This window comes from Catharus ustulatus, chromosome 14, assembly GCF_009819885.2.
Source record: "Catharus ustulatus isolate bCatUst1 chromosome 14, bCatUst1.pri.v2, whole genome shotgun sequence".
Classification (NCBI taxonomy): domain Eukaryota; kingdom Metazoa; phylum Chordata; class Aves; order Passeriformes; family Turdidae; genus Catharus; species Catharus ustulatus.
Window position 1 is genome coordinate 3,256,970 of NC_046234.1, and position 144,179 is coordinate 3,401,148.

The following is a 144,179-nucleotide window of genomic DNA, read 5'->3' on the forward strand; positions in this document are numbered from 1 at the left end:
ACATCATCCCTCCCACAAGTGCCAGAGTCCCTACCATGTCCTGTCATCACCATTCCTGGAAAGAGGAGAGGAGATGTAGGGTAGGGCCTCTTCCTGGAACTACTGCTGACGGGATGGAGGCTGGAGAATCCCAGCATCTCAGGGGGATTCTGGAGTGATGTTCAGCAGCCTGCTTGGGAATTCTGGTTTTAATGGGGATTTTAGCTGCCAGGTCATGGACTTGTGCTGTGTTTTGGTACAATATAAATAGACTTAGTTTATGAAACAAAATGGTGAAGTATAGAATCACACAGACACATTCAAATACACCTTAAATAAATAAATAAACAAAACCCAAAATAAACAAAAAACCAAATCCCCCTAAAAAAGCCCAAACCAAAACAAACAAAAAAACCCCCACCAAAACAAACAAAAAAACCCAAAACCAAAAACAACCATAAAAGAAACCCAAATCCCCAAACCCCTCAACATTAAAAGATCATGAGTTTAGAAAACTCTAGGTTTTAAATAAACTGATTTAATAGCACTGGACTGTACTGGTAAACACAAATCAAATCTTTCATGTTTGCTTAAAGACTGAGAGCTGATCTAGTCACAAAGAATAATTCTGAAATACTTTTTTTTTTAATATGTAGAAATAATACCTTGGAAAAAATTAATCAAAATTCATACTATGTTTTTTTAATCAACTTAAATAAGCCATTCTTGATTTATTCCCAAGCTGAGACTCTGTGATCCATTTGTTTTTTGCCTGGAGGATTTTTGCAGTGAAGTCACTGGGTCTCAAAAATAAACTATTATAATGAAAATTCTGTGAGAATCTAAAATATAGCAGCAGAAATAGTGCTCTTGAGTATTAAGAAAAGGTTCATTTAGCTACTTTAAAAGCAGAGTAATAGCCAAACATCATAGGATGACATCAAATCTAAAACACAGCCTCATTTTAACAGAAGAGAATGAATTCACCATCCTGGCAGTCAGTAATTTTATAAAAGCTCCTGCTCTCATTATGCCTGTTAGTGTTTTAACTACAGATGAAAAATAGAAACAATTTTAGGCTATTCCTGGCAGACTGAAGTAGGTCTAAGGGTAGCTAAGCAGATGGAAGAGGCTTACTTTTAAAGCACTATATTTTACCTTCCGTTCCCCCTGGCACTGAAAAGAGGAGAGCACTTCTGAAAATTTCAAGCTCTACTTGTAGAAGCAGTAATATATGTTTAGCTAAAATGATTTTAAATAGGCTGCAGTTACTGCTGGATTTACTACAATAAAAACAATTGGATCATGTTTCATGTAGCGCAATAAATGGCTGGGAAAACAGGAATATTTGAGGAATATGAGTTCCTGTTTGTACAGGGAAAGCAGTCATCCCTGAAGAACATGTATGGGTTCTGTACTGAAACATGGAGCCATAGGTCAGGGAAGGGTTGTATGGAACATGCCTAATAGTTATTCAAATTGGCTGTCAGTAAAAACTCTACTTGTGGAGTGGTGATGAAATTGTTCTCTCGGTTTGTGGTTTGAATCTTGCCTCAGGTACTTGAAAATAAATCTTGTCTTCTGACCAGCCAGTGCAGAGCTGCTAGTCTTAGCCATTAATTAATGATGTGCAGTATAGGGTGTGAAACATTCATTCAGCAAAAATCTCTGTCCAATTAACAGGCCATAGTCAATGGGACTCAGCTGACCCTTCCTACTGGGTCACACTGGTGCCAGTATAAATTCAATGACTGAGAAAAGCAGAATGCTCCCGTCCAAAGAAAGTTCATCACACAAACTACAAACTGCAGATTTGTCAATCACTTTATCTTGAAATGGTCACTAAAAACCTCTTTTTGGCATTTAGTAATAAAATTATACTTGAGAAAATGCCATCTTTCACCATACTCAAAAATTTAAACTTTTTTTTTTTTGTGGATCCCAACATGAGATATATAAGGAAAGCTGTTTTAGCTTGATGGTTAGAGTCCTCGTAATAAGTTTCTGAGTTTTCCACCAAATTTATGCAAGTCCAGTGTCTAAAAGAAATTGCATTAAAACCAAAGAGAAGACATCGAGGAAATCTAGCACAGAAGTTATGATTATCCAATAAATCATAAGTTTATTGCCCAGCAAGTTAAAGGATGCAGTTATCAGCATTCTGCCATTGAAACTTGCAGAAATCACATATTTGAGCCCATAGCTTGTTCTCTTTTTGTACGTGCACTGGCTTGGTTTACAGAAGCTGAGTGAAATCCACGGGGGAAGATTTTCTTTCAGATATCCTGCCCACCACGAAGAGCTGGGCTCTGATAGCTTTGTGATTTGACCACTTGCCTGGAAGGCATCTTGGTCTTTTTCATATATATCAAACTGAATAGAAGTTCCTTTGATATCCAAGTCTTTAAGGGATAAAGATAAAACTTACACCTTTAGAGTAAAAAAAAAAAAAAAAAGAAGAAAAACTGAACAAGAAACTGAAATTTGGACTGAAGATTCTGGAAAGGATAACACAGAAATATCCAAATATGCACAAACCTAAGGGTATGTTAGAGCCAAAATGTGCAGATAAGCAGCAGGAAATTGGTTAGAAACTTTCCTTAACTTACACAAGTTTATTTTAGGCTAATAGTTATGATAGTTTTCCTGCCATACAGACAGAACCAGTGGCTTTGCACAATTCACAGTTCACTGACTATGAAGCTCTGCCCTTACACAGTTTTAGAATTTTATGACTTTTATCTTATTTTTAGATACTTGCTTTAGTTGTTTGATGCAGTGACTACCAGAGAGCTTTCTTATTTCTGCTACATAGCTGTGAAAATATATCTGCATTTTACTGCATAAAGTGTCCAGCATGAATAAACAGGAAGGTTATGCATATACTATGATTTTATTTTCATTGCACAATCTTAGCAATAATGGTCCTGGGACTTGTTCATCTCTTGTAGGGTTTATATCACCTATTTATACTTATTCTGAGCAACAACCTCCTATATCTGTGCATTTGTATGCCCATGTGGTTCAGTCTTCAGGGTATACAAGAATGAGGGGTAAATATCAGGGTTAATAGTTGAGACTGAAGAGGTGTAAAAGGATTCTAAAAATACAGTTACAGCTTGTAGTCCTACCCACACATCTTTTCATTTAAAAAAACAAACAAACAAACAACAAATAAACAAAAATACCCCCAAACAAATTAAAAAACAACTACCAAAAACCATAATAAAGTCAACAACTTGATTAACCACTTGTTTGACTTTCATGAGTGCTGGTTGTACTGAAGGTTTTCATAGGAGTCATTAACAGTATTTCATCCTTGCCATGTAAACTGCAGTTGTGTAATCCAGCTAATTAGAATGGAGTGCAGATGATGTTTCACTCAGCAGTAAATTACGCTCTTGAATCTGGTATTTCATCTCTAGTTATGATTTTAAAATTATTAGCATTTCCACACAAAATACTTATCAGCTAATAATACTCACTCATCTTGGGTATTGTACATTTAGGTTTTACAACATTCAAGTAATAGTTGTCAGGTCATATTCATCTCAGTTCTCTGGGCAAGACAAAGTTTAACTTCTCCAAAGATAAAAGGAGACAGACTAAGAAATTAATCTAGTAGCTGTAAAAAGAAGCCAGGGGAACAGTAATGGAGCCAGGGGGAGATCCTTGAAGATGTGACTGGTAATTGCTGCTGACACCAGACAGTCCTAGTAATTCCAGATAGTCCTGCTAATTACTGCTACTGCAGCCCCATGCAGACTCATTTCTCCATCAGAGATGATCTGGCCACAGTCAGCTCACTGTCCAGTGCTCTAAGGTGTGCAAAGTACTCAGAGTTTGGGCCATTTGTTTGTCCCATGGCAGTGCAACTTCTACAATATAAAATCCAGTATCGCATAATTCAAAGTCAGAACCCCTAAACCAGGGACCTCTACTGGCTTGTCTGAGGCAAGTAGATAGAATTTTGCTAATGTTCCTGGAGAATTTTGGCCCTCTTGGTTTTCGTTCCATGAAAACATTTTGTTGTTAATATGCCAGCTCAGCAAAGGGTTTAAATGTACACTTCATGAAAAGACATTTAGGCAGATGCACAAAAAGCAGAGTGCTGACCAGACTTCCTTGAAAATGGCCTTTACAAATGCTCCCTTTTTGTGCAGAATACTGCTTGCATAAGAATTACTGTTTCATTTGTGTAACCAGACACTCATCCTTAGTTTTGCAGCTAGGGCTGCACTTTCAGAGAAGTCATGCAACCTGAGAAGCAATTAGATGCACAAGGGAAAGGGAAGGCACTGACCATAATAACGCCTCATAACCTTGTGTATGTAGGTCAAGAGGAATTTTAAGAGTGAGTGTGATCTTTGCAGCTGCTGAAGACCATGCAGGGGATGCTTTTACATAGCACCAGCAGCACAACCACAGCAAAGTGAACTCTGCCCATGAAGCTGCATTGATTCTTGCAAGGGCTCCTTGGGAACTTTAGCCCTGAGGATTTACCATGACTTTATTTCAAGTTTATTAAAGGCAGTGATCAGAGAGATCAGTACATCACAGTCCATGGGGTTGCAATCTCCATGTGCTCAGCCATGTAAGTCACATCCTCAAGCTCATCATGTGTATATTGATTAGAGCTTGGCCTCAAAAGTTTGTCATCTAACTTCCCATACCCAGTCTTTATGGAATCTATCCTTAAGTGACTGTTCATAATCTCATTATAAACTCTATTTCTTCCTAGTGAACTCTTACAAATTGATGACAAGTTAGAAATTGGCTAGTCGTCCTGGGAAACAGGTAAAATTTCAACCTGTAATAGAGTGAGTGGAATTTAATTTAATTTTTTTTTTTTTTTTGGTTATCTGATTAACCTATTACTGTATAGAGAGTACTATGTAATTTTTAATTTTTGACTGGAAAATACCCTCCTGTCTTCAACTATTCTTGAGCATTTTTAAACAAATATTTAAATATTTCATAGGTATGCCCAACCTCTTTCCCATTAAAGTGAACAGGAATTAAAAATGTCTCTGAAGCTATAAAAATCTAGAATGAATTGATAATATAAAGTTCAATACTGTAAGAAGATGCTGCACAGCTTTATCAGCTGAACAAGACACAGTACACATGATGTCAGGATATTAAAAAATACCACCTCTTTCAGGAACTCTGCAATCAAACCTGATGTAGGGCAGAATCCAACCTCATACCATGAAATCTGTGCAAATCCCAAATTGACTTTCTTCATTGAGTGGCACATAAAACTTAGAAATCCTGACAACTAAGAATGACCTTTCTTGTTACTTGTTTATTGATTGTACTTTCCACTACTTAATGGATGCCATTATGGTGGGACTGTGCAACAGACGATCAATTTTAAGGGTTAACCTTGGCTCTGGCAATTTTTTTGGCTATGAAGCAAGATTAGGCGTTACTTTGACACTTCTGTGTGATGAGTTGATATATGTTTGAAATTAATTTCATGCTCCTAACTTAAAGAAAAATCTAGTGCAAATAAGTGCAAATTATAATTAAATGGATGGAATAGTTTTTTGTCTAAAAAGCCTTGAACTTCAATTAAAAATATTTCTGTTTATTTTTAATTTATCCTTTAATTGTTCCCATCTTTGTAATTTGAAAGTTTTTTTTTTTAAAAATGAACATAAATGTATCAGAAAACTGTGTTCTTATGACATCAAACTTTTTGAGTTTTTTTGCAGTAAATGTTCAATTTTAAACTTCAAAACATTTAATGGTGAAAAAACAGCTACCCCTGAAATCTAATCTAGAGGTTACACTAGAAAGAGCCATGTATATTTTTAATGTTGAAATGTTTCATTATAATATGAACAGTTTTCTTTTTATTTGTATGTGTTTCTCAATTCAACATAAAAGATAATCTCAAAAAAATATGGGCCTTGCCTTTTCAACCATCTAAAAATAAAATATTTTTGTATCTAAATATTTTGCATCTAAATAAACCAAAAATCATGTATTTTCAAGCTTTATAGGAATTAACTTTCTTCCTGAAGACAAAATTATTAACTATTATTTCTGGTCGTTTAATTTCTGAGATCATATTTTAATGTTATTTATCACTTGCAGGTTTCATTAAAAAACATCCCAAGAGTTTACTGCAGTAATGTTGCTGTTAACACCTATTTGTTTGGTGTCCAGAAGAAAAATTCCTCTCTTGCTAAGATAAATGGCCTACAAATACCTGTAAATTAGACCAAGATACATAACAAGGTGACATTTAACAGTAATGCTTTATCCTGCAAATGACTGAACAGGCTGGCCTCAGACCAGCCAAACAAGTAATGGGCTATTCACTGTACAGAGATTAATTCATGCATCAATTCTTTAGGTTGTTACAGAGAGCTCTAGCAGATAGATTTTAGAAGCAGCATGTTAGGAAATGCACAGTGGACTTACAACTTTGTCCTGACGTGTGACTAGATACAGGAATGAGACAAAATTCATACATCCATGAATTAATTCATACAGGAAATAAACCAAATGCCAGCATGGCTCAATGAGGTATCACAGAAACACTCAAGCTGTGCCATGAGCACATGCTGTGTCTCACCTGAACTCCTCCTCCAGGGCCTCTCAGGACATCCTGGGATGTGTTTTACACATATTGTGGACACTGCTGAAGGCTCATGGAGAAACCTAACTTGGTTTTTTCCCAGGCTGTTGACTTTTCTCAGCTCCAGCTTGGATCTTTCCTAGGCTGGGGATCTTTCTCGGAGACAAAACAAGGGAAGGGTGAAAGAACAACACAGACACCTGGTGTTGACCACCGAGCTGTGTGAGTGTCTCGTGATATTTTGCAGATAGCATGTTTTCAAATAGGTGTTGCCCTCTTTGACCAATGAGTCTTTTCCACTTTGTTTTTTGTGACCTCCCTTATATAAATGCCACAGCTTTTCAATAAATTGCTCTTTCTTGCTGGTGGAAGAGGAGTAGTGTTGCAGTGTTCTTCCTCCAGTTCCTAGCCTTACAGTGACACACATATATCTGAGATTTAAACACAGAAACTCAAACTTGGTGAAGCTTAAACTAGATGATCAGCAAGGGAGAGGGTAATCAAAACAAACAAGCCAAGAACCATTATTGATTATGTGGGTTTCATTAGTAAGGGCTGTACTTCTTTTAAAGGGCCTTTTCCCAGCTCAGCAGATTGACCTCGACAAATGAATGTGCACAAAGTCCACGGTTTGGAGTAGATTGTAGCAACAACCTCATCCACCTCCTCAGTTATTCATCCCTGACTCTTGGCTGCTTCAAAAAGCATCAATTCAAAGGCTACAGCTAACTACTTTGCTACCAGGTGTAAACATAGAATAAATATATTGCAGTCATTGGGTTTTATTCCTTAAAAAATAATTAAGACAAAGGGTTTTGTAACCCAAGGTATTTTGACTGAATGAGTGCCAAAGTACCTTTCTAGGTCAGTGTGTGTTTGCACCACGTGCTGTATATAGGTAAGGGGATCTCAGATATACAAGAACTTCTGTACACTCTCTCTTTTGCTGTGCAGAGTCTCCTGATTTATCTTTTTTTTTTTCATTTTCTGCTACCCACAAAGCAGAATTAGCATTGTCTTGGATATGGGGTCTCAATTTCCTTCAATATATCTGTGCCCATGCTTACCAACTTAAACACCACTGCTCTGTGGGGAACATGTAAAGTTTTACCCTGGAAAAGAGAAAATCTTTCAAATGAGAGATTTCTTTATTCCCAGACAAGCCTATAGAGCTGTCCAGATTATGCATAAGTGTATATATGTAGAAAAGCACATGAAGCTCTGATGTGATTCAGTTTTAGACATGAGGAAGAGCAAACACTTAAACCACAGTCTTTAAGTTTCAACAATTTAAATTTCTTTTTTTTTTTCTCATTGCATTCACTATTTCACGAAAGTACTAAAACCTAACAAAAACGCCCAAAACATGAGTTAGTCACAAAAAAGTGATTTTTGAACTACAGTAAACCAGTGTTTCTTCTCACAACAACCCTACACACTAGAAAAATCAATAGGAACTCAAAATTATCCAGGGATTCAGTACTAAAATAGAGTGCTAAAATACAGTCAGTGTGGGGAAGGATAAGGATTTGACAGGAAGGTCTCACAGATATGTGTGTATAACAGAAAGATCTTTGAATGTAGAGTCTGAAGAAGGAATAGAAATGATAGCAAGTTTTGATATAGAAGAAAAGAATTGCTGAACCAGTCTTACTGAGTAACTAAGAAGGCAAAGAGCAAGTGAGTTGGAAGGGGCTTTTATGACTCTGAGTGAAGGATAAATCCACCTCAAACAAAAGATGTTTTTACCAAGCAAAAAGATTTTCACAGGCAAACAAGAAAACCAATGTCACAAGTAGAGAAAAGATCTCAGAATTTTCCACTGCAAGAAAACTGAAAAACAACTTCTAGCTTAAACTGTAACATACTGACTTTTTGTGATTGGAATAGAGCAACATGAATATGGTAATGTTAGTAGTTAGGATAGGCTCTAGATAACAGTATTGATTGGTTGTTATGTAATAAGATGTACAGCAAAGAAAGAAATATAATGCTTTGTAACATGCACGGAGCAGAGTTTCAGGAAACACAGCTGGCCTGCAACTTAGAATCTACTCAAAATCTCTAAAATAATTCTTTACAAAACAGCCTTAACCAAAGGTGGCAGTGCAGTACAGGAATGCTGTACAGGAATGTGCAGCTCTGATGGGCTCACACTGGGTTTGTTTTTCCATGTTCCTGCTCTGCCCTCTCCTGGGGCAGCCAGCTCACTGCTGAGCCACCCTCAGCACAGGAAAAACAGACTGCAGGGCTGCAAACCCACTGCAAATCACTGCACCTTTCTAAATACCAAATAGAAGAACTAACAAGTTAAAAAACCAAAACAATTTGGGCACAGGTCTGCTGTTAACTGTCATATTGTAATCAAGACATTTAGAAGAAAAGTACAATATTTTTCCTCAAATGAAAATAAAAATTTCATGGGAACACTTATTATTATTATTATTATTTTCTTTATTACCTGAGTATTTTCTTTAAAATTTGAAATTCATGAAATAAATGGAAGCTAGTTGGTTTGCATTTATGTGGATTTTTAAAAAAAAGATTATTTTTATTTTTAAAGTCAAAATTGTGTGCTGATTATGTGGGTTTGTTTTAAATGGCTTACATATTTATTTTTAATTACTGTTCAATGGAAAGAGGCATTTCTAAGTTATTTCAGACTAATCCCTGATTGCTGGCCCTCATTACATGTAGTAGCTTAAGAACACTAAAGTTTAGCTTTTTAAAGTTAAAATGGTTAAATAAAAAACCCGAAATAATTTTTGGGAAATTAAATTACAGTAATTTCATGATTATAAGCCGCACCATTTTGACTAAAATTTTGGTCGGAACCCGGAAGTGTGGCTTGCAATCAGGTGCGGCTTATATATTGTTGTAGTTTGGAGGACAGGTGTCTACTGAGAAAGGCAGGAGCCTCTCTTTGAAATGGAGAATGTAAACCCCCTCCCTCCAAATTATTATAATTTTGAAATCAAGGGGCTCTCAGGCAAAGATATGGGAATTAGGAATAACAGTTCTTTTCTAGGGAAATTAAAATAGAAATACAGTACTACAAAGAAACAAACTACAAACCCTGACAAAGTCAGAGTACAACCTGACACACGTCAGTCAGGGTGTTGGTAGCAGTCCCATTAAATGGTGGCTGCATCTTCCTGCAGTGACAGATGTGATTCAGTTGGAGCAGTGCTCCTGTACAAGGTGCAGTTTCCCTCCAGAGGTCCAGTGGTGATGTGGAGAAATTCGGTTTTCCTCTGGAGTCCAGTGGAGAAAGGGGCTCCCTTAGTGTCTCAAAACCTCTGTTTTTATCTTGGTAAGAAATGTTGGGCTCTTCCCCCTGGCTGGAGCAACTTCCAATGGGATGCAGTAATTTTATCAGTCACACAGTGGGACTCAATGGGCCATTAGCAGAAAATAACTCGCTGGAGGAAGGATGGGTTGTGGAAAGATAAAGAACAATGCCCTGCCTGGTTTCAATGGATGGCCCATTAGCAGAATATCTCCCATGGAGATAAGGATCCCTGCCCCCACCCTCAACAGATGGAGATACCTTTTATCACATCCTGTATTGTAACCCAGACATATATGGACAAAGAACAAAATGTTGCTGACACCTGGAACTGCGGCTTATAATCATGAAATTACTGTAGTCCTTTCTTTTTTTTTTTTTTCCAAGGCTGATCATTTTTTCCATGCTATCTTGGAGCAAAGCAGTCCTAAACCACATAAAATCTCTATCCAGCTAGAATTGAAACTTTCCCAGGGATGGGGCAGTCACAGCTTCTCTAGGGAACATGTGCCAATGCCTCCCCACCCTCACAGTAAATAATTTCTTCCTAACATCCAATCCAGACTTGCCCTCTGTCAGCCTGAAGCCATTCCCCCCTTGTGCTATCACTACATACTCATGTAAAAAGTGTCTCCATCTTACTTGCAACCTCCCTTTAGGTACTGAAATTGAAACACTAATCTTAAAGAAATTAGGATTTGAGTTAAAAGTTAGAAGAAACTGGCCTTGAGATAGTTACCTGAAACTTCAATAATTGATTGCCTGTGTTTGCTTAGCTGTGCTTGCAATGGGAAAGGATGAAACTAGTAATTATGTCCAATGAACACGAACAGCTGCAATCAGAAACTCATTCTTTGCAAAACTGGAGTTGCCCCAAAAGCCATTTGTATTGTCATTAATAGAAAAGGTCAGGGTGAAGAAGACTCACCTTACTTCCTCCTTTTAAGACCCCTCCCCACAAAAACGACCCCAGACTTAATTCAAGAAGCCAACCACACTGCTTAATAGTTATTCAAGCTAATTACCATAGGAAGCAGGGGGTGGGAGGGGCTGGTATTATGAATATGTATTTGTTTGAACCTTTTGTCAATAAATAGACTCTGTGACCACCTGTAATTTTGCACTGTGTATTAGAGGAATACCCCACGCTGCTGCCCAGCACTGAATAAACATTCACTTTGTAACTTTGAATGGTTAGAGAGTCTTTTGTCCGACACAGCTGAGTATTGGTGTTAGACCAATACTCATATTTTGGTAAATCAAAAGGCCTTCTCTTCTGCACGCTCACCAATTCCAACTCCCTCATTCTTTTCTTGCAGCAGAGGTGCTCCAACCCTTTAAACATCTTTGTGGTCTGAAGGTGCCCTAATTGGACATTGTCTGTTTACCAGCATTTGTGAAAACTTTTAACCAATTGAGAAATAAGGTTGGAAGGTCATATAAGTGCAGTTTATTTTTTTAAATAGTGGCAGCTTTTTTCTCATAACTGGTTTCTGATGGACCAGCCAGCATTTCGATCTGTTCTTTGTACAAGTTAAAAAGTATTCTCTTAATAATGCTTGACTGAGTAACTGTCACTTTACAGCAACCAATATCCATCACAGAAAACGTGTACATCTACTTCAATTACAGGCATGCAGGAATAAAAGTTGCAAAAATAAAGCATTTAAGAGAAAACATGCCATTTTCTTTTACAGGATCTTTGTTATAGACTATAAACTCCCCAGGTGAGGAAGATCTCCTGTCTTTGTGAATTTTGATCTACACTGTTTATAAAGTAGAGGCCAAAAACTTAGACCAAAACTCATCAGCAATTCACCAAGGCACAGTATAAGTGCTTTTCATGAATTGTTCCTCTGCCATTTAGTTAATGCAGTGACCTGTTGTTCTGAGGATAAGTTATTAAGTAATGAAATAGGATGATTGGATTAAGCTAATTACTTGCTTTGAAATGACATTTGTACACAGATTCTTTGGTCTTGCCAGAATGAATTATATACCCTAAATGGTGGGGTATTTGCATTCCATTCTGCAGCTTTCAAAGCCACATTTTACCTGATAGATGGGATCTCTAAAATTGTGATTAAAAAAATAGGTCACATAATACATTACTCCTGGGAAACAGTCTCTGGATCTGGAATCACATGCTAATCAATCTAGCCCAAGGTATATATTAATAAGTATAATTATAATGATAGGTCTGATCAGACCACTTAAAAGAACTAATATTCTGTGTGGAGGGATAAGAGCATAGGACTGCAGAGTTTTATACGAGAAATCCTACTGCCAAAAAGGCTGCAGTATGGAAAAGTGTTTTTTAGTTCTGTTTGATTTTGCTGGTAAAAGCAAAGTTCAGAAAGTAGAAGAAGGTTTTACTACATTCTTTGTGCTGGGGACTCTTGGTGAACAGGCTAGAAATTCCCACTAATCATGCTCCTCATCTCCTCTTTTTATTTTGTTTGCACGAGGAGAAGATTCAATGGCTTTCTGGCTAGGAGAATATAACCTTGGTAGGTGTTTCAAATTTAATTCCACAGCAGACTCAACCAAATGAGAAAATATTTCTTTGGTACCTCTTTTCCTGTATTGTATGTCCCATTATCTTAATCCACCCTGACTTTATCTTAATCCACTGCTTCTGACAAGAATAAAGAAGATAGGATCCGTAATCAGTGTTCAGCTCTGTTTGCAGCCTCTGGCACAAAAGACAGAGTGGCATCAGGGTGAAGAGGGGCAGAATGTGTTGAGAGGGTGGAAAGATGGGGAGGATAAGAGATTTCACAGTGCATAGAAAGAGAATGAATAAAAAAAAAAAAGGGAGGGGCTGAACAAGAAAGATCCAGATGTGTCAGGAGCAGCAGATCCTTGCCATGTGTCATGAGTGGAGTGACTCTCTGCACTTGTAGAAGAGAAGCAGCAATATACTTATGCTGGGGTGAAATTTGAGCTTGTGTGCATACACCGGGCTCCTAAGGGATACTGTTTCTAGTATCAAAATCTTTTCCTCTTTTACTCTTAAAAAAGAAAGTAATTTCAGGCTTGTTTTCTATTTTGTTTTCATCTATTTTAGTTTGCAATTATTTCCAGAAAAGGGCTCAGTTCTTATAGAATGATTTGTTCTTTCCTTTGGTGTTGACTGCAAATTGCATGTCACCTCAAACATTTATCTTGTTCTACACTAAGATTTGCATTGCATTTTGTCTCTGATATATATATTCTGGAAATACCTCTACATGAAATCGAGTGTTTTGCTTCTCTTGTAACATGTTTGGCTATATCCTAGCTGGTGTGAAAGCAATTTATCAAATTTGACAGAAGGGTTTCTGCTGTAACCGGGCAAGAATCAATCTTCAATGAAATTATGATCTAGTAGTGTTAAGCACATAAACTCTGTGAAAATGGCTATAAAATAGGATCCTGCAGAGCTCAGTTAGAAAGGTGGAAATAGCAAAGCAGTGAAGTTTGACAGAGTTAAAACACAGATGTTTTTTGAATTACTGGAGTGAATTTCACCTAACAGAAAAAAGGCTCTCTTTTGTAAATATTATCTTTGCAATCCAAGTGAAATCTTGAACTGTGAATAACAAGTGAGCATGCTTTTCTCTTGTTGTTCCTAATTAATTTTTTATGGCACAGTACCACCTAGAGGCTCTCTTGCCCTCTGTGTTTGCTTCTGTGAGAAGTGGGAAGCAAAACTTTTGGTGCTTTTTACCACTTCCATGGATAAGACAAATATAGTATGAGAAAAAAGGGTGGGAAGGATGGAGTTCCTGCAGAAGAAATAAAGGCTCTCAAAGAGAATAGAAGCCAAATTTTCTCTCATTACATTTCTCCAGTACAAAATAAATAGCTACTCAAATTGATGCAAAGAAGATCTAAACCAGATTTGACTTGCAGCCCTTTTTGTGTGTCTCACAGTCTGTGCAACTATTTCCTACCCCAACCACATCATGGAGTAGGTGCAGATTTATCCTTCTGGCAGAGATGTATCCTCCCTCACTCTCATCCCATCCTCACAATCATTTTCAATCCAGAAATAAAAAGTGTGATCACTTCTACAACAAAATTTCACTTAATTATACCAGACTGAATTTTCCTTTCTGAATCACTTAGTGTAACTATTGACATCTGCCATACAGAATATTCAGTCTAAAGATAATTGTGCTGTTTTATTCACTGAGAGTCTAATTCTTTTCACAGGCACCAAAAATTAGCACATTAAAAAAAAAAATCTTTTGCAGCATAAAATTCTGTGTTTCATATGTACTATATAGCACACTGCCTGATGGTTTAAGATATCTGTAGCCTGTGAATTTCCTGGAAATTACAGAGAAGGGTAAATAGGCCCAGAGTAATGTTGTTTAGCAGTCACTGCAGATAACCCAGGAGGAAGGACCTCACAGCACTGATGTCTTCATTAAAAGGAAGTAGGTCCAGTGTTTGTTGCCTCCTCCAAGATTTCCACCCATGCCCTTTATCTTCCCTCTGTAATGAGAAAGAACATTATTCATGTTAATAGAAGTTCCAAATGCATCCTTTCAGACAGAAAAAGATCCCAACGGAATTAAGAATAATCCTTTTACCTCTTTTAAAGAGTACAGACCAAGTAAAACACTCAGTAATCTTTCCTGTGATTATGTATTGTATGATGAATACATTAAAGAATTTTTAAGCTGATATGAAAATCCTCCTATGAATTTCAAATGCAGAGGTATGTGTCTTTCAAATTGATTAGTAATAACCAGAAGCCAGATTTGTACTTATTGGTAATTGGTAATTAGGTAACTGGTTGTCAGGAACATAAAATAGAAGAATTACTTAACTTGTTACATTTTCTCAATTATTTTTAAATTCCTTATTTCATTTCAGCAGTCTGTATTTCAGGCTGTCTTCAACACTTTACAGAGAGAAAATCATGTGCATATAGAAATTTCCATGAACAGGAGACTGCATAAGTTGGTCTTTAATTTAGACAAATGGAGTTCTGGTGATTGCAGATTGCTTCAAGACTGGGATTTTCAAAACCAGTCATTAACTCTCCTCCTCCTACCCAGTCTCATCTGGGGCTTGACACTGCATTTTTCCTATCTGAATACCTCTTACACTACATCAGAGACACTATTTGTAGGAATTTCACAAGGATTTCTGGATCCTTACCCTCCAAACTGCAGAGGGGTCTTTAGGGAGGTTGATTATCTCACTCGACTATTGGCACTTACAGGACATTTTCTGTGATTCAATGTCACCTGTTTGAAAGTGATACCAGTGTAAAACTCACAGCCCACCCACTGAAAGTCTCAAAAATGGATGGTATAATCTATTCATGCTTTAAAAAAAACCCCGAAAAAGACACCAAAAAACCAAAAACCAAAACAAACAGAAAGAAGCAAGCCACTCCAATGTTATTTCACCAAACTTTAAGCTCACAGAAAGAAAAAGTTTCTTTGGGTCTCCATCAGGTGTATTTGGGTTTATAAAGAGCAGATTTCTATATATGTGAGAATCTGTGAATGCCCACATTCTTGTGCTTAACTTACTCCTTTATATTCATAAAATAGGGATGTAGAACAAGAATTTTAAGAGTTGTTTCAATGATAGTTCCTCATGCATGCTAATTTTCCCTATCATACAAGTTTTATTTATTTGCTTTTAAATCTCCTTTATGTTAGAATAAAATGCTGATGGATATTGGTTTACCTTTCATGAGAAGTTGAAGAGATGATGTAATATTTTCTATTTGCAATGGAGGAAAACGTTTTAAGAAACCTGGCAGAATTCAAGATGTTTTGCCATTGCTAGACTGAAAATCATTACAATCTGATGTGTTAGTTTGCTTGCTTCTCTTTGTTTTCGAGTTTTGGTTTTTGGTATGACCAGGGTTAAATTAAAAATTAAGCTACAATCTCGTTAACACAGACAACATGTTTTTTTGGAAGGCGTTGCAGCAGACCTCTTGTTAGGAGTAGAAATGAGCCAAGACACGGACTCTTGTTTAACAGCATGAAAAGGGTTCCAGTCTATTGTCCTTACAGCTCAGCCACCCTGATCGACTGTGGGGTCCAACTGCAGCCTCTGGCTGCTGCCTATTTCCTCCTGGACCATGACTGCAAGTATTGATTTGCAGACTCTGACTGCAGGCTTTGACCCAGCTCGACAATGACTGCAGCCCCCAAAAACAGGCTCTAACTCTATGAGACCCAGACTCACGACAGATTTTTTGTCTCACTTAATCATTCCTTCTTCCTCAGGGCTCCTCTACCTCCTCCAGGTGCTCTTTCTCTAAGCTCCCTTACCCAGGCATCCCACCCCTTTTATCACACTTATCTTTATTGGTCACAGCTGGAACCCATTAATGGCAAGGCTGTGACTTATCGGGGCAAGGTTGCCTGTTATCTCTTCTTCTACACATACAAAAGTAACTTTTAAATTAGTAAAAACTGAACTTATGCTGGTCTGCAGTACAGTCACATGTACTCATTCTACATTCGGGTTGCTGTCATTGCCCAGTTTATCTGTAGGGGGCAATACCGAACAAGAAATCTTCAGTCTCTCATTTTCTTCAAGTACTTTCAAAAAATCTACAAGGAAAAGACTGGTTTAACTAAATCAGCTAGAAGTCCAGTAGCTGAATTATAGCCCTTTGGTGTGTATTTTTTAGTGTGGAAGCTGAGAATTATCTGCTATAATCTAAATATCTGAGTAGGTGGTTGCCCTGACTTTTCAAGCCATTCAGATCTCCCTATATGAACATCCTCCTTTTGTATTTTTGGGGACTGCTTTATTTTATTTTTTTTTTTTTTTGCCTCACCTAACACAGTGATGCATGGCAGGCACACACAGACTCACAGAGCACCAAAAGGAAGAAGGCTAGGGGCATGCTGGAGGAGGTAGGTGATAAGGGGTAAAAATCAGTTGTGCTTTTCTTTCCCAGTCAGAATACTCTATATGAGAGCACACTTCTTTCAACAGAAACAAGGCTTTAGATTAGGCATGTCATGTGTGTAATTGTTGGCTGTCCTAAATATTATGCAAGGACTGGCTCACCAGTTTGTGCCTCTCAGAAAAGGAAACCTTGTGAAAAAGAGGAAAAAGATGATGAAGAAATTGCTTGAAATAGGATGTCAGAAAAATGCTTGCACCTCACCTTAGCTTTGTCAGAGCTGGTGAAACTAATGGAATTTTCTGAAGAGAGTTTAAATGAAGTAATAGTAGCAGGCATCATGTTGAATAAAAGCAGAATAGAAACATATTCAGGCAGGGTAGAGCAGGAAAACCTTCACTGTCCCCACAAAAAAATTTTTGAGTATTCTGCTATTCAAATATAGTATCAGAGACCTTGAGAAACTTAATATCTGTGTTCCTAACACAGGTATTCTGACAGATAACTGTCATCTGAATCATTAACATATTTAGACCAGAAATAAAGAAGTCTCCATGATAATAAACCCAAGAGAGTTCACTGCTACTGCCTTGCTCAGTAAAAGAGCTGTAAAATCTCTTTGATAAGGCTTTGAAGCAGGCAGAGCTTTGCAGTGGATCTGCCCAGACATTCTTCTCTAAGTCTAGGAAGAGGATCTCCCTAGAGGCCAGAAAGCTTTTGCATTAAAAGAAAACACCAAGTTTTTATTCAAATAAAAAACCTAACAATTAACTTTTTAATCAGACAATAGATGATTACTGGGGAAGACAGAACATAAATTACAAAATGTTTATATAAAACTGTTTTTCTGCCTACACGTCTGTGCAATGCAGATGCTTCAGCCAGCTTAGTGACTGCAGCTCTGAGCTGCACAAACTGGCTCGACCCTTTGGCCATTCCTGCCACCCCTCCTGGCCTGCTCCCTGTTCCTTCCTCCTGCCTCTGCTGAAGCCCTGCCTCCTGCATTACCCAAGTGCCTACATTATTTTCCTAAGTAAGGAACTCACTAAATAGCTCTTTTGCTCCTTGCAGTCCTGTCTGGTTTTCCCCTTGGTCAGCGGGATTGCCAATAACCAATCTTTTTTTCTATTTTTTTTTTTTTTTTAATTAGCAGCAGCAATATGGAGGCATTTTTGTATTGGAATAGCAGTTGACACAATTTAAAACAGACTTCCTGCCAGAAAGCCATGCTACTGCATTCTTAACTTTACCCTTCTGTATGACCCAAGCAGAATCCCATGAAGTGCATGTTCCCTGATCTTTCTTTAAGTCTCACTGCACATAGCCAGAAGGATTTTCTCTTTAATGCTCACGCATGGCATGAAACATGAATATTAATAGGCGAGAAGAGGAAATTAAATTCAGATACAAGATTTTTCTTATTGCTTTTGATTGTTTCGAGCGAAAATACAAAATGCAAATACGAAGCTACTACAAACAATAACCAATAAAATATAAAAGTCTATTACTAGGTTATGGTAGCAAAAAAGATATCAACTGCATACATGAATTGAACCATCAGAAGTGACTTCAATTCCTACTCAAGCACAATCATGTCCTCTAGCAGAGAAACAAAAAAATAGTAACTAAAATTACAGATTGAAGTAGTTGTGCATCGGTGTCAAGAATATATTTAGAATGCAGTATTCCTTAGAGGCTACTTTTTGTGTCATACAGTATCAGATTCCAGTGTGTTAGAGGAGAAGCACTATTTCTCTGTAGGGTTTCTGATGCTGGGATGCTCCTCAGTGGTTTATTAACAAAATTTCTTGATCTTCCTTAAATTCAGTCTTTAGTAGTTGTGGATTCTTTGTCACCGTCCCTGTCTCTGCATATAGGTTGCCTCCAATGTCCTTTTTTAATCGTATTCCCGTTTGAATGAGATGTGATCATAAATTCTACATAATCAAACAACATCACTTTAAGTCACCTGAAGGCAAATACATTCAATGTTCTGTACTGTTAATTTCTTGAAGTAAAAGAAAGACATTCTACAAATGCTTGTCCTCTTTGAGAACAATTATAATATGTTTTGAGCTGCTACCCAAATATGTTTTGAATTACGAATGAGTGGATGCTCTTTGAAGAATCCTGGAAGCCTTTGGACATTTTAATTGCACCTTGCAACAAATAAAGCACATTTTTATTTAAAGTAAGGCTAACTAGTACTTAAAGGCAAACACTGGGCACTGGGACGCTTCTTGGTGTGTTGCAAGTGCTTTGTTCAGCTTTGTTCATGTTGGCTTTCCAGTGTATGGTAAATCTGTGACTTGTACAGTGTCTGGAGGAGATAACTCATGGACAGCTTGGGTAAGGCCCACACAAGCATGTCACAGATGTATACTTCAACAACAGGCTGGATTCAGAGACAACATATTCCTAACATCCCAGCAGATTTGGTTCACACTTAAAATTGCTTTTAACTGTAAGTACTTTTAAGTGCAAATTAGAAATTATTAAGAGCAATTGATTTTCAGCACTGTCAAAATAGCAAAAGTAGGAGATTTTTCCATATATTTGATTTGGAAAATAATTAATGTAAGCTATAAAAACGCTTTGGTGATTGCTGAAAGGTCTCATATTTCCCTCAAATTGCTTTAAACCTGTTATTGATAAACACATTTTTGAGGAATACATTATTTTTAAACTCTTTAGAAAAAAAGATTGTAAGCCTTAGATGAAGGGGCAGGCAGTTTCTTAATCACTACACAAGAAACTTGTTAAGCTCCTGTGTGACAGCATGGATCTATTTGGGTCACTCTATCACTAATGATATGCACTTGCCTCCAGAAAGCAGCACTGCAGCTGTTTTGCCATATCTGTAACAAAATCAGAAGAGTTTAGCATAAAATCTCAACTAATACCCTGTGAAGTTTAAAGAAGAGGAGAAGAGCATGAAAATTTGGGAGATAGAATATTATGGCCTATAAATATATATTCTGCTTTCCCTCTTTCAGAAAAGGGACATAAATTCTATAATTATCTCACCTGAGGGATGGCTTTCAGGCCAGCAGAATGGCTGATGGAATCCTGCTGCATTATTGATTGTCTACAGATAAAGAGGGATAGAGGCACACACTGGAATCACCAAAGCTGCTTTCCAGGAAAGAGATCAAAGCACATTTCTGGTGCTATTTTGGATGGATGATATTTCTTAGAGATGAAATAATGCCTTTTTGGTGCTGTGTAGCCTGTGGGACTTTCAGCACAGTTGTTCCATCATGACTCCATTAGCTTGCCACAGGCTCCCCCATGGTGAAGCCTCCCACTCCATGCACCACTGCTCCTACCTGCCATTTAGGTTCAGAGCCAAACTGCTAAATTTAGAATTATGTGTACCTGGGAACTGGCAAGTTTTCAGCCTTGATGGAAGAGCAGGAGTGCTGTGAGGTCAAGGCAAACAGCACACTACAGTGTGCTGATCAGTCAAAGGCCTGAGCTGCACACAATTGCTCCTTGCAATGGCCCCTCTTGACTGCAATCCTATGAGGGATCGTGTGGGCACTTCTAATATTGCTCAAGTTCTCTGAAATCAAAGGATTGCATTCTGTTTAGATTAACTGTCTCAGCTTGCACTTCTCTGAGCAAAAAGAATGCCTCGTCAGAAGCAGAGAAATACAGTCCTAGAGGTTTCACCTAGAGGTGATCTGATCTTTAAAAACAATGTGTGTTTAAAGAACATAAGATCTCAAAATATGATTGCAATAGAATATGAGGAGACACAAAGCACTGACACACCAGAGAGCTGCAGCTGGCAAATAGTTGTTCACTGCAAGTGTGGTGGGCCTTCAGGACAGATTGCACTTTCTGGCTCTCAGGTCCTGCTAAGCAGCAAGCTCAGTGAAAAGCAGGGAATAGAGATCTCACCATTCATAGAAATTAAATGCTACCACCAGCTTCCCTTTCTTTTGTACAGCTACCTCTCACAGATGAAAGCTTACATCCTCTCTTCCACTCCTCTGACTTCAAGAACACATTTTAAGTTCCTGCTACAGGAGCATGCACAGAAATGCTATCCTGAAGATTGCTCAGGAGACTCTAGACCCTGATCCCCTGTTGCTCAAATTTCCTAACAGAGTGTGGTTGCCTGGTTTAACCACTCATTTCCATTCCTAATTTATAAAGCATTATCAGCAAAGTAGCCCAGAGCCTGCCCAAATCTCCCTATTCCACTGCCTTTTATTGCATTAAATGAGGACGTCTTTCTTCTTTCTCTAGTTTTTGTTGTTTTGTTTCTTACATGTGCAGCAGATGTGAAACATTTGTTCTGTTTTGATTGAGGATGAAGGTTAATTGCAACCCAGTGATGATGCACCTTCACTGCCATCCCCAGCAGCACATCAAGAACAGCACTGCTGTGACTTGGATCCATACTGGGGATGCTGACAGGTCACTATACACTGCTTAAACAGAGTTTAAAAAGCTTCTTGTGTTCAGTAATATCCTTCACATTTCCTCCATGTCTTCTATACAATTTCCCCAATAAAGTCTTCTTTCATCATGAATAATTTTTAGCCCTTGGCATTTATCAGTAAACATCAAAATTGGAAAAGATGTATTCTTGGTTTTAAAACAATGAAAATATATCAGAAAATTCTATTTTATATCACCAAATATTAGAAAATACTTTATCTCAGAATTCTAAAGTGATAATATTTTAATGAAATGCACTTTTAATTTCCCATTTGGATTCCAATTGTATTAATAAAGTGTAATTGCAAATGAGGTAAACAATTACCTGTGTTCTGTTTTTATCTGTTATCTCTACTAGGCAAGTTTTAAAAAATGTGGAAGCCCAGATTTTTAAGGAGCAGTGACTACTATTCCTAAAAAATCATTCTTGCTTTAACTTCTGCTCCACTGAATTTAGGACTACTAAGGTTACCATACATGTGATCTTTTAACTCCACTTTTCTCTCCAGAAATGGTGCCAGATGGAATTAGAAGACTTTACTCATTTTCCAAGATTCCTGAATTATCAAGATGGTTCTGAGAGCAGAAGTGAGTTCTGATGGGACTGCAGATGTCTCAAAATCCCACAAAAATGGCCAATTATCACAGGAAGAACAAAACAACACTGCATTAATTAAAAAACACTCCCATGACAATTCTATGCCATGCTACACCATACACAGTCTTTTATTATTCTGATTTCAAACAAAAAAAATAATAATCCAACATATGCCCCATGAAATAGAAAAACAAAATAACAAGACCCTGGCAGTAGCAAAGACTTTGCATCGAGCATCACCATTAGTCTGGGCCTGGCTGTTCAGTCAGTTTTTATTCCAGCACAATGAAAAATCCTAGCTATGAGGTATTGATAATAATGAATATTTATAGAATATCACATAATTTCCTATAGTATTTTGCAATAATTATGATCAACTTAATTTTGCCGTTGTCTGTTATGAATGAACACAGATAATTCAGAAATTAATAACTTATTATTAAGCAGCTTGTATCAGGCTTGGCAACTCCTTTTTGGACTAAAAAGTGAATGTATTAGTCTGAAAAGGAGCAAGCCAAAATACACTCATGTTGTAGAAAGCATTTTCCATTTGTTTTCTTCTAGTAAAAATGACCTCTGGTTTTCCTATAATCCCCTCAATTCTCTTACCTGGATTCTCAGCTCATGTAGAGTGTATGAAAACAATTATAAAGTGGCTTCTCTCAGCAGGTTATCTGTCTATCAAACTGCCAAGGTCAGAGGTAATTTCCAAGGACATACTGATTTTCCCACACTTTAATGTGCCCCTTTTTTAGGATAGTGATATGATGGGTGGATGTATAGCAGATTAATTGCCCAGTGACAGTGCAAGTGGCTGCAGTTCAGTGATGTGTGAAGGGATCCTGCTATAAAACCTGCTCCACAGAACAGAGGATTTGGGTGACCTGAGGGGGTCATTCCTATTTCCGATGTCCAGAACTGTGTTACAGAGCCAGTAAATCAAAGCAGTATCCTTCTATAAGGGAAATGCTATAGGTGTAAATGTTATTAATTGTATAGAAGTCTGCAATTTATTTGTAGATCTTAAGGTAGTACTACTGCCTGTTACTAGATGTGTCTAAGTGCCAGTATTTTAATTTGTTGTAATCTGAATTCCTAATCTGATGGCTTTCACATGAACTAGTTATTCATTTAACTGGAGATGTAGAAGACTGTGGTAGCAGCTGAGGGTCATAATTTTGTCACCCTTTATTAATTGGTTTAGATACTGGTCTGTTATGCACCGAGGTGTATCTTAGCTATATCACCATGTTTTTGTTTCCCTGGGCTCTGGCATAGTGCATTTCTGTGTCCACTTCTGATGAGTCATTTCCCTTCTTATTACTCAGAGGACCATCACAGAATATGATGCCTTGCCCTTTATAAAGTGAAAGGACCAGGCACCTGTTGCCCCATTGCCAGGGGCAAAGGAAGTTCAAAAACCTGATTCCACTCTGTTCTTCTGTGTATTACAGTATGTACAAGAGACAATGACAGAAATCTCTCTTCCATTTGCTATATTCCCATAAGAAACAAATCACTACCAAAAAAAAAAAAAAAAAAGCTCCAAAGAAATCCACTGTTTTCTGTTTCAACATTTAAGAAGAAAAGATCAGAACATTATGGTTGTGGCTGGCAAATATTTATGGAAATATAATTAGGTATTCCATAAAAAGATCTGCTACTACTTTGAAGCTGTGGGTCAGTCACACACCAAGTTGTTGCCTTGTGCATGAGATAAAAAACTGTTTGCTATTTTCATGTGCAGCTGAAGGAAGTGCCAAATGCAAACTAATCCTCGCCTTGCAATGAAGGAGCGTAAATAAAACAGGAAAGTGGCATGAGTTTTCAGCTTTAGCCAAAGCACTCCAATGTGATTTTCTGCATCCTAAGCCACTCCAAGTGCCTCCAGGGCGCAGATGGTCACAACGAGGGCCATGTTTAGAAAATTCATTAGCATAATCTAGCCAGAGGAAGAAAAATGACCCATCTCCACAATAAAGAGCCAAGTCATGGAAGATGTGAATGTCGCTGTCACAATAACAGAAAAGTTTTGGGACGTGACCAGAGCTCACAGAAGGCTTACAAATAGATATTAATTCTTGGACCAGAGTAAGCACTAGATTGGTCTGAAGGAGTTATTAACTCATCTGTACCATCACCTGGGACATCTGCTTGCCAAACATACATAAGTCTAACAACTGCCTTCAATGGAGAGAGCTCAATTAGTCAGAGGGGGCATCAGTGGGGGAAACTAATCTCTGAACCTCACGAGTCAGGACCAAGATAGCACCCAAAAATTCAGGAGGTTAGGAAGACAGTATACAGGAAAACTTTTTGCAAATTTGTGTGTTCTTACTGTGTGTTAATTTCTATCAATACACAAGCCCTCAAACTGCAGACAGCAGAGTTTAACCAGTGTTTCCTGATCCCTCAAGTAAGAAAGTGCTTCAGCAACAATCCGTCTTTTCAGTGTAGTACAAGTACAGGTAGACAATCCTTCCCAGCAGGTCGCTTTTCCCATTGTGGAGACAACAGAGGATTTTAGGTGAACTCATTGAATTTTTACTGCTCAAGACTACACTGAACATCTAAAATAGCAGCAATGAGTTTATAAATTGTAGTGATTTTGGAGTAGCTTGGGAGCTGGTAATACTCTTCAAAAGACACTGAGAGGGAATACATTAAAAAACTCCCACTGACATTTACTGCAACCACATGGCTGCTCATCTCCTCAGGGAGAGAAGAGGGAAGGGAATCTCTATGAAATATCCTCTTCTACTGCTATTGGCTTTGTGAAACATCTGAACAGGCCTTGATTAAAACTGTTGGGAAAGCACATACAAATAGATATAAAGAGTATTGCCTCACTATTGGGAGAAAATCCCAATCATTTTCGAGGTATGATTATTATTTCACGATGGCTCTTACCTCACATTACCTAAACTAAGTACAGTAGTTTCACGAATACAAGCCGCACGGATTATAAGCCGCACCCCCGGTGCCTCGACAATGTTACTGTCTTTGTCAATAGATAAGCCGCACCCCGAATATTAGCCGCACTTTCGTTCGTGCGCAGCTTTCACAAATTGGCCAATTAGTAACAGGATCGCGGCATAGCGGGCTTTACTGGCTCGGGGCGGGGCCAGGCAGGCTCGGCCCGCTCATGGTTGCCGACGGGGCCAGGTGGCCCAGCTCAGCGCCACGGCTCGGCGGGGCTGGCCGGGTGGTACTGCCGCCGCCGCCGGGCTCGCTGGCCCCCCTCTCCCGTCAGCACCGCCCCGCTGCCGCGTTCCCTAGCCCTGCCGGCGGCCTGCCGCCGCCCGGCTCGCTGGCCGCCGCCGCGTTCCCTAGCCCTGTCGGCGGCCTGCCGCCGCCCGGCTCGCTGGCCGCCGCCGCGTTCCCTAGCCCTGCCGGCGGGCTCGCCGGCCGCGGCGCGTTCCCTAGCCCCGCCGGCGGGCTCGCCGGCCGCGGCGCGCCGCGTTCCCCAGCCCCGCCGGCGGGCTCGCCGGCCGCGGCGCGCCGCGTTCCCTAGCCCCGCCGGCGGGCTCGCCGGCCGCGGCGCGTTCCCTAGCCCCGCCGGCGGGCTCGCCGGCCACGGCGCGTTCCCTAGCCCCGCCGGCGGGCTCGCCGGCCGCGGCGCGCCGCGTTCCCTAGCCCCGCCACCGGGCTCGCCGGCCGCCCCCTCCCGTCTGCACCACCGCCGCGTTTCCTCGCCCTGGCCGGCACTGCAGGCCCCCGCACCGCCGGGCTCCCCCACGCTGCTGGCCCCGATTCTGCTGGGCTTCCCCCACTGCCAGGCAGCCCCACCCGCCGGCCTTCCTGCTTCTGCCATGCTCCCCTGCACTGCTAGCCCCAGTTCTCCCAGGCTCCCCCGCCATGCTGGCTCAGGCTCTGCCGCCCCCCCTGCCCCGCCCTGCTGGCTCAGGCTCTGCCGCCCGCCCCCCGCACTGCAGGCCCCGCCTCTGCCAGGCTTTCCCACCTCTGCCGGGGCCGGCCGGGCTCCAGCTTGGCTTGGGGCTGCCGCGGGCTCTCACTTCCGTGTTGGCAGCTTTTAGAATTTTGTTAATAGATTAGCCGCCCCGGAATATTAGCCGCACTTCCGGGTTTCCACCAAAATTTTGGTCAAATTGGTGCGGCTTGTATTCGTGAAATTACTGTACTAAATAAAGGATAACTTCTATTCTGACTTTGGGCAGCAGGTAAAGATGGAATCCCAGTGCTGGTCTGTTAACAAAATATGAACTGCAAATCACCACACTTGATTTTAAAAAAGCAAAGACTTACCCTTTAATTCATCCCTTCATTCCAGTATTGTCAACTAGTTGATTTTGGAGTGTAATTGCCTTTTGAAGAGATCTGATTTTTCAAACTATAGCAGTTGCCCATAAATACAACCAAACATTTATTCTGGCCAGTAAGGAAGGGTAAACTTTAGTCATTTAGAGCCTGTGTCTCTCCTTCAGATACAGGACAAATCAGTTATATTATTCCACAAAAGTCTACATTACAAACTCCACTGCAGAAATTAGTTTTCCACATCTATCATGACACAACTGTGTCAAGAATCAGCTGTTCAATCCTATGTTACAGAATGTTATTTACAGTAATTTCACGAATACAAGCTGCACCATTTTGACTAAGATTTTTCTCCCAAACCGGAAATGCGGCTAATACTCAGGAGCGGCTAATATGTGAATAATTTTCTGACATTTACAACCTCAGAAGTGCCAGCCAGAGTGCCGAGCCGAGCAGCTGCAAAGCCGGCATTTTGCGATTGTTACAAATCGCTACTCTGTTGCGCTGTGGGTGGAGCCTGGCTCCCTGCAGGCAGCACGGGGGAAGGGTGGGGAGAGAGGCGGGAGAGCTCTCTCCTTCCCTCCACTGCCGCAACCGGGGGGAGAGACGGGGGGGCCCCGTGCTGCCATTGCCGCGGCCTGGGGAGGCGGCGGGGGCCCCGTGCTGCCATTGCCGCGACTCACGGAGGAGGTGGGGTGCTCTGTCCCCGCCCGCTGCCACCGCCATGGGAGCGAGGGGTCTCCGTCCCTGCCTGCCACCACGGGGCAGCGCCGGGCCGTGGTGACCGAGCCCAGTGGCAGCGGCGGCTGGCCCCCAGTGGTCCTGCCGAGCGGCAGCGCCGGGCTGGGCCACCCAGCACCATCGGCAGCCCCGAGCGGGCTGAGCCTGCACAGCCCGAGCTGAGCCAGTAAACCCCGCCCTGCCGCGGTTCTGCTACTATTTGGCAACTTTGTTGCACGTGGGTCCTCGCTGCGAACGACAGAGTGGCTTATACTCAGGTGCGGCTTATTTATGGACAAAAAACGAAATATTTGCCAACACCCAGAGATGCAGCTTATACTCAGTGCGGCTTGTATTCATGAATTTACTGTAGCTCTTTTCTAATGTTCTTCATGGGTTTCCAATACTATATTTCTTTTTAGAACTCCTTGAACCCTGAAATGAGAGTAAAATTTCTATTAAGAGAGTACTGTGATTTTCACATATATATATATATTTCACGAATACAAGCCGCACGGACTATAAACCACATCTCTGGGTGTTGGCAAACATTTTATTCTTTGTCCATAAATAAGCCGCACCTGAGTATAAGCCACTCTGTCATTTGCAGCGAGGACCCGCGTGCAACAAAGTTACCAATTAGCCATGGCGATGGCAGCACAGGGCCCCCGCCTTCTCCCCGGGCCGCGGCGATGGCAGCACGGGCCCCCCCCGTCTCTCCCCTGGGCTGCAGCAGAGGATGGAAGGAGAGAGCTCTCCATCCTCTCTCCCAACCCCTCATGCTGCCTGCAGGGAGCCAGGCTCCACCTGTGGTGCAACAGAGTAACAATTTGTAACAATCGTGAAATGCCGGCTTTTACTGGCAGGCGCTCAGCTCGGCACCCTGGCTGGCACTTCTGGGGTTGTAAATGTCAGAAAATTATTCACATATTAGCCGCTCCTGAGTATAAGCCGCATTTCCGGTGTAGGAGCAAAATTTTAGTCAAAATGGTGCAGCTTGTATTCGTGAAATTACTGTGTGTGTATATATATATATATTTATTTATTTATTTATTTTACTACCTCTTTACTCCCCCTTGTAGAGAGTGTTGTGGGGAAATATTTTTGGCATCTTCAGCAGAAACATTTGTCTGCTTGACAGGTATACCTAACAGTAATTTTTATCAACTGGAGTGATTTTCTTGGGTTTTACTTTCCTGGATGGATGGATAGATGGATAGATAGATAGATTCATATATACATATTAACTCACTTTCCCTTTGAAAGCAATTATAAATACACATTTTTGAAATTAAAAATTCCCATTGATTTTAGCCTATTTTCATAATAAATTATATTATCCCTTCTCTGTAAATGACTATTTTTTTCTTTAGTCTTATGAGTCACTTGCTGTATCCCATTCACTCATGTCTGATCTCACTATATGCTTTATTTTAATAAGAACTCTGGTGTCTTTCAATGTGTAGAAGTCTTTATTTTTGGAGCTACAGAACTTTCATTTGCTAAACAGAAACTGCATAAACCCAGAAAATTCATATAGAATACATTTCGTTTCCGCTCACCACACTTTAAATTAATGTTATATTATTGGTCTTCCAATCATTGCTATTTTTTGTTTCTTTCTTTGGCTATAACTACTCTGTCCCAGTGAGTGGAATTTAATTTTCAAATCCAGTTTTGCAGATCCCATCATGCACCATACTTTTCAATTCATCCACTGAAGACTGATTTAAATATACTTATTAATCATAGCAACTACATCAAAGTTTCTCTAATTCTTTACTATCCAACTCTGAAGAATGTGACATTCTGAAAGTAATTTTTACTTTTCGTGGGATATTTATCTATATTTTTTCCCATTACAATTCAAATTCTCTGTATTCCAAAGTATAACAGCGAGACTGTAGCAGAAGGAGGAGTTAAATGATTTCTTGCATGCATGTTGGTTCAGAAACAATCTTTTATTTTTTTCCCCCACAGTATGTTTCTTTGGTATAATTATGATTTTAGGAGAAATAAGAGGAACTGTATAAAGATCCTGTACAGACACATGTACTTATTGTTTCCCAGTTCCTAATCCTTTAAATCTCTATTTACACTTGTTTGCATTTATTTTGTTTGTTTCCTCATACTGCATGCTCTTTGAAGCAGAGATTAGCTTCATGTAGATATGCACAGCCGCCAGCATAAAGGATGCCATTCCCAATCAGAGCCTCTAGGCACTCCTGTAATACAAATAATAAACATTACCAGAATTTTCTATCCCTTTGACTTGCTGCCATGTTCAAGCACGGGCTCACTATGAGTTGAATAAATTTGTGGCATTAGCTGAAAACAGCACTTTATAAATCTGTCAACCCTTCAAACTCCTCAGGACATAAACTTAAAAAAACTTCCCAAATGAGCCATTTTCAGTCTAATGGACACCCAGTCTGAGCTGCTACAGTTTGAAGGCAATTATCATTTTCTTGGGGGAATGTCCAAGCAGCCTTTTGTCTCTAGTGCTTAACACACAGCACTTGATGTTTTGTTTCTGTATGGATTGAGAAGCATGAATTCACATCATAGATCACTTGTACATCCAGCACAAAAAGGCAAGAAAAATCTTATTTCTGCAAAACTGTAGGAATATTGAAACTGAGTCCTTCCATTTTCTATGAATTTGAGAAATCACAAAAAATCAACAGTACCACAATTCCTTCCAGACTGTTTGAAAATAGAACAGTAACCAAACTCAGAAAAAGAGTTATTAAGGGTTTTTCCACAGTACTTATTGACCATAATTTGAAAGACCCATAGGTATTGAAACTGCACTCACACTGCAGTATTTTGCTGGTCAGCAGCAATAAGATTTTTTTGTTCGTATTGACCACACTGAGAAAAGATTAAAAGTCATGATATAAAATTAATCTTACAGATGTGTCTCAATCACAGCTGAGGGTCCAAATTCCAGCCTGTAATGAGGACAAGACTGTCTTAACAAGAAGAAACTCAGAAGATAATTGTATTACTTTAGGGATGCAAACTGCTGTAAAGCCAAGTGAGCATTTCAAAGGGGTGAGATGCTTTGGTCTGTGATCTCATATCAGAGTTTGGTTTTTGTCACCAATGTGGTCAGATTGCTCCACATCTTTCATGTAAACTACTGTCCCAAGGAACTTACAGTAGTTTCACGAATACAAGCCGCACGGATTATAAGCCGCACTTCCGGTGCCTCGACAATGTTGCTGTCTTTGTCAATAGATAAGCCGCACCCCGAATATTAGCCGCACTTTCGTTCGTAGCGAGAATCCGTGCGCAGTTTTAAAAATTGGCCAATTAGTAACAGGATCGCGGCATAGCGGGCTTTACTGGCTCGGGGCGGGGCCAGGAAGGCTCGGCCCGCTCATGGTTGCCGACGGGGCCGGGTGGCCCAGCTCAGCGCCACGGCTCGGCAGGGCTGGCCGGGTGGTGCTGCCGCCGCCGCCGGGCTCGCTGGCCCCCCTCTCCCGTCAGCACAGCCCCGCTGCCGCGTTCCCTAGCCCTGTCGGTGGGCTGCCGCCGCCGCCGCCCGGCTCACCGGCCACGCCGCGCCGCGTTCCCTAGCCCTGCCCGCCGCCGCCCGGCTCGCCGGCCACGCTGCACTGCGTTCCCTAGCCCTGCCCGCCGCCGCCCAGCTCGCCGGCTGCGCCGCGCCGCGTTCCCTAGCCCTGCCCGCCACCGCCCGGCTCGCCGGCCGCGCCACGTTCCCTAGCCCTGCCCACCGCCGCCTGGCTCGCCGGCCGCGCCGTGTTCCCTAGCCCTGCCGGCGGGCTGCCGCCATCGCTGCCCGGCTCGCCGGCCGCGCCGCGTTCCCTAGCCCTGCCGGCGGGCTGTCGCCGCCCGGCTCGCCGGCCGCGCCGCGCCGTGTTCCCTAGCCCTGCCGGCGGGCTGCCGCCGCTGGGCTCGCCGACCGCCCCCTACCGTCTGCACCGCCGCCGCGTTTCCTCGCCCTGGCCAGCGCTGCAGGCCCCCGCACCGCCGGGCTCCCCCATGCTGCTGGCCCCGATTCTGCTGGGCTTCCCCCGCTGCCAGGCAGCCCCACCCGCCGGCCTTCCTGCTTCTGCCATGCTCCCCTGCACTGCTAGCCCCAGTTCTCCCAGGCTCCCCCGCCCTACTGACCCGGCTCTGCCGCTCCCCTGCCCCGCCCTGCTGGCTCAGGCTCTGCCGCCCGCCCCCCGCACTGCTGGCCCCGCCTCTGCCAGGCTTTCCCACCTCTGCCGGGGCCGGCCGGGCTCCAGCTTGGCTTGGGGCTGCCGCGGGCTCTCACTTCCGTGTTGGCAGCTTTTAGAATTTTGTTAATGTATTAGCCGCCCCGGAATATTGGCCGCACTTCCGGGTTTCCACCAAAATTTTGGTCAAATTGGTGCGGCTTGTATTCGTGAAATTACTGTAATCCCTCAGAATTCCACTCTTGTAACCGGATCGTAATTAGACCATGTGAATTTGAACCTATGCACAACAAACACAGACACAAATGCACCTCTAAAAATTTGTTTTCAAAGAGTGAGAAAATAATATCCACACAATTCAGTTTTACTTATGTTCTGGCAACACTCACGCCTATTACTTTATATACCCTGAAACTGCCACATGGATCGAACACACTACTGCCCTTAAACTTAGCTGAAAGGTCACTCAATATTGGATGACAAAACAACATAAAATCCCTTTCTATCAAGAAAAAGAGCACAAGAACAAGCAATATTGTCAATTAAAGCTATTTTTTGCAGTTGTATATATAATTATAATTACTTCTATATTTTCATAAAATACCCTCAGATACAGAATGGTTTTGAGGAACCAAATGTTGATATTTATGTAAGAGATACACGTGGAATCACATTTTGGAATTCCTTGTCCCTTTCAAGCTACAATTTTATTAAGTGTCCAGATGGCACTGCATTGCTAAGGTTTTCTGAGATTGTCTGGCCAATGTAAGAAATGTTGATTTTAAAAATTATTCCATTCCCATTAAAAATATTTTTTAAAGTGTGTAAGAAAAAAATGTTTTGTTTTGTTTTGTTTTTCTGAGATGTTTTTTAAGGACAATATGTGATACTTCCTTTATATCACAATATGGATTTTTCTTTTTTTTTTTTCCAAAATATAAAGTGAAACCTTTAAAGGAACTTACCTGGCTGTTATATCAGTTCAGGTTCATAACAATCAAGTTTCCAGTGTTCCTTGGGAAGAAAGATTCTGCCATGCTACTCCTTCAGTGATTCTTGTGGCACAGTGATATCAATAATCAGTGGTTTTTGCATCATGCCAAGTGTTTCAGAAGAGCCTCACTATGAAACTGAGCCCTCAGGGCAGTGTGGGCACAGAATCCAATGGAAATGCAATGCCCTGGGAATGGAATCCAGCTCACCATGGTGAGAATGCTGCTCACACACCTGTGCCAAGCCCTGCACACAGTGTGGACCTGAGTACATCTTACTGATTAAGACAATTCAAGAAATCAATTACAATAGTAATTAGTTTATTCTATGGAAGAGCTGGCTGTTAGGCAATTTGATTTCACTATGCAGACTATTCTTTTGGAAAGTGAGAACAAGAGATAAGCAAGCTTTCTCAGAAGAAAAGGCAAACAATTAATAACATGGTACTAGGTACCACTATTGCAAATGGCTGAGCTTTATCAGCAATTTTCAGGACACCAGCACTCAGCAGGTATAGACCCATGCTGAATCAGGAATTCAGCTCCTCTGCTAGTTGAGTTTGAAACTGGTTTATACAAGACCTAAACAACAAACCTTATAAAAGTTGGAGAAACAGAGAAAAAAGCCTTTCAAAATTACATCATCTTACAGTATCTAAATGCCTGCTTACTCTGCAGCATTTGCAGAAGTAAATCTGGAAACATTCAAACTTCATAGAGATCCCCAACAGCTGTGCCAGAACACCAGGGACTTCTGCAAGGTAAATATTTGCTGAGGTAGCAGGAACAAAATGCTCCAGCAAATTAATCAGAAAATGTTTGGCAAGTTCTCACTGGCACAAGGTGCTTTAAGATTTGTAGTTCCAACACACAATTTGGCAAATACTTTCCTTGTGATTGCTTTTCAGAGCATGCTCAGCATTAAAAACAACACAGGATTCCAACCTGCAAATGTCAGAAAGCGCTTCCAGGAGCAAAATCACACTTTGAAGGCTTTAACATCTATGACAGCAATGCTAGCATGGAGTAGGAATGGTTGTTTAAAAAAAAATAAAATAAAAAGGAATAAAGGAAATAAGATGAAAAAACTAACCAACCCTAAGCTTAACAAAGTTTAAAAGAGCAGAGTGACTGGGACTTTTAAATAGATCCTGTTCTTGTAACCTCTTGAGAATCTATGAAAATAATTATTAGGATTTCAACAACAGCAAAAATAAAGTTTTTAAAACTTCAGAAGACTTTCAGAGTCAGTAGGGCATACTGTGATAAGTTAATAAACACATTTGTTACTCTGCAACAAATTAAAGATTGTTCCCTGTTGAATATATTTAAAAAAAAATCCATGGATACTACCTCAAGAGGAAGCAATTCAGTGTGTGAATTTGCAGGTTAGTTAAATTCACAAAGAACAATCTCCTATTCTGATATATACCTTGATGAAACATGGTTGCAAATTTTAAGATGTATAAGAAGGACAAAGTGCTTACAGGTAAAAATAAACACCCAAGCATATGTCATAAATAAACCTCAGTCAATAAGAACAGCCAAGATTGCTACTATTTCATGCTGTCACTAAGAAAGAAAAGATACAAAAATGTAGTTAAAAATTTTTTTTTTTGTTAGTCTATATTTGTTTACAAAAGTGTTGCCATTCTACTCAAAACAGAAATGCTAAATTTTTCAATTCTGTGTATGCACCAGACCTAGAATAACAAAACTATACAACATCCTTTTAAGATCTTTGTGTCTCTTTTCTAAATTTAATGACAAACTACATCACCTAAGAAGAAATGTGATGTTTGCAGGAAAATGAAGAGTCAGCATTTTAAACATATTGAACTTTTATGGTAAACAAAACCTCAATTATTCTTTCTGCCACTGTTTTACCTGAACCAGGTGCACAGAGGTATCTGTAACTCTAATAATAATTTTGACATAGCTGTTGCTTTGTTTTTTCCATATAGTCAACTAATAAACTTAGCACTGTAAACTGTATCCGATTTTATTTTCCATTGTAAAATACTGTGAGACAACATTTTCCTGATGGCAATAATTAATGTGGGATGTGTTACTCACTATTCAGATTGGTGAACCCCCAAACCAGTCTTGGATTGAAGACAAACTTAACTTTTTCAGATACCATAATTGCTCACAAACTTCAGAGTATAAAGGTAAGCCAGAAACTCTGTTGCTGATTAGGTTTTTGTTTAATGAAAGTTCTTTCTAATAGTCATCTAAAAGTCACTTGAAATTCTGATTTGCCAAAGTGGTAGCATTTTCTGAAGTACATTTAAAAATTCCAACAGTGAAACTGTTAATGGGAGATAGAGACTTCTGAATACCTCTGAACACTCATCTCAGAGTCAGCCACAGAGATTGGGCCATAAGAGCACAAAGTCAGCCAATCCCTCACTTTCTTCTTTCACAGAGCTTTAACTAAGAGAGATTCTGCACTCAAATTCACCTGCACTAAGAAAAAGGAAGAACTGGTAGGCATTTCTGAGGTTCCCAATATCATGAAAGAAACTGTCATATTTACAAGCAGCTATTAGCAAACAAAACTGGGTAACTAGCATCATTAGAACATGATTTTTCTTGATTTTTCACTAATCTGTAAGTTCTCTTTACTGATTATTATAATTTTAGCCACTTCTATGCCTAATCAAATTTCAGATTAATTTGTTCCTATTTTGTGGCCAAAACCAATAAAATTTTGACTCCAAATTTCCAAATTTTCTCCTTTGAGAAAAGGAGCTAGAATTCAACATGAATGTAATCCTCCTCTGCTGGATCCTCACAGAATCACAGAATCAGCTGAGCTGGAAGGGACCTACAAGGATTATTGAGTCCATCTTTTAGCCCTGCCCAGGGCATCCCCAAAAGCCATACCATGGGAATTCAGGGTGTTGTCCAAAAGCTTCTTGAAGTCATCTTAGATCGTTCAAGAATAAAAAAGGGATTTACATTTGTATCCCAATGGGCTTATTCCACTGGAGCACTGGACCTATAGAGCTCAGACGAACTGTGAGAGAATCTCTGAGTTAAGGAGCTGCAGCATGTCCCAGGAGGCACAACCTACAACTGCTTTGGCAGAGGAGTGGGACAGATTCTCATTGTCCCTGTGCAGCTGGAGCCTTGGAGAAGCTGCCATAACTGACAAATGACAAGTTCTTTCTAAACAAGTTCTTTCTGATTGAGCAAGTACTCCTCAAGAGCTTTCCAAGATATCCCAAATCCAGGTGTGTTTTCCTGACAGAATCTCAGACCACAAACTGGAGCTGATCTAGCTGTCCCTATTAGAACCTTTTCTAATGGGCTCTGCAGAACATACAATTTTTAAGTCACTATGAAAATAACTTTTTACTTACCTTCTGCCCTAGAAATTAATATTAGTTCTTGTTTTTAAAACCTTTAAAAATCCAGGCTACATTCTACAAAATTAAGAAATAAACAATATTACAATCTTTGCACAGAGTAAAAGCCACAGAGGATGAGAGCTCTGGCAGAACAAAGCAAGCAGCCCAGTCTCAGCACAGCTCTGCTCCTGACACCAGATGTTTGCTCATGTTTAAGGTCTCTGACCTAAGCTCTTATATTTTCGTGGTCATATAAAACCAAAACTAGCTTTTCCAGATAGTCATAAGATAAAGCGAACTTACTATTAAAAATTAAAGTAATACCATTTATAGTGCATTGCTCTCAGGAAAGTTACCTTAATCAAGGTGTTTGAAAACAATTACAGTGAGCCATGGCCAGAGCTTCTTTAAATTCAGCTCATTTCACTTCTTTATCATCAAAGAGAGACCACAGCTCTCCACATGGAAGATCACAAGAAAGATGGTGTTTAAATTTCATCAATCCTGGTCATGAAAATATTTCAAAAAACTTTATGGAGAATATTAAGTGGAGGAGTAAGAGCCTTGTTTTTCTTAATAGTTAGAGCAACTTAAAAATTCAGTTTAAGACAAGGACTTAAATGAAAATGAAATACAAATAAATGCTTTGACAATGACTGTAGAGAAAGACAGTGAAGTGTTTAAAAACAGAAAAGCAGATCCGTCACCAAAATGAACTTCTACTGACTTTACTTAAATCTGAGAAATTTATTGTCCCACAAGTTTCAGAAAAACAATGAAAATTTTAATGCTAACGGTAATGGTAGTAATGGATATTTATAGAAAATGTACATTGTGTGAAGCTTTAGAAATTAATGTAGATTTTTTTTCTCTGTTACCTCTATCATGGTGGACTTGGGAGGTATTAAATAGTAAATAATGCACGTCTCAGCCACTGCTGTTCAGCTCATAGCATCCTAAAAGAGTATCTGTTCATCCATTTGTCCATGGAAAAAGTATCAGTCCCATGTCTAAAGAGCACGTTAAAGATCATGTGAGCTGGCCACAGGAACAAGGAAAGTATTGTTTCTCTTCAAAATTGACTTCTGCTTCTGTGGGACCTGTGGATCACACAGGCACCCAGATCTGCTTTGCAAGATCTGCTGCTAGATGATGAGACTACTTTAGGTAAACTTCTGGATGTCTTGAAAAATTAGCATTGCCCATAGTATCCCAGACATGTCTGGATGAACTCAACAAGCACCATGTGGAGTTGTCTGCCCAGGACATAAGAATTTTCACTAAAAAATATTTGGTAAGGAAGAATATTTCCTAAGACTGTTTACAGAAATCATAGAAATCCTAACAGAAACAGCTCACAGGCAGAGACAATGGCCAATTGGTAAATGACGGTTACTTTTATTACAGGATTATCTCATGTTTTGTGAAATCCTTAATTCATGTAACTCAGCTGGGTACAAAGTATGGGGTGCCCCATGGCTTTGGTGTCATAACGCTTGTTCTGGCAGACTGCTTTTCAGTCTTTTTGTGTGTTTTGGTGTTTGTATATTTATTCCCCTTCATAATATAATCTACTGTTTGCATGGAGTGTGTTATCAGGCACCTAGGCATTCCTTACATGCATAGAAATTTTAGAAGTTTAATAAAAACAAACTGAGTTTTCCCAGCTGGTCATATAGCAGTAATTAAGCAAAAACTGCTATTCCCAAGGTGTGCTCATTTCTGCTAATACCATCAGTACTGCTGCTGCATGCTCAAGCAGGTTAACAAACAGAATCACATTAGCTTTTGTTCTTCCACAACAGCAGGGCTAAATCTTCATTAGGTATAAAATAATGAGGAAGCATGGAAGAAGAATGGAATGTGATAGTTTATGTCAGCTGAACACCCGGTCTCCATAATCATATGAAAAATAAATAAATAAAAAGAAAAAAGATAAGATTGGCTAAGAAATTTTTAAAAGTCAATCCATCTTCTAGTTCTGCAGTCAATTAGATATGAGAGCTGATGGTTTGACATCAAAGGATTGTGTGAGTGATACTTTTAAAGTTAAGAGCAGAATTAATTTTCTGGTTGTAAACCAGATGTATTTGCTGAGATAGGAAAAGAAATAAAAGGAACAGATGTTGTTGCACATCTAGAATGTAAAGAAATTAATGGGAAAACTTCAGCAACTAGTGAATGGTGACATTTTAAAGTGTATGGGATAGGGGAAGGAACAAAAGGATGACTAGTGATGTTTATTTGGAGTGGGAATGTTTCTTGAATGAATTATATTTACTGGGCCATTTTTTTAAAAAACTTTTGAAAGCAATATCTGATCAACAATAATTTCTGAATGTCATTAAGCCCCTGAAAGGACATTTCAAACCTGCCTAATGATTTTCTGCTTCATACTCATGGATAAGCACATCAACATCAGGTACATTTATCCCACCATAGCTTCTATGTAAGAGACACTAAAATGATGCAACCTTCTAATTATTAGAGTTTAATTCTTAAAGAAGCAGGATCTTAGTGGAGACCTAACCCAGTTCTGCCATAGCTTTATGCACAGTGATTTCTTGTGAAAAAGAGCTTACCAAGTGCATTACCTGTCATCCAACTTGTTTTGCTGTTACCTAATCATGTATTTGTCTGCTTTCAGCAAATGTCTCTGTAGTGATGCAATCAGAAAAAGATTTTGGAAAAATTTCCAACTCCTGTATTGAAATATCCAAGCTTTAAAAGACAGCATTTCCCCTAAACTGTAGCTGTCTACCTGCAGAAGCCCTGCCCAGTGCATCTTGGCCAGCCTTCTCTTTGGACATGAAATAGTCTCTTGAAATATCTGCTGTAGGGGCCTTCTGAGTCCTGTGGTTTACACCTGAGTGGGTGTCTCAAAATATGGCCATAAATCCTTTGGGGAACTTTACCTAGATTTTTGATTATTAGAAGTATTTTTTTTGCATTTATTAACATATAAAAATGCTAATTTCCTCCCACTACTGTTTTCCTTTTCCAGTCTCTGAAACCATTTTCCGGAGACCAATCTGGAGCATTTTTCCAATCACATCTCTTCAACAAGGCCTTGTGGAACAAGCTGTCCTGCTGGCCTCTAGAGGAACAATTTTATCACTGCTGCCCTACTTGCTGGCCTCAGGAGGGACATTTCCCCCACTGTTGCCAGCACTGCTTGTGTTTTATGGGAGCAAGGACTGGGAGGAGATGTAGGTAAACACCCAACAGGAAACATCATGATAAACAACCCTTCTACTGCTGCAATTAGCATATCTCTTGATTGTCAGGAAATAGGCAATTGATAAACATGTGGTTTCATTGTTTACCCACGTTTGTTTTCAATTAAAGTCAGAAACCTATAATGTGGATTAGAACACTGCTCAGCTTGGTTTGAAAATAGGCAGGTAATGAATGACTAGGCGTTGCATCTATTTATTTAAGACAATATCTGGAGACTTCAGGGACAGGTTAATCCAAGATAACAAGCTTGTTAGACGGCTAGAGGAAGAACAGTTTCTTCGGGTATTTTTCCTCCTGTCCAATTCTTGCACTTTAGGTACCTTTTTTTAAATTTTGGCTAGGCATCACAGAGATGTCCAACACAGGCACAGCCCTTCCCTGCATTCTGTACCATGAAACACAGGGCTGAGCAAATTATATTTTCTAAACTGTTCCTCTGTAATAAGTTTTGCTTAGCTGCTAGGCTATTCCTCTGTTGAATCTGGCCAGGCTATCACTTGGTAATTCCTTTCAGCTCACAGCAAGTTTTTTCCATAGTGTATTTGATTCAGTTAGAAAATGTTAGACAGACGCACATTCATGCCATGTACATAACATGTATGTACAAATGCACACACATACAAAATGTATATATATTTGAAAATAGACTGTAGTTTTCATATTAGTACATGGCTAAGCACTCAGGTTTCCTGTACACAAAACAAAGTATATCAGTTATTTCCATCATTTAAAGATCAAAGTAAATTTCCAAGATACTTTGTGTCTCTATGCATTATACATACACAACATCCCTTTTAAGACTAATGTTACTAATTTTTTTTAAGTTGCTCATTCATTTGCATAACTAGAAATTGTGCCTACATGCCTGAGGAAGATAATTTCTTTATATAGAAAGTATTTAATGTTTTCTTAGTATAAAGTATATGGTCATTATTTCTAAAAGGCAAAAAATTACTTATTAAAGGGGCCAGAAAATAACAGCCTTTAAAACACCCTAATTGCAACCTAAATTTGTTCTTTTATTGAAATAATAAGGACATAATGATCACATGTATGTAATTTATAGAGTGATTCACTGAACTTCTAGAATCATATGGCTATAAAACAATAATGTAATGCTGTTCAGCCACATCTGTTGTCATTAATTTCACTCCCCCTGAATTATATGGGAAGAAAACCCCCTCGATTGCACTGGCTGCCTGAGCTGACTCCTACTGATTAGTCCTTAGAAACATGGACAGTGGAATTTGAGACCAGGATTTGCTTACAAAGTTTGAGAATGGGAACTTGTCTCCCACTTGGTTGTAATTATAATGCAGGAGATGAAATTGTGTTTAAATCATGCCTTTCTCCAGAAGAACATGAAATGCAAGGGGTTGATTTAATGATTTGGAATAGCTCCCTGGTGTCATTCTTACACTGTTGCATGTAAAGACACATTGATTTACCTTCCTTGATGAAGTAGGCCTTAATGAGGCAAATGGTTTCTCTCAAATCACATTTGGATTGAAAATGCAAATCTGAAATATTTTTGACACATAAGAATTTACATAGTGTTTTTTTTTAAGTAAATGTGCATCCACAGACTCCTTTTGTCTGTTTCATTGAAGATATTATCTGTTGGAGTGTGCCCTTATTTATTATAAAAAGGTCAATCTTATCTATTGAGATCATTCTAGAAAGTTTTAACAGACACCATTTGTTTTCAAAAGGGGGAGCTGGCCTGCATCAACATAACCATTTTCCAATATGGTATACAAAAAAATTAAAAGCATTAAAAAATTCCAACGTTTTTGTGGCACACAAAAAATTAAAAGCATTAAAAGCTCAGAGGAAGATGTCAGTGGTTTAGGGACTCAAACACATAATGATGGATTCAAATGCTCAAAGGTAGGAGCTTTACCTCCTGAGGTTTACTGACCTTTAATGCAACTTCAGCCTCACTGGGACATGACTGCTGAGAGTTTTCCAGTTTTCAGGCAAGGACACAAGTGTGTTTTGTGCTGCATGGCAGCTGCATGTGCCCATAGGATGACAGACACATCAAGTTTCTGTTTAACCAGAAAGAAAGGGAACTTTCTAAGTTTCTGCATCTAAGGCAATGTTTGTAATTTTACTTTGGACAGCAAACTACTACATCAGAAGGCAGAAAAACTTTGCTCTGCAAAGGCAGTGCTGAATTCTGTACATTTTTGCTACAATCGTGTAAGTATCTCAGCAGTTATCAAAGAACCAATTATAATCAATTCCATGAAGTTGCCTTGAATTTACTTGTTGTGTACATTGCTCTCCACAGTGCACACTCTCCCTTTCAAATACAGCCTGCATTTTGCCAGTCAGTGTGTGTATTTAATTTTTTAATCGTATTTCAGAGAGAGATTAACTTTTTATATTCTAGAATCACAGTTTCAGCACCTTTCATTAGAACAGCACTATTTTGTGCAAAAATTCTGTCAGAAATCCTGCACAGCTGTCTACTCAAACTGTTTTTCAGATTCAGTTTTACATTTCTATTTCCAGAAAATGCCCAATTTCATTAGCAAAGGAGGATAGCAGATGAATGTGGACAGCTCTGCATGTACTTTTAAAATGAGGTAAACATAAATTTAAAGCAAAGGGAGAGGAAGAAGTATAATGTTGAAAGAAGACGTGCAGTAGCAAAATAATAAATATACACACAAGCACAATTGCACTGGTAAAGAGAGAGGAAATAAGGGAACTATTCCAACTTCAGCTGAATTACAGGTAGAAAACTACAAGTGAACAAGAGGCCAATTTTCTCTCTACTTTTTTGAGAGGTGAGGAAATCCTAAATCTTTCCACTAACTCCTCCTCACTCAAACTCCCACCAGTGGGAGCCCAACATTTAGAGAGATTCCACAATTCTGAAATGCAAATTTTGCTCATGAGGGATAGAAGGGATGAGATAATATGGAAAAAAATGCACTAACAAGCACATCTGTAATGTCAGAACATCAGTTAGAGAAATGATCCATTTAGCTTTCCTCACCCTCAGCCAAATCACCTTTTTTAATGCCACCATACTACACTTATTGTCAAAAGCCTGCTGTACTGTTAAAGCACACAGCCATGGTTACCAAGAGAATTTTAAGCAGATCTTAGAATATATTCCCAGAAAGATGGCAATAAAATGAGTAACAGGCAGAATTTGTGCCAGAAAGCTGAATTGTTCCAACAGTTACATGTATTGATCCACATAACAGAATATGAGGGTTTAATCTGGTTGATATGAAACCATTTTATATAAAGTCCACTTGTAGAAAGTGCCTAGCAAGCAGACAATGTGCCAGAAAATATTTCCATTTCAAAGTACCTTACATGGATGAATTATCATTCATTCATGTTAAATACACAATTGAGAAAGAACATTTATCCATTATATGGTATAGGAATTATTTACATTCTGTCATTTGGAAAGCTAAATTCAGACAGAGTTTGGGGATGTAGTTAAGGAAAAAGTGAGACCATACTTTAGACCATACTGAGCATTATTGGCCATCCCATGTACTTCTAGCTATCCTGCAAGCTTTTGTTTTAAAATTATATCACTGTGAATACCCACTACAGTTACACATAACTCTTAATCATCTATTGCTTAACCACTCAGGTACTGATTAAGTAATAAAGAAGGAAACCTTTATGACTAACACTCAATAACACTATCTTTCAAAACTCAGCATGTTCCAGTGCCATTGCCTGGTCTGGAGAAATGGAACATATGTTTCAGTTTCTCCAAGCACTGGGTGCAATCAGGAGGTATCTGAAGTCCTTCCTTAGCAATGGTAATTCTTTACATTCAGTTTCATTTATTTTCTTGTTTGTTTCTTTTCTCTGCCACATCACTGGTTTAGGAACTTTCATGGAAGGGAGAGTTTTGAAGGTAAATAAATGAGACACGTTTTCTGGAAATAGGTATTCAAGATGTTATGGATTTTTTCACTCCTCAGAAACACTGCATGCTGATTCTGCCAGTCTTTTATCATCCAGTGTTTTAGAACTTGGAATAGGAGTTTTTTCATTAATTATATACCAGGAAATACATTTCCACCCTATTTTGAAAAGGCAATTTGGTTCTAAGTATTTTGTAAACCCTCCCTACTCCTTAACCTGAAGAAAAATGTCATTTTTTTTCTTTTTAAAAGTATTGGGTAGGAAAATACCCTGCCCCTGCAGTGCATGGACTGACTCTTCATTATTATCTGGCTTTCTTATTTATCTCACTGTAAACAAAAGAATCAAACAAAACCAAAGCAAAACACCTGGTGACTTACAGTAATTTCATGAATACAAGCTGCAGCAATTTGACAAAAATTTTGGTGGAAACCGGAAGTGCGGCTAATACTCGGGGCGGCTAATATGTGAATAATTTTCTGACATTTACAACCCCAGACGTGCCAGCCAGAGTGCCGAGCCAAGCACCTGCCAGTAAAAGCTGGCATTTCGTGATTGTTACAGTGTTACTGTGTTGCCCTGGCTCCCTGCAGGCAGCACGGGGGGCGGGGAGAGAGGTGGGAGAGCTCTCTTCTTCCCTCCTCTGCTGCAGCCCAGGGGAGAGACGGGGGGACCCTGCGCCGCCATTGCCGCGGTTTGGGGAGCCGACGGGGGCCCTGCGCAGCCATTGCCGTGGCCCGGGGAGGAGAGGGGGGGGCCGCGCCGTCATTGCCGCGGCCTGGGGAGGACGGGGGTGGGGGCCGCGCCGCCATTGCCGTGGCTTGGGGAGGACGGTGGGGGGGGCGTACCGCCATTGCTGCGGCCCGGGGAGGAGGGGGGGTGCTCTGCCCCCGCCCTCTGCCACCGTGGCGGGAGCAGGGGGTGCTCCGTGCCTGGCCGGTGCCGCGGCGTGAGCGGGGTCGGGGCGAGCGAACCCAGAGGCGGCGGCCAGCCCCGAGTGGCAGCGCCGGGCTGGGCCACCTGACCCCGTCGGCAGCCCCTAGCGGGCCGAGCCTGCACAGCCTTAGTTGAGCCAGTAAAACCCCGCCCTGCCGCGGTTCTGTTAGTATTTGGCAACTTTGTTGCATGCGGGTCCTCGCTGCGAACAACAGAGCGGCTTATGTTCAGGTGCGGCTTATTTATGGACAAAGAACGAAATATTTGCCAACACCCAGAGATGCGGCTTATACTCAGTGTGGCTTGTATTCGTGAATTTACTGTAATTTCACTACTTGCCAGTTCTGGGAGACAATCAACATTTGCAAATATAGCCAAATATGTATAGTCTAGAGGTAGAACACCAGAAAACAATGAGGCAAATTAATAAATAGGATAACAGGTATTTTAATTTACTGGAATTTAATAGAGTCTATTTGAATAAGCAAATATATCTGCCTGTAGGCTTGTAGGATTAGGACATACATCTTTATTTGGATGGATTTTCTTTAGTTTTAAATATTTGTCCAGATATTTTCATCAGTTCAATTTTCCAGATTTCCATAAATGAGGCCTGTAGTTAGCAATTTGCACAATATTTTTTTGTAAATAAATTTTAGATCTAATTTCAAGTCTCCCCCTATTTAGTGGGAGATTTTTTTGTTATTAAGAATAGGACCCCATATCTTTATTAAAGGCAGATGAATAATTATATAAAAAGGTACTATTCACTATAAAGTCTAATATCTTTGATCTGTTTCTCATTTCAGTTGAAGACTGGAAGTATAGTTTTGTGAATCCAGTTTCAGTGCTAATATCCTGAGAACATTTTTGTGAATATTTTAATGAATATTTTTATGAATATAAAACATATAGAAACTAACATAATTAAAGAGTTTTTCCTGTAAGCAGGCATCTTTTCTGAAATGTATTCATGATTACTTCAATTTCTGCTACATTTTTTTTATATTAATCAAATAAGGAGTTATTCCTAAGCCGATACCAGTTGATATTTAAAACATGCATATTTCTCTTTACTCGGATTTGCTAGGCAAGGAACATGGTTGTATCATCATCCAAATTACTCAGATGTCCTTTGCCATACTTGAAGCTTGTAATTTAGCAATTAATTTTTCACAAACATCAGTGCCACTACAGATCTATTGTTCAGCTCTTGCTATAAAATGAAAAGGAATGAATCTTGTCAGAAGAAAATACCACATGGAAAATATTCTCAGAAACACATTAGTGATACTTACTTGGAATCAGTTTGATATAATGAACTCATTATATGTCCTATCTGAAACCTTAGACAGATCAATAAAGGGAACATAGGCTTTATGCTCTTGTTATGAAAAAACCATTACCATTTGGGGCAACAGCATGTTTGGCAAGTTAGAAAAGAGGAATATATTCAACAAACTGACAGGAAAGGCAGAAAAATTATTCCCACATTTTTCTTATTTTTCTTTGTCCCATGATGTGCTACAAGGATTCTTTTTAATTAATAAGCTTCAAAGGCCTTCCACTGGTTTTAGAACGGGTAGATATTAATGCAAATGCAGGTAATATACGGGTGAGATTTGGATAAAAAAAACATAACACACTTTCAGCTTTTTTGGTTTAGCTGAAATTCTGAAGGGTAGCTTGAGGTTTTTGGTCTTTGCCTCTTCCCTGGTGTCAGTGTTTCTCAGAGACCAGACAAAGAAACAAAAATCTTATGTCTGCATAAACACAAAAGTAACTATGGTTCCACATCATCCATCAACGATGTCCCCATGAAAATTAACTATGAGAAGACTGTGAAATCTCACAACTACAATCTCATTGCAGGCTTGAAAATACATGACACAAATTAAATTTTTCCTAGTACATCACTGTATCTTTCTCTTCCATCCATTTCTGGACTGCAAATGAAACTTCCCCCTTTTCCTTTTGGTTTGGTTTTTTTTTTTTTTCTGAAGACACATTGTTCTGTCATTTTAAAAGTTTAATTGGATTGTGCATATCACACACAGGATATATTTTATTTATATTTTCAAAAAATATATATTTTTCATATACAGTAATTTCACAAATACAAGCCGCACCAATTTGACCAAAATTTTGGTGGAAACCCGGAAGTGCGGCTAATATTCTGGGGCGGCTAATCTATTAACAAAATTCTAAAAGCTGCCAACACGGAAGTGAGAGCCCGCGGCAGCCCCAAGCCAAGCTGGAGCCCGGCCGGCCCCGGCAGAGGTGGGAAAGCCTGGCAGAGGCGGGGCCAGCAGTGCGGGGGGCGGGCGGCTGAGCCTGAGCCAGCAGGGCGGGGCAGGGAGGGCGGCAGAGCCTGAGCCAGCATGGCGGGGGAGCCCGGGAGAACTGGGGCTAGCAGTGCAGGGGAGCTTGGCAGAAGCAGGAAGGCCGGCGGGTGGGGCTGCCTGGCAGCGGGGGAAGCCCAGCAGAATCGGGGCCAGCAGCGTGGGGGTGCCCGGCGGTGCGGGGGCCTGCAGTGCCGGCCAGGGCGAGGAAACGCGGCGGCGGTGCAGACGGGAGGGGGCGGCCGGCGAGCCCGCCGGCGGGGCTGGGGAACGCGGCGCGCCGCGGCCGGCGAGCCCGCCGGCGGGGCTGGGGAACGCGGCGCGCCGCGGCCGGCGAGCCCGCCGGCGGGGCTAGGGAACGCGGCAGCGGGGCGGTGCTGACGGGAGAGGGGGGCCAGCGAGCCCGGCGGCGGCGGCAGTACCACCCGGCCAGCCCCGCCGAGCCGTGGCGCTGAGCTGGGCCACCCGGCCCCGTCGGCAACCATGAGCGGGCCGAGCCTGCCTGGCCCCGCCCCGAGCCAGTAAAGCCCGCTATGCCGCGATCCTTTCACAAATTGGCCAATTTGTGAAAGCTGCGCACGAACGAAAGTGCGGCTAATATTCGGGGTGCGGCTTATCTATTGACAAAGACAGCAACATTGTCGAGGCACCGGGGGTGCGGCTTATAATCCGTGCGGCTTGTATTCGTGAAACTACTGTATTTATGCTTTCAGAGTGCTTTAATACATGTTTGTACTCTGGGGCTAAATACTGAACTGGGAACCAGTGATTCCCAACATTTACAGACACCTGTCCAACTTCAAACACAAATTCAGTGACCAAACTATTCAGAACAATCTCTGACAACTTGTCATGCAAAACCAAGAGCAAAAAAACCCCAAAACAACCTCTACCCCACTTATTTTTTATATCTTCCCCAACACCTGTCTATACAATGGGTTTGAATTTTTGGTTGCATTCAGATTTCAGTGGTGCTCAGTTTGACTTTCAGATGCCTGGAGATTCAGCATTTTGAGAATTAATACCTCTTTGTTTTCCTGATTCATTTTTAAAGAGCATGAGCAGTTTCCTTCTCTCCTGTACAGCTGAGAGCTATATATGTAAGTCTTTTTAAACTATCAGGTTCTACAGTGCTTGAGTAAAAAGCAAATTATTTCATCAAAGCTATTTTCAATTTTTCTTGCAGCAGTCATTCAGAGACTGTCTTTTAAGCATTTCTTTTTCTTGTAAACAATTTCCATCCTTCTACAAATGTCAAAACTAAATGATCAATAAATAAAAAGGAGTTTCCAGCCTGGTATTTTGCTTTTTTCTATTAATTTGACCCTAGCTGAGCAGTGACGTGTGTAATGTTGAGAAACAATTAATGACAATAACAGCAGTCTGGCACCAGCAAGAATGACTTTGATCATTTTCTCTTTGTCTATACAGTCTCTGGCAAGAAATATAAATGGCAATTACATTGGGAAGGCTGTTAGAACTGTTCTATTAATTTAGCTTTCAGACTATTTTAAAGCATGCCTTTCTCCAAAAACCATTTTCTGTAGCCTCTCTTCAGCAAAATCTCAGCTGAGCTTCCCAAAGTAGAAATACCAGCCTGATTTCTTTGTTTTTAATGCTAGTGCTGTTTCACAGCAGTGGGAGATAGGTTAAAAAGCCATGTTAATACCCTACATGAGTTTGGTGCATTTTTCCTATGTTGGCTTACAGTGTTAAGGGGGGACATGGAGAACTCCTCATGACTAGTGAGATTTACTGTATTGCTCAAAAAACAAAGAACTCCACACCTTTTGACTCAGCTATATAAACAAAGCTCTCATGACAGGTACTTTCAGTATGGGTTGTGCTGGTCTGAAGAGGGCCCCTCCTCACCCTCTTTTGTGGGGATTCAGTAACATTTAATAAAAGACAAATAGAAAAATCAATCCCTATTCTGAGCATGAGTTTTGAAGACTCCCTGACCCTCAAATTACTGAACATATTAAATAGGAACAAGTCACAAAAAAACCCCAAATGTCTCAGTTGCTTCCAACCTTCAAATTATTCTTGATAGGGAAAAAGTCCCAAGGACAGAGAAAGTGTTGAAGACATTAATATGACATTAATTACCAGATTATACTTAGTCAAGCTGTAAACCCAAATGAAAAGTATCTGCCTTATCTTGCATCACTCAAATCATTGGCTCCTTCTAAACCTTAGCAAAACAGAAGTTTTGCAGAAGGGTTTCAGGTTAAAACAATATTCATTTTCATATAACATTCTCTGTCTATCTGCACTTGGCTGGAAGTTCCAGTTTGCAGGTCCAGTTTCTAGCTCCTCTAGAGAGTTAGAGAGCCCTTTGGGGCAGTGATGAGTCTGCAGTGCTTGATTCCTCAGACATGAATTTCTGTAATTCAGATCCTGCTCAAAGGGAGACAGGAATGTGTTAGGAGAATATATTAAGACTGTGAAGAATTCAGACATTACAGTAGCAAAATAAGTAAAAATATCTTCAACTGCAGAAAGCTGTTGGCCTTCTCATTGGCCAAGAATATTTCAGTTTACTCTTTATGCTACAATATTTCTTTAATGATACTGCAGTGGAGAAAATTAGTATGGGGAGTTGATTATACCGTATGGTGTTTTGTTTCTAAATGAGGATGGTTGGATTGCCAGCTCAAAGCACTGCAGTGCTGCTGAAATTCATCAGACAGCTACAGAGAAGCATATGGAGAGGTCCTTTCACAAACTGAAAAAGATGTCGGTTATTTATACTGCCTTGGAGAACAACTGATAGGTCAGAACCCTAATCAAAGGGTGGTGCAGAAATACCATCTATCTTCCAAAATGACACCAGTTCCAGGGAGAACTTTCCGGTACTGAGCATCTAAAGAATGGAAAGCAAGAATGATCATGAATTAGGTATCAAACCAAATAGATATCAATGCTAATAATGAAGACATTCTGAATTACAAATACCAGTACAAATACCAGTAGTTTTGAATAAGGTCCTAATTGTCAGGTCATCTCAGCCCCTCTTAGCTGTGTATTAAATTATATAATTAACATCTGCCAAAAAAAAAAATATATATTTCTCTTCCTGCACTGGTCCCTACAAATGTCATTCAAAATTAGAGCACTTGAATTTATTTGAAAATTCTGCAGAAGGGTACAAGACGTATTCATCTGTAGGTTTGATTTTTTTAAGCACTAAAAAGAAGTGTGAACCAATTTCTTCAGCATTATGTGCAGAAAACTTACAGTAATTTCACGAATACAAACCGCATCATTTTGACTAAAATTTTGCTCCGACATTGGAAATGCGGCTAATACTCAGGAGCGGCTAGTATGTGAATAGTTTTCTGACATTTATAATCCCAGAACTGCCAGCCAGGGTGCCGAGCCGAGCACATGCCAGTAAAAGCTGGCATTTCGCGATCGTTAAAAAAATTGCTACTCTGTTGCGCCGCAGGTAGAGCCTGGCTCCCTGCAGGCAGCATGGGGGCCGGGGAGAGAGGCGGGAGAGCTCTCTCCTTCCCTCCTCTGCCGCAGCCTGGGGGAGAGACGGGGGGTCCCCGTACTGCCATTGCCGCGGCTCGGGGAGGAGGCGGGATGCTCCATCCCCGCCCGCCTCCCCTGCCGCGGGAGCTGGGGGGGGCTCCATCCCTGCCTGCCACCACGGGGCAGCGCCAGGCCAGGGCGTGCGAGCCCAGAGGCAGCGGCTGGCCCCGAGTGGCCCCACCGAGCGGCAGCACCAGGCTGGGCCACCTGGCCCCGTCGGCAGCCCCGAGCAGGCCGAGCCTGCACAGCCTTAGCTGAGCCAGTAAACCCCACCCTGCCGCGGTTCTGTTACTATTTGGCAACTTTGTTGCACGCGGGTCCTCACTGCGAACGACAGAGCGGCTTATACTCGGGTGCAGCTTATTTATGGACAAAGAATGAAATATTTGCCAACACCCAGAGATGCGGTTTATAGTCCGTGCGGCTTGTATTAGTGAAATTACTGTAGTTGCAAAAGCAGTCTACTACTTTCAAGATAATTTCTATATTCCTAGTGTTATATTTTATTAATGAATAAAGGGTCCTTTTAGAATTTGACCAGAAATCCTCCCTAAAACAAAAGCTATCATTGATTTGGCAAATGCAGTTGTGATTTATTCAATTAAATGTGTTAATAATGCCCAAATATATATACTTTTTCTATTTAATTAAAATATGATATCATAATTACCTTGGTTTATTTGTGAACCAATATTAAAAAAAAATAATAAAAAAGAAAAGAAATAAAAAAGAAGACACAGCAAGTTTTTGGGAAATGTTATCATTCCAGAAGGTAATTAGATTTGGATGTCCTCTTTCCAAACACTTTTAATATCCTGTTTGAATGGGAACTGCTGGGCTAAATGCAGAAACAAAAGGAACCAAAGTCCTACTGACTCTGTAGGATCAAGAGTTTACTATAATGAGAGAAATGTCACCCTTCCAAGGTTGAAAAATCAGATTTATCCTGGGCTGTGACTGAGAAGATTGGTAAACACATTTATTTAAACTTTGTGAGTACCACACAACCGTTTATATTTTATTGACTACAAAATTTTGGATTTATGGCACAGTTTGATTTCTTGAATTTTGACCTTTATACAGATTTTACCAAAACAGTCATTTGAGGAGGAAGTGCAGTACAAATCTTCCAACACGTTTGTAAATACCCCAAATTTTAAACAAATAATAGTTTCTCTTTCTCTGAATTTTCCACCAGCTTGTCCATAACTCTCACTAAGGGCAAATATCCTCATTTGAAGCCCTCACACAGCATAAGTATGAAAGATCTATCTTATTGATTCTGAAAAATCTGGCAAGAGACTCTAAGCTGGTCTTTACCATGATGAGATATCCAGGTCAGAATTTCAGAAGGCTGAAAAACAAATTTACATGCCATGAACTTCAGGTACTCTAGCTAGGATCTGACTAGATGTTGGTAGACTGAGGTTTTCAGCTTAAGTGGTACAAGAGACATGGGCACCTATTTTGATATTTGGAAAGCCCACTAGATGAAAAACCAAAAGGCAAATATGATGGGATTTAAGATTATAAATCCATTGAAAGGGTTGATCACTTTTTGTGTCCAGAGTTCCTAAAGGGAAGCCTGTACATCTAAAAGAGCATTTCATTTTTGAGACAGATAATGTGCAGGTTTAAACCTGGATGACTCAGATGCATATTCCCATGTAGTTACAATCACCAAGGACAGTTTGCAGCAGTGTACCAAGAGCTGCTGTGAAATCCCACTCTGCTCTGTGTTTTTGTCACTACATTACTATCAGTACATGAGTCAGTGATTTTAAACACTCTTAACATGATTTGTAGCACAGACTTGAGTAATTTTTGAAAAACAGGGCTTCAACCTACAAAGATCTTATCACATGGTTTGTTTTAAGAAGTTTCTTATTGCAACAACCAAGTCTCTGGTAGCACATTCATAGCAAACAATCTGCTTTCATGGCAACTATTCCCAGTTCTGCCACTTAGCTGCAGAATGATCTGGAGCATGATTGTGCTTTGGATTATTTAGACATAAAACTGGACTGGAATATTATTTCTTATTCCCCATAAGTACTCTAAGACCTATGAAAACGTTGCAAGTGCACACAAATGAATGTGTACAAAAATAGGCACTGGCAGTTTCTCTAATGTCCCTTTTAGTCCTCGGTCACTACAGAAAATGCTCTCACTCACTAGTACCAGCAGTAGTCATGACAGATTACATGAGGGTGCTTTTATCCTCATATTTAGCTGATGATCTACAAATATAAGACACTAAAAATTACAGAAGTGAAATATTTTTAATCCAGGTGATGATGGGAGTGGGTAGAAAGAAGAGTAGAGTTGGGATGGAAGCAATATAAAGTGATGTGCATTAAAGGAACATTTCACTGGTATTCACTAGAGAAACAGTGTTAAAATCTCTTACCATGTGGTGCAGAGTATATCAATGTGATGTTCATATTTCTAATTTCATGGAGGGAATGAAAATTGATCGGCAAAGATGAATTATGTACACTGGAACTACACCAAAATTCAACATTTGTTATCATTTGTTATTTCAGTATCCCTATACACATTTCTATGGAAAGAGCTCCCTGTTACTATAGAGAGACTTTGAACAGATGCAGAGTAATATTCAATAATAAATACTAAATGTATTAGAACATCCAAGCATACATTCCTACTAATTGCAGTTCCTACTAATAAATTTGTAATATTTAACTCTAGTTTAGCACATTTCATTAGGAAGTATATAAACCTATCACAACAAATGGCAAAATTGTTGCTCTAACTTTAGCAGATTGAGGCATTTAGCAGTGACATTCACTGAGCTGCAAACAAGCTTCTTGAGCCCACTTGGATCCTCTGTCACCCAAGCCCCCAGTAAGGCTTCAAAGGTAAAACCAAGTATCAGAATGGAGTAAGAGCCACTCAAATATGGACATTTATAGAGTGCTAAAAATCAAGAGAATTAAGGTAACAGTGAAAAAAAAACAGTACAAGGAGAAAGAGAATTACATAGATGTGGTAAAGCAGATTAAAGAGTGAATGTGAATGATTAATCTTGCACATGTTAAAGCTTAGGAAGTAAACCATTCACCATACAACCTAACTGTGCCACTAATCCATGCTAATGGTGATAATACCCAGAAACCAAGGTATATATTTTTTATTACATATTGTCTATACATGCTACTTAGTAAGAGTGTCTGACTGTCCCTACCATAAAGGGATTGCATTCAAAAGCAAGGAAACACAGACTACCCAGAATATCCCATATAAATGGGATGAAAGGAGCAGTGTCAACACGACAAAGTGCATGCACCAAGAATTCTGCATTCATTCTAAGAGAAGTTATAGTCTCCCCCTGCAGATTTGGGTTCTATTTCTTTTTTTTGTCTAGTGAGTAAAACATAAAACAAGCTTTCAGACCAGGGATGATTTTGTTCAAACATTAACTTAGCTGGAACACTGTGGGAAAGGCACATAGGAAACTTCTTGTTTTTAATATAGTGTTGGGCCAGTATGCTTCTTTGAATAGAAAATGGGACATATTCCAGAACTGCAACAGAAAATCTGCCACTGTCATCATTTCTCCACAGCTCATGCTAGCAATTTTATTTTGGCATATGAGTTCAATTCTAATTGATGACAATATGGGTGCCTCAGGAAAACAAAGGTAAAGATATTCTCTCAGGTAATTGTAGTTTCCACAGCAAATGTTAGAAGTGCTTATGACAGTGGGCTATAGTATGCTTATGTCCTTCACTTCAAGTGATATTTATCAGACTTTCCCTTTTGACTACTAGAGCAGCACATTTTAGAGATGTTTTACCTCATATGATGCTTATTCCTTATGCTGATATTTACGCAGGATCTTTCATAAGTGCAAGTTCTATTTCCACTTTAACATTATGATTCAACATAGTTGGCTGTGTCCAAAGAAGCATGCCAAGATACATAAATCCAAAACCCTTTGAAAGCACATGGACAGACAAGGAAAAATAGAAATTTCAGCTGCTCTGTGAGAATCTGTTATGGAGCTATTGCATGTCCTTCAGAAAAGGACTCATAGTAACTGCAACTTTCCTGTCTCATTTCAACACCTCAGTGGAGATATCTGAGACCTCACAAAGAGATAAATGGAGCATTAACTAATGTCCCTATTGAGCAGAAATTATTTGACATTACTGTAAATTTACTTGCTAAAGAAGGGCTTTAAAAAAAATGTATAGAGGCACTGTTGCTACATACAGGCCAAAGCTAATCCCAAGAAAAGAAGTTTAGACAGGACTATTAAGGGAAAATCTCACTCCCCTTGTGCCCAGGACCCAAGTACCACAGTCACTCTGAAGAACAAGTACTCATTTCAAGAGAGATGCAAGATTACTTCATGCAGGGGACCAAGAATGGTCTATAGAGAGATCTATGTACAACAGATTTTTGTATGAACATCCCCACAGTTATTGGCTGAGCATTGCAAATATATTGCTCCAGCATGATGTTTTTGTCTTGAAGTAGATTTTTAAAATTCATATCTTTTTTATACTTTTCTATTATATAGATCTCACTGCTCAATCTACCTATATAAAACAGTCTGTGTACTGTTCTGCATGAGATGTTATTGTGAAAGGTAATTTTAGATTGGAAGAGTATTCCAATATTTATTTTCATCAGGATTAAAATTGAGAATTTTCTTTTGTTTTCAATCCATCAAAAGCCTAAATCCCCATGCTGTTTGCAACTCAGCAGTTAGGCCTTTTCTGGGGTTTCCCAAAACTATTACTCATACATATACTCATAAGTTTCTTTTAGGTATCTGTTACTAACATTCACTTTTTCAAATGACTGATTTTAAAGTTAACTCACCAAACAAAACACCTGTTGTTGTCACACTACCAAAAACAAACAAAAGAGACAATAATAAACCCCCCCAAACCCAAACAAACAAACAAACAAAAACACTAAAAAAAAGGAAAATGAAAATTCACATAGAAAATGAGATGTGAAATAACCCAATATCTAAAATATAAAAAATTTATTTGCTTTTCATTTCCGTTTTTCTCACTTTTAATTCTTCAGAGCAAAATCACATTTGAGCATGTTTACTTTCATGTCTGAACAATTTTGCGGGTTTTTCTACTTTGTCTGTTGTTTTAATAATATTTATAAAAAGTATTTCAACTAGGAATGTCAATGCAGGCATTTTATTTTTGGTGCTGTTTATAAAAATCCAGACTACCACCACTAACAAGTGCATACTGATTTCCATGAAAATCAGATGAGTTTGCAACACCCATCTGAGTTGTGTCCTTGAGGAATGGTTCTCACCCAGAGCAGAATTATATTTACTGAAACCAATCTTTCATGTGCACTACCCAAGCTCTTGTAAGAAAATATCTTTTCAGTGGGGAATTATTTAGCTGCTGCAACTGTGAATACTAACATGCAGGAACTTTTTGAAGTCACCTGGTAACATGGTCCTTCTCACCCCCACGTTTTTTTTTGCCAGAAATTATTGGGCTTGAGTTTATTTAATTTTAAGTCATTTTTCAAAATAATCTCATATCCATTACTCACTTTTCACACAACAATGACCTGTGTCTTAAAATCATAATGCATCTGTCCATGGTCTGGGATTTGACTGTCAGAAAGTGACCTCCAGGTACAATGAAAGTTAAAAATGGAAAGGAAAGATTTTTGGGCTAGTACTGCATCCTGGGGTTAAATTTCTGCCCTCACTGAGTACAGTGCTCCTAAACTCAGAGTTCTTTGAGATACCTAACACCTAGCTCAAAGTCACAGAATGTGTAACAGAAGGGAAGGGAAAGAAGGGAAGAAGCAAAGAGAGAGGTAGGAATAGAAAGGCAGGAAGAAGGTAAGAGAAATTGTACTATAGGTGAAATTAAGAAAGCAGAAAGTGGCTCAAACTCTGTTTGTAAGTTAGACCTAAGTGTCTGTATCTTGCAGAAATCCAAGACACTGATTCTACAACTTATTCCATATAGAGGAGTTCAGAAGTCTCAATAAAGCTCTGTGAGACTGCCCATGTATATTAGGGTACAGCAGGATTTGACTTAATTTTCCCAAATAAATGAAATAAAATGCAGATTTCCTTCTATTTTTATGTTTTTCTTTCTGATTTTTCTGACAATAAAATAAACCCAAGCTCTATAATTGCTTATCTTAAAGCAAAACCAAACCAATCTTCCCCAGATTGCTTCCGCTCTTCCACTGCTTTTTCCTCTAATAATTTAGATGCGACAGCAACCAATATACTCTTCACTTCAAACTATGTTACTTAACAAATATACATCAGCAAAAATGTATTTCTCTTTCCTCTTATTTCCACATATCATATTTTTTTCTGCATAGTAAAATCCTATACAATAACAACAAAACAAGTTACGTCAGCTGCTGCTGAGAGTTGTCCAAGTTCAGTCAGAGAAGTTCGATACCAATACAGTTGTTTCTCCAGTGCTACTGCTGAGATAAAGGATAAAAGATGGTGATATTATCTGAATTTCAAAAGCACACTCCTAGCAGCATAATTCATGTCAGATGGTGCTGCCAGACTACTAGCAACATGTGAATAATACAAAATCAATTCTTTCTGGGGTACTTTTGAATAAGATAAATGAGAACTCCTTTTCCAGTATTAATTGCTAATTGGAATTATATTTTATACAGAAAGTCCATGCAATCCATAAAAAGCTTAAGAGATTCTCCCAGTCCTGCCCTCCCCTATAACTGATGAGACATCTGTAATATCAGAGGAAATCAGAACATCTGGAATATTTGTTTCTTTACAATATCTGGCCAACACTTTCACAGCTGCCATTTCTTTAAAATTCAGGGATTGTTTCATAGACAAGAGAAGTTTTTGGGAGGAAAAGGTCCCTTTCTTCATGAAGACAAAAAGCAACGCAAAGAAGCCCCTCATGATAATGAAACAAGGAGTTGTTGCTTGTTCGTCTGATTGCAGTGAAACATACCTGCATGTATTTCTTATGCAACTGTTTGATTAGAGCTTGCGAAAGGGAAAAGAGAGCCTTAAGAGAGCAAAACAACAGCCAGTTCCTGCAGCAGCCTGCTGAAGCTCCTTCTGCAAAGCCTGTGTGGCCAATACCAATATCCTTATAGGAACTTTTGCAATATTCATCTCCTTTTTCCTCATGAACTTTAGTGGCATTTGCAGAAAAATTATTAGACAACTCATTTCCTTAAAATAAAATCAAATTGAAGATGTGCAAATTTCTAGTCTTCATAACACTGGGAAAAGAGATCTTAAGATCTCAGGATACATTGAAAACTCAAGATTTCTTATCATTCTGTTTACCACTAAGAACATTTTTTTTAACTCTAAAAAATTTTTACTTGCTGTTGTGCAGCCAAAAAAAAAAAAAAAAAAAGATATGGTGGTAGCAATATTAATGCCATTAAACAGGAAATATTTTTTTCTGGCAGTGAACTACATTAATTTAAAGCTTTAGAGATGGAAGACATTGCAATAACCCACTTAGATTTCTGATTTGTTTTGTTGTTTTTTTCAAAAATTTCATCCAGAAAGAAGCAAATACCCTTAAAAAAAAAAATCCTGAGAAGCATGATGATCTGTGTAGACAGAAGACCAAAAACCAATTTTGGAATTTTTCTGAAGGAGACTGAAAGGAGGAGAGATGTTTTGACCCAAACCTCTGTAACTGAGTTCAGGCTTTTGGAATCTAAAATGCAATTTGCAGGTGAAAGGACTAAGTGTATTTTCTCTCCTAGTTAGTCAAACACAGATTCTGTCAAAATTATATTGCCATAAAGCAGGTTCTACACACATATGTACTTTCTGAATCAGCCTACAGTTTAATGAGCCAGTAATTAGAAGCCAAACTGAATGATCTTTCATCTCCTGCTATTAGTACTACTTGTTTCCTTTTAGCAATGTTATTCATTATCTTCTTCTGAATATCAAGTGGGTTTTATTTTTATTTTTTAATTCTCTCAGATAAATTACATGTGTCTAATCCACTTAGATAATTCAGAGCTAAGATTTTTCCAGTGTTGACCTTTGCAAAGGTCTCTTTGCCATCTGTTTTTATATTTAATTAGTGGTTTTTTTCCTTCTTGCAGCAATCTCTCAAAGAATGAAATAAATGACTATAATTATCACTATCAGTTTGCCTTATTTGATCTCCTGACCACAGAATCATATTCTGGTGATTACACAGTATTTCCACTGTGGACCAGACATTAGACATCATAGTTGTTATGTCTATTAATCTTGATTAAAAAAATAGAAGATAGATTTTCCTCCTCTCCCTAGGTAAACTCTTCATCCATAGCAGAACAAAATATTTTATGAAAATTTATTCTCTTTTTCTTGTTCTTATAGTACTTTCCTCACATCTTTTTGTTAATCAAAACAATTTGGAGGCGTTTGGATATTGTTCTAATCAGGTCCACTGCTGGTGACACATCATTTCTGATAGCTAAATGTGATCTAAAGTAATACAAACACAGACTTAATATCAGAAATTGTATTGGGTAGCAGCTGACTGACAAAATGGAAATCTGCTCCTGGGAGGTATGTCCTCCTTTAAGGCAATTCTCTGCACAACTGTCTAAGCATAATATATTCCTTCTAAACAAAACACCCTGGGCCTAAATTCTTCTCACTAGTTAATAAAATTATTTCATGTATGCCAGGCAATGGCGGGAGGGTTGGGTTTTTCTGGGGTTTTTTTGGTTTTGTGTTTGCTTTTGTTACTGTTTTGTTGGTGGTGGTTTTTGTTTTGTTTTGGGGTTTTTTGTTCCTTTTGTTTTTTCCTTTTCTTTCCTGTCAGGATATGTTCATTTCAGGACAAACTTGTCCATGCCTGGATTTCCAGGGCAGCCCTTTAGCCTGAGATAATTTGACTGGATAATAGTGTAAAACTGGAGTAGAGTTGTCTGCCAGAATAGAAATCATTCCTTTTTAATAGGAATAAATTGAACAGAGTGGAGGAAGGAGCAAAAGGAGTTTATACATCTACACCCTTTGGGCAGCCTGTGCTCACTCACAGGGAGCTGCCAGCAGGAACATCTCAGCTAGAGTTTGTGCAATTTGTGCCTCTCTCCCATATTGTCCAAGTTACCAATGAAAACCAGATCTCATTCCATCCATTTTTTAACAGAAATCTCTGCATTATTTCCTCATTGTTCAGTAACAGAATGAATTTAATATTTTAGCACAAATCTCAAACAAGATTGCATTATTTTAAAAAAGGGTTTAATTTGCTTCCTAATTTTTTCAGATCGTGCATACTGAATTAATATTGCTCTGATTAACCAAGCATATGAACTCCTACCTCCTGAAACAAGATTTCAAAACTTTATATCAAATATTACCATCCCATAAACTGAGATTCTCCATATTTTAATTTCCACTGGATGTCTTTGGTCACCATGGAAACTGATTCAAGGAGGTTTGAAATGTTACATATTATTTAATATGTCTTATATTCACATAAATGTTGCCAGAAGATTTTTCATATCTGCTCAAGTGTAAAGTAGCAAGAGAGTTAAGTAAAGGAATACATTACATTGAAACTCATTGTAGCCCATCACTGTTAACACCACTGGCCTTGAAAGATTTTCAATGTTGCTCCTGAGAACAATCTTGAAAAATCAATAATGTCATCTGAAAATGCACCAATTATTATAGTCAACAAGATCATAATAAATCATCATATTCTATAATGCTGCCATTGAAGTTTGGATAGACTTTAAACAATTAATGCTTCATTTGTCAGTCAAATTTAAAAAGTTTACTGGGATTAATGAGGCTATTCTTTGATTTTTAATACAAGTTATACATTTAAAATTTATAAAGATACTTTGGTGATCAAGGAAATAAAAGTACATGACAGCTAGCTGATACTCTTATTCCTTCAGTATTCGCCAAATAGAGCATTTCATAACCAAATTGCTAGTCAAAAGTTGGTTTAAAAAAACCCCAATATTATACAACTACGGCAATTTCACGACTATAAGGCGCACCCTTTTGACTAAAATTTTGATCGAAACCCGGAAGTGTGCCTTATAATCCAGTGCGCCTTATATATGGACAAAGTTTGGAAATTTGCCAACCTGGAAGTGTGAGCTGTGAGCCGAGCCCCAAGCCGCGGCAGCCAGGGGCGGGCAGGAGTGCCAGGGCCCGCAGCATGGGGAGGGCACCTGGGGCTGCATTTAAAGGCTACACCGATCTGTGAAAAATATTTGCAAATTGAGCACCTGCCAGTAAACGCCGTGATTGCGCGATTCCATTACTAATTCATTACTTTGTTGTGTGCAGATCCTCACTGCAGAAAAAAAGTGCACCTTATAGTCTGGTGTGCCTTATAGTTGTGAAATTATTGTAATTTGAACTAATGCTAAGGATCATAATCAAAAATTTTGAATTAAAATGGTTCAAAACATTTAACTTTTTTTTTTTCTGAATTTAAAATTTTTCTAGTGAAAACTTTGGTGGTAATTGTTACACAATCATTGACTTCTTTGACCAAAAAAAAATTTTAAAAAGCATTTTATCATAAGAATTAGGTAGGTGAATGCATGCCATGAATTTTTTGTGGATAATTGTGCTTTTTGGACGGCTCCCAGTTTCTGTCCTTTGAGGGAAGTGACCCTGTGCATGTGTGCTGTCAGTGGGAGACTCTAAAGGAGGTCCTGACAAATCCTTTAATGAAAGGCTGAGGAAATACAGAACATCTTGCTTTCACTGTAGCACAAAGAATGGCAAAAATTGATCTTCTTTTCATGGAAATGAGAAATGGAAAGTGTTTTATCTGTCTCATTTTTAAATATTGACACAAAAAAAAAAAATTAAAAATTGCACTAACTTGTTTCAAGATCGCCTTTGAGAATATTTCTTCCCAAAGAACCAGAGATTATATAAACATATTGCAACTAAAATTGGTAGTTCAGAGGGGAGAGAGGAATGAAAGAACATCTCAAACAAAAGAGGAGTGGTTTAAAGAAATGCATAGTCAGGAAAGTGCCTACACACTGCAGTATGCACAACCTCAATTGCAACTAGCTCTGAGAACAACAGCAGACCAGGCATAGTGCTCTGAGCTCTAGATGTTCATGGAAGATCCTTGGCAGGTAATTCTGTTGCTGCCTCCTCTCTTCTCTCTTTCTGCTACATGAGCCTTCTCCTTAGCAATAAAAGTCTACTGCAATCTCATGCAAATGAGAGCTTGCCTGCTGTATCTCATCATCTGGCACTTTCTAGTCCCAACTTGAAAACAGAGGTGTTGCTTTCTGTCCAGATGTCTGGATAGTGTACATGACACTTTTTCCCCTTCTCCTCAAGCTGGGAAGTCCTGCTGCTGGAAAGGTTGTGGCCCAGAGCATCTTATTAAGGACTCCTGTACCTCTAGACCAGGGTAGGGAGTAAAATTCTTGTGCTTGCAGGGTGAGAGGCAGGAGAGCATTCCTTACAGGAAACTGCCATGCAGACCAAGAACCTCTTTGGTATTTTGCCCAATCTCCCATTTTTGGGGAGAGAGACTCAATAGATGTAGTTTGCCTTGGGGCATAGGGACTGCAGATATTTCTCATGTTATGATTTAAGACTTAGAATGCATTTCTTTCCCTCCTTTACCAGCTATCACTAGTGCTGCAGTGAGAACAGACAAGATAATATTCACCTTAATTAGAGCAAGAACTACAATAAAGGCAGCAGCATCCACTGAGGAGTCAATATACCTGAGAGATTGATTCTTTGCTTTGTACTATGCTTAAAACATTAACAGTAGAAGTTCAGCATAGAAGACTTCTCTGGGATTAATGACTGACTGGGTTAATGGCAGTTATTGCTTAATAATGATGCTTAACATTCATGTAGTTCCTTTCTTTAAAGGATCTTAAATATTAAGTGTCAGTTTTCATTCAGTGCATTTATATTCCAAGTATCCCAAAGTGGCTGTAGAAGTCTGTGGGCAAGAGCAATACTTATTATGTGCTTAGCAGTAGTGCAGAGGTTTGAAAATTAGTTTAGTAGCACTGATGAGAGATGTACTCTTTGTACAAGTACTACTGCAATGGATTAACAAACCCACATATTTATTTTACCAGCCCACTCAGAAGGGAGGATAAAGTAAACATCAGTCCAAGCATAGCAGACTCCTGAAGATTATTTCTCAGAATTTCACTGCCCTTGCAAACACCCCCATATAAAATTATGATTGTCTTAAACAAGCTATTGCACAGATGACCAGATTCTCACCAATCAGATTGCAGTCAGCTTTTTTGGCTGAGTGATAGGTGTCCTCAACCTCAGACTTGTAATTAAGGGTTTGGCAAGAATAGTGAGAAATCATCTATTCACATCTTTGTACATCATTTGTAGCAATAAATGCTTTATCATTATCAGTAAAGATCAAATATTATTATCCCACACTTTACATCATCTATGGAATTAGTTAGTACACCAAAGATGATATGTCCCAGAAAGGTGTGTTGAGTTCACAGTAAAACCTCATTGTGCAGGTCACTGCCAGATGTCCTGTAGCTAAACTGTGAAATGAGGGAACTCAGTATTATAATGAGAAAACAATAATTTAGATGAAAAGACTGGTTTTGATCATGGCCTAGGTCAAGGTTTTACTTTGTCTTTGTACTTCACTATAGATTATATTACATTTGCATTCTTTTTACACAGGGCCCACATACAATAAATGGTTAATACAGGTACATTGCCAACTTCCATCACTCAAATTTTCTAAAATACTAGTGTGGCATTTAATCTTGGATTCAGTTTGACATAAAAATCTTTGAATCTGAAAATGCAGAAAAATTTCTGGTGACTTCAGTGAGCACTTTATCACAGCCAAAGTTATCCACTTTCTCTCAACACTTCAGGCTAAGAATACATTTGGAGTTGCAGTATTGCTTGGAAAAGAGATTTGAATCTTCAGATCTCTCTAATATCAGGTTAGGAAAGAGACCAGAGAAGACAATCCCTGCTGCATGATAAACAATGTTGGTAAGAATTAATATTCTTAAAAGAAAGCTTTAATGATCTGATTTTTAAGGAGTGGGCTTCAGAATGTTTGTCCTTCTCAGCAGGAAGTCTGTAAGAACTCAAACATCATGAAGCTGTATCAGGCAGGTTTAGGCTGGATATTAGGCAAAGGTTTTTCACCCAGAGCCTGGTTGGGAACTGGAACACGACAAGAGCCTTTGGAGAAAGCTCAGGCACAGGTGGGGCTGTGGGGGCTCTCCAGAGCAGGGCCAGGAGCTGGACTTTGATGGTCCTTGTGGGTCCCTGCCAGCTCAGGATATTCTGCGATTCTATAGACAAAACAGAAGAGGTTTTGCCAGTCAAAAGGCAGATCACTTCCACAGATACACACTGCACAAAAACTGCAGGAGCTGAGTAGAGACAGGCTGCTCTGGGCTCTATAAGAGAAGCACAAAACCACTGAGAAGTTTATATTGTCTTACCAGACCTGGGCTTGCCATACAGAGAACTACAGCAGCAGCTTGGGCTCTCTGCAGCTGCTGCAGGTAGATGAGCACTGGTGCTCTCCATCCCATTCTTGGTTCTGTTTACATTTACAGACAGCTCAGTGAACAGTGGAGGTTCCTTATTTTTTCACTCTATCACTTTTACCAACACCATGCAGATTAACAAACACAAAAAAGCATGCTCTGAATTCTACTGGAAGAAATTTTACAATCTCTTTATTGCAGAATGTTTCAGAAAATTCTTGAAAAGGGAAAAACACTTGATAGTGCAAAGAAATTTGAAAAAAAAAAAAATTCACCTTTAAAAGTGTACTCCTGAAGGTAATAACTCCTGAGTGCAGCCAGTGAGATAGCTTTTAGATAGCTTTTTATATATATAGGAAGATAACAAAGTTTTAAATAATCAATTGTAGAAAACTTCTGGGGAGATGTGATTTCAAAATGTAATTTTCCTAGCCTAGGCTCTGTAACTCACTATATATCACCATAGATGCCATACTTATTGACTGAGATAGGAGGCTTGCAGGGCTTGTTAAAAATCTATAAAATCTATTTAAGAGTTTTAGCTTTGGCATATGGTGGAAGCAACCTAACATCAGCTAACCTGAAGAATTTCATCTATGCAAACAAAAAAATTCAATGGAGGTTCAGAATTTAAGAGGGGAACTAAATTTTTTTTTTTTTTTAATCTTCTTGGCAACATATCAACACATTTTCAGCATCTGGTTTTTCCCCGAAATTTTACTCCATAATATTGTGTCTTCAGTTGGGTTATTTGTGAGTAGATAATCTTCAGTATTGCCAAACATTTCCATCATGAACCTTTCCAAAACGTTCCCATTAGCAGGAACAGCTGCACTACCTTTCTAGGGCAGGTTAGTAACAGATGCATCACAGTTTCCATTAATTACCAGTCCTACACAGAGTAAAAACAGTTTTATATTTTTGGGCCCTGGTTCAACATTTAAAAGTAACACAAAAGATACTGCAGAATAAAGACTCCATTCCAGATATGCTTAGATTATTTTGTTTGTTTCTGGCACTGGGGGTTTTTTTTGGTGTTTTATATATTTATTTTTACCAAATATTGACAGAGTTTAGCACAGCATGAGGTGCCATAGTTTTTATTGATTCCAGAATATTTTAGGCAGGCATAATGAAATCTAAGCAATCCAGAAAAGCCTCTTCTGTAAATATTAAAAATGTGCAGGTCTCAAAAGCTTACCGAGGACTTTGTAAACAGATTTCATATTACAGAAACTGGTTGGGCTCAGCCTGTGATATCCTGAGATTTTACTTATTCCAAAGGAAAGAATCAGGCTCAGAATCAAGCACTAAGTCACACCAGCAAGAAAGTACCTTTCCTTCTCATTGTTATTAACAACCATAAGCTAGGCCTCTGGCTTTTAAACATTGCTATCCAAGACTTTGTTCCCTACTTGCTGGAGAACTGCTACATGGCTTTTGCCCATTCTGTGTTTCCCACTCCTCCTGCCCTCTTCCTCTGAATTTAAGGTCACAGATATAAAATATTATATAATATTATATAATATTTAAGGTCACAGATATAAAATATATCTGATACAGATATATTCTGTATCAGAATAAGGCATTTGAAACAGAAAACCTGTCCTTATGACTTTGTTTCTCAAAAGTAGCTGATTGAAAGGGTAATCTGAAGATAGAGGTGATATGCAGTTCATTGTATTTTTTGCTATGAAATTTCTAGAGAATACCTTTAGTTATTACCAATTGACAAATGAAATGTTGTGCATTGCAAAGTGAAGGCTACATCACAAGCTAGCACTTATGGCAGAACAGAGATAGAGTATTTTAATTAAATGTATAAAGAAATGTATGATAGGATGGGAAAACCCGTGTAGGGATTTCACCCTTGTCTCTTCTGATAGTTTCATTGTGTAATGCTAGCAAAAAGGTTGCAGGACTAAGAATTAGCTTTTGATGTAACAGCACTGTGCTACTGAGAGACTGGAGAGGCTCAGAGCAATGCCTTTTCTCTCCTGGGAACGTATGCAAAGGACAGACTCACAGTCACTTTTTGCATGCTCAATAAAACACAGCAAAATGTCACATGGTTCTTCCCCTGGTGGGATGATCTTACTGAGGAAACGTTTTTTACTTTTGACAAATATGTCAAAAATACAGCAAAGCACCCAGTACGGACCACATTACAGACATTTATATGCAAGCATTCTGCAGAATAAGCTGATGAGTTCCCAGTTACAATTTGTGGATATGAATTCAGCTGCTGGTACCTCAACAGAACTCTAAGGAAAAGGTGGATTAGCAGTTAGGGCTTTGCCTTCAGCCTTTGTTCCTCAGGCTGCTATTGGCCCTTGGGCATCTTTGGACCAAAATCTTCCAAGCTTTTAACTCAAAGATCTTGGAATAACCGCATTAATGTAGGGGCTAATGGCATTCATCTTGCTTGGAAGATAATGGCTTCCATTAAATTTTATCACTTTTTTTTCCTTTCAGGCTGATTTAGACAAGTGCCATTTTAGGGAATCAAAAGTGTGTGAAAAAAAATAAAAGCAAGCAACCAACCAACCTTAATAAATAACAATGCATTACAAAAATCTTATTGAAAGATTACATGTTAGTGATGGCACTGAGTGTTCCCCATGAAAAGATATTTAGTGAAAAATGGTTGTTCTATTAACTAAAGGTAAGTTGTTCTAATAAAAAAATCTCAGTTTTTCATTAACAGCAACCAGCAATTACTTCTGTTTTTCAAATAATTTTCACCTTCTGCTCCTTTAAAGCCAGCATATTCTACCAATTTGCAAAAGAAAATGCAATGTGAAGTGTGAACTCACACACAGAAAGAGCAAACCACAAATACAGGTGGACAAAAAGCCCTATTGAGCACTAAATTCTAACAGCTGTATTTGTAATACATGCATGACACAAAAATAGCCAGCCAATAAAGACTTTTCTTGTGCTGTAAAATGCAAATCATTTGCATGGGTTCACACAGTTTGACAACTTCTGTTAAAGGAAGGCTTAAAGAAACTTCCCAGCCTGAGCACCCAGGAACCCCTCTGGCAGCCACCCTTGCAGCAGCCCAGATTGTCACTGCTGGGACCAAAGTCCCTTCACAGGCAGCTCCAGTGTCCCAAGAGGTCCCCACAGGATTCCCCCACACCTCACACTCACCCAGGTTTCCCACAGCTGAGTCTCGGATGTCTTGTTCCATAAACCAGTTTATTCCGGGTGCACTAACACAGAACTGCCCAAGCTGGTGCCCAACAGAGCAAAGCCTGGGCTTTCATCCCCTCACAGCCCAAGCATGAGAAAATCTGAGGCTCTCAGCTCCTGCCGTATCTCTCACCTGGCTGAGCCACAGGTGTCCTTTGTTGTCCAAAGGAGCAGCATTTTCCCCACCCAGAGCTCCCCTGCACCCCAAGCCACCTGCACTGAATGTGATCTTCACCAGAAGAAATGTTTTTGTAATTTTTAAAATTCCATAACTGGATGGGCATTCCCAGTAGGACTCACCTGCTTAATTTATCGAGGCCTTGGAGACCAGGAACCACAAATGTTGGATTCTGAACAGAAGAGATGCAGCAACATTTTTGCAGCATCCAGGAGATGTTTCCTGCAGACAGAGCTCATCACTAGAAGCCATGCTACTGAAAGCAAATTGCCCAATTTTGCAATTTTCAACCTAAAAATCAAGCTGGAGGAGATGAAGGGAAGGCGTGTAAATATGCATTCCTCTTTACCACAGCCCAAACCTAGGCTGGAAGCACCAGGTGTTTCCAATAAAAAGGATGCCAGTCTTACATTCTGGCATCAAGACAGAGGATTTCACACAAGAGAACCTCTGAAGAAGTACCACTGCCATTTTTCACTCTAGTCTGTCAGAAATATTCATAAAACTAAAGATAATAGGTTCAAAGTTCTCCAATAACAAAAGATGAAGAACATTTTCTTCGATTTCCTTCTGCTACTAATTATTTCTTTAGCCTCTTATCTCCATTCCTCCCTATGAGCATGAGATGAAGAAAAAGAGAACAATCACTTATGACCAATGGGTGATGTTTAACCATAAAAGTGAAATAACCCCGAAGTCTATGAAGAGCAATTCTTTTTTGGAAGCCAAGAAATCCTGCAGAACAATATAAACACCAGCACTACCCCAAGCACACGTGCTTCCATTAACAGGGAATGGAGCCAGAACAAACAGGAGCAGATTTTGGATTCATTCACTGATCAGGGGTAGCTGGAGTAAGATTATTATTAGGGAAGAGGAATGAGAAAAGCATCATAGGACTAAAAATAATGACTTCATGTATCTGGGAAATTGATTAATGTTCCTGAACCAGCCCCTTTCATAGCACCAGAAGAAATAATGAAAAATGTAAGAATATTTTTAGGAACAATGGAATGATAATATATGCAGGGGAGAATGACTCTGTTGTTCATATCAAATAGATGCCTGACTATGCACACAGTTCTGATGGTGCAGAACAGCTATTGGCACCACATGTTTTATTTTCCAAATTGAATTTCAGGAGAGACACTAAAGCTTTTTTGTTCCTTCTCTTCTGCTTCCAGAAAGACAACCTGAGTGAAATGGAATTTAGCATGCAGGAGTTCTGGATCCTTGTAATTATTTGGGGAGAAGGTGTTGAATGGCTGGGGGCTTGGAGTCTGAACAGAAGCTAGGGAAGAAAATAAGAAATGCTAGGAAAAGCAGCATTGCAAATAGAGTGAAATCCTATTAAATACTCAGACTTGGAGAGGAAATGAGCATGAGAAATACATAGCTGGAACAGAGTAGAAAAACAGTTTCTTGCATATATTTCTCACAACTAATATTCCAATAGATTTCATGCGGTTTAGATCAGGATTCCAAGACTGGAAGATGTGAATGAGAAGTCAAATAAGAAGGAATTGGGAAAAGAAATCTGGTAAAGAATGAATAAGCTCTCAATTTCATAAATTTTAATATTTAGGGAATAGTTTATTCAGCTTAAAGTCAATGTATATGCTACAATAATTTTTTGCAAAAATATATTTGAAGCCCTGGCTGGCCTGTGAGAAAGCACATAAAAACATATTTCAGTTAAATACCAGTTAAATAGAAAAATTACTTGAATGGCTAATAAAATGATTTCTTAAAATTATATAAAAACAGTCTTAAAAAGTCAATGCTGACAGTAATTCATATGTTAATAACTAAAATTAAATAAAACAAACAAGCTAAATCAAACAAACATTTAAAAAGCCTCACCAACAAATGGCAACCTAAACCTCAAAACCTAAATCAAATGAAAAATCCTCAGCTCTTTTTTTACCTTCAAATATTTCCTGCCATGAAAATGCATCACAACAGGGGCATTTTACCTTTGTTTATCTCCCTCCTGGAAGACAGGTATTCCAAATAAGGGAGAAATTTATCTGATTTGCCTCATTATGTTTCTTATGGTATCCAACAGAATACCTTTTCCAAGCAGACTTCTCTTTCTTGTTGACATTTTGTCCCTTATCATCTCCTAGGCTTTCCCTGATTTTGCCTGTTTTACTCTTGGAGTTTTTTAACTACCAACACAGAAAAGAAACTATTTTCTTTCTTCTATTTATTTCTCAGCTCAAATCATAGCACCTCTCAAAGCAGTGTAAATTAGTAGTACCATGGGGAAAAAAAAAAATGACTTGATATTTTGCTCTGCTGGAACATTATGGGATCCCTGATGATGACTATGACTGATGATATAGGCTAAAAGATTGTTTTTAAAAAGTGTCTTGCTAAAAGTTGTTTGAACACAGTTTCGCAAATGAGGAGGAAAATAAAAAATACTTATATTCCTAGTACTGCTGACATAAATGAAAGGAAAGAAACATAGCTGTCCCACTAAGGTTTGTTTTGATAAATATATTTGACTACATCCAGGCAGAGTAGCAAAGACAATTGTTATTAACATGGAATCCCCTCTGACTCTTAGAATACTTGATTAACCTATTTAATCTCTGATGACTCATTTGGGAGAAAAAAAAATATTGTTATTTAAAATACAATGTTGTCATCCCCTGAATTTATACAGCTGCATTCTCCATTTAGACACAGGTAACCTTTAATGCCTCCCCCTTCTTCTGAACATCCCTGAGAATGAAACCTATTGTATTCTACCTGATCACTTTATAAAAAATTAATTATTTATTTAAAAATGTTTCAATAGCGGCTTCAAACTACTTGCTTTAATTTTTAAATAGCAAATTTAATCCTTGCAAAAGTGCTGAATTTTGTGAAACTCAGTGCCATTGTTTAAATTTTTGTTGAAGGGTTGTATAAAATAATCAGATTTTACTAGGTTGTGCAGACAGTACAAGAAGATTTCTGGTTAATATGCATTAAGAGTGGTATTGGCTCCAGGTTTGTAAATCCTCTGAGACAGTCACATTTTTACACATGCACTTCTTTTGACCAATTGAAAGGTGGTAGTATGGGGGAAAAAATCACATTTTTTTAATACTTTAACAAAAAATAAATAAACTCTATTAACCATTGCAATTAAAGCAAGGCAATCAAGCTCACAAACCTATAAGGGCAAATAAATTTAATGTGAATTAATGGTATTACTGGTATTGAATGCAATTACTATGTTTGAGCTGTTTGTATGTTTGGGGCTTTTAATCTGATATCAATGTATACAAGTCTGTCACAAAGCTGAGTCAAAGAATGTGGTTCCCTAACTCAAGCCGTAAGGATTTAGACTCATGATACCTCCAATTTAATAAAAAATCATGTCAACCAACATGGCAGAAAATGTTTATTGAGCACCCAGGAGGGACAGGTTGACTTCATGCTTTAGCCATTGTCAAAACTTAATTCTGAGGAACAAAAATGAAGGCAGAAATATGTAACTCAGCTTTGTTCTTCACGAGTTGGCAGAATCCTGTTTCTGTGCCTGGGAAGATTCAAAAGAGCTGTATAGGTGCAGTCTTGAGTAGAGTGATTGTTGAATTGGTGTTGCAAAAAGGGTCTTCAGAAGAAAGAGGTGCCATTTGTGAGAAAATCTGACTAGGAAATAAATGTACAATTACTCAACTATACAGAGATAAAAACAAAAAAAACCAAAAAACAAACAAAAAACCCCAAAACAAAACAAAACAAAAAAACCCAAAAACTGAACAAACAAACAAACAAACAAAAGAGAGATGTTCATATAGCACACACATATAAAATCACAGAAAACACTTGCTCCTGAAGGTACTCAGAGCAGGGCTAAGTTTATAGTCTGCTCAGGTTTATGTTCAGCTAAGCTAGAACTCAGAAGGTGACCTTCATTGAACAGACTGGTGTCTGAAAATGTTTCCTGTAGGAGCGACCTTTTCACCCACAGTTAAAAGAAGCCAATCCATTTTCAAGATGATATGATTCCTTATCATTCTGTTGGCTCCACACAGGGAACTCTGAGACTTACTGCGAAATTTATGCTCTCTGACATGGTTTTAAGTGGTCAGAAGGAAGCAATCAGGTTCATCCATATTATGTTTAGCTGGTAGCTCAGAGAATTTCCAAATCCAGTTATCGACTTTGGTGGAACAACCTTCTTAGGGCAAAGTTTCTGTACAGTAGAATCTTTGCCACTGTGACATTTTAAGAGATATCTTTCTCAAAGTTAAGGCATCTAAATTCATCAATAACAGGTACTAGAAGGATAATCAATATCTGATGCCATTTCCCTAATCATATCTTCTGTCTCCTTACTGAAAGATTTTCATTTCCTTTATTGCTAATAATAGTATATACAGTCTCAAAGCTGGAGATGAAAGCTTCATTATACACTACCAGACTTCAGAATCAATTCTACTATTTTATGGTGATTATTATTACTTTGCTACTAACTATATTTAATAAAAACATAAAACAGGGTAGCAAAGAAGTATTATGAAGAAATCCAGTTTTCAATGGATAAAGAAACAACTTTTTAACACACCTACATATATTGATAGTACATGAAATTCTAAGAGCAACATCATAATTTTTCCTAGTTATGAAGAGCCATGGTAGCAGTTGTACAAGAAAATATCCAAACATTTTTAATTATAAAATAATAAAAAAGAAACCTCTCAAGCATTTGACTACTCCAATAGAAGTGTTTTTGGGATGAACGTATAAAATCAACATTATCTTTCTCGCTTGTCCTTCCCTGCTCTAAAGCTTATTGTAGTCTTTCTTGGAAAACCTGACCAGGATCTACAGTATTTTAATGCTTCAGTTTTATCAAGTTGTAAATGTAGATTCAGAAATTCTATTAAAGCAATTAGCACTTCATTTGGTGAAAAAAAGTCAGGCCTCCTGCTTGGGCGTATGCCTTGAGTCAACTGAAAGATGTTAAAACCAATTTGGTAGCAGTAATAAAAGTATTTCTGCAATATTGCACAAATAACAAGTAACTTGGTTTGAAGCAGTGTTTCTAAAGACTTTCTGAATATATTTAGCAAAACTTTTTCATGCCTCAAGCTGTTTTGGATTTAACACCAAGTATATGCTTGGTATTTGCTGACCCAAACACAAGTTGAAAGTCAAGAGAAGTTAAAGAATTCTGCCCTGAAGTAACTTGGTTTTAAAATTTCTGGAAGAAAAAATAGGAGCCATATGACAAAAAAAAAGAATAATAATGCTGTGTAATTATAATTTTATAAAATCTGAAATATTTTCAGTTAGACTGAAAAGAATCTGCAAGAAATCTGTCTTCTGAAGAGATTAAAATCCACTTAGAGATGATCAGTTTATCAAAGGAAATTCTAAGGCTCAGATCCTTAAACTGAGAAGGGTATCACTGCAGGAAGGAACATCAATGTGAACTGAGCTCAGCATCAGAGGAATACCTTTTGTCATCTGGTCCCTTATTTTTAACTACCCTGCAGCAAATGAAGGACATGGCTGACAGAACAAAGATCTTGTCCAGCATAGCGAGCATATTTGGTTATGTACAATCTGCTACAGGTGGCCTCTGGAGTTGGATGGAGAGCCCCTAAGCATGGGAGACAAAATTAAATACTCTAAAGAAAAATAAAATAGCAGGAAATGACGGTTCCCCTGTCAGAACAGTGCTGCAGCTGGAAGGTTCAAGAGGTAGAATAGAACAGATTTTTGAACAGCCTTAAAAATGAAGGATGTAATCTGCTTCTAGTGCACTGCAAAACTGGGAGTCAGCATCTGACCTGTGCTACTTTCTAGGCAGTGCCACGTCTTGAGCCAGGTCTAATTGCATTTCTTTCTCATGAAGGTGAGCAGCAGAAACTTTTCTGAGGATAATAAAGAAAACATTTTAGGAGAAGGTCCAAAGAAGTAGTTGTGAATCCCTAGTTCTGGGAAATTTGCAATTGTGAGTTGAGAGATGTAAAATCTCTCTGGGAAGAAAACAGAGAAGTCTTCAGAATCATCAGCTATCATCTCTATCCCAAACCCATCATTCGTGTCTCCCATATAGCCTAGGGAAATTGTGAAGTACCTGGTGCTGTAAAGGATTTGTTTTGAGTGCTCTTGGCCAGTATTATAATTTTTTTAATGGAACAATCTATGATTTTCTGCCTCATACCTCTGTTTGGCATTTAGCTATTGCACAAAGATTTAGCACAATTTTGCAAGTATGCACAACTTTTCTTCTGGCAAACAATCTGCATGCATCCTAATCTTACTTTTTATTTACTTGTATATATCTACTAACAGTCTGACACCTCTTTTTCAATTTAGAGGGGAAAAAAAAAGAGATGCTTTTGTGTTTGGAGACACAAAAGGATTTCAACTCTCATGGGGATTTCAACACTCATGGGTGTTTGATGTTTGTGCTAATGACTTAATAATTCTGTGCCCTCCAATTAAGTAATGACCTTAATATATTAATACATGAAAGAGAAGAAAACAGAAGGTGATAAGCAGTATATGAATCTCAATGTCACAGCTTTACATCTTTTCCCCACATAATACATTCTTAAGTGGTTTTGAGAACTGCTCAATTTCAAACTGAGGAAAAAATTACAGTAGTTAAGCATAATTTATACCACAAAGTCAAGGAGACCACTGCATTGCAGCACTTATCCCTGAAGTCTTTGGGGAACAAATGTGATTTTATTCCTTACAACTTGAACTTCATGTCAGTGATCCTGAAGATGTTATTAGTGTGTTATACCAGCAAAGTACTGCTAAGGTACTATTGAAGAATCAATGTATGATTCCTAAACTCTCTAGTTTTAAGATAGAGAATACTTTAAATATTTCTTTCAAAGTATTACCAAACAAAAAGCAATAAATTTTAGTTAAAAATACTCATACAAATAATAAAAAAAAAGTTGTCCATTTTGTAATATATAGGTGTTTCCCCTATAGAAATATTTTAAAAATACCATTCACAAGAATAAACATATTTTTAATGTCAACAGGATTAACAATGTCAACTAGTCTGCTCCTAAAGGGACCTTGCCAGGCTGTTAAGTTCAGCAGATGCCTTCAATCTGCAAACTACAATAAGAGTGTCTGTGACTTTGTAAGTTCTTGTCTCCACATTTTGCTAAATGCGCTTCATTTCTATGAAATTGCACACTGGTTCAACATGTAATGATACATTCAAAACAGAAATTAACCTTTCAAGAATGTTAATTACAATGCAAAAAGAAAGAATTATACTTCTATAAAATCAATCATTACAAAGCAATTAAACAAAAATATGTAAAACAGAGGAAAATATTACTTTTTCAGAACATTTGGACCCTGCTACCATCAGGGTCCAAACTTCCCAAAACATACACTTGTCACTAAAAAAATCGTTTACCGAACCAGGACTAGTTACAATTGCATATTAGTTTTTTGTCACATATTTAATGATATTAATTTTACATTCATCTAACAAGTGTGTCAGTTAACAATCCAGAAAAAACCCTTTTCCCTTGCCAGAGCCAAGGCTGTCCTTTCTCCTTCCTCTTCCCAATGGCACTATTTGACTTTTATAACTTGCAAATATTTCTTGCTTGAATGCTTTAATGCAACCAAAGGTCATTCTTAAGACTTCTAAAAGCCTCATTAATTCTGTGATTCTGTGGGAAATGGCAAGGTACTGTTCCAGGTTCAAAGGCCATACTTCTGTTTTGTGATGCCAAAACTTCTTCTTCTTATCTTTGGGCACATCTACTGGCAGACAAATTTTTTCTCTCATGTTTAAATGGATTCTTGTGTCTTGTCCTGTCACTGGGTACCAGAGGGAAACTCTCTCTGCGACACCCAAGTTGAGCCACACTAAGTTTTCTAAGCATGCTGTCAGATATTTTCTCACTTCCATTTTTTGGTACTTTTCCACTGTCACAGAAGCATTTAATAAATATTCTGTTCATCTTAGAATTAGGCTTTTGAATGCTAAAGTACCCAGACTTGAAGGAATGAAACTTGCTGGATACAAAGATATACTGCAGCCATGGCTGGTTTCTGCTCAGAATATTTATATTTCTTCTCCATTTCCCAAATCCCATTTTATTTGTTAACAAACAATAAATCATCCATAATCTTTTGTGTGCATGTAATTCTTTAACTATAAAACCCTGGACATTTGACTAACTCAATTTACTTACTCATTAGGGATTTTGGTAGCAATCAAGTTATTATACAAATGGAGTCTTTTCATATAGTTTTTACCTGCCCTAGTATTATTTATCTGAAAGTGTCCTGCAGTTGCCTACAAAATTTCAGAGACAAAAATTTCACAGCCAGAAATTTCATAGATACTTACTGTACAGTCTCTTGAAGCTTTCAGCACTGAAGATCTTGTGTGTAGATAATCAGAAACCTGACTGTTAGCAAACAAGTGAAACAGAAAATGTTAAAATGTGTCGTGGACTTACCACAGATCTCTTGCCCTGTGCACCCCCAGGAGAGGAGGTAGAGAAATCAGAAGTAAACTCAAGGCTGAGAAGAAAGGAGGGGTGTGGAGAAGTGTTTTTAATATTGGAGTTTATTTCTCATTACCATACTGTGATTTGATTAGTAAAAAATTCATTAATTTACCCAAGTCAAATCTACTTTTCCCATGACAGAAACTGTTAAATGAACTCCTCCTGTCTTTACCTCAACCCATGAGTTTTTATTGCATTTTCTCTCCCTTGTCCAGTTGAAGAGGGGAGAAAGAGAGCAACGTTGGTGGGCGCCTGGTGTCCAGCGAAGGTCAACCCATCACAAATTCAAAATGATCCTATTTTCTGTTAAAGATCTAACAGACATTTCCTTGTAGCACTAACAGAGCATCTAATTCAGAGAGGTTATCTACTGTAATTGCACCATTACTATGCAACACAATGTATTGAAATATATATTTTTACATCTTTATAACCTCTACATGCTGTAGCAAGTATTCTATCTCTGTGTGCCCTATTTGGTAAAAAGGTTAACACTGTTTACTCCTAAAACTGTGAGTGCTTGTACAAAAGGGACATGGGGAGGTCACCCTGTCTGTAGAGGATTCTATCTCCCTGCTCCTGCCCCCATCAATGCACAAGCTGGACGGGCCATGACTGGGAATCTCTAAAGGATGTTAAATAATAGCTGAGCAGTCTTTTGGATTTCCCCTCCAATTTTGTCATAAAACTCCTGGCATCACACACAAGAACCAGAAAGTGAGGGCTCTCTGAAGATTTGCTGTCCCAGAACTCTGTTACATGTCAACATTGAGAAGCTGACTCTATCCTGCCATCAAGCCCTCAGAGCAGGTTGGCGGTGCTTTGACACTTGGAGTGATCAGAAGGATTTTTGACAATGTTGAACACTCAGACACCTCTATTGTCCCATCATATGCTTTCACAAGAGTTAAAGGCTGTCTGTCCATCGTTCTCATGTTCCTGAGCTCTGTCTGAATGTGAGACAGGGCACACAGTTCTCTCTTTTAACAATAGCTCTGTGCAAGATCACTAAAATACTTAAACCTTTTAGGTATTAATATTAAGTGGATTTATATTGAATAGGTCTGTCTAATGAATCAGCTTATTGTATTCACTGACAAAGTCATAGCATGAAGGAAATGCTATTATCTGTGCAGCATTCCCTCACTTCTGTGGAGAGGAGCTCTTCTTAGCAGCCTTCTATTCTCTTGATGTCGATTATAAATCATGAGTATTCTGACCTCTGCTGCATATTAGCACTAATAACTTTCTAATGGTTAGCTCATAATTATGCTTCTTCTTTGTTTTCCTTTTATTCTTAGTTAAAAGATAACATTATTTCAGATCTTTTAATTCCCAAGGTAGTCTATGAGGATTTCATGTGGGAAAATTAATTTAGGAAAAAAAAAAAGGAAATTGCATCTCTCTGAAGAGTCTTTCTCCTTCTAAATACTGTCATCTCCATTAAAGTATCTTTCAATATGTGTTATCTAACCGATTTTATATTGTCTCATTTAATTTGTGCTGACTTTAAAAAAAAGTAAAAATAACAGATATTACAATAACTTCATGTTGTCTGACTTACTCTTTCTCACTTCTAGAAGCCAGTAGGTGCAGCTGAGGTCAAATTCTTTTATTGGCAGGCCTGTCTCAAAGGCCATAAAGCCAATGAAAGTTTCAGTTCCAGCACTGTTGATATCAGGATTTCAACAGGCTGTGGATTTCAAGAGTTTGGGATGTTCCCATAGCCGCTCACAATGATCATGTATTCAAGGAGGCTGATAATTTAATTTTGCTTTCTTCAAATATTATATATTTCTCTGGTGTATCCACCACTATTCCTGTTCTCAGGAAGAACATTATTACATACAAATAAAATATCCCTGGTTACCTTGGGTACAGACATTATCAAAACTGAAAAAGTATTGAATGTAGAGAACTTAACATCCTTCAGATGGGATAATTAAAGTTTCTTTACCAGAACTCAAATCAGCTTAGCAGATCTTCCCCCTTTAACCCATGAACCTGCTGGTAAAGGATTTTGAAAATTAAATCAGAGCTCCTGATTATTCAGACCTATATTTACACTGTGGACTGGGTTAGTGGAAAGATCTCTATTAAGGAGAAAAACTGGAAAAACAGAAAACAATACAGCATTTGTTCAGTGTGTGTACAAAGCTGAGGAACACAGGGATGGTTTCAGAGATGGTGTTTAAGGTAAGAGCAGAACAGGTGATTTTTGTCCGCAGTTTATCAGATGGAGTTGACATACACATCCTGCCCTCCTGCCTCTCTTTCTGTGGCATAAATTATGCAGAAATAAAGGTCTAAAAAAGACCTGAGTAAGGAGCCTGTGTACCTCCATCAGATTTGAGTCCCATTTTGAGAGATCATTTTCAGTTGACCTGAGAAGCTGAAAACCAACAGAATTCTTCATCTACAAAAATGACTGCATAAGGAAACCAGCAACTATTTGATGTAAAATGCAGAAATAATTTGCAGGACTTTTTTTTTTTAACATTCAAGCTCCAATTGCATATTTTCTCTCACCACACAGAGATTTGTCTAAAGATCTAGTCACAAAAACTTCCAGACCACTAAGTCAGATATTTTTCATACATAGAGAAAAAGATGGAGAGACAGTGACTAGAATTGTGCTTAAGTGGAATATTAATATTGGTTTTTTAGAAAAAAAATGAGGTAGGAAATCCATCCCCTCCCCAAGTTTAAAATCAGTCCTTAAAAGGAGTTTAAATCCTTGCAATCACTTAAAGATCTATCTTTGTTTGTAGGAACACAGATCCCTGTCAAGTATTTTAATGAAAACTTCAGACAGAAAGTAATACTTGGCAAAATGGCCCCAAACCTGCTGCTGATTGCATGTACTTTCAGCACAGAAGAAAATTGGCAGAGATTCCACACCTAGCACAAATCAAGCAGAGATATTCAACCAAAAACCTCTCATACTGCAGTGAGTCACTTTACTTCAAGAAGTGACTTTATTGTCCTGACAAAATGAGAGACTAAGAAATCTTTTCCCATTAAATTTTCATCAAACAAGACTGATACTGCCAAAAAGTTTCACTTTTGACAGCTCAGCTTTTACTGTCCCTCTGATCTTCTCTCTTAATCCCACCGCCCCCCTCCAAAAAAACCCAACACAGCATATTCTCCATCATCTCTGTTGACTGTAATTTCCAAGTAGCTTCACATGAACTCCTACAGTAATGAACAGTAATTAACACATTCTCTTAACTCATCTTAGAATTTAATGTTGAACTCAGGCAAGCAGCAAGGACTATTAACTTTTATGAGTGTATAATGACAGAACAAAACCTCCAAGTGTAAGTGACCTCCAAGACTTGTTTTGATTCCCAGACATTGAGAAATAAAAACCCAGTGCATTATATCATGCAGGATACTTATTTGGGCAAATAAATCAGGTATGTTAATTAAAAATAACATCTCAACTTCTATAAAATTTGGCCTCAACTATTAACCAGTTTGTTTACTGTCAGACTGATTAAAAAACTTCTGACCTCCTGAAGTCAGAATATATCTCTTGGACTAATATTTCCTAACTTTGATATATACCTCATGTGATTTAGTTTTTCTAACATTAAAAAGAAATAGATTATCTTAGGACAGAAACACTATTTAAACTTTTGCCTTCTAGCAATGAAGACACCAGAAAAACCATTGTAAATTCCTCCTTAAGTCAAAATAGAGAGCAATCATGCCAAAAGTAATTTTTTCTTGAAACGGGGGAAATTATTTCTGCTTTGTGTTGAGGGTTGGTTTTGTGTGTCACAGATGTCTGAATCAGTGCTCTGGGCTGACCTTGGCTGGGTGTCAGGTGCCCACCAAAGCAACTCCATCACTCCCCTTCCTCGGCTGGGCAGGAGGAGAAAAATGCCATGAGAACCTCGTGGGTTGAGCCAAGGACAGAGAGATCACTGCTCAATTATCATCAGAGAAAAAACATGGAGCTGAATCAGTGATATTAATTTAATTTATTACCAGCTAAATCAGCATATGGTAACAATAAATTAAAACTAAAAATCTTAAAACACCTCACTCCCACCCCTCTCCTCTTTCTGTGCCTTACTCCCAGTTCCTCAGCCACTCCAGTGCTGTTGAGCTGTTGGTTTCCCAGGCACTGAGTCTGAGTGAAGATGCTGGCCACAGGGAGGGCTATCACTGAGACTTTCACCTTTGGCTTCTGGGCCAATTGTATCACATGGAAGTAAAACTTTGAAGTATGATTTCATTTTCTTTCTTTTTGTTTGTTTGGTTGTTTGGTTGGTTGGCTTTGGGTTTTGTTTCTTTTTTGCTTTGATGTTTTTTTCTTTTTTGTTTTTTTCTTTTATTCCCCCCCCCCCCCCCCCACATTAAGTTAATTTTAATTCATTCTATTGTATTCCTTAATGTGATTTTTCCCTCTCATGCTAAGGGTTTCTGATGACATGACATTCATGGGTTCTCTTCTGAGAATTCCATTTAGAATGATTATTTTTACATTATAGATGTGGTGATAATCACAATAAATAAACTGTGGTCTTTCTAGACCATTTATATTTCGATGGGCAATATCTGCTTGAGAGTTTATTGTGGAAAGGAAGTTTCTTCCTCTTTTCTTCTGTCTTACCCCACCATTTTAGACACTATGTCTGGAAGAACAGCTCATTTGATTGAAAAGTGTTTTGTGCACTGTGGATTTTTAAATCCTTCACTTTGTGGCTACTTCCCACACAGCAATGTATCACACATTTTGCCAGATGGGATAAAAAAATCTCTGACCAGCATTTGTTACTGGTTTTGCTCCTGTTCAGGTGAAGTTTCTTGAAGTTAGTGGGAGATTTGCATGAGTAAGGACTGACTAAAATTAGGCAAGAGCCTAAGAGATTGACCTGTACTGAGACTGAAATAACTGTTCTTTAGCTTTTCCGCTATCTTTATATAGTTCCTACTTTTTACTGCACTGCTTCTCTTCTCTGGCATTAATTCATGGCACTCACACATAACCTGTGTAGCTCCAAAGCATTCTCACACCACGCCCACATGATATGTTTTTTAATACATTTCAGTCTAGTTTTGAGTACAGTAATTTCACGATTATAAGCCGCACTGAGTATAAGCCGCACTTCTGGGTTTCAGCAACTTTTTGTTTTTTTGTCCATATATAAGCCGCACCTGATTATAAGCCGCATGTTACAATACAGAGTGTGATAAAAGGTATCTGTTCTATCACCATCTGTTGAGGGTGGGGACAGTGATCCTTATCTCAACGGCAGATAATCTGCTAATGGGCCATCCATTGAAACCAGGCAAGGCATTGTTCTTTATCTTTTCACACCCCATCCTTCCTCCAGTGAGTCATTGTCTGCTGATGGCCCATTGAGTCCCACTGTGGGACTGATAAAATTACTGCATCCCATTGAAAGTTGCTCCAGCCAGGGGGAAGAGCCCAACATTTCTTACCAAGATAAAAACAGAGGTTTTGGGACACTAAGGTAGCCCCTTTCTCCACTGGATTCCAGAGGAAAACTGGATTTCTCCACATCACCATTGGACCTCCAGAGGGAAACTGCACCTTGTACAGGAGCACTGCTCCAACTGAGCCACATCTGTCACTGCAGGAGGATGCAGCCACCATTTAATGGGACTGCTACCAACACCCTGCCTGATGGAGTGTCAGGTTGTACTCTGACTTTATCAGGGTTTGGAGTTTGTTTGTTTGTAGTACTGTATTTCTATTTTAATTTCCCTAGAAAAGAACTGTTATTCCTAATTTCCATATTTTTGCCTGAAAGCCCCTTGATTTCCAAATTATAATAATTTGGAGAGAGGGGGTTTACATTCTCCATTTCAAAGAGAAGTTCCTGCCTTTCTCAGCAGGCACCTGTCCTCCAAACTAAAACAGCAACTTTTCGTTCTTTGTCCATATATAAGCCACACCTGATTATAAGCCGCACTTTGGGTTCGGACGAAAATTTTAGTTAAAATGGTGCGGCTTATAATCGTGAAATTACTGTAATCAAAATCTCCTATTTGTATTTACCAAGGCTTCTCCTATGTTTTGTATTTTATTTGCTCACCCATATAACACTGCAACTATTACTTGCTTGGACACACCTATGAATATGGAAGCAATTAGTTTATTCCTTGTAACTTTTCCAGGTTAAATGCTGTCACTAACAACCACATCATATAAAGTCCACTTATAATGTGACAAACCTTCTGTAAAGAGCAGCTTGCATTGCCAACTCACATGCAAATGGGCTTGGCTATAAGTACTAGAGCAGTGTAAAATGGCTAATAGAAAGAAATGACTGAAAGAAGCATAATTATACTTAACAAACTAACTTGAAGATTTTATTTTCTCATTAATGAATGAAGTGAAATTCACTTATACTCCACATTCTTAGGGTTTTCTGGAAAATACTGAGAATAATCTGAAATTATGTGAGAAATGGTATTTTTTTTCTTACACAGAAATCGATTTTGGTTCCCAAATCATTTCATGGTCTTTGACCTCAAATGACTGCCCTGAACATGGATTTTTCCCATTAACTCTTTTATTGCAGATGGAAATATCATTCCCTTGCTGTCAGCTGCTACTGCCAAGGGCTGTATCCTGGCTTGGGCTGCATGTAGGCAGCTACCAGTGAGGGGGAATTTGCAAGTATAATTCTGTTTTTTCACCACTCAAACCACTGAACACAATCCATCTAAGCAAGCAGAACTCTTGGAAAAGAGAGAAGTGAAAAACATCTATGGAATAGTGTGAGGAGCCCTCCTTCTGAGGAGGAAGCAGCAGCACACACAACCTGTGGAGAAAAGATTGCAACCCCCATTTCCTGCTCCCCTGCACCTCCCCGGGCAAGGCAGGTGGAGAAACTGGGAATTAGTTCAAGAAGAAGGGAGAGGTGGCTGTAAGTCTTTCAGAATTTGGTTTTATTTCTCATTCCCTATCCTCATTTGACTGCTAATAAATGGTACTAATTTCACCACATTATTTTACCTGTGACAGTAATTGATAAGTGATCTCTCCCTGCCCCTATCTCATGCTCCTTTTATTATATTTTCTCTCCCTTGTCCAGCTGAGGAGGAGAGTGATAGAGAGTTTTGGCAGGCACCTGGCATCCAGCCAGGGTCAAAACCCCTCACCAGGCTTTTTGAATAGTGTGCTTTACAGCACATTTCCACAGAATTAAGATAAATAGTGAAAATCTTGTAATTTGATATGGTTTTTTGTTGGTTTATTTGGCATGGTTAAAAATGGATTATAAAAGACCTGAAAAGCACAGCCTCTCAGAAATATTTGGGGAGAATTCTTTTATGTGCTACAATCATTATCACCGTGTTCCCTGAGTAAGCACTGATGCTGGGCAGCTGGGAAATACTCTTTATGCCTCTATTCCAGCTGGGAATAAAGCACATGCCCTGGAGCAGGGCTGCTCCTCAGTGCTGCCTTGGCCACAGGTTGGTGTTCAGCTTTTGTACAGAGGCTTCTGGAAGACATTTGTCACCTCCTTCAGGCCCAGGGTGTCTGCAGGTGCAGGAACTCAATCACACATTAGGACTGGAGCTGTGCCACTCTGCAGGACATGTGTTTGACTTTCCAGATTCAAAATTCTGGAAGCAGATGGGCACTTGACAGTGGATAATCTTGGCAGTGTGGTCTCAAAATCATTAATAAATCCCTTCCTGCTGGTGGGACCTGGAATGCTGGTGATTCCCTCAAGCTTCCTGCTCTCTCCTGGCCCCTGTGTATTTTGGACATTAATTTTTCAGTTTCTTCCAAGGTGTTGAAAATACTCTCTGCCTGGCAATATGCAAGGACATGTAGATATTGACCCTGCTAGATTGTTGTTTACTTTCAGGGATTGAAAAAGGACTGGGCTCCAAGTGCCTGCTTCCAACTGACCATTCCCAATGGGACAGATAGAATAAAGAGGCAAGCTGACTGTGTAATTATGGATGTAAATTCCGAAATGTCTGCAAGTGACAGATTTTTTTTTCAATCTTGTACTTTCAAAACCTCCAGTTCATTTCTTTGTCAGCAACGTGGCTACAGAAAAACTGAGTGAAAAAAACCAAATCCATGGAACTGCATATTTTTTGGCTCAAGAAAACGATATTCAATCTTTTAAGAGTGGTGCTGAAAGGATTCTCAAAGGAATTTGTGAACAATCTTATATTTCAGGATCTGACACAATCACAGGAGACAGGCTGCGTTTTGAAAAGTGCATAAGGATTTATATCAAACTGCCTTGGCCCAGATGTTGATGTTCACAGTGTGGCAAAGGCAGCTTTAGGGGTTGAACAGGATGCATGGATCCCTTTCCCACACACTTCTGGCAGTGGCATGGTGTCACCTCATCCTCTTGTACAGTCACTCCTCTTTCCCTCCTGGTCTGTCAATCTGCAGATTGTACAGAAGACCACCTTTAACTCACAAAGAATCTTTTGCTCAGTAGAGCCCCAAATGCCTTTGTGGCTGTCATGAAAGTTGTTGGTTTCAAGGACAGTCAGAGAGGGAAAAAAATAATTCAAAGACATCTATTGATAAAGAAAAGAAAGGAAAAAAAAGCCAGTCTCTTTATGTAGTGTTACACTCTGGATTCTCTTTTCCCTCTCCAAAGTAAGAGTTTTCAGCAGTAGGAAGGAACTTCATAATGGCTTGAAATGGATACTGAAATAGAGAATGTCTGGTTCCAGGGATTGCTGCAAAGCACTGCCCCTTCTTTGTCATTATTACAAACCAGTAGATACCAATGTCTTAGCAGCAGTAATGGCTCACAAGTGAGAGACTGAGCTCTTGACAATCCTAATAGTGTCTGTCATATTTTCAGCTGTGACCCTGATACAATAGTGAAATGTTAATAGTGTTAGGAGTAATTAAATCCTTACCTTTTTTACATAAGGACTCATTTGAAAGCTCATTATTTATTTGGCAAGTACTTAGCATAATAAATTAATCTAAAGTGACACATCAGAATAAAGTAGGTAATTCAAATGAAAACCAAAATCAAGATTTAACATGTAAGATCATGTGTATTTATATTAAACACCAGTAAAATATTTTGATAAATGGAAGGGCTTCAAATGGCTGTAGAAAACCAAAGAAGATCACAGATATAGGTGGAGTTAATTGAGATTTTTCGTGGGAGAAGGGTACAGTATCCAGGGAGTCTGGAGAATAGTTGTGTGTATGGCTGCTTGTTTAGGAAATCTACCTGGGAACTTCTCTTTATCTGGCCAGATGTCCTAATTAGAGTGCTACAGCCCCACTCTCCTGGACGGTGATTATCTTCTCTGAAGGGTGGCAAGGGGGGCAGGATGTCATTTTGGACCCTTCAGCACAGCTCTCTCGGGTTCCAGAGTGGAGCAGGGGAAGGAAGCACAGGTCTCACCACAGACAGAGATGTAGCATGAGAGACAGAGGTGCACAGCCTTCGGGAAGAGAGGGAGTGGAAAGCTGATTTGTGTGCCAGCTTCCTAGAGCATGAACAAACATCAGAGCTCCTGCAGCCAGTGGTGGTTGCAGCTTCTTGAAATGGCCTTCAGAATATTTACTGCATAGGGAAATTTTATGCTTTTTTCATAGCTTTTTCACTTTGTTTGGGTCATAATTCAACAAAGCGTTTAAGCATTTCAAACAGATGAATGCTTCCATTGAATTAAAAATTAGGCATGTCCTTAAGAACTTTGCTAGTTCAAGGCCTTTATCATAAAATGGCATAAATAAGGCACTGCAGAGTTTGTGTGAATCAGCAAGATTTACCTCTTTGAATCCTCTGAACATCAGGGCACAGGTTCCATTCAAGGCCTTTGCCTTTATTATGAGATATAGTTAATTCCAGGGAAGTACAGAAACATAACTCCCTGCTCTGTATCCCACATTGTATAGATCCATAAACTGGAGCTGCTCCTAAAAATGAAAGACCAAGTAGCTGTACACATGCAGAATAATTTAGGAGGATGAAGAATCCTTAATTACTGTTAGGATTTTTAGATACTAAGAAAATATTCTATTTTTAACTGAAGCATCTGAAATTGACAGAACAAATAAGGAAACTTGTACTTAAATATAAATAGAATGTGGGAGCATATAAACACAGAATAAAAAACTTGAAAATGTAATTTCAACCACCTCAGCTAAAGGAATGTTATTTAATAAGCTCCAATTAGTTGTAGTAGACAAGGGACGATTGCATTAACAAATAAAACTAACAAAAGAGCACAACTTTATACAATGACCCAAAGCAAACCCTCTCAACAGAACACATTTTCCTGTGAAATATAGTTAATAATTACAAGTATTTTATTTTTAAATAAACTACTCAGCCACAAATAATTTGGAAAGAACTTTATTCTTTAGGAAGAAAAGAAAAAAAAAAGTTCACATAATACTCAGTTGCACACCTTGAAGTGAACTTTGGGTTTGCAGTAGTTGAAAGGGTAAATTAGTGAAGCTGTCATTCTAAAATGCAGAATATCAGTCTTGTATTTCAAAGTTTAAGCTGTCCACCATCAAAATCAAGATGATAGATGAGAATCTTCTTGTTGCTGTCAGAACGCAAAATGATACAGCTGCATAAGGGCACTGCATATGGAACCAACAGATTTTTTTGTTTTCTATCAGCATAGTGTGTGATTTTCTGAGGTATTCCCAATGTGTGTTACTATGCAAATCTGATACTTGTAAAAATTCATACAAAATATCCAAATTACCAGTAATTTAGAAGTTAAACAGGAAAAACAACAAAAACAAAAACAAAAACAAAAACTCACAAACAAACAACAAAATCAACAACAACAAAAAACAAAACAAAAAACCAAAACACCAACCAAAAACAAACAAAAAACACCCCAAAAAACTGAAAAAAAACCCCTCAAAACAAAAAAATCTCTGGATCAAATTAAATGTTATGATAAATTGTGACAATGAATTTTGAAGAATAAGCAGAATAGAATATTTGTAGCAGTCAGAGACCCATACATTTCATGGAGTTCTGTTTTACTTTGCCTTTGAACTGCCCATGACAAAATCAGTGGGAGATTTCAAGCAGAATGACAAAGCAGTGAGAATATGACTGAATCCATAAGAAGTATATTTCATGGAACTCAGTTAATGTATCCTTTATTGGCCACCGGGAAGCTGGAAGAAATCTAATGAGTATCCTGACCCTTTTCCAGACTACTGTGGGGCTGGATAAAACACATATATTCTACAGCACGTTTTAAAATATGTTTTGTTTAGTCTGTAATCCCTTTTCTTTATGCCAGAGTCAGATAATAAACTACCTGTGTTGGAGCTCTGGGAATCCAGTTTTCTGGCCCTGTTATTTTTCAAGACACCAACATCCATCACCAGCTCCAATTGTAAAATGCAATAGACATGCTCAGTAGCCAGCATGGTTTTCTGCTGTTTGCTATGGCTTACATTAGGCAAGCTGAAAAGTTAATCCTGCTTTCTGCTTGTTGCATGCAATCACTGTGTATCATCCTGCAGGGACAGATGAAGCTCCTGGAGTTGGAGGAATCTCTGCTTCATCATTTCTATGAGTACTGTTTTCATAAGTTATATGGCTGATGTGATAGTTACTAGAGAAATTAAATGCTATAAACTACGTTCAGTATGGTACCTTAGGGTGGAATTAAAAAAATAATTGTAGTAGCCAGTTTTGAAATCCATAGCCATAATAATTGAAATTTTTATTTTAATACTTGTAATATTTTAGGAGTGTCAAATGCAGAACCATTGCAAAGTACATATGTTTTGCATATTTAGTTAATAAAGCATAATTTAAACTTTCCTTTAACAGAAAAAAAGGGAAAGACAGGATAGAAAATCCTAAGAAATCAAGTTATTACATATTTATATACTATGTAATCACATAAATAATAACCTCCCTGGGAATGATCATGTCCCACACAGGCAATGAGAGAACAGTGAAATCACAGTAATGGTGTAGCTGGCTCCATGTTAACTGTTTATATGTTGAGATTTTTAATGAGGTCAATAAGTTGACTCATTATGAGAATTCAGGGAGTCAATGGAAAAGCAAAAAAATCCCATAAAAATGGAATTATAAAGAAAAAATAATATAGCAAAAGGAAGAGATGCAACCAAGGAGGCTTCAAATGAGTAATTTTTTATCTTAACGTTGGCAATCAGGAAGAGCTGCATTTCTCCATTGATCTTTGTGCAATCTATGTCCTGACATCTATGAGGATTCTCTATGGCAAGTATGTGCAGTAATTTCACAATTATAAGCCGCACCATTTTGACTAAAATTCTGGTCTGAACCCAAAGTGCGGCTTATAATCAGGTGTGGCTTATATATGGACAAAGAACGAAAAGTTGCTGTTTTAGTTTGGAGGACAGGTGTCTACTGACAAAGGCAGGAACTTCTCTTTGAAATGGAGAATGCAAACCCCCTCCCTCCAAATTATTATAATTTTGAAATCAAGGGCCTTTCAGGAAAAGATATGGGAATTAGGAATAACAGTTCTTTTCTAGGGAAATTAAAATAGAAATACAGTACTACAAAGAAACAAACTCCAAACCCTGACAAAGTCAGAGTACAACCTGACACCCTGTCAGGCAGGGTTGGCAGCAGTCCCATTAAATGGTGGTTTCAGTCCTCCTGCAGTGACAGATGTGATTCAGTTGGAGCAGTGCTTCTGTACAAGGTGCAGTTTCCCTCTGGAGCTCCAGTGGTGATGTGGAGAAATCCGGTTTTCCTCTGGAGTCCAGTGGAGAAAGGTGCTCCCTTAGTGTCCCAAAACCTCTGTTTTTATCTTGGTAAGAAATGTTGGGATCTTCCCTCTGGCTGTAGCAACTTCCAATGGGATGCAGTAATTTTATCAGTCCCACAGTGGGACTCAATGGGCCATTAGCAGAAAATGACTCGCTGGAGGAAGGATGGGTTGTGAAAAGATAAAGAACAATGCCCCGCCTGGTATCAAGGGATGGCCCATTAGCAGAATATCTCCCACAGAGATAAGGATCACTGCCCCCACCCTCAACAGATGGTGATAGAATAGATATCTTTTATCACACTCTGTATTGTAATGTGCGGCTTATAATCAGGTGGGGCTTATGTATGGACAAAGAACTAAAAGTTGCTGGCACCTGGAAATGCGGCTTATACTCAGTGCGGCTTATAATCATTGAAATTACTGTAATTTTAGTTTTTGTCATTCTATGTGACTGCTGCCTGTGACCTGAAGAGTGACATTCTGTACTTCAGTTCTGACTTTCTCATTCACACATCCTCATTGCTATAAAACTTATTTGGGATTTACTTGGGTTCCAGTCAGAGCTGTGCCATCACTGTAGCCCATTTAGATTCTCCTGGAGATGCCAGTCCTCTGAAATTTCTTGGCAGATAGGGCTGGTTGGAATTTGGCTTGATTTGATTTCATGTTAATTTAACAAAGACAAATGCTATCCCTTTAGTGGATTCTAGGAAGAGTTTCCAGCAAACTGCAGTGACTTTTCAAGGGCAGGTCGCAGAGGGAATCAGTACAGTACATTTTGTAAAAGATGCCACATTGGCTAAAATCCTGTGTCTCTGAGGAACAAGTCACACAGCAATAAAAGCAGTTTTAAACTGTTTCAATAACATGCCTTTTTGTGAGCTTCTGGAAGAGATGGAAGCATCCCGGCTAGTGGCTGGAAACACTGCTGTCCCCAGCCATGAGGGGAGAGGCTCCTCCAAGCTCAGCTGGATCCAGCAGCAAGAATTAATGCATGCAGTCTGCTGTAAAATGAGATTTCATATGTTTTACTACTAAATACTGTGTCCCATAGAAAATACATGCAAGATGTTATTTATGCTGCATATTTATAGCTTTTGGTGGCTTTTCCTGGTACTTGGAAGTCCAGACTGTCAGGTGTGCATGGAATACCCAGCAATCACAGTAAATCATACAGGGTGTCAGGATGCATCAGGCATCATGCACAACAACAAGCTGGACTTATGCAAAATAACTCTGTTCATGTATAGTTTCTCTTGCTGGAGCCACAGAGTCCCCAATAAGTGTAAAATCTTCCAAATCCTTACCTAATGCAGAGTGGAAAGCTGCTCCTTTCCTCACTGCAGAAAGTTTCATGGTGCTTTTTGCAGCGGTTTAGAATTGCTCAATGGGCTGGTTAGGGAGGTCACAGAACAATTCAGTTCCATTTTGAATTCAGTTCTGTTTGGAAATGTTTAATTTTAATGTCAAGAAACTGCTGAAATGTGTGTGGTCTGTTGACAGATGCCTTAGAGGAATTAGGAACCACTTTTGTCAAGGTGTAATTCATGACATTTAAACAAATTGACATGTTTTTAAGATTTTGCCATATGGTCCATTCATCCCAGAAAGGGTCCTGTCAGTCCCTCAGAGATGTGACATACAAGGTTTGGGATGATTTTGGCTATCTTTCTTATTTAGGCCTTGGCACTGATGGTCATATATTGGAGGCAGAAATACCTGAAAAATTAAACACACATTCACTATTTTCAAATCTCTGTTTAAAAATGTGTGACTTGGCCAACAGCTTTCTGAGAGAAGTGCAGGAAAATATGACATCTTTACCATGTCCCAGCTTCTATATTTTGTTGAGAATTCCTTTCATTCAAGGCTGATTATGTGAAATAAAGACACTGATGTGATACACAGCTGCAAAAAGCACCATGAAACTCTCTTCAGTGAGGAAAGGAGCAGCTTTCCACCCTGCATTAGGTAAGGATTTGGAAGAATTTACACTTACTGGGGACTCTGTGGTTCCAGCAAGAGAAATTATACATGAACAGAATCATTTTGCATAAGTCCAGCTTGTTGTGCATGATGCCTGATGCATCCTGACACCCTGTATGATTTACTGTGACTGCTGGGCATTCCATGGACACCTGACAGTCTGGTCTTCCAAGCACCAGGAAAAGCCACCAAAAGCTATAAAATATATGTGAGACCTCTCTATCAAGCTTGTAACTAGAATCTGTTCAACCTGAACTGTATTACTTAGCCAGGAGAGGTAAGATTTAACCACTAGTAACAGCATTGTCTGTTTTTCTTCATAAGTTCCCTCCTATAAAGATATAAGCTGATTTAGAACATAATATTCTTTCTTTCACATGTGGCATTTTCTTACATGATCTAAAAATTCATTTTGGTTCTTGGCTCTAACACAATTATTTCCTGATGGAAACTGTAGAAACATTTTTATGTCTTTATTGAGAATATTGGGGATTGTAAATTAAATTTTCTTGTAATTGTCAGAACCATTCAAGATCCAAAATGTAAGATGCTTTTCCAGTTTTCATGTTTTACTTTGGTCACATACAAAAGTATTTTGCTATTACCAGCCACTGCTGTCTCCCTGACCTTTGAACTTTTAAGTAAAACGTGGAGCAATAGCAGCAAATGGGATGTAAATGTGTCAAACTGGACATTCTCTACTGCATGTTGGAGAGGATCCAGGGCTCCAGTGCCAGCTGTGCTGTTCTACACAACACATTTGTTACCTGTGCTTGCAGAGGTGCTTTGGATTCTTGGCCTCTGGATGATGGATAAAAAGGGTACGTCCATACAGATATAAAGCTATTTTCTATGAAGAGCAGATAAAATTTCTCAGAATTATGGTTTCCTGTCTTGGTTTGTTTAGTTGTTTGGGGTTTTCTTGGGTTTTCTGTTTTGTTTTTTCTCTTATCAATTTCCCACTCTCCACAGGAAAAGTAATAATCGTTAAAAATAGACAGGAGAAATGCAGCAGAAAGAATAAATAAATTACGTAATCTAGAGAAAGTGAAATCATAACAGCATGCCTAGAAGATGGTCTGTTTTGCACCCTCCCTGTTTTGGAGACAGATATAAGCTCTCTGAATGTGCTGTTGACTTCAACAGTAGTAGAAGATACTCTTCAGATTTTAAAATGAGGGAAGATGGGTAATTTCTTAGTAAGTAATGATATTTCACTTCCTGCTTATGGGACATTATTCACATTGGTCTGGGTTTTCAGATATGTGATTTTAATACTAACTCTGAGTGGTTGTAAGGCTAAATGCAGAGTGTACAATGGTAATATACAATTGCTCTTTTTTTCATTATTACAGTAATTTCACGAATACAAGCCGCACCAATTTGACCAAAAGTTTGGTGGAAACCCGGAAGTGTGGCTAATATTCGAGGGCGGCTAATACATGAACAAAATTCTAAAAGCTGCCAACACGGAAGTGAGAGCCCGCGGCAGCCCCAAGCCAAGCTGGAGCCCGGCCGGCCCCGGCTGAGGTGAGAAAGCCTGGCAGAGGCGGGGCCAGCAGTGTGGGGGGCGGGCGGCAGAGCCTGAGCCAGCAGGGCGGGGCAGGGGGGGGCGGCAGAGCCGGGCCAGCAGGGCAGGGGAGCCCGGGAGAACTGGGGCTAGCAGTGCAGGGGAGCATGGCAGAAGCAGGAAGCCGGGCGGGTGGGGCTGCCTGGCAGCGGGGGAAGCCCAGCAGAATCGGGGCCAGCAGCGTGGGGGTGCCCGGCGGTGCGGGGGCCTACAGTGCCGGCCAGGGCGAGCAAACGCGGCGGTGGTGCAGACGGGAGGGGGCGGCCGGCGAGCCTGGCGGCGGCCGCCCCGCCAGCAGAGCCTGGCAGCGGTGGCAGCCCTGCCAGCCGGGTGAGCTAACATGGCGCGGGGCGGCTGGCGTGCCTGGCAGCGGTGGCGGCGGCTGGCCTGCCAGCAGGGCGAGTAAACGCAGCAGCAGGGCGGCCGGCGTGCCTCGCAGCGGCAGCGGCGGCTGGCCCGCCGGCAGGGCGAGTAAACGCGGCAGCGAGGCGGTGCTGACGGGAGAGGGGGGCCAGTGAGCCCGGCGGCGGCTGCAGCACCACCCGGCCAGCCCCGCCGAGCCGTGGCGCTGAGCTGGGCCACCCGGCCCCGTCGGCAGCCATGAATGGGCCGAGCCTTCCTGGCCCCGCCCCAAGCCAGTAAATCCCGCTATGCCGCGATCCTGTTACTAATTGGCCAATTTGTGAAAACTGCGCACGGATTCTCGCTACGAACGAAAGTGCGGCTAATATTCGGGGTGCGGCTTATCTATTGACAAAGACAGCAACATTGTCGAGGCACCGGGGGTGCGGCTTATAGTCCGTGCGGCTTGTATTCGTGAAACTACTGTATATCTTATTTGCATCATTTTAAACTAGTTGTACATGGCAATCATTTCTCACAGATAAAGGATTTTACTCTTGACTACTCTGATTAGTTTGTGTGAAACTAAGAGCACCCTTCAAAAGTGAGGTGAGCAGAAAAAGCTCTTAGAAAGTAGTTAATAACATATCCCAGATAGTGTGTGATTTGGTATCAGATTACAGTCAATCTGTATAGCAATAAATTGAAACAAATATGTGGAATAACAGTGCTTTTCACTGTGCATTTGCTTAGCTGTGTTATACTCTTTGTGTCCTGTCTAGTCTTCCTACTCTTCATTTCTTCTGCTCTCCTGATTGGTTAGGTTTATTGTGATTTATTTTTTTAAGGATAAAATAATGGCTTAGAAGCTGTAATTAATACTTTGTCAGTCACTCACCCTACTATTCACTCATAGAAGGAGGAATTTTCAGGTAATTGTTTAACTACTAAGTCTGTGATACATTTAATTGATTACTAAATTACTTCATTGACGCTTTTAATGGTTGAATGAACTCAAGGTCTGCACCTCCTTAATTGAATGAAGGCATGGTCTTTATCCCATGGAACATTTAAATTGTGACTGATACTACAACTGAAAATCTAAGCCAGACAGTCTTCTAAAGCATTTCTTTAGTAAATTATAGGAATAAATAAGCATTTTTTAATAGTCTTCTTTTATTTTAAGCTGTCTATCATTTTCCTCTTTATGTCCCTGTGGCTTGGTGGAAGATATGAGTCATCAGGTGGAGTAATGAGAGCAAAAATTTGATTATTAATTTTGCAAAGGTGATGCATGACAGAAGGAGCTGTATCAAACCTGCCCTCTAGGGCTTGGAAAGGGCAGGCACATAGGAAATAAAACTTGTCAGAAATATGGGTTAAGGCTTAATGGTGGAGGATTAGTTTGTCAGGAAAAAATGTAGACAGTAATCAGAACAAATTAAATCTGTGCACCTGTATATTTGCAGCTTTTATTTGGTATGCTTAAAGCATGCAGCTTAGTGGATAATTACAGTGATGTAGTCTGTGATTCTGTGAGATCAGGTGGGAAAAGCAACTGGTAAGAAGGATTTTCTTGTATTGACTGGAATTGTCAATAATAACGTCTGAAAACAGTTCCCATACTAAGTATTAATAGTCAGGAACGTCTCTCTGATACCTAAATAAAATTGACTTTTTCTTACTGTGAGCTTGTGCTTAATTAGAATGTGCAATCTGACCACTGATGGAATCAGCTTAGCATGATCAGCAACCTTATTCCTGGTATAAGGAGACAGAACTACTCCTGGCAAATTTTTCACCAAAAACCCTAAAGCTTCATAAAGCTCATCTTACATCACAGATCTTTACAGCTGCGAATCTCAGCTGTTCTGGAAGCTGTCACTGATGGACAGCTCTCCACGAAATAAGCAGGCTTCAGAATTAGCAGCTGCAGGCAAGATAAATGGAAATTTTTTAAAGTGTTTATTCAGGTTGTTTGTGTTTTTTCAACAGATCATCCAGCTGTTTCTCATAGGTCAGTTCACCGCCCTAGAAGCAAGCAGTCCTGTCTAACAGAGCTGGGATATCACCTGCTTAGCCTTGGGTTTCTTATAGCTCTCTGTGGCAAGAACCATTACCTCTGGGGTTGTAAAACTTCCTGTTATGTCTTCTCTCATCCACATACTCATAAATTCCATTTTGAGCTGATATTTTGCCCACCTGATCTCTGTCCTTTTCAGTGCACATTTTGAATACAGCGCTCATGGTAGGCACTGAGACGTGCATGATATATTTTCCCTTAAAAGAAAATAGAAGCATGACAGTAAGTTAATCTTTGACATGATAAACTTTGTATGAAGATTAAAGCTAGTGGACAGGGGTCAAAACTTCAGGGCATGAAAGATTTCTGTGTATGAACTATGACAACCTGGAGAAACACATCCACGAGGTGAGGAATTGCCCCTTGTCATCTTCGTGAAATATTCAGTCAAAATGAAGTCTTCCCTGCTTTTCTTTGTACTTGTTCTTTATAGTAAAATCTGCAAAATCTGTGGAAAACTCAGCTTGAAGTTTGATTTGCTTAATTACAAAATCACTATTAATATGGTGGTGTAATAAAATATTCAAGGCATTATATCTTGTGAGGCAAAATGATTTTCTTTCTCAGCAGTACAGGTGCAAAACTGTGGGGGTTTTTATGAACACCTCATTCTATTTAAAATACATAATTTGAAACACTAAATGGCGTTTGCATTTCAGATGGTTGGCATCATTGTGTACATTTTAAAAAGTAGACCCAGTGCCTTCTCTAAAAAGCAAGGTTCTGTACTAAAGTTAGTACATCTGATATGGTGGACTAGTTCTTCTGGTAGAAAGCTAGAAGGTTTACTGTGGAAAATTCACCTGGAAAAGGTTACCAGATTCTATCAATTAAGCTGGTGTCCTTTCATGTGTTTTTTGTGCTCCTTTTTTAAGGGAGCTTAGACAGGGATGTGTATTAGGCAGCACGCCCCAGCATGAGGAAGAACATTTCCAGTCCCTCACCAACCCCAGGGACAACACAAATTCCTCCTACTGGAGGGTTATGAGCGACCAAGATAGACACAGTATGACAGGAGGAGTTTGTCCTGTCACGGGCTGTGGCAGGCAAGCACAGGGCTGAGCAATTGGAACCCCTGCACATGCTTGATTGCATTGTTTGCTCCACCTGAAAACACTTCATTCCCCACTGGGCTCCAAGCTGGCCCGGGTGACACATCCCAGGGTATGTAAGGCAGTTGTACCAGTTTCAGAGATAAGTGTACTGACATTTTCATTTCATCTTTCTAGAGGCTTCCCAAAATAGTTAAGGTGAGTATATGATCTCTAAGGCTTATTTATATAGTAGCTTCCCTGATACGGTGCCACAAAGAGAAGGGGTCTCAGTCTGTGTGTTTAACTGCTGGGGCCTGCCTTTGAATGACTTAAAAAGTCCTAGCAGCAACAAAGATTCTGAAACAAGGTAGTTTTGCTGGAGCTCTTTTAAGATAAGATATACCAAATCAAACATTACAGTCTACTGCCATTAAAGTATATGTGTTGTGCAGATCACCAATCCCAATAGTTTTATGAAGTAAAAGTATTACTTTATTGAAATGCTTTGGGGTTTGTACTCTATTAGTGAAAGTTTCATAGAGGACTTATTTTTCCTGAGTATGCAGGGATGGTGTTTTAAGAAGTAATGGAATGTCCAGAACTGGAGTAGGTGCTGTGTGGACCCAGATGAGTGTGCAATTGTTACTGACTGGTGCGTGTGGTTTTTCTGTATGATTTTCCCTGAAGCTAAACACTGAGCCTTAGTACTTCAGGGATAGCTTGAACACATTTATTATATAGCAGCAAAAACAGAAAAGATGTCTGTGATGATTGTTCATTTTTGTAAAATGCAGTTACTGTGTGTGTTGGCAAAGTACTTGATAATTCCACAACACAAAGGCCATTGCTGCTGCAAATGATTTTTAAATGTTGGTACTTGAATCATGCTTCCTTTATTTTTTAAACCATAACTACTCTTATGCCTGACTACTATTTCTAATGAATGGATTTGGTATGGTCTAATCTTTAATCTTGGTGCTTTTCCATAGAATTTTAGTAATTAAGTAGTAATTTGAAAGAAATAAATTTAATTACTGCATTATAATTTCACTTTTTTTTCTTATAGTACATACTATATGTATTGTTACTGAAAGACTATTTGTAGCCATGGAATCTTGAAAGTCTTGATCAAGTAGCTTCCTCTAATCTAATTTATATTAGCACAGGATTGTGTTTTGCATTCTTGCCATATTTATTGTACATTAATTCAGGAATTGTTTTCTGTAGAACATGTGCTTGGGCTATTTTTTATTTTTTTTATTATTTGTAAGGTAATGTAGTAAGATTCTGAGGAACACATCAAATTTACATCATTAAGAGACTTTTGTAAAAATATCAAGGTGGGAAAATTAGAAAATTGTGAATAAAGGAAGTGAAATAGACGGTTTATAGACTGAAATGCTAGAAGATGTAACTCAGAGTACATTTCATTGTGTTACTTCTGTAATTGAAGTTTTATATGAGCAAATAACTGTACTGAGCTCATAAAAATGGAGATTGTGGGAATGAATGGATTGTTCTGTTGAGAGTGTTTATTGAAGTTAATTTGTTTGTATTCTTTCTGCTGTAGAGAAATTAGAGTGAATGGAACTGGTACTTTCTGCAAGATGTCCTTTTGAACAAGAAGTGACCCTATTCTCCATCAGAATTTTAGATATGTAGTAAATTTCCAACAGAAGAAGCAAGATGTGTTTGCAACTTTATTATTTTGTTTTTCTATAAGAAGTTCTTACACCAGTAATCACTTACATTTTGAATTGCTTCTGATTTATTTAAAAAGATACTTTGAAAACTTTAAAAAACAGGGAAATTCTGCCTCAGTTTACCTACTGCAAGTTACTTTAACTTGTAGTTCCTGTCTTAGGTTTTGAAAAAACTAAGGATCATTTGTCTTGGAATTAGTTGAACATACTGGACAGAAGTTAGGAATCAATGCATTTCTCTGCTTAAGTTAATGGGAGCTGGCATACACACCCAGAGTACAAACTGGACAGAGGAGGAAGGAGCAGTTTCGGAGTACAAGTGAGAGTTGATTGCACACTATGACCCAGGGCTGGTTCAGAGTCTGCCCAGTGAACTTCAGCAGGATTTTTGTGGATGTGCTAACCATGATGCTGGAGCTGTGTGGAGGATAAGCCTCCTTCCATATGGTACAAATTTGTTCAAATTTTATGGGTCTTAGCTTTGGACCATCAGTCTTTCCAAACTGTGGTGGTGTTTAACAAATATGTAAAAAAAACCTTTTCCTGGTCTGAGTTACCAAACCTGACATTGTTTCCCAGTCAATTCTCTTCCTCATTTGCACTGGGTATAGCAAATTAGAGTCCTTTACAAACTTTAGCAGAGTGCTTTCTAAAAATACTTCCCTTGCAAGAGATGTCTTTTATGGGCTGGGCACCTGCTGTGTACGATGGTGCTGGAAGTGTCACAGAGCTCTGGAGCAAGGAGTGGCTCTGTTCTGCAGGAGGTGAACACATCTCCTTCCCAGGCTATGCTGGACCAGTCTCCACCTCCAGCTGGCTGTGAATGAGCTGCACATCACTGCATCAGACTTCCCAGCCTTTGCCAGGCAGAGCTGAAGGAGGGAGGGAAGGACGGCAGCTTATCCCACACAGCCAACTTGATTCAAAGGGAAATATTGTAACAAGGCTTTGCTGATGATTGTGACATGAATCTAATGTTCCCCTGTGCTTTCCCTCTGCTGTGTGTTAGTTGTTATTCAGACAGCCAGACTCAACACTTCTGTAGATAAAAACTATTGTTCCGTGCATGTAATATTTTGAAAATGTTTTTTTGCATCGTAGTTATACTTTTAAATGATGCTGTTTGCAGGGTGAATTTGTATTTGTTTTAATGGTAAATCTGAAGAACCATCTGCTCACAAAAAAAAAACAAAACCAAGAAAACAAACAGCCAATGAAATTGCATTTCTCCTTTGTACTCTATCAATCAGTTATCTGAACACACCAGTGGGTGCAGAGACGAAAACTACTTGGAACACATTTTGTGTACTTATGTATTAGCAGTGTTAACATTGCAAAAAAAAATCTATTTGGAGCACAGTTGCAGAGATATTTAGCATATATGGTATTTTAGTATGATTTCTCCCAAAACTGTGGACAAATTAATTGATAGGAAAAAGAAATTAGAACAAAATCTAACTCTAATTTTGTCTTTCTCTTAGAAGTGAAAGAATATTGGGAGGGGGTTTTTTTGTTTGGTTGACTATATTTGCAAAAAAACCCACCAACAAAACAAACAAGCATTAATTTCTTCATCCCAGTCCTCCCTTTCCAAGTTGTTATTCAGATAGTTACAGGTTTTGAATAAACTTCACTCTAAATTACTGTATTCCAAGGACATAAATGCAGTGATACTGGCAAAATGTGATAAAGATTATGTCAAGCCTGGGTATTCAAAAGGTTAAGCATAAACAGGTATTCAGTATTACAGGTTGGATCCATATTCATGTCTCCATTTAACGCTTCTTTGAAAGTGAAATGAGAAATTACAGAATACATACATTGCCTATTTGCTCTTTCTTGCAATAGCAGCTTTAATAATTGCTGCTGGAAAACTTTAAAAAAAGTCTTTTCCATATTCATAATATTATCCCCCACCCACCCTCATGTGTAGAAGACTGAAACCATTTAAATGGTTTTGCAGACTTTTTTTTGCCCCTATTTATTCTGAGTCTCACTTTCAGAATATTTAGAGTTGGGTGGAAAACTTTGGACCTGAAAATGCTGTGTGTTTGTTTTTAAAGTAATTTTTTCCTTTATGTTAAATTTCTGCTAGTTCTTGCCACATTATCCAGTTAGATTCTGCTTCAAGCAGTTTGGATTTGAACTGTACTGTAAATCCAAGTTGCTGTTATACTATCCTAGTGTTGATGATTTGATAATGGTTGTAATGGATTATTCAGCACATGTATTAAAAAAAAGAGTGGAAATGAGATAAGGGAATGTGTTGCCTCTAACCGTTTAAGGGGTTTTTTACTCCTTTTATGTTGATGTGTGATTTTATGGAGTGCTAAACTGTACACAGATTAGGTTTCACAAGCAGAATTGATCTGTATTAGAAATCTGTTTTGATGTTTCCTACATGTCTTATCAGAAAAGATTCGCCTTAAACCCAAATATCGAGGAATGAAACTCAGGAGAACTGACCTTCATGGGCACAGGCAGAGAGCAGCCCTAAGGAGCAGGAACTTGGGATGAGAGGATGGACATGGCCCAGCCGTGTGCACTGGCAGCCCAGACAGCCAGATTTATCCCAGGCTGCCTCAAAAAGAGCAAGCAGAAGGTCAAAGGAAGGGATTCTTCCTCTCGTCCCTTGAAACACTCCCCCTGGGGTCCCCAGCACAAGGATATGGCCTTGGAGCAATTCCAGAGGAAGCCATGAAGGTGAACAATGGGCTGGGTAACATCTTGTATGAAGACAGACTCGGATTGTTCAGCCTGGAGATGGCTCTAGGGAGGCTTTACAGCATCTTCCAGTACCTAAAGAGGCACCCAGAGAGCTGGAGAGGGACATTTTATGAGGGCAGGGAGTGACAAACAAGGGAGAGTGGCTTCAAACTGAAAGACGGTAAGTTTAATTTGGGTATTGGGAAGAAATTCTTTATTGTAAGGGTGGGGAGGCCCTGGAATGGATTGCCTGGAGGAGTTGTGGAGATAGATGATTTATCTCTACAATTTGTCAAGCTCCAGCAAAGCTGAGCAACTCGCCAATAATGTGAGCTGAGGTGGTGTTAATTTCCTTTAGAAAATGTTTGTGATAAAGGGAAATGTCTTCATTGCAGATTCCTTATTTAAAGAAGGGTATGCTACCTCCAATTATGTGTTTGTTAGGCCTCATCAGAATAAAATGTAAATTAGGTGCCCTGCAAGGTACATTTAAGGATCATTTAGGGCCATCAGCCATCTCACTGAAGCGGATTAATATTTGCTGTTGACCCCAGGGGGAGTAGGACAAGGCGGCCGATGTAATTTATAGTGGGATTCTTAATGGGCAACTTTCCTCTCAGTGCAATTACATTGATCCAGACATTTGATTGTAGCATGCAGTCTTTATTAATTACTAGATTACCTCAGTAAGATTTTTAGCCCAATTTGACTTCAAAAATGTCATTTTATATAACCTATAATGTCTCCATTATTTTGTTCTCCTACAAATGTTTTGGAAGATTAGAGAAATCAGTTACAGTGCCCTTTTTGCCCTGTGGTTCTCATCTGCTTATATATTGTATTTGGAAAGGAACAAGACCTGCTGCCTATTTAGAAATTGAAATAGTGTTGTGTCTATTTATTTGTGACATGTACAGTAATTTCACGACCATAAGGCGCACCGGACTATAAGGCGCACCCTCCGGGAGTCGGCAAATTTTGCAACTTTGCAGGTCAGAGAAGGCGCACCGGACTATAAGGCGCACTTTTTTTTTTTTTTCCAGCGAGGCTCCGCCCCCAGCTCCCCCCGCGCAGTTGCTGGCCAAGGCCCCGCCCCAACCCGGCAGCCATTGGCCCCCGGGCCCGCCTGTATCTGCCACTCCGTGCGGCGTCCCTGGGACCGGAAAATGCCCGCTGCCGCTCCGTGGGGTGTCCCTGGGGCCGGGGAACGCCTGCCGCCGCTCCGTGCGGCATCCCCGGGGCCGGAGAAAGCCCTCCACCGCTCCGTGCGGGGTCCCCGGCGCGGGAAAAGGCCCGCCACCGCTCCGTGCGGCATTCCCGGGGCCAGAAAAGGCCCGCCGCCGCTCCGTGCGGCGTCCCCGGGGCCCCGCTGCTCCGGGAGTTCCCTGGTGCTCCGGGTGCCCCCATGCCGGCGGGCTTGCCCCGCGCCGCCACTGCCCTGATTCCAGCGGCTTTCCCACCCTGCGCGGCGGCCGCCCTGATGCTGGCAGGCCCCCCCACGTGGAGCCCCTCTCCCCTCACATCCTGACGCTGCTACGGGACACCTCTCCCCCTCACAGCCTGCCACGGCCCCACGGAGCCACTCTCTCCTCACAGCCCAGCACGGCTCTGCGGGGCCGCTCCCTCCTCACAGCCTGCCACGGCCCCACGGGGCCGTTCGCTCCTCACAGCCCGGCACAGCCCCGCGGGGCCGTTCCCTCCTCACAGCCTGGCACGGCCCCGCGGGGCCGTTCCCCCCTCGCAGCCCGGCACGGCCCTGCGGGGCCACTCCCCCTCACAGCCAGGCAGAGCCCCGTGGGGCCACTCCCCCTCACAGCCCAGCCCTGCTGCGGGGCCACTCCCCTCGCGGCTCGCACTTCCAGTTCGGCAAATTTTGCCACTTTGTCCATCAGATAAGGCGCACCGGACTATAAGGCGCACTTCCAGTTTCAGGGGAAAATTTTAGTCAAAAGAGTGCGCCTTATAGTCGTGAAATTACTGTACTTTCTTTCATCATTATGCAATTTCTGATAGATTTAATAGTTATGATAACCCTAATTTGTTTATTTACAACTACTGATCCATCATAACAGTACTGTCCCAAAAAAACATTTTTATTCTGACTTGTTAATTGTTTGTATTGTGCTCTTGCTTTACTGAGTCTATAAACTGACCATGTAACAACATAGGAAAGTTGTGGCTTGTTAACAAGCAATTTTCTTCTAAGCACACATTCATTTTAAAGCAGACTTTGTTCAAGGGAGTAACTTTAAACCATTCTTCAAGTTAAAGTGTTATGTGGAAAGGCTTGTTTTGGATTACTGTTTCATTTTACAGGATATCAAATTAAATCTATTAGGCTGGCTAATAGCATAACGCTGGTATCCTCATGAGATGTGAATTCTGGTCTTGCTAACAAAAATGGTTTAATTTCTGAAAACTTCATTAAAATAATCCTTTTAAGCAGCAAGCAAAATTTTTTTGTGTTGTATGAAAAAACAGGAGTTTTAGCGCATATCTCTACAATATAATTGTAGGGCATTTGCAGTTCTGACTGGCGAAGAATGGACTCAGTGATTAAATTTGCAAGTGTAACATGATGTTCTTGGATGTGGAGGCCCAAGGGCCAGTGACTAAAGTCATTCCTTGACCTTGGAAAGATTCGTAAGTCATACACCCTGAGGTTATGGAGAGAAAAACCTCTTTCCCACAAACCCTCACACCCATATGTTAATTCCCCCTCAGTTTCGATGGCCCATTGGCTCTGACCACCCCAGTTCAGCCACCATCTCCCATTTATGGACATCTCCTAGAATGTTCTCCCATTCCTGGATCTCTGTTGGTTCTGTCCTGTTGTACTGCCCCACTCCATCAATCCCCATTGGCTTTCTCTATCCCTAACCCCTCCTATGCAGTACCTTGCCCTGTCCCCATTGGACCCTAACCCCCAAACCACCCTCTCTTGCCCCATATATAATCCTGCACCCTCAGCCCATCCCTGTTCTTGTCCCCAGACTTATATTGGAAGCTGTACATCCATAAACCAGCCTTTGGATTTCCAAACAAGAACCCGTCCCTTCATTGCTCGCCAACCTCACAGCAGCTGCTGCCCCAGATCGGATTGGGCGGCTGCTTTTGGGACCTGGTCATAGCACATGACTACACTTGGACAGAAATAAATCAACCTACCTGTAGCAGTATATTCACTGGAAAATAATGTCATTTTTTCCTTCCTCTTACTCATATTTAAATTAATCATAGTAGTATAAAATACTAGGTAATGCTATAATTTCAATGCCTCACCTGACCTTCCACCCTTCCTGAGACAGGACTTGATTGTTTTAACGAGCGCTTTGAAGGAATAACACCTTTGGGATTAACAACTTGAAGGATATGTAAAGGGTAGTGTAGGGTAGACACCATGGTGTTTGTTACAAAAAATAATGTTAAATGATACAAGAAGAAACCAAATTCAAATTGCAGTTAAATTGAATTAATTGAAGTTGGTTATTTGCATGCCAGATATCCCACTGAACATTTGGAAGCTGTGGTAAACATAGCCCATTATGAGCCATGTAATAAATATGATTTAAAACAGTTGGACGTTTGTCTGCTAGCTGACATATTTCTTTTGGGAGAGGACTCTATACTATGGAATTTGTTTTTCAGGTCTCATCTGTTAACTTGGGAATTTCTAACTGTGTCATGATCTCAAAACCAAAAATAAGTGAGTGTGTGTGACTGCCTGTGGCTCCTGGATGACTGGAAATGGAAGTCCCCTTAATATTATGGCAATCCTGCTATGATTTAACTCTCAATTCTGTAGTCATAGTGGTTTTCCTTAATAAAGATAAGGCCTTTGATCCACTGTATAGGGTAAAATATCTCCTGGAGATGAGTTTAATTATGCTCATATAAAATGCAGTTAAACAGCTGTAGTGAAGCTTGTTGCTACTGTCACATATTAATGTTTCCAGGCCTCCTCCTCGTATGGAAGCACCAACTTTCAGCTGGAGTTATTACATTCCAAATGTTTACTTAGCATAAAATCCACCCCTGTGAAGGGTTGCTTGGGTGTGACAGATGGCATATTCTGTAATATGTAAAAGTAGTTCAGGGCAGAATTAATTTACTTTTAAAAACCCACCTTTTTAAGTGATTGGCAGATTTTTCTGCTTTTTTGTCCTTCAGAATTTTTAAGTTGTAACACAGTTCTCTGTATTTATTTTTCTTCTTATCTGAAATTATTAATCCTTGCCATTTGTCATTTTTTCCCCCTATTGTTGAGGGCAGTTGGGTTTGGCATTTTTTGTTTTTTACTTAGGTTGTGGACAGTCTAAATAATTTCTTGGGCTGTATCGAACTTCTGCACCAAATTAAACATACCAGACTGGAGAATATGGGAGCAAAAAAAATGAGAACTAGTATTTGTTTGACTGGTTCATATGTCTAGTTAAACTAGCTGAGTGTACAAGCTACGGAGCAGAAGGGCCACTTTGGTGTGGAAAGGTATTTCAAGGTGCTCTCTTTCTCTAATGGGAAAAAGAAGGAAAAGTAATTTCTTGCTTGTGGAACATGGAAAAACTTACTGTGAAAAAGAGATGCTCTAATGGATTAAATAGTAGTTAAACTCCACATTCATATTTTTAGCTTTAACTTCCAAGTTTATGTGAAGTAGGAGCCAGGTGAGATTCAGTGATATTTTTCAAAATAAGCAATTGGTGTAAGAAAATAAGACAGACAAGATTAGAAACTAGAACTTGTATTTTATTAGAACTATCACAGCTATGGTAACACTGTCTTTGAAAGTATTCAGATTTTTGTCTCTTTGAAGATGTATTTGATTTTCTTGTGGATGGAACTAGCACTTGTTTTGAAGAAAGTAAGTACTTATCCAGTGATTTTTTTTTTTTTATTGCTAGTACATAATACTAGGCAATGTCACCTGAAAACTCAGCTCACTTCTTTATTTTTGACAGTTAGGCTCTCCTGCAAAGCTTTGTGCCATACTGAGGTCTCTAGTCACAAATTATGTCCAGCACATACTTCCATGAAATAGAAGTCTGTTTGTAGGTTTGGACTTGTCCAGTTCCACTGAAGATTTTTCAGAGTATTATTTGTAGCTGCTCTGTTGTTAAACTGTGGGCTGACATATCTCAGTAAATAATTGTGAGTGTTTAATAATATTGCAGTTCCAACATTAGACTCTTAAACAGGCATATATATCTGCCATACCTTATAATAAGGTGATAGTTGAAGTGTCTGTGATTAGGAGATATTAATAATAAATAGTATCTCCCAATAGGGTACACAGGTCATTATTTACTTAAGCTGTGGCTGTAGCTTATTCCCATAAATCACTAGCTCCTACAGCCCTTCTTTTAAATGCATATGCAGCAGGCTATTCATAAAAGATATAATTAAAACATCTGTTAATCATCTAACCACTTATAAATGAACATTTAATCCAAAAGAAGCCTGACAAGTCTTCCTTTGATGTTTTTTTTCATTATATCATTATGATTTCTTGTTTTCTGTAACACCTCTTGCTGAAAGTTATAGAGAAGTGTTGTGAGATTTGACTCAGCCTATTGCAGACCTGGGACTATAATGACTGAGATGACTCTTTGATGAGTGTTTTGCTGTTACTTTTGGGGTTTTTTTCTTTTTTTCCTTTTTTTATTTTTTTAATTCATTCTTATTGGCTATGGAATATATTTCTAGAATTGAAATGCCTTTAAGGAGGCTATTTGGGGTTTTTTAATTAAAAAAAAATATTTCTACTGAAAAGAGATGGAATACAAATTTTCATTATTAGTACTCAAAATGGACTGCATGACAGTTTTTGTCAACCAGGCCAAGTGCCAGGTCTTGTCCTGGCTCCAACATCCCCTGCAGCTCCAGGCTGGGGCAGAGGGGCTGGAAACTGCCTGGTGGGAAAGGCCCTGGGGGTGCTGGTGAACAGCAGCTGAACATGAGCCAGGTGGGCAAGAGGCCACTGACACCTGGCCTGTCCCAGCCAGGGTGTGGCAGCAGGACCAGGACAGTGACTGTCCCCCTGACTGAGCACTGGTGAGGCCACTCCTCAAATCCCATATCCAGCTCTGACCCGGAATGGCTGGAGTGTGTCCAGAGAAGGGAATGGAGCTGGGAAGGGTCTGGAGCATAAGTCTGATGAGGAGCAGCTGAGGGAGCTCAGCCTGGAAAACGGAAGTTTCTAAATCGTTGTTACTGATACCTTAAGTGATGTGATATATTAAATCTTAATTATCATGAAACTGAATATGCATTTTAATAAAAGGGAAAGCATTTTGTTGTAATTTGTAAAACTGCCTTATGCCATTCTGGGCCTTATTTTCACTCAAATGGTCAAAAAAATTCCATCTCTTCATCATTGCGGAGTACTGTTGTATATTTCAATCCTAACCCCAAAATCTACCAATCTATTCATAAATTTGTATTAACCAGAGCACTGCTTTTGAGGGATTGTACAACAATGTTAGCCATGTTCAAGGTGATGCGAAGTTATCCTATTCCTAATTCAGAACAGAAATAATTAAGCAGGTTCTGTTTCTGCCCTGGAGTGATTCTATAGCCTGAGTTCAGAGATCATGGTGTGGCAGGTTAAAGGGATGATTCCAAGTCAGCAAAGGGAAATCCCAATTACTTTTAGCACCTGAGATTAAAGCATTTGTTTCAGTGCTCTGTTTTTTCAAGACTGAACTGAGGAAAACAGCTTTTTGCCTAAGGACTCTGAGCTGAGGTCCTACTCTGCTTTTAAAGGTGTTTCTTACAGATTGTCTTAAGTCCAAAGTATTAAGTCTAAGAGCTCTGTTCAGAGCATTTATGAAATTCCTCTGTTGGCATATTGCTGTCATCTGCATCCCAAGATAATCTCATTAGTATATAATGTACCATGTGCATGAATGATATTTCAATATTCTGTCTTTTTTAGAGTATAATGTATGCACATCACTGGATTTGTGCACAGTCTACAATGATATACTGAATTCTGAACAGCCTTTTTTGAATTATGTTCCCAGCAGACCCTGCATAAACAGTGAGCTGAAGATTGGCCCTAGGGCAAAGTGCTGTGATATAATATCGGTGTGCCCGTGTTCAGACATTTAGCCAGTGAGTGATGGGGGATTTAAAGGCTTTTTGTATTTCCCTGCTGAAAGATTTGAGGAGAAGTGGGGGGAAGTTTAGGCAAAATTATGTTGGTCTAACCTCTGGAGATCAGGGGAAACCTGCTCATAGTGAAGCTCCTGCTAGGAAAGGCTCAGGTTCCTTTCCCAGAACAACTGCTTTCTTGAGATATTAATAAAAAACTCACTTTACCACTTTGTGCTCATATCCATCTTTGGAAATTAAGGACACTGAGCCTTTGAAGAGTGATAGAGTGAGTCACTCCCCTGAACAGAGCAAACAAATCTCATTATGCATTTTGATGTTGCAAAAACTATCCTCCCAAAGATTCCCTGTCCCAGGAAGCACATCAGGGAATGTATCTTGTTTATGTCCACCAGTGCTGAGCTCTTTTTTTCCTGCTCAGGTTAAATGTTAACAGACAGGCTTATTCTGGGCTGGCTCCCTGCTGTTTATGCAGGCCCCAGGTAGCGGTGGGTGGGAAGAGAAAGCTGTGTGCTCCTCTGTCAGCCTTTTGCTAACACTGCTGCAGTAAAATGTGTTACTTGTCTCCTCTTTCCAGAAAGATCATGCAGTAGATTTTTTTATTGAGGTGATCTGATCTGCGTTGTGTGCACTCTTTTGAGGAAGCTTGGTCAGGCTGAACAACATGACAGGGCAGCAAGTGCTTTTAGGTTGAAATCACCATCTCCTTATAATAAAAAGAAAAACCAAACAAAAATATCCCACTTTGTCATGATGACAGTGACCAGCAGCTCTGCTGGTTTTCACTGTCATTTCAAGACTTTATTCTCTTTGTAACTCCTGACTATAAATCATCTCCAATGCTTGCTGTACACAGCACTTGTCAGGACATATAAACTGCTGATTATTAAACTGTTTTCCCCAGTCCCATTCTCCAATGAAAGCCTGCTGTCTGATGCCTCTGGTTTAGTAAAATATTTTCCTGTCAAGAGGAAATTATTCCCCCTTTTGTATAGAGCGAAGATGAGATTACTTTGTCATATTCATGTAACACTGTATTCTTCTGGGGCATTCTATAGCTCATTGAACTTTGTGCAGCACAATAATATTTGATCCAAAGAAAATAAATCAGCTTCAAGCTATTAGTCTAAGATAGTGATAAGAAGGGAGAGGGGAATTTCTGGCATCATACAAGGTGTTGCTGTGTGTTTTGTTGCTGTGATGAGGATTAGAAACAAAACACAATGAAGAGTTCAGTGGCAGGATTCCTGTTTTTTTCCTATGGCATTCCACCAGGGAAGAGCTCCTCAGCTATGAGGTGATGGAGTGCAGATACTGAACAGGAACTGGGTTGGAAACAGCAAACTCTTCCATTTTCCCCACACTTTTTATTTGTAATTTTTCCCTTTTTTGCTGTTCTCTAACCTACTCCTCATTACCAACTTCATTCCCTCCTTATTTGCAGCAGTCAGGAGCCTTCACCTACACAGATCCATTGCCTCATCATACTGTCCACACAGACTCTTGCTTGTATTTTATGAGAAAATTGGCAAAATATGACATGACTCGCCTCTTACAATAAGTGTAGATATTTTTATTTTTCTACTGGTCTATCTGCTTGTATTTCGGACATTATATTAATTCACTACTGATAAAGCCTCAAAAAATTCAGTCGTGTGTTTGTTGCTTTCTTCAGAGTAGGAGGAGCTTCAGGATCAAGAGGTCCATCTTTGTGCTCTGCCTGCCTTGTGTGCCCCTGTGTTGCCAAAGAGGTCCACTGTATAATGCTACACTTAGAAATCTTGAAGTAGGAATTTCTATTATTGAGACTTTTTTCCTCAATATTGATGTTGTGAGTGTCTGCAGCGCTCTGCTTTTGTAGCAAGTGACAAATCCAAGCTCAGTGCAGATCTCTGAAGGTGCTGGGGAATTATTCTTGGAGGTATTTATATGCCCTGGGCTTGATTTATCTCATTTGGACCATTCTAACTGAGAACAACACTGACAGAGTGAGAAAAGAATCAGGCCAGAAGATGCTAATTTGCATTTTCAGCTTCAGAGCAAAGCATGGATGTACTCTTCCAGGCAAATGCTAATAAGATTTTTGGTCTTTAAAAATGTAAATAATTTATTGAACTTCTACCACATTTGCCATGTTTTAGAAGAGCAAACATTATTAACACATTATTAACAAATCTGCAATATGAAATAATTCCAAGGCAGTGGAAATGGATGCAACTGTGAATGTTTTGACCATAAAATGCTATATTTAATAATGATACTGACTATAATTATTAAATGCAAATCAAAACATGAAGAATGTTTTTAATTTTAGAAAGAAAGCTTAAGATTATAGACTTTGCTTGCCTTTAACTTTCTGCTAAATCATGCCTTCAGTTGCCAATATTATTGACAACTACGATGGCTGGCAGAATTTGGTCTGTTACTATTTCTAGTGAAATGTCCTTGAACTCTCTTCAACTGCTATCTGAAATCATGAGCCTCTGTGGCATTTCACTGTTTGTGTTATTATAGTACTATTTATTCTCTAGGTGTGATCCTATTTAAAAGGGTGAAAGAAAGTGGAGGAAGCCAATCTAATTTCACTAATGTAGAAGTAAAATTTGTCTCTTTAGCCATGTGAAATCTGACTTGTACCTGCTGTTGTGTGCCAAGATGTGTAAAGGTGGTGTGGAGCTCTGAGCTGTCTTTTCCAGCTCTCTCTAAAATGAAATTTCAGTGCACCAAATGTTACAACATTAAATCTCCCTCAAGTTTGGCTTTTGGCACCATTATATCCAGAACAGAAGGTGCATTATTTATAAGTAACTTCTCATTTTGAACATTCAATACAGTTCAATACACTTTACTCATGTGAATTTGTGCACTGTTTTATTATGAAGATTTTCAACACTTCTTTCTAGTGTCACATTTATGTAATATAAATTTGATGTTGTGGAGTGCAACTGCTACTTTTTAATCTCTTTTCATCAGAATTGTTTGGCCTTTCTCCTTTCCCATGCCCATCTTATTGGCTTTCTAGTAATAGTCATCTGTGATACTCACTGCAAGATGTGTGATGCATCAGTAAAGAAGCACAGGAATGCAAAACGCCAGATTCCTAAAGGAATGCTGGACTTAAAGGGCAGAAAACCTGACTTCAGGCTCATTTGGAAAAACTAGCTTATTGTCCAGCTATAGACTGTGGGTTCTGCATTATTCCCATTTAAATTAAAACTCTCAGATTTTAGTTCTGTGTAACCTGGCCTGTAGGATTTTGTACTGGAGACTTCTCCATTTTATCATCCATCTGCTTATGGTCACAAAGGAAAGCAGTCTAAGAAACATAGGTACAGTAATTTCATGACCATAAGGCACACCAGACTATAAGACGCACCCCCCGGGAGATGGCAAAATTCGCAACTTTGTAGATCAGATAAGGCGCACAGGACTATAAGGCGCACTTTATTTTTGCAGCGAGGCTCCGCCCCCAGCTCCCCCCATGCAGTTGCTGGCCGAGGCCCCACCTCAACCCGGCAGCCATTGGCCCCGGGGCCTGCCTCCACCCAGCAGGGGCGGTGCCACGAGCCAACGGGCCCCCCTGGACCCGGGAGGGCGGTGCCGCAGGCCCCCAGGCCCACCTTCACCTGGCCGCTGTGGCACTGCCAGCTCCCCCCACGGCTCGCAACTCACACTTCCGGGGTGGCAAATGTCGCAACTTTGTACATCATATAAGGTGCACCAGACTATAAGGCGCACTTCTGGGTGCGAGGGAAAATTTTAGTCAAAAGGGTGCACCTTATACTCGTGAAATTACTGTAGTTTAATTAGGTGTTGCTAAAAGTCCTGCTGTCTCTCTTTAGAGTTTACTCACAGCAGGGGCATATTACAGCTTAATCATTCTATGCTAGGTATTTCTGAAGAAAACCACTGTGTAATAAAAATTTTATTATATAGGAAACATTTTAATATACAGTAATTTCATGAATACAAGCCGCAGCAATTTGACAAAAATTTTGGTGGAAACCCGGAAGTGCGGCTAATAGTCGAGGGCGGCTAATATGTGAATAATTTTCTGACATTTACAACCCTAGAAGTGCCAGCCAGGGTGCCGAGCCAAGCACCTGCCAGTAAAAGCCGGAATTTCGCGATTGTTACAAAGTGTTACTGTGTTGCCCTGGCTCCCTGCAGGCAGCACGGGGGGCGGGGAGAGAGGCGGGAGAGCTCTCTTCTTCCCTCCTCTGCTGCAGCCCAGGGGAGAGATGGGGGGAGCCCGCGCCGCCATTGCCGCGGCTCAGGGAGGAGGGGGGGGCTCTACCCCCACCCTCCGCCGCCGTGGCGGGAGCAGGGGGTGCTCTGTGCCCGGCCGGCGCCGCGGTGGGAGTGGGGCCGGGGCAAGCGATCCCAGAGGCGGCGGCCAGCCCCAAGTGGCACCACCGAGCTGGGCCACCTGGCCCCATCAGCAGCCCCTAGCAGGCCAAGCCTGCACAGCCCGAGCTGAGCCAGTAAACTCCGCCATGCCGCGGTTCCGTTACTATTTGGAAACTTTGTTGCACGCGGGTCCTCGCTGCGAACAACAGAGCGGCTTATACTCGGGTGCGGCTTATTTATGGACAAAGAACAAAATATTTGCCAACACCCAGAGATGCGGCTTATACTCAGTGCGGCTTGTATTCGTGAATTTACTGTAGTTGTGACTGACTATAAATGCGTAAGTCAAGAAAAACTTTTTGTTGTATCAAAACTTTCCAATTCTTCAAAATCATGGATTTGGTCTAATTTGCTTCCTCTTTGATGTCCTCTGGTAGGCTACAAAGTCTGGCAAATATCAATCTTATAAATCATCATCTGCCTGAGAAAGATGATCTGACCTTAAATTATACACTGGGGCCTTATAGGATTTAAACTTAATTCTAGTTTTACTTTTGAGATTGTGAGGCTTTCATTCCATTTTGGAAGATATTTTTCTCTAGAAATTACTATTTAATGTGCTTGCGAAAACTCTTTTTAGCAAATATTGTTTTCATAATTGTAGATGGAATTTAGATTTGGGTTTTTTGCAGTCAGATATTGTTAAATTATTCAGAGTAATATCTTCAAATAAAAATAATGTTTCTCGTTCATATCTCTTCACTAACAAGACTGATGTGTGCTACTCAGCCAGGTATTTACTTGTGTTTACTCCACTTCATGTAACTGCTTTTATTTAATGTGATAAATTATTGATTATGTCTGTAAGCAGGTCCAGAAAGTGGGCATATTCATCAAGTTACCTTCCATAAGACTGTGATGAAGGAAATTAATTCTATTTCAACTGAGAAGTAATTCTAGCTATTTTCTAACCCTTTTCCAAAAAAACTTTTTTCTTTCAAAGAATAAGAGCTTGTTTACAAGTTTTTGGGGGGAAAATCTGTGTTTCTAAACATATTCAGTTTTTATGTGTGTGTGAATAAATACTGTTTACAGTATTTTTTCTTGTTTCCAAAGCTGATTCCTCTATCAGTAACTTGCCCTTTGGGAAGAACTTATGAAAGAAATAGTAAAGCATTATTTTAGAAATGGAATACCTAGAGATGATATTTCATCTGAAGTCTGACTACTACAACTTAGCTTTCATCCTAATGTGGTACTGTAAGGGTAAATTTATTCCTAAAGAGAACTTACAGTAATTCCACGGTTGTAAGCCGCACCATTTTGACTAAAATTTTGGTCCGAACCCGAAGTGCGGCTTATAATCAGGTGCAGCTTATATATGGAAAAAGAATGAAAAGTTCCTGTTTTAGTTTGGAGGACAGGTGTCTGCTGACAAAGGCAGGAACTTCTCTTTGCAATGGAGAATGTAAACCCCATCCCTCCAAATTATCGTAATTTTGAGATCAAGGGCCTTTCAGGCAAAAATATGGGAATTAGGAATAACAGTTCTTTTCTAGGGAAATTAAAATAGAAATACAGTACTACAAAGAAACAAACTGCAAACCCTGAGAAAGTCAGAGTACAACCTGACACCCCGCCAGGCAGGGTGTTGGCAGCAGTCCCATTCTATGGTGGCTGCATCCTCCTGCAGTGACAGATGTGGTTTAGTTGGAGCAGTGCTCCTGTACAAGGTGCAGTTTCCCTCTAAAGGTCCAGCAGTGATGTGGAGCAATCCGGTTTTCCTCTGGAGTCCAGGGGAGAAAAGGGCTCCCTTAGTGTCCCAAAACCTCTGTTTTAATCTTGGTAAGAAATGTTGGGCTCTTCACCCTGGCTGGAGCAACTTCCAATGGGATGCAGTAATTTTATCAGTCCCACAGTGGGACTCAATGGGCCATTAGCAGAAAATGACTCCCTGGAGGAAGGATGGGTTGTGAAAAGATAAAGAACAATGCCCTGCCTGGTTTCAGAGGATGGCCCATTAGCAGAACATCTCCCACAGAGATAAGGATCACTGCCCCCACCCTCAACAGATGGTGATAGAATAGATATCTTTTATCACACTCTGTATTGTAATGTGTGGCTTATAAGCAGGTGCAGCTTATGTATGGACAAAGAACGAAAAGTTGTTGACACCAGGAAGTGCAGCTTATACTCAGTGCGGCTTATAACCGTGAAATTACTGTAGTTTGACTGTAAGTAAAGTTATGAATATACTTTTCTGAAGTATACTGAATATAATGCAGTATATTGATTAGTTTAAAATGACAATTTAATTTTTTTTTCCTGGTAGGCTGAACATTTAGTCTTCATGTAGTTTCATTTTAAAATTTTATTCTTCAACAGAAGATTAATATTTATGTATATATTATTTGAAACTAGGGACCATATTTAAGCTGGATATTTAGTCACAGAGTCTCTGTAGGTGTAACACAAAAACTCCTGTGAGAGAGTTTCTCGTTTTGTGCCAGAAGAGGGTCCAGGTTTGAAGGACAGGTATCTGCTAAAAAAGGCAGGAACCTCTCTTTGAAATGGAGAAGTATTATAATTTTGAAATTAAGGGGCTCTCAGGCAAACATATGGGAATAGGAATAACAGTTCTTTACTAGGAAAATTAAGATAGAAATACAGTCTTACAAAGAGCAAAGCCAAACCACTGACAGAGTCAGAATGCACCCTGACACCCCATCAGTCAGGCAAGGTGTTGGTAGCAGTCCCATTCAGTGGTGGCTGCATCCCCCTGCAGTGACAGATGTGATTCAGTTGGAGCAGTGCTCCTGCAGAAGGGTGCAGCTTTCCTCCAAGTCCAGTAATGACGTGAAAAGGTCCAGTTTTCCTCTGGAATCCAGTTGGTAAGGGCTATCTTGGTGTTCCAAATCTCAGATTTTATCTAGGTAGGAAATGCTTGGCTCCTCCCCCTGGGTGCAGCATCTTCCAATGGGATGCAGTAATTTTATCAGTCACACAGTGGGACTCAGTGGGCCATTAGCAGAAGATATCTCCCTGGAGGAAGGATGAGTCTTGGAAAAGACCACTGCCCCACCTGGTCTCAACAGATGATGATAGAATAGATACTTTTCATCACATCCTATGCTGCAACCCAAGACAGGGTGTGTGATCAGTGCTGGGGGTATCAGGAGGTTTGGGCTGCTGCTGACACTGGAGAGGCACCTGGCTGCAGCTACCGAGAGCTTCCTGTCCTTCAGCAGCTGAATGGAGCAGGTGTGTCTGAAACACAAACCGCAGCAGTTACAGGTTAGTGATCCCTTCTAAAGAGGCCTAATTCCTCATTTTAGGGCTTTTCCTACCCATTTCCTGAAGAGTTTGCATAATACCTTGCAAGGGAGGTTTTTGTCTCTGCAGTGTCAAGTAAGCAGCCAACATGAACATTATAAAAATACCTCTGCTTTTCTAGTGCCCTTCTGAAATATTTTAGAAAAGATGGCAACCTTATTGAATTTCTTTTCTAATACATATCCCAAGTGAGACTCATGCATTATTCCTTTTGTACTTTTTGTCTAGCAACTTTCCTGTTTCCCTATCTTCAAACATTCACTGAAAAAGGCATAGCTAATCAAAGTTTGGTATTCAGTTGCTTCTGAGAATTATCACCTTTCTAACTTCTTGCGGATGAAGAAATAATTGTGTTCACAAGTAACAAGAACAAGAAAATTGTGTTCCTGATGACAATTAGTTCAAGAATCTGAAAGGAATATAGTAGACATGGGACAGAATAGCTTTTTTGGGAATGGACATTAATCAAGCTCATATTAGATAAAACCGGTTTGACACAAGAAAACTATCAGGGCCTGCCTCCCTAATGGTTGCATTGAGTGCAGCAGAAATGTGATGGAAGAAATTAATTCTGTGGGGGTTTGGAAGAATCTGAGATAAGTAAATTTTCCTGTATTTATTAGATTTTTGAGCTTGATTTATTTGTGTTTATAGCCATGTAACTAAACAATTATCCAGGGAAAGATTAGTTTTTTGGTTGTTTTTAACTTAACTGCTTATAAGAAGGTTTGAGGGGTTTCTTAATCCTGACTTTGGTATAGACTGGGATGGCATGATAAAGTTTTATGAATAATGATATCAAGCTAATAGAAATCAATTAAGTTTTCATATGGAGAGGATAAATGATATGCCTGATTCCTGACATCTCAGAGGAAGATTATGCAAACTTCATCTTGATGAAATGCAAGACATTAAGTCTGCCTAGGTCTGTTATGTTTATAAAAGCATGCAGAAAAATTTGGCTTCAAGACCCAACTTCCTTTTATTAAAAAGAGTAGTCCTGAGGCTGTAAAATAAGCATCTCTTCTGAGAAGGTGATATCGATTTCATGTAATTTTTCAAGTATAAGTCTTCCTCATGCTTTCATGTGAAACCAGTTGAATTGTTTTTTTGGATTATATATCCAAACATGTTGATTCTTGATGATTTTGAATCAAAAGAAAACTATCAGAATAATTAACAGCACACTATCTCTTAAAAATTCCTGGTGTAGGGCTATTTCTTAAATAGTATTCTTGAGTTTTTGAGTCAGGTAAGGCGTGATTAGGAATCACTAATTATAATAACAGAATTTAGACAACAGGGTTGATCTTAGCACCTCTGTACTTTTCTGTGTAAAATATATTGGTACTTGACTTGTGGTTCTTCCTTGGTGAAATCTCTTTGAAGATATTTTGGACCACTGAGTCTTGTGGCTTCAATAATAATAGGTGTAAGTAGCTGGAGGATGAGAAAGTGATCTGATGGCCCTCAGCATCCATGAAAAAACCAACAGAGACATGCTCTTTATCACGTGTTTAATTCAGTTGAAATGCTTTCTTTCACCATGGAGAATGATCCAAGAGGTCTCTTCTTATTCTGACTTGAAATACTGAGGATGTACAGCAATCAAGATACCTGTTTTTGTTCTATTTCTTGTTACTTTACATGTTGCTATCTTTGGGCAGAAGTAGGCATATAGCCATCTCTGGTAAGCCACGTAGAATGGGTTTTGATCTCTCACTGCCCATGAACTGATAATTTATTGAACTTGCATGTTTTTCTATTTTTCTTTGAAGATAAATGCTCTTTATGAAGAACTATCATAATAACACTAGAAAAATAAAGTAATAAAAAATATAGTATATTTGTACAGCAATGAAAGAGAAAAAAATAAAAAATATTGCTGGGGTGGAAGCAATATTATGCCTATTAAATTCCACTGCCCCAACACCAAAAGTAATCTTGTGTAGGGAGAGATGAGAGGTCAGTTTCAAGAAGGTTTTCAACATCACTATTTTTGTGTGAGCACTTGTTCTGGATTTATCTTCTGGCAGATACTGTGCTCATGAACTCTATACCCAGTGAATGGGAGAGCCATGAATGGAGTACAGCTCTTTGAAGGTGGAAAGTAGCATAGAAAGAATCTATTTTTTCATCTCACAAATACTGCTTTGAACAAAGTTCTTCACATACTAAGCATTGATCTGAGCAAAATCAAATTTGAGTTACTTTTAAATGCTCATAGCTAAGTATACATTACCTCTGCCCAAAAAAGCTCTAGTCATTCCTATTTATGCAAGCTGCCTTTTGCTGAGGTGCAAACTGTCGTGTGGGTGAGCTGATGCAGAGTTGTTTTTCAGATGGACTGGCACTATTTTATGAGGAACACGATCTTGCTTTCTAGTTCCTCCTGCCTCTTTGCCGTCCCTTGTCTCTTAAGGCATTTAATGCTTTTAAAGAGTTCCTCTGTAACACTGCCAAAGGCAGTGCTGGCATGGATTGTCTGCATTATACTTGCCAGTCACAGAAAGCCAAAGTTGTTTGGGCTACTGTTCTCTGGCACTTTACATTTTAATTTCATTTTTTAACTGCTTTGTCGCATTCGTGAATAGTAATGAGACAAATGAATTTCTAAATATTGGAGTGCTTTTGTGGCCCGTTGCTTTTGCTGGTAGCGATGGGCTGGATTCCAATTAGTGTCTCACTGGAGTGGAACAATGTACGAGTTCTGTGATAACACAAAAAGACCCAGGAATTTCATGGCTCAGGGAGCAGAACAAGCAATGAATATGCTGAAAATCTTATGGGTTTTAGTTGCAGTTCTTATGATCTTCTTTCAGGGCTCTGTAAAATACACCAGTTTGGTGGAGTCTGATTTTGATATACATCTGAAAATACATTACTTGGCAGTCTGTCTTGGTTTGAAAGACATATGTCTGCTAAGGAAGGTAGGAGACTCCCTTGGAAAGGAAAATATAAATCCTTTCCCTCTGGATTATTGTAATTTTGAAATTAAGGGGCTCTCAGGCAAAAAGATATGAGAATAGGAATAACAGTTCTTTACTAGTGTGTATGATAAAGCAAACAATACAACAACTTCAGTATTAACAACAAACAGTTGCATGGATTGTCTGCATTACACTTCCATAGAAGAAGAAACTGCTCTGAATATCCTCCTCTGGAACCCAGAGAGAAAGAAAGCAGCTGCCTCCTGTCCTTTAGGTGCTTCAATTCTCGTGGTATCTTCACCCTTGGAGAGAAACTTCCAAAAAAAAGAAGTGTAGCCAGATGTCCTCCTCTCCCGACCCTGGTCATCTCTTTGGGTTTTTTGTCTTAGTACCCAGAACTTAGTTTCCTAGCAACTTACGGGAAAAATTTCTATAAGTGAAAAAGAAAGAAACCCAACATATACACAACACAGCCTAAATAATTTTATTTGTTACAGCAAATAAATGGATTTTCTGGTAATGTCTTGATTTGTACTGTAAAGACTTATTTCCCCATCTCCATGGGCTGTTGCCCTTTGCATATATCAGTCTGCCATCTTTGCATATGTGGTATTTATACAATGAATACATATTTAAATATCTAAATTGGGAAGAAATTATTTTAAATTGTTTTAGTGACTTCAGAATTTTGTGTTTTGCACCAATTAGGATTTCTGCCGAAATGTTGAAGGTTTGAAGGTTTGGTAAATTCAGGGTGGAAAGTACAGTAATTTCACGAATACAAGCCGCACCAATTTGACCAAAATTTTGGTGGAAACCCGGAAGTGCGGCCAATATTCCGGGGCGGCTAATACATTAACAAAATTCTAAAAGCTGCCAACACGGAAGTGAGAGCCCGCGGCAGCCCCAAGCCAAGCTGGAGCCCGGCCGGCCCCGGCAGAGGTGGGAAAGCCTGGCAGAGGCGGGGCCAGCAGTGTGGGGGGCGGGCGGCAGAGCCTGAGCCAGTAGGGCGGGGCAGGGGGGAGGCAGAGCCCGGGCCAGCAGGGCGGGGGAGCCCAAGAGAACTGGGGCTAGCAGTGCAGGGGAGCATGGCAGAAGCAGGAAGGCCAGCGGGTGGGGCTGCCTGGCAGCGGGGGAAGCCCAGCAGAATCGGGGCCAGCAGCGTGGGGGAGCCCAGCGGTGCGGGGGCCTGCAGTGCCGGCCAGGGCGAGGAAACGCGGCGGTGGTGCAGACGGGAGGGGGCGGCCGGCGAGCCCGGCGGCGGCGGCAGCCCGGCGGCGGGGCTAGGGAACGCGGCGCGGCCGGCGAGCCCGGCGGCGGGGCTAGGGAACGCGGCGCGGCCGGCGAGCCCGGCGGCGGAGCTAGGGAACGCGGCGCGGCGCGGCCGGCGAGCCCGGCGGCGGAGCTAGGGAACGCGGCGCGGCGCGGCCGGCGAGCCCGGCGGCGGGGCTAGGGAACGCGGCGCGCCGCGGCTGGCGAGCCCGGCGGCGGGGCTAGCGAACGCGGCGCGGCCGGCGAGCCCGGCGGGGGGGCTAGCGAACGCGGCAGCGGGGCGGTGCTGACGGGAGAGGGGGGCCAGCGAGCCCGGCGGCGGCGGCAGTACCACCCGGCCAGCCCCGCCGAGCCGTGGCGCTGAGCTGGGCCACCCGGCCCCGTCAGCAACCATGAGCGGGCTGAGCCTGCCTGGCCCCGCCCCCAGCCAGTAAAGCCCTCTATGCCGCGATCCTGTTACTAATTGGCCAATTTGTGAAAGCTGCGCACGGATTCTCGCTACGAACGAAAGTGCGGCTAATATTCGGGGTGCGGCTTATCTATTGACAAAGACAGCAACATTGTCGAGGCACCGGGGGTGCGGCTTATAATCCGTGCGGCTTGTATTCGTGAAACTACTGTAAGAGAAAACTGGAAGACCCACTCCTTTTTTGTTCCATTTTTGTATGAGCAACAAGATTCACCTGGACTTCTGGCAGATGCAGTGAATTTATTTCACCTTTATTTGTCTCATACCTTCTTTTATTGCATTAATGTGTATAACTGCAAATAGAGTTCCAGTTTTTGGTTCATGTGTGGATGGTTAGTGGTAATGTGTAAGTGGAGACAGGTGCTGGCTAACTCTGTATGTGTGGTTCAGAAAAATTGCATTTTTTCCATTAAATGCCCTCATTTCAATCTGTAGCTGCATCTTCTGGGTTGATGCTGCTATTTAGGTGAAAGCATTGGTACAGCGTTCACATTCCTTACAGTAAATAAATAATTCCTTTATGTTTCAAATTCCTCTTTAGTTTAGATCAGGCTTGACCAGTTGTTGAAAGCAGGAAAAACAGCCTACCCCAGCTTGGTGGTTGCTTGCAGAGGCAGGTCAATGAACTTCATGGTTTTTTCCAAGGTTAAATGTGGATTTTATTTGTAAATTTCATTAAATCTGTGCAGCCAGTACATATTGTAATGTGGTAGTTATCATGAAATAATAAACCAAGTTTTCTACATAGACTTATTCACTTACACAGCCTTCCTGATCTTTTATACTAATAATTTTTAAGGAAGTAGAGAAGCTGTACAAGGTTAACTGGATTCATTTAATGACTGAGTGATTTCTGCCCCCACAGTCTAGTCTTGGCTAAAAATATTTATCAAAATGTTCCTTCTATTGTCAACATTTAGTTTGCAAAGCTTGATAAAAAAAGAGAATGATTCAGTGTAATAGATGTCTGTCAAAAATAGTCTTCAGGAAAAATGCATGCATCAGTAACATTAAATTTTACTAGGAGCAGAAGATCTATTTTTCATGCAGCGTATCTAAATGAGAAATTCTCTGCTATAACGAAGCAAGCATAAATGAGTGTTATTCCATACATTCTTTGATTCTTTAGATGCATTCTTTTGCATTAAATGCCATGTAATTCTGAGCTTAAAGCTTGGTCCTATTTAATTCCATTATGGAATTTTTGATCATAGTGAAGGAAAAAGAAATTCCACAAATATAAATATGTTCCGCATCATTGCGAGGATGCAAAAGGCAAGAGTTGTTTCTGAAAGCTGTTTTCCAATTGCTTTTATGAAATTCAGTGCAGGGAAATTAAACTAGACTATCTGAAATCCGATTTTCAGAGGAGGTTATTATCCTGGCTCCTTTGTAAGTTGCTGTAAGAGCTAAAGGTCCAGTTCAATAGAGGTTAGCAGGGAGCTGAGGAATGGCACCTTCTTCAGTACTGAGTGCTCCTGGCATTTGGTGTGTGACCAGAGTTTGGGTGTTGCTTTGAACTTTACTCTGCTGCTCTAACAGACAACTGTAGATCTCCATCGTTGTCAGGTGTTGATGGTTCTCAGTCAAAGACCTAATTACTGGGATACTGAGATGGTTCCTCTTTTGTGTTGTGATTTCTTTCATTCACTGTTTGAATGTTTAAATATCTATTGTGCTGCAGAGCAGCACAGGAGCACCGATTTTACAGTTCAGTGATTATAGTGTTCATGAGGGCTATGGAAAAACTGTTTGTCTCTGCTGAAATTAATATTTCTTCATATGAAGCCAAGTTGCCCAGTGGAAGAGTTGGAGAGGAGCTATTCCCAAAGCAGCCAATGGCTCATGAGGTGAAACCTGCCTGGAGAGTGCAAGGTTAACCTGGGCTGGATCTGAATATGGCTCTCCTAAGTAAAATTACTGGAAAGATCCAAAGGTCTGAGAATCTGCTGTGGGAAACCTGAGGTGGCCAGACAGAAAAGTTTCCTTAACAGATGTGAACCCTTTGATCAATAGTTTAGAGATTATTGCAGAAATATTAGAAATTAATTTGTTTTCGGGTTTTTTTGTACCATTCTTTTTTCTTGTCCAGATAACTTATTTTACAATTAGATTTTAGCTGAAAGGAGAATTTCAGGCCCTTCTGATTTTAGCAGCCATAACCTTGAAAGCAACCGGGTCATTATTAAATTTACAGGAAAAAAACAACCTACATACAGGTTAAGGAATCAGCATTTGCAAAAGTTAATTTCCTTGCTAATTATAAATAAAGATGACAAAGGACTACTTCTGCAGTATATTAAACATTGTCATTAACTGTGCTAGGCTTTGCCTTTATGGAGACTCGAGGGATTCTTTGTCTCCTTGAATTCATTGGCTTGAATAGTGCCAATATTACCTTGTTTTAGTAAGATGATCAAATATTTAAATGATGGAATCACAACTTTTGTGTTTGCTCTAAATTTGGGCCTGTTATTCAATTTCCAAATTGTGTTCCATGCTTCTTTTCCTTGTATCTTAATGCAAACAATGAAATTATGAACACAGAGCAATTTGACTTTCTCAGCCCTGAAAATATTTAGGGAAATTGTTAGTTCTATGCACAAATGTAGGCCTATTATTTTTCAATGGGACTGTTGCAACAAGTAAAGTTTAATATAGATGGGTTTTTTATGAAATTTGTTACTTCAGCAGTGTGGGTCTCTTCCCCTGTTATTTTTCTTCAGGGTCTGAATTGTGTGATGATAGAGCATTGTAGCACAGACCCAAATAAGGATTTTTGGGAAACTGCTGCTACGATAGCATAAATGATGTTGATTCCTGGCTAATAGGATGATAATTTAAGGCAACTATGGAAACGTGGTAATTCTCACATTCTTGTTAATGGTTTGGGGTGTGATAAATATTGAGTCTTTTTTCTTTGTAAAGAAAATGAGAAATGTGAGATCAAAAACCGGCTATTATTTCTTTTCAGTTTCTGCCTAAGGACCTACACTTTTAGTTTGATGTAGCTCGTACAGAATAAATGCCACAGCAGATAGAGTTTCAGGCTATTTATGTATTCAGGGTCTTTGTTTCAGAGCGTCTTTGGTCCGTGGAGTAATGCATAGTTTTGACTAGTCAAATGTGAATGCAAAAAGCATCAATGTATTTTTCACCCTTGCCATAAAGAATTGGACAAATACCACTATTCTGTTTTCTGCTTGTATGTGCCTCAAATCAGTTGTTCAGATGAAGCCATTGTATCTGTCATCTGGAAAAACACTGTACTCAGAGTGCATTATTGTTGCACATCAATGCAGATTGTAACATTTATCTTGGAACAGGGGTGATGGTACCAATATATCACTTCCCTTGTGGAATTTTCACTCTTCAAATTTGCTACCTCAGCAGTGCTTTGGTCCTTTGCACAATGGATTTACTGAAGCAAGAGATGCAGCCATTTGACATGTAAGAGTACAAGGTTTTAAAGCTTGTTCTGAGTTGGAATATTTTTGTTTTATTTGCAGGAGGATGATTGTCATTTTTGCATAGAGAACTCTTGTGTTATCTCTTCACTTTGGCTGCACTAGTCCACCTATCACCATAAGGATTAGTAATCTTTATTTCCATGATTAGAAGAAAGTAGTAATTAATATCCAGACAGTACACATGAATTGGCTAGAGGAGATCCTTTCATGAGTTTCATGATTTTATGGGGAATTTTCAGTATTCAACAGAACAACCTTTTCTGGTTACTGTCTTTCATTAAACACAGCCCTAGGTGTCCCCCTTTCTTCACTTCAGTAGTGATTTCTGGCAGAAAGTTGAAAGACAGCCTTTGCTATAGGTGACCATTGTAGCTTTTGGCCATCAGGTGAGAATCTGATTTGGCGCCTGATTCCAGCTGAAGCTGTACTGATGTGTGTGACTTGTTTTGCACTTGTTATTTTATTTTACTAAACTTTTTCCCACGGAAGGCTCTGGACATGGCATTTAGGTAATTCCCCACATCTCTTCCAAAACTTGAACTTGAGTTGTTTCAATTCTGTTTCTTCCCCTTAGATGCTGTGCTGATAATTTTTATGTATCACAAATGGAGGTGGAGCTTTTCTGCCTTCAGGGATCACAAATTTTTATCCACGTGATCAGGGCTGAGGTTCCATCAAACCATTTAACAAAGCATTTAGCATATTTTAGGAGTGTTTAGTACTTTCAAAGGCAATTCTTTGACTACTGAGGTGTCATTTTGGAAGTGATATCAAAGCAGAGAAATCTTTGAAGCATCAGGAGCAAGAATGTAGATCCTTGTAGCCTATTATATACAAAGAAAGGACAAACCATATTCCATAACTCCCACTTAAAAAAAAAAAAAGCCCACAGAAAAGACAGAACTAAAGAAAACCATGAAGAAAACTCCACCACAGTTATTTGTACAAAGAGATGCTTGAAATATTAAAACTTAGTTTTAGCTGGATCATGCCTTGAATTTTCTGCCCTGCTTAATAATTTTTCACTGAAATCTATTTGAGGACTTTTATTTCTTTTACTCCCAGCCATCGACGTCTATTTGGACTGGTAAATACATGAACAATCTGGCTCCTATTAGGTCATTAAATATATTAAATGAGTGCCCATTCTGTGGGACTGAATGATTGACTGATACACTTCTTCATAAAAGGTTGGCACCATTCCTGGAACTTCTCAGTGATTGGATTGTATTCATTTGTAGAGTCAAGCACAATGAGACAATATAAAAAGTGTTCCCTTGGAAATGATCTTGGTCTGGACTGTTCTGTGTATAGCCAGGCAAATCATCTCAGAGACCTGTACTATATTTTCTTGTCTTCCACATATCCAAGTTGAATAACACTTGTATGAAGATCCTTTTTCTACTGGTGCCTCATACTCTTAAACTGTATTTTTTGTTTGTCATTCCCCAAACATTGCAGTCTTGTTTTACACAATTATTCAAAATCAAAGTAAAAAAAAAATACCCCCCCGCCCAAAAAAAACCAAAAACCCTGCAGAACACCGGCTATACTTTAGAGCACATAGCCTGTATCATGTTACAAGAACAGAGATTTTTAAAATTGAATGTCACTTAATACAAACACATCATTTCTCATCCTTGCTTATGTTCAGAAACCTTCCATAGAAATAAGGATGAATTTTCTTTACCGGGACAAGAATGCCTCATTCAGTGTATAATATCTATGTCAAGTCATTGTGCATGAGGCTGAATGGACTTATCAACATATTTGAGTTTGCTCCAGAATTGACTCATACTGAACTTGCTTTATATTAGTGTCATAGACTTTTTCTTTAATCACAAAAACCACTTTGCTTCAATAAAGTTATTTTTTAAAATAAAATTTAGTCTGCGATAGAGGAGTTTTTTCCTTACAGGAGCATCTCCTAACTGTTCTTAACTGAACAGTGAAATTTCAAAAGTAAATGTGCATTTTTCACTGCGTGACAAGCCGCGGTAACAAATAGCTGATGTAAGGAAGGAAAATTACACTGCATTTCAGTGTTTTTTCAGTGTTTGTAAATGCAGCAATAAAAACCTTAAATGCTGTTAGAATTGAGCGTGATCATGCCCATGCACACACACAAAAAAGAGCTGAGACTAAAGTTAGTCTACAGGTAATTTCTATGTTAAGCTGTTTGCTTCAGTTTTACTTTCTGCTTTCAACAGAGAAGATTTCAAAAACTCAGTGAGAAATAATAAGGAGATTATAGTTAAACTTGAGAGAAGTCATACTGACTCTTCACATGCTTCATCCTTTAATGACTGTATCTTCAAAGCAGCAGTGGCATCTTCATCTTAGAAGAGGTTTTATGAAGTCACTTTTTAAGGAGTGCTCGCTGGGTTTTGATATGCTGGTCAAGCAGCGATTCTAAATGCAGTCATTTAAGATTACAAGCCTTATGTCAAACCATTTTCAAAGTCTTTGCATTGTCCTCAATGAGTTTGGGATTAAACCATTTATCAGAACTTTTTCATTCATCCTTAAATAATATTTCTGCCTTTGAGACTTTGCACTGTTATGCTCCTGCTTCTTTATCTTTCACTGCATGTCTGTCTGTTCCTCACATGTTTCTGTCTATCCTTCTGCCAGCCTCCTGCCACTGCAGGCACTTCCAGGGACCAGCTTAAAGAAGACTCCTCTTTCCAGCATTCCTCTCTTATTTCAGAGAGGTCTGCCAGGCAGCTAACTTTCAGAAAGCTTGCCATCAAACTTTGGATCTGCTCTTTCAGAAGTTGAAAAGCTGCCACGTTGCTTGCTGCTGGATATCCTTGAATCGAACTCAGGCTCAGGTTTGGTCACACAAAAAGGGACTGCACAATTACAATGTCTACTTTGTATCTTTAGACTAGAACTATAGGTATCAGATAATTTTGCTTTCACTACTCTTTCTGAGACTTCTGTTCTCTGCTTTCAACAGACAGTGGAAAAAAATAACTGCTGTTTCCCTAGTGTGTAATGTTTTACAAGAAATCGATGTCATTAAGTGATTGCTATCTTGGCACAGTGGTGCTTTTCTGGCACTTTTCAAGACACAATGTCTGCAGTTATGAACATATGTGCTCTCTGTCTCTCAAGCACTTTAATGCTGGTAGATAATGCTGAACTATAAGAGAAACGAGACCTGTACAACTACTGGTTTATAGCAGTAAGGGTTCCTACTACTTTTTTGTAATCTTAAAACTAACTCGGTAGGACACTACCTTATCAAAAAAGTATTGCCTCGTTCCTAGATGTGTTCCACACATCTTGGATGGGCCCTGAGCAAACTGAGCTAGTGAGTGGCATCCCTGGCCATAGCAGGATGGTTGGACCTACATGATTAAATTCCCCTCCAATCCTAACAATTCTATATTTCCATGATGAAAAGGGGAGTTTAAACTGTTTACATGGCCTTGCAAGTTCTTATTAGCGTGGCTCCTGCTCTTGCAGTCACATAATGTATTAAAGAGACTTATTCATCTCATGCATATGGTTTGTGCATTGTTTCCTTTTTGTTTTCTTCTTAGTGCACTTACAATTCAAACCCAAAGAAGGAGAATACTTGAAGTTAAATAAGGTCTAATTATGCTTACTGTAATTTATTATGAGGAAAATAATTTACAAATAAAAAATCCAAACAACTGCTGTCATGGAATATGAAGAGGGAAGAGCCTATAATTTCTATTTACAAATGAATCTGTAGTATGATAAAAAGGTGGTTGCATATAGGTTGGAGTTGTCTTGAATGCAGCCACTAGAAAAACAGGTCTGAGGTACAAAAAACTGAATCTGCTGTGTTAATTAATTTATTAGTACCTCTGATTGAAAGTTAGATATAGCTTATATCTATACATCTTAAATCAGTCTTGAGATTTTTGAGTCAGATTTTTGATCAAGGAAAATAATCTCAAACGTGTGAAAAAAAAAATTTTAAAATTCCTTTAAATCTTGGTCATTAATAAAAGTAGATTAACTTTTTTTCCTCTTCTCCTTACAAACCTGTTCTGCTTGACAGCTTAGTTTGTATTTCTTGCTGATTTTAGTAATTTTGAGGTTATTTACAGACTGAAGACACTTAAATGTGTATCTGGGAAGGGGTTTTATTAGATAGTTCACAAAACTATAAAAATATGCCTATTCATAAATTGATTTATCTCTGAAACTAGCAAATATATATAAGAATTATAGTCTCCTAAAAAATTCAGCCCTGGACCATTAGTGCAGGTAAACATCATAAATAATTATCTTAAATTGGTTACCAAGGCAGTATAGCAGTATTAAGTTGCTATGGAAATGTTTGGTTCCTGCTCAGAGATGCCAGCACAGCTAAGGCAATCTCTTCTAGTTACATCACTTCAACCAGATAAAAATCAAGAAAGAAGAAAGAGCATCAGTGGTATATGTGGGATAAAAATCAAGACTCTTGGAAAAGGGGATGTATAAGCCATAAAACTGATGTGTTTTGATTTGTCTCAAATGTCCATGCTTTATGTCCAGAGCCTTTCACAGAAAGGAAGAATGTTCTTCATCTTAACAGTTAGAAAGACAAGACTCATGTCAAGCTGTGCATAGATTTTTCCTGTCCAAGCTGCCATGAATCAACTCACCTTGTCATATTTAGCAAATCTACAACTACAGTGAATTCACGATTATAAACTGCACCATTTTGACTAAAAATTTGGTCCGAACCCAAAGTGCAGCTTATAATCAGATGTGGCTTATATATGGACAAAGAACGAAAAGTTGCTGTTTTAGTTTGGATGACAGGTGTCTGCTGAGAAAGGCAGGAACTTCTCTTTGAAATGGAGAATCTAAACCCCCTCCCTCCAAATTATTATGATTTTGAAATCAAGGGCCTTTCAGGCAAAGATATGGGAATTAGGAATAACAGTTCTTTACTAGGGAAATTAAAATAGAAATACAGCACTACAAGGAAACAAACTGCAAACCCTGACAAAGTCAGAGTACAACCTGCCACCACGTCAGGCAGGGTGTTGGCAGTAGCCCCATTAAATGGTGGTTGCATCCTCCTGCAGTGACAGATGTGATTCTGTTGGAGCAGTGCTCCTGTAGAAGGTGCAGTTTCCCTCTGGAGGTCCAGTGGTGATGTGGAGAAATCCGGTTTTCCTCTGGAGTCCAGTGGAGAAAGGGGCTCCCTTAGTGTCCCAAAATCTCTGTGTTTATCTTGGTAAGAAATGTTGGGCTCTTCCCCCTGGCTGGAGCAACTTCCAATGGGATGCAGTAATTTTATCAGTCACACAGTGGGACTCAATGGCCATGAGCAGAAAATGACTTGCTGGAGGAAGGATGGGTTGTGAAAAGATAAAGAACAATGCCCTGCCTGGTTTCAATGGATGGTCCATTAGCAGAATATCTGCCGTTGAGATATGGATCACTGCCCCCACCCTCAACAGATGGTGATAGAATAGATACCTTTTATCACACTCTGTATTGTAACATGCGGCTTATAACCAGGTGCAGCTTATGTACGGACAAAGAACGAAAAGTTACCAACACCCGGAAGTGTGGCCTATAATCAGGTGTGGCTTATAATCGTGAAATTACTGTAATTTTTTTTTTTATGTATTGTTGTTATGAATTATAGAACTCTCTCTAGTAGACATTGTTTGGGATTATTGTCTGAAATGCAGTTACATCATGGTATTGAATAGTAAATAAGACCAAAAGATTATGTGCTAGATCAGCCTAAAACATGATATTTGCATTCTAGTTTCATATTGAACTTTCAATATCATATGTTAAGAAAATAAAGGAGATATTGGGAGTATGACAGCTTTGGTTCTCATGAGTAACATTAAAAGTCTGCAATCTGATTTACAAAATATTGCACTATTGAAGTGTTTATTTTGAGGTAGAACAGCCCATTCGTACTGCCTGTTCAACTATCCCATCAGAATGAATTGCTGAAAGTTTCCACAATTGCTTTGTGCACTAAGAAACTTGCAGCAGATGTTATTTGTTGAGACAGTATTTTATTCTCTTCTTGCATAAATAAGAAGAAATGAAGGCTTTGAAGCAGATGTTGGGTGCAGAAATGGTGACTATTGTATAGCTCATTCCCATTTCATTTGAAACAATTGTCTGCAGCTTCAAAGACTGTGAGTACTTTCTTAATTAGTTTGAAATTTGTCATTAGTTCAAAATTTCTATAGCTTGGCAACAGACTAGAACTGGAAAACTTATTTCTTCTATACTTGAATGCATACCTTGTACAAAATTGATATGTTTTCTATACCCTCCTTCCAAAAACAAGATTAGCATGTATTTTACTTTTTTTCTTTGTCACAGGTAGTGAACTAATACTGGTGGACAGACAAACCAGTTTTTGATGACCTAATATTCTTGAAAGGAGGATCAAGACATGGAGATTGCAATGAGTAATAGATGTATTAGTGGAGAAAATGCACTGTAATTCAAGAATATTTTCAATAATTTAACTGCTTAACTCTTGGCTTTCTCAGAATTTCAGAGATTAGGCTTTGGAGTTCATGTATAGGACTTCATAGAATCCAAGATAATTTCATTGAGTGCATTATGAGAGTCTGTAAGTGTTATTACTTCATGGTTATAGGTTTATATTAGTAGTATCAATACTGAACTCATAACTTTTATTCATCAATATGTTTCTCATAATAAAATAGGCCTTAATTTCTCACTATATTATGTCATATTTGGTTTCTCAATTTACTTTTTTCAAGTATCTGTAGCCTTTTCCAGACAGCTTGATTATCTTCTGGTCTTGCCCATGCTCTTTGACTACCTACTGCAGTCTTTTTAAAGAAACAAAACAAACATGAAGTATTTGCTTGAAATTTGCATAAAGATAGCCTTTTAGAGCGCGAGATTTACATAATAATGAAGATAGGCTGGAGGAAACGTGAATCACAAGCATAGGGATATGCACTGAAGGATAACATGATGGAGCCCTACAGGGAACTGGGAGCAGTTGATCCAAGTGGATGGGTTAAGGCAGCAGTGGTTTCTGTCTCATTAAATAAAAATGTCATTAAACTGCTGCTGGAATAGAATCATAGCATAGTTTGAGTTGGAAGGGGCCCTAAAGATCACCTAGTGCATCCTCCTCCCACCATGCCCTGGACACCTTCCACTGGACCAGGGTGCTCAGGGTCCCCCCATCCAGCCTGGCCTTGAGCACTGCCTGGGATTGAACATCCACAGCTTCTCCAGAAAACCCGTGTCAGGTCCTCTCCACCCTCAGAGGAAAGAATTTCTTCCTCATATCTAATAAAACCTACCTTTTCCAATTCACCTAAGTTGCTCCACGCCCTTGTGAAATGTCTCTCACCAGATCTCTTAGAGCCCCTTTAGATACTGGAAGGTGCTCTGAGGTGTCCCCGGAGGATTTTCTTCTCCAGGATGAACAACCGCATCCCTCAGCCTGTCTCCACAGCAGATGTGCTCCAGCCCTCTGAACATCTTAATGGCTTCCTCCAGAGTTTGTTCCAACAGGTCCATGTCCTTCCCGTGCTGAGAACCCCAGAGCTGGAGGCAACACTGCAGGTGGGGGCTCAGGAGAACAGATAGAGGGGCAGAATCCCCTCCTTGGACCTGCTTCTTTTGATGCAACTCGGGATGCAGCTGGGTGTTCTGAGCTGAGAACTCATTATTGACTCATATCCAGCCTCTCAGCCCTAGAATTCCCAAGTGTTTCATGTCAGGGCTGTTCTAAATCCATTCTCCACCCAGCCTGTACTTGAATTTCCTGTTCCGTTCCATGACTGACTTTTGAGTGTTTTGATCACAATTCAATTTTTAGAATTCTGCATCTGAGGGGAATAATATGCATCTAAATTATGGGCGGATATTCACTCACAGTATTTCTTTGGGTCCGTGGTAGACTCAAATAACCGTGGCTGTTTGGCAAAACTTGAAAACTTCATGAGAGCTAGAACTTTTTCTTTGGGAAACCCTGGGCTGTAATCTTGCAGTACAGATCAAAATCTGTGGATTGTTTTGAAGATTATACACAGAGTTTATGTAAAGCATAGTGAAAATATAAATGAGTCATACTATGTACCCAAACTCTTGAGATCTACCAAATCCAAATCAGTGTCAGGATCCCAGCTATCTCTGCAAGCATTGCTTCCAGAAAAAATATAAAGACATTCCTGAAACAATGTTGTAATTTTTAGGGTGGAAAAAAGAGGATTTTGAATTTAGATGGACTGCAAACCAAGTTCAAAGGGTGTTTCCTCTCCCCTCGACCCCTGCAGGTTTTGTCAAAAACGGGAAATAGCATATGTAAAGTTTTAGCAGTATTCAAATGCCTTTTTGTAACTTGAAAAATGTTTTGCTGTTTAATCAATGACTTTCCAAGAACTGTGATAGTGATTTAAAAAAAAAGACAACTTCTCTACTCCCTTGGTGCAAAGAAATGTTTCAGTGGTGTTTATTGCCTTGAAGTTAAGATTGTTTGTTGAGGGGAAAGAGGAACATAATAGGAAAGTTTCTTCCTCTTCCTTAAACATCCAGAAGACTTGAAAGGAACTTCTGTTTCAGTGGATTGATGACGCTTGGCCAGGGATATCAACTGCAGCTAAAAGTGTGCATTCTGTTCTCAGTCAGAAAAGGAAAGTGGATGCCAGCACTGGAAAGCCATTTTTCTTACTTGGTGTAAAGTAGTAGGTTTGTGGCAATCTGTCAAGTGCAGTCCTGTGGAAATCAAAGAGTTTGGCTGACAGATACTATCTGGAAAGCCGTTGCTTAATGAAAGAAATGCACGAAGTTGTAAAATTGAAGAATTATCACATAACCACATTGGTGTTGGCAGATCATGTAAAACAGCCTGCGTGGTATCTGAGGCTGTAATAACAGCAAGAGTTTTTTATTTCCACTCTTTGGTAGTAAATAGTCTTTAAAGTCGAGCAATGCTGGTGGTTTTTGTTGACTGCTCTTTGAATCAAATGTAAAGAGGAAGGCACTGGGAGGTTGCAAGAAGCAAACGTTTTCTTCCCAGCAAGGTTTCCTAAAACAGCTCAGAATAGGATGAAGATCCAGCAGATCTATGGAAAGCTGATAGATGTGTTGACATGGCAAAGATATGGCTCTGTCAGGAGAATTCGAGGTCCTTGAGAGGGACCAAGGAAATTTCTATGACAAGTATGTTTGTGTAGCAAGTTCTCTACATTTTAACTTCTCTTTTTCTCAGATGTTATACTACACATAAATTTTGCAATTTAATTAAGAAAAAATACTTGCTCACATGAACTCAAGAGCATCTTGTGTTTCTGTGCAAAAAAGGACTGAAAAAATGGAATATTCTGTCACCATGAGCCAAGTGGGAGCAGTATACATAGTAATGGGAAGGGATAAATAAATGGAGAAAGCTCGAGGTACAGCAGGTAGTACCTTTATATAATCCAACAGCATCACACAACTCCACTGCCTGATACCTGCTGCTCCTATACCTGTAATTCCAAAGGAATGCCAAGAAAGGAGACTTCAAAGCTGTTATGTGGAAGACCTTTAAAGATTGTGACAGAAATATGAAAGTAGGAAGAGAAAATGAGGAACAACTTGACCCTAATGTTGCCAGCCTATTACAGAGGAGCTGGGAAACATTTTGATCTAGAAAGTAAGTCATAAGTAGCAGCTGTTGTGCTCTTAAAAGTAAATGCAGAAGATAAGCTGTTTAAATTGCCACTCTGACTTCCCTATTTTGTTAATACTAATGTTTTTTATTTGAGAGCTGATGAAATCAGGTCAAACTTGTAAAAAATATAGGTTTTAAGAAAAGCTTTTGAAAGCAGAAATCTAAAATATCATTTTAAAAGAAAGGAAAATGCTTTTCATGCATTCTCCCCCAGTCTGTTGACTTCCAATGAATAATGAAAGTAAATCTAAAAAAGAAAACAGATTGTTTTAATAAATTTGTTTGTTTATTAAAGCAGAGTCTTTTATTTCTGGTGTAAGGCCAGAAAGTCTTGAATCCTCTGTAGGACACTTAACTCTCTAATGCCTGGAATTAATATTATATTTTGCAAAGTCTGCACTTACAAGAACAGATGGGGGTAATTAAAGGGTGGCTTATTATTCAGTCCCTTAACACCAAATGCTGTTGTTTGGTTTCCATTTAGTAATGTTGGAGTTTGTATGTGTTCAAATCTTAATTACAATCATTTCCCATGTCTGATATTTTCTTTCAGTTTTAATACATGTGGTTAGGGCTTCAGGGCTTCCGACCTCACTTTCACCATTTAAATGAGATTTAAAATCTTCAGGTATTACAAAATTCCTTTCTGGACTGCTGAGGAACTCAGTTCCTTAGCATTGTGTTTATTAGATTGTTTTACTTTAAATCTTCTTTAGCAAGATTCTTCTTTAAGGTAGAGAAAGCTGTATGCGTTCAAAGCCTGGGTAGGATCACACGCTACCTTCTCCAGAGCTCTGCTTTGGAAAATGCATCACTTTCAGTATCTGATTTGCTGAATCATGGGCTAATACTTGACTCATGTCTGATTTCTAAAGGTTACTATTCTGGGTTCTTCCCTTGAGATACTAAATTTATGCTGCTTTGCAAGGTATATTGATTTTTTTTTTTTTTACATCTGTGACCTTTGAAAATCAAGCTGTGAGGTTATAATCTTAAAGGGGATGTTTTGGAGTTCCATTTTCATAGGCTGATGTATCAGGGGATATCAATTAATTAAATTCTGATGGAGTCAGACTGTGGTGACACTGCCATCATGGCTTGGAGCAGACATGCTACAGCTCTGTGGCTTCCTACAAAGCCTTTAGCTGCAGGGGTTAATCTTTACAATTTCTAATTCTAACTGCATGAGTAAGCTGGGGCAATTTGGCTTCCCACAAATTATTTCCCACTAATCATTTCAGAAAATCTTGAAGACATTGGTGGACAGAGGACCTTATGGTTAACAATTCCAGGAGAAATTGAGAATTTGAGCAACTGAGTTTTCTCACTAGTTCTCGATATTCTGCACATTTCCCAGCATTGTTCTGCATGGATGTGGAGCATTCCTGGTCCTGTTGGCTTTAGGTCTTTGAAAACTGTACAGTTGACCTCTAGGCTTTCCAGAATAGGGCTCTTGCAATATTTTTCTGTCTAATCCAACCAAAATCTGAGAACCAAAGGCATCCTTCAGATACATCTTGTACATTGTTGTACTTATCTGATAAAAAGACTCTGGTTAAGTATCAAATGAGATTTTTTGTTTTGTTTTGGTTGTTTTGTTTGTTTGTTTTTTGTTTTGGTTTGGTTTTTTGTTATTTTGTTGGGGTTTTTTTAAAATTAAAAGCAGTTAGAACTAAATAAACTCATGGTATCAAATTTGAAAGTTTTAATTAAGGCCCATTTTTAATTGTTCCAATAAGGAGTAGTTGAGAAACTAAAGGCAGCACAAAGCTGGTGAAATGGCGAACATTTTGTAAATGAGCTTCATTTGAGCAATGCTACTTGGAGTATATTTAGTACCAAAATTACAGAACAATGGTAATGAAATAAGGGTTGCTATGTTTGTATCCATGCCATTTGCATTTAATAAAATATTAAAATACTACTGTGTTGTTATGCCTTCATAGTTCTGTTTGTTTATACCTTCACATGATTATTTCTGTAATGAGCAATCATTAGATTAATAGAATTTTTGAATGTAAGCAAGTGTAGTCTCCAGGCTACTTGACAACACATATTTTAACTTAAGTACAATGAAAGTATATTTCATTATCAGTTATAACCATTTCTAGAGAGAAAAGATTTAGAACAATTTGAGTAACATTGTTGAAAGGGAAACTAGTTTGATTTTTTATCAGTAATGGTTGTCAACTTATTCCTCCCCTCTGTGGCCCTCTGTCCCATTATATAAATGGTAGCACTCAGTTAATAAAATAGGTAATGAAAGACACTGTTCAGGAATGGTTTACTCTAGAAAGCTAGAAAGCCATTCCTGCAATTCTCCTTGTGGAAGCTGTCAGTTGCCATTGAATCAGGGAGATATATCATGACCTGAAAAAAAGTCCTTTAGCACATATCTTATTGATTGAATTGGGGGACAAACAAACGCCCTCTCTTTGCCACTCACTGCAGAGCATGTCAGCAGCTGGAACAATGCCAAGTTTGGACAGAAATCCCAAACCCAAAGAATCGAATTTGGCAATAAAAAGCCACGTGGTCAGTCTGTTATTATAAGGCAGGAGTTGTACAGCATAGGGACATGAAGGGAAAGAATAAGCTTGACTGAATTATGGCATTTCAGTTTCTTATTCTAATGTCCCCTTCTTCAGCAATCTGAATTACATAATTCCCTATTCTCCTCATCTTGGTCCCTCTCCTGTTTTAGCAGGTTATTTTGCATTTTCAAAGGTTTTCATTGTTCAATGCTTTTTGTCGTGCTTCTATACCTTATTTTTTTTTTAATTAGGAATAAATTTAAAGCTGAATTACATGCTATACCATAAATTGTTTGCAGTTGCTGTAGTAGATGGCTGTACTGCATGGTCCAAAAAGGGATTCCTGTAAAGCCTGAGCCTTGAAGTGAGAAAGGTGTTTTGTAGGCAGGATCACAAAGCACAGGCTGCTACTGTAATATAACCAGATAAAGTCAGCTTAGCATGGTCTCTGTCCCATTTACTGTTATGTGTGGGGTTGTTGACATTCTTTTTCTTAAGGGTGAGATTTTTGAGGACCCTGACATTTAATGATTTAATTAAATGGTACCTAGAATGAGAATCAGAAGTCCCACATTCTTTAGAGAGAAAATTAAAGGGTCAAACTTGTTCAAGACATCTGTGCTATGTCTCCTTTCCTCTCTGAAAATACTTAATGACAGCAACCTGAGCCTATATGATAATCTGCTAAAATAAGGGCTAAAATAAGACCTAAACTACTTTGAAAATCAGGCCCTAATACTAGTACTGTGAGAGCTACTTATGTATTTAAAAAGTCTTAAAATTCTAATAATACAGAGTTGCACATTCTTTTGAAGGAAAGTTGGGGAGCCCATAATATGTGCCTAGTTAGGTGATGTTTAGCTTAGTTTTAAAGTAGGAAAATGGATTAGGCACTCCAGAGCTTGTATGGTATCTGTGCAATGTGGAGCTTCTTCCTGGACTTCTCTTCAGTGAATGGTTGAGAATGTTGTATTTTAGGAATAATTTCTGTGCTATAGGAACAATGCACTTGTACTCTGTACTTTGCAGAACACTTAGCATTGGGACATGAGTTATTTGCCTGTTGACACAATTGTTCAGGTTTCTCAATACTGTTGAGCAATGAATGTCTTATTGATCACACCTGCATATCTCTTATGATAATTGGGCTTTAACTAAACCTGGCAGAAATTGAAAAGGAATTATACAAAAATTTATTAGTGAAACATATTTCAAGAGAAAAGTTGATCTGAGGCCTTCAGCTGTCAAACATTTAGAAATACACCATTTTCTCTAAAACACTTTCTTTGGAGCCTTTCATCCAGCTACATTTTTCTTTCTTTTTTTTTTTTTTTTTTTTTTTTTTAAATACATGTTTCTGTTGGTTAGCTCTTCTCATTTAATCATATTTGCTTCTAATTTGCAATGTTCTAAGAGGGAAATAGAGCCTAGTAACTGCTGTAGCACTCTCCTCTACACCTGCAGAAACAGTGACTACCTTCTGAATTGGCATATATTTAGTATGCCTCACAATGCCTCTGGAGAAACCTGCAATTTAGTTAATATGTTATTCATGTTTATTAAGCACATGCCACAGCAAAGTAAAATACCTACTGGTTTGTAAACCCAGACAAATATGCTCTCCTTTGCAAGGACAAAACTTCAAATGTGAATTCATTGTGGTACCTCCTTGAACTTGAAGTGCATTGAATGGGAAAGAGCAAACTAAGTAGTTTTGAAATATGTAATGAATTCTTATTGAAATTTAAAAAAACATACTAGGCAGAGTTTCCTGGAGAAAATCAATTCTGTTTTGTGGAAGACTGTATTTCCAAATTCATTTTCTTTGAGATTCCCAAGTGTTTTGAAACTCTCTGGGAAAGAAAATGATGTTTTGGTTTGGCGCGGCTCACCTGGCAGGCTGCCTAGGAGCTGTCGATGTCAGGAGCTCCTGCTTAGTCTTCCAGGTCATCCATGGGCTTTCAGCCCACCAGGTGAGCTGCCAGGAGCTAAACAAGCAAGATACCAAGAGGAAAGGAAAAAGCTTTCCCACAGAAACATGGCTTGGCATATGAATCTGGAAATGTTGCTTTGAATCTGTTAAATGCTGTCAAAATTAAATTATTTCATGTGACATTTCAATTCAAATAAGCCAGAAAATGCAATAGACTAATATTTTCATTATTTTCTAGTCATCTCTCATTTCAGTTTCATCTTAGTCTGGCTATAAAAGTGATACAGTAATTACAACATTGATGCATCTTAGGACACAGCAGCTTTTGGTTTGTGGATTAGCTCAGCTTTAGAGGTGGTCCAGGGAGAGTGCTTGCCATTTACACACTGTACTTTTACAGAACGTACATAGCCACAGTAGCAAAATGAAGTCCTCACTTGTGTTTTACCAAAGCAATTGGTACAGATACAGGGAGGTTGAATACAGTGAAGATCACCACTATTCTCTTTAGTTAGTGATGGCCAAGATTTTACTAACTCATCCGTGGAAGGAAAGCTGAAACTTGGCACTGAGTTTGTGGAATGCTGAAATAAGCTTTTATCTCTTGTAGGACAGTTTCTTCTAGATGAGTTCATAAACTTTGTCCTATCCTCTATCTAACAGACACAGTGATAGGATGACGGAGAAAATGAGTACCAAAGATAATAGGAAAGCAAAAGGAAACCAACTATACTGATGGTAATACTGCAAATCAATAAAACGCCAACAGAACTGGGAATTTGCTCTTTTCAAAAAGTCACTTTGTTTAAGACTCAGAGAGCAAAGAAGACATAGTGTCAGAGGGAATAAAACCACTGACTCAGTGTGACATGCAACTGAGCAAGGAAGTAACAGATAAAGTAAAAATGTTTTCTCCCTAGCCCTTGTGATTAATCACTGCACATGTGTGCATTTTGCATTAAAATAGCTCATTAAGGAGTAGCCAGTTGACACAATGTGCATTTAGAAAGGTCAAAGGGACAGCAACCATTTGCAATAAGACTGTAAATCCAAAAGGCATTCTTTGGAATTAAAGCCGTTTTATTTATACTGCTGGGCAAACATTAAAACCACAAGCCATGAAAAGACTCTGTGGTTAAGTATTGTTCTGAAAAATAGAAAATGAATAGAGACTGAGTTTTTTGGGGTTTGTTTCTGCTTTGTTTTTTGGCGATCACAAAGGCAATTTGGGGGGTTATAAAGCATTGGTGGGGTTGAGTTGATGGTGACTACATTCAGTAAATAAAAAAAAATTTCCTCAGCTGTAATTTCAAGACCTTCTGGTAATACTAGAATATATTTACACATTTTAGGAAGATTAAAGCTATAAAAAGGAAGTTAATCAGTTTGCATTAATCATAGTCAGAGAAATTCCATTGACAATTGTAAGACTGAAAATATGCATCACAAGCCATAATTGGTATGGTTTAACTTGCTTTGCAGAGTCAGCCTTTGATTTAATGTATCAGTTAATTAGGTAAAATAATTACAGTTTTGTGTTAAATAGATACTCTAGGCATATGGTAGATGTTAATGGAAAAATATGAAGATGAGTAACCATACTGCCAACAGTTCTGCTCAGTGCTAATATGAGGTATAATGTTAGCCAGTTACTTTACTGGACCCCAAAGTATTGTCATTACTTATTTTTTTCCTTTGAAGTGTGTAGAAATTTTTTTTTATCAAGTATGGCAGGTTGATGTGATGCACTGTGTAAAAATGAGTATCTGAGAACTAAGCTATAGCCAAGTGTACAAAAGGAGAAATTTTTTTGTTGGTCTTAACAACATTAGGTCATTAAAGAGAAGTGAGAACTGGGGAAAAAAAGGCAGATGTATGAACATCACCGCATGGTATGTGTGTTAGAATTCTGCTGGAAGAGAACAGAACTGAAAACACCTATTGCCTTTGGGCAGCTTACTTTGGAAACATAAAATTAGGGAATCTCGTACCTTCAAGATCTAGGTAATTTGACTTTCAAAAGGATTATGACTACTTCTGGTGTCAAAATTCTGTGCTTTGCCAAAAAAAGAAAATGACAACTCCTTTTAATGCTTTCTTTATTGCTTGCCTAAGCCTCATTAAACACTTGACTATTTGGATCTAATCTTCTCAGAATAAATTCCTGGCTCTGTTGGTCTTAATTTACAAGACAATCGTACTTTAGAAGGACCAGTTGCTTCTCCCTAAATATCCACCAACATTAAGATTAATGCATGATTTCTACAGCACTTGTAAAACCATTTCAATACCAGAAACTTTGGCTTCTGATCTTTGCACGGATAGCACACAAAGAGTCAGTACAACCTTCAAAGGAAGTATAATTTGCAGGGGTAGCTGCTTTGCAAGGTATGCAATCTCCACTCATTAATCTTTTTTCTTGTGTGGGACATGCTTCCCTTGTTGATCCTTTTGAAACTTAGCTGAGCTTCTCATCTCCTATCTCAGGGCAGAAATTTTCATTAAGTTGATGTTGGTGGTTTCCTTCGAGATCTTTTAGTACCTTAGTACTGAAAAACCCTTATGTCCTGGTTTTTGTATTAAATTCATTTTGGTGAAAAGGAAGAAATACTACCTGTGTGAATCACAAGGGGTGATGTGCCTAGTAAATGTGCAAAATACTTCCTGTGAGAAGTAAATGATCACTTGGCTTATAGTTGTTGGATGTTACATCTCTCACATTGTTTATTTTGTCAGTGTGCGTGCTGGGGGTAACATATTTGGTGAGCTCTAGTTAGGTTTTTTGTGTTTGTTTTTCTGGTAAGAAACAGTATCTGCAAAGAGTATTATGATGAATTCTGTTTGTCAAAGCATTGTATTTTCAAACTCTGCAGATCATAAAAGTTCCCAGCCTGTCAAGTTCTTTGCAAGCACTTTGAATTTAAATCTGATAAGCACAGAATATTCTTAAGTACAGCTCAAAATGTTAACAAGGAAATAGCCACAACTATAGTGGCTTGTACTAATAGTGTAAGACAGGTAGGCACAGTGTATAGATTTACTAGCCCAGAGGTCAACAGAACTGGGCTCCCAGGTGTGTTCAGGTGTCTAATGGAATAATCCTTACATTCTGCAACAGATGTGTTTTGCATAGAACAGAAGGTCACTTCTTTTTACTATATCAAGACAGGTAAATGGAAGGTATATTCTAATTCAGTTAAGAAAAAAGGCACGTTTCCTTAAGAATCTCTTCTAAGGCGGCAATAAAAATTATTTATTTCAATAAAGATGGTTCATGAAATAGCTCAGCATATTAACAGAGTTTTTAAATATTGAAAATAACTGGAAGTGATGCCAGGAAATGCCTGCTGTATTTCAGACATATCATCTCAAACGAAAGCAGAAAACCAATCATAACTGTCATAGCATAAAGGAGGTTGGAGAATTTTATTTAAATATAGATACCTTACATGTATATGTCAAAAAAAGGAGAATTTTCTCTATTGTCAGTACTTCATAAGGTTTCTTTTTGGCTGATATTCTTTTCAATCTCTTCATCAGTGTAAGCTAAAAAAATGCTTAACATAACTTTCTTTAAAAATGTTTTTCTTCATTGTCCATATTCTCAGTGATAACTGCTTCATATAAAGGTGATAACTGATTTAAAAATTAGGATCAATTGTAAAAATTGTTTTATTTTAAGTGTAATGGTTCAAATTCCCAAGATTTTTTGCAAATTATTGAACTTTTTAAAATTAGAAGCAAGATATGGCATTCTGCTGTAGTGACATGATTTTAAGATCTGGGGTTTAAAAGAATATCAAATAAAAAACTTAGAAAAAAATCTGAGTTGAAAACTGGGTTGGATCCTTGCTCTCTTCTCCAGCAAAACTGGGATTTGTGCATCTAAATTAAATAGTGTAAAAAATGTCAACAATTTTGGGTGGATGATGGAGTAGTCTTACACATGAAGCTTTATCTTCATCACTGACAATTAAACACTGGTATCTTAAATGTGCTTTTAACCTTAAATTATTATGCATTACCCAATAATGATATTGAAAGAATTATTACCAGAATTTTTTAACTTCCTCTTCTCCCAGTGGGAAGTGTGACCACAAAGAGTAAAACTGAAATTGCTTGTTTTACCTTTTGAGGAGATGTAAACAATATATTGCATCTTGGGTGAACTCATGTAAAGTAAAACAATTCATCGAAGCGAATTGAGCAGCAGTTCATTATGGGTCTGTCTGAACCTAAACTGCGCCTGCCTGATAGGAGGAACCAAAATGTCTCATGGGATGTGTGTAGGGGTGTCATGCTCTCCTCTCCCGTGTTTTTCCTGTCTGGCCTACGTTTCCTAATCACACTGCAGTGTCTTTGTTTGGGAACAGTAGAAGCTCCCAGAAAGAGCAGATCCTGATGGGAAGGACAGCTCTGCTGTGACTGCTGCCCAAGGCACAGCTGTACATGTTGACAGCCAGCAGCTTTGCTCTTCAAGTAGGATTTTAAATTGTCTTCTTCAGAACTCAAGCCCAGGTTTCTGATTCTGGAAATCTTGTGTGTGAATGATGTGACTGAGTGCAAGAGCAGTGGCTGTTGCTGTTCTGTGGTTCATTAAAGCCATGTCCAGTTTGGTGAATTGCCATGGAAGGATCAAACTTTAAAGATCAAGTAGAAATTAAATTCTCAGAGGTGAGAGTTTGTATGACTTTGGCATAGAAATGCAATAGTAAACGATGTAGTACCTTCACTTATTCAAACAGTGAAGACTGTTTATTTTGGAACCAGGTGTGACTGAATTGTACTCAAAATAGAGTGCACACAACTTTTAGATGGTTTGAAATCTAGGCAGCATGCAAAAAACAAAAACCAAAACAATTCACAGGATGGAGTATGAATACATGGAATTTTTTAACATGGGTAGATTTCTGCAGAATCCAATATTCTTGAATCTTGGGTCTAATGGAGCACAATTTGAAATTTGCTCAAGATTTTAAAACTAATGGGAGAAAGGAAAAATCAAGATTACTGTTAAGTCCTGTGTACCAATTAAGTTCATGATCATCGGGAGAATGTGATTGATCTGAAAAGCAAAGTGTAAGTGCCGTTTTGTCTCATCTTAAAGACTGAAGATATTGAGACAAATTTGAAGACTCCACCATGTAAATGAAGTAATAACTAAAAAAAACACATTAAACATGGGGTCTTGTGTAAAAGTAGATGGGATGCCTAAAAGTTCTCTGGGCAACCTGTTCAGTGTTTCACCACCCTCAGCATAAAATATTTTTTGTTATATGTAATCTGAATCTACCCTCTTTTAGTTAAAACCCATTGCCCCTTGTTTCTGTGGCCTCATCTGGACTTGCTCCACATCTAAAACTGGGGACTTGATGTGAGATCTCACCAGTGCAGAGGGACAGAATCCCCTCCCTCCCCTGCTGCCCACAGGGCTTTGCTGCAGCCCAGGACACACTTGGCTTTCTGGGCTGTGATTGCACATGGCTGGGTCATGTCCAGCCTCTCCTTCCCCACATCCCCAAGTGCTTCTCTGAAGAGCTGCTTTCCATCTGTTCATCCCCCATCCTGGATCAGTACTGGGCTTGCCCTGCCCCAGGTGCAGCACCTTGTACTTGGCCTTGCTGAACCTCATGGGATTCCTGTGGGCCACTGCTTGAGCTTGTCCCAGTGGCTCTGGGTGTCATCCATCCTTCAGGAGGGTCACTCGGCTTGGTGTCACATGCAAATCTCTGCAGGGTGCACTCAACCCCTGTGTTTGACCCTGGTGAAGGTACCAAACCGTGCTGTGCTGGTAGAGTCCTTCAGGGTACATCCCCAGCCTCCAAATAAAAGCTTGCAGGTGTTGGATGGAATGTAACGAGGATTAACACAAAGTTCTCATCAAATTTTCCTCCGAGAGAACATCAGATCAATGGGTCACAGAGATTACAGTTGCTTCTTTTGATTAGTTTAGGTAAAACATATTTCTTAGTATTACTGAACAAAATTATGTGTCTACATCTGCAATTAGGTCAAAGTTGGTCCCCTAACGCAAATTGACAGTTTCAACTGGACATTCTGTGTGAGTAAAACCTGACTCAAAGTCATTCTACCAAATCTATAGCAGGATACCTTAACTTCTCTACCACCAGTCTGGAGGTTGTTGCTGCTGGGAAGGGAAAATTAAAATTAAGGAAATCTCCTCTTTCAAATTTGCTTCATGAGCCTATCAACTTTCAAAGAATTTTTGTGCAAATTGTTTTTAGCATGCTCAAATATCATCCTTTTACTGGATTTGTTTTCATAGTTGTGTCAAAATACATTTTTACAGCTTTTAGTTCTTCATGTACCAGGTTTCTCTTCTTTTTTCCTCTCCTTCACTCTTGCCCAAGAATGAAGCAGCAAAATCCAGTTTTAGAAGGATTCTGTGGTGTTACTTTCCTCCTGTTTAGACTATACTTGCCAGGAGAGAGAAAAACTTATTAGGAAAAATATATCTGTGATTCATTTCAAAAACCAGTTAAAATGTTCCCACTGCATTAATACCTGCTACTGGGGCTTTCAGCCACTCTTCTGACAAAAGTGTTCTTTCTTTAGACTTCTTAATCCTAAACAGAATACAGAGGGTTTTCTTGATTTGTTTCTTTTTTGTTTGTTTGTTTGTTTGTTTTTTGTTTTGTTTTTGTTTTTTGTTTTGTTTTGTTGGGGCTTTTTAAATACATCTATAAGCCTGACATGCTATAAAATTTTCTAGATGGATCCTGATTCTTTATTTAACTTTTTTCTTTCTCAAGATGTGGTGTTGTTGCTGTCATTTCAGCAGGTGTAAGTCTTTTGTTGAATGCATTTGTCCTGATTCTTTGTTGGAAGGATATTGCTGCTTTGCAATATCTGTTTTTTCAACATTGATAAAACTTCATTAATGGTAAAATTATTTCTTGGTACATTTCAGATTTTAAATCACAGGTCTTAGTAAACTCATTTTTAGAGAAACCAGACTGGCTAAGCTAAAATACTTATAATTGTCAGCTGCATTGTTTTCCTGAGGATGTAAGATCTTGCTCTTCTCTAACAGAAGAAAAAAAAAAAAAAACCAGTTCATCTCAGTCGTTACTTTTGTTAGTACGTAATTTGAAATTGATGTGGCTTTCTATAGATAAAATTTAAAATATTGTTCTTAATTGAAAGATTAGAGGGACAAAGGTGTGAGCTACAGTTATGCAAGTTCAATAGCAGATTAATGGTGCTGTGGCTAATTTAAGTAAATACATATGAGAACACAATAAAGGAAAAAAGTAACTCAAAATACTGGGGAATATAATTTAGAATATAAAAATAGGGAAAACTCCTCCCTACATTTATGATAGATAAGTGCTTAGGGAAGCCTAGAAATTTACATTTTACACAATCTGAAATGAGATTTGAGAATATCTGAGACTGGTAAACCAGGGCCATAAAATAAATTAATTAGATTAGAGATTAAAGGGTGATCATACAAGGAGACTAATGTGGAGTAGAGTTTGTAACTAGGCCAGGTAATCACTTTGGGACACTTGGCTATGGACAAGTTTTGCAGCTCAGTTGCTGTCAGTGGGGCATAGGTATTGTAATAGTGCAGGGGCTGGTCCCTCACCTGAGACAGCTCTGCTTCCAAGGTTATTTGGTAAAGAAAAAAAAGAAAAAAATTGTCAGAGATTGTCTTGGGACACATAAAGCACTGCAAATCTCTGATGTGGATAGAGAATGTCAATATAAACTAAAGTTTAAACAGTTTAAACTAAAGTTACAACAGTAACTTTGTAGTGTATTGAGCATAATACTCTCCAAAATTTGATATGAGGCATCTTTTCTTGAAGGTAACATCTGTCATGTAATTAATTTAAATATGTTTGCTATTTTTTTTGAATGGATATCACTTATTTTATTATGACATTGAGAAAGTACAAGAGATGAGAAAATGAAGGGGATCAAATTTTCTTTTTAGGCATACATGTATCTAGATGAGAATAAAATAACTAGGAAAAGCCTGTTGTGGCTCTTCATTCACTAAAATTATTTTAACAATTAATAATTTATTTTGTCTGGAGCTCTCTGATGTCAAATATTAACAAAAGCAGATTTAATAATGAGAAAAATAAATATATCTGTATGAGAAGAAACTTAATGTGAGTTAAAAGAATAAGATTTGGAGACACACAGGCTAAGAGTAAAAATAATTTATTAAAAGGGAAGTTCTCTGACCTAACACTTGA